This window comes from Pagrus pagrus, assembly GCF_965226575.1.
Source record: "Pagrus pagrus genome assembly, chromosome: 2".
In the NCBI taxonomy this organism is placed as follows: Eukaryota; Metazoa; Chordata; class Actinopteri; order Spariformes; family Sparidae; genus Pagrus; species Pagrus pagrus.
Window position 1 is genome coordinate 28,856,679 of NC_140186.1, and position 144,179 is coordinate 29,000,857.

The 144,179-nt window shown below is 42.6% G+C and overlaps 1 protein-coding gene and 1 long non-coding RNA gene across 3 annotated transcripts; one reads left to right on the plus strand and one right to left on the minus strand.

Annotated features, from left to right (window-relative positions):
• Positions 1 to 5,181: 5,181 nt before the first annotated feature.
• LOC311267115 lies at positions 5,182 to 42,866 on the plus strand. Its single transcript, XR_014623793.1, has 6 exons — positions 5,182 to 5,255; positions 5,490 to 5,619; positions 21,822 to 21,877; positions 22,895 to 22,986; positions 40,687 to 40,808; positions 42,738 to 42,866. It is a non-coding gene; the product is annotated as an uncharacterized lncRNA (long non-coding RNA).
• On the minus strand, positions 9,507 to 17,615 carry pcdh18a (protocadherin 18a). 2 transcript variants are annotated; one of them, XM_084380687.1, is made up of 4 exons: positions 14,719 to 17,615; positions 13,992 to 14,080; positions 13,160 to 13,332; positions 9,507 to 11,173 (listed from the first exon to the last, which is right to left on the minus strand). In XM_084380687.1, the coding sequence occupies exons 1-4, from the start codon at positions 17,191 to 17,193 to the stop codon at positions 10,347 to 10,349; spliced, it is 3,564 nt and encodes a 1,187-aa protein (XP_084236813.1). In that variant the 5' UTR covers positions 17,194 to 17,615; the 3' UTR covers positions 9,507 to 10,346. The 2 variants fall into 2 exon arrangements, with proteins under 2 accessions (XP_084236813.1, XP_084236814.1); XM_084380688.1 differs by having other exon boundaries at positions 13,992 to 14,047; positions 14,719 to 17,614.
• Positions 42,867 to 144,179: the final 101,313 nt, after the last annotated feature.

Genomic DNA, 144,179 nt, shown 5'->3' on the forward strand with positions numbered 1-144,179 from the left:
CAGCCGCTAGGGGTCTCTCAATCAAAATAATGAAAACGTCATCTCTGATGATGTTGTTTCTTTTTCCACTTGTTCTTAATGTGCTGTTTCCTTTCAGAATACTTATAATTATTATAATTATAATGTGTTTATGTAAAGTGTTTGGGTATCATGAAAAGTCTATATATATATAAAATGGATCATTATTATTGTTATTATAACAAAAGACAGAAGTGTAGGATCATGGGAGCTGTTTTCCTCATTGTGAAACGACCACCACTGCTGATGAAAATCTATCTGACATGACATGCAGTCACCTTCTGCCTCAGTCTGTTCCACTGTTTTTCCCAGAACTTAGGTGACCAAATTAAAGGCACCGTTGCCTTGAATAAAATTATGGATTTCTTTGGGTTTGAAAACTGTTGGAAACATTTGGGACACAAATGTACACAAATCAACAAAATACTGTCTGTATATGACACAGGTCTTGTCATGTTTTGACATTTTAATACCAAAATGTTACATATCAGAACATTAAAGCTACAGTAAGGTCACATAAATCGTCAGCTATCGTCACCAGCTAGTTGGCTAACTCTGTATTGTAGTAATAAGTTAATGACGCTTAATTCCATTCTTATCAGCCTACTTTCCAGCAGCATTTGGCAGCTGCTGGTAGTGGAACATGTACTGCAGCTGCTAAAGAAAAATACATTTTTCAAACAAAACTCCAACAGTTAATTAGTTAGTTGATTGTTGGGACACAAGGGTGTGTCTGTGGCAGTTTTATTGCTTCTTCTACCTGTCACGTCTCACGGGAATTGCATGTGTTGTGTTAGCTAGCCAGAGCCAACAGATTAAAACAGGTTGCGTTTTTTGGTTTCGGGAAATGTTATGCTTTCTATTTAATATTGAACATTATCACTGGCGGAGTCCGCCTCTCCCAAATGATCTATGTTGCGTGTGTCATTTTAATTGCATTAAGCAGGGCTGAACCTTAAGAATTATAACTTTAAAGCAGCTACAAGGAAGTTGCAGTCCTGCTAACCCCTTCCGAAAAAAGCATAACAAAGGAGACGCAGTGACGTACTGTCCCACCAGACTACAGAGCAGCTTCTTAAATCCCCCCTTCTTTATTTTGTTGTAGCTCCCAATAACACCCTCCGACCCCCAAATTCCATTCGAGCTCACTCCTTACGCTTTGAAACTCTACCGTAAACCGTGCCGACTTTCTTTCACGGAACAGTTTTCGCTGCTCATGTTTGAAATAGGACGTGACATTTTCCTACAGGTTTAAATAATGCAGCAGTCAGAAGCCGGCATGTTTGCCTCGTGTTGTAACTCCCAAAAAAAACCCAACAAAAAATCAAAAAAAACATCTCAAAACATACCAAAAACATGGCTTCTGTCTTTGCGCATCTCAACAACATGTCCAAAATAGCTTTACTTGTTTGCTTGAGGAATACATGACACCATGCTCGAGCTGTATGGGAACATGAAGAATCCTCAACCAGACAAGAGAAGCATTGTAGTGAGGTTGTTTGATACTTTGCTGTTGGGAACACACACATACAAACCCAGACCCACACACACACAGGCACACACAAACACACAGGGTTGATTTCTTGGTAAGAATAAGGCAGTACAAGCAGACCCAGGGTTGCTGTGATCTCTGGATAAATGGCCTCTGGTATCACTTTACTCCGCTGAAAACACACACACACGCAACGTATCTCCATACTGCTGCAAAGGTTGACGAATAATTCTAACATATGAGGCATAAGCATGGATACAAGCTCTCCCTGCCACCACACATACACACACACACCCACACACACACCAAAAGGGAGATGAATTACTGAGTGGATGGGATCTGACGTAACCCGTGGTGGAAGTAGGTCACAAGAGGGGGAGACAGGTCATCAGGGAAATAACACTGCAGTTGCACTACCTTTCTCTTTATCTGAATCCCCCTCTCAGTTTCATTGTCTTTTTCCATCTCTCTGCTCATCCTCTATTGCCTTATTTTTCTGTGGCTCTTATAACACTTCGGTTTAAATTATTTTATCCATGACACTCCCGAACAACAATAATGTTGCTAAAGTTGTATTCAAAATGTAAGATTCCGAGACAGAAAAACAGAGAGAAAAGGCAACAGCAATTCTCACATTGATCATTTGATGCCGGCTGGTATACACCGATTCTGAACTTGGTAAGGAGAGAGTCGGAGTGAAACTTCACCTTCGCAGTTCTGTTTAGGAAGTAAGAAAACCTCTTTCACAGTAACACTAACATTTGTAATAACGCAAATTAGCCTACTAAAATATTCAACACATCCTCACCGAAATGACTGAAAGGTTGATTGTCAGTGACTCCCAGAAAGGCATATATCACCTTCTCAAACCAAAGTTTGGTTAAGGCACTAAAATAAATTGGTGAGTTTAGGCATGTAAACCACTTGGTTAGGTTGAGGCACGTAAACTACTTGGTTAGGTTGAGGCACTTGAACTACTTGGTGAGGTTGAGGCACGTAAACTACTTGGTTAGGTTGAGGCACTTGAACTACTTGGTTAGGTTGAGGCACTTGAACTACTTGGTTAGGTTGAGGCACGTAAACTACTTGGTTAAGTTGAGGCACTTAAACTACTTGGTTAGGTTTAAGCACAAAACACTACTTTGTTAGGTTTAGGAAACATTGTGGTTTGGCTTGAAATAACTACGTTACTTATGAAACTTCAGCTAAGAACATACTTATGTTATGTATGACTTAAGTTGCGGGACATAGCTTGACTGTAAGTACATTAAAATAACAGCGTTAACGTTCATTCTGACACTGAATACAAACAGTGATCTCCTGTGTGAAGGTGCCTTATTGAGCCATCCATCTGTCCTCAATTATGTTCTTTATATTACTTTGCCTGACTTCCTCCTTTGTTGCCATAATAATAACTATAGCCATTTGAGGGTCACAAGAATGGTTAATATGGGTTGTAATGAGCTGCTTTTATGCTCAACCTATATGGTAGTTTTTCTGATAAGGACGACCTTTAAAAAAGATCAAGTGGTACATTGCATGGACTTTGAGGAAATACACTTATTCATTAAAACATCCTAGAGGAGCAATCTCAAGGTGAGACTGTGGCCTACTGTGCCACAGTACAGTAATGAATTGTTGCAGGATATAATACCATGTTAAACCACACCATGTTCAACTTAACATTTCATTCATTCATTCATCGTTTCATTGTGTACAGCTTTTACAGAGCAGGCTAGCTCACACTCTTTATGCTAGTAAGCTAGGCTAATCACCTCCTGGCTCTAGCGCCATACTTAACGTACAGACCTGAGATCAAATCATCTCCACAGCAAAGTGAATAAGGTTATTTTTCAAAATGGCAGACTATTTTTTATATGTATCCTTTAAGTTGCCTTTAACAGACACAATTTCCCACAAGACCTTGACAGGTGAAATGTCACCGACATACTGAGGACAGATGAGGACAGAAGGATTTATTTATTTAGACAGCAGACATTTCAGCTCAAAAGTTGACATTAGCAGAGCAGGAAACAAGCAACAGTTAGCATTGCACACGCTGGTAAATCTTCACGGGAGCTGGCGCATTTTCTAAATGATAACAAATTAATCCTCAGTTATTTTAAAATCACATAGGATTAAAATTCTAACAGCGGGTGCTGTAGAAGATAATGATTTGTCTTAAAATATGGATGGTAAACCCCAGGAAGATGTTCACTCTTTGAGAGAGTGAACATCGCTGCGTCTCTCTTTTATGCATTTTCTCCCAGTTTAAGTGCAGGAACAACCTGAACCTGCATCAAATTCTGCCCTCGCCCTCATTACTCTGTCTTTCTAATACATTTTTTTTTTCCTTCCACTTTTGCATAATTTACATTCGGCCTTGGATAAAGTCACAACCCACAACAAAGCAGTCTCCTCCTATTCCAACTGACACACACACACAAACACACACACGACTGTGACTGTCTATACACATGCAGTAATTAAGCCATCTGGATATCAAACTAGCTAGCTTAGCCTCGGGGTAGAATGACGGCAGTGGCTTGGCATGTGTTTGTGTGTGTGCATGTGCCACTAGTGTATGTGCATGTGCCACTCATGTGTATGTGCATGTGTCTATATGATGTGGCATGAGGCCAAGCTACTGGCTGCGGCAGTGAGATTCTGTCTTTAGTCTCTATCACTCTGCACTAATCCAATTGTCCAGAGAGAGAGAGAGAGAGAGAGAGAGAGAGAGAGAGAGGTGGGGGTAAGAGAGATGGGGGAGAGAGAGAGTGAGAGAGGGAGCCTGTGAGGGAGGGCGCTCTACAACTGGCTGCTCTCCAATTCTAAATGGCAAGCCGGATGGGGATATCTATTAGAGGGTGAGAGTACAGCAAACACACCCAACCAGTCCAATACACTCACATCCAAACACACACATGCAAACAAAAAAAAACAAAACACACTAACACGCCTACATCAGCTTCCCACGGGCACATAAACAGGCACTCATTCACACACATTAAAGCCACAACGATGAGTGCAAGCGCACGCTCACTCACAAAAGAAATTTAAATCTCACAAGTCCTGGCTGCATAAAATGAAAGTGGATGGAAACCTGTAGGTGCATAAACCGAGATGCAATTAGAATGACAAAATGACTCAGCCTTAGCACTTTGCCTCTCTCTCTACAGCTCCTCAGCAGCTCTTGTTGATGGGGTGGCAGTATCTTGAGGTCTGAGTGCTGCTGTGAGAGCATATTCACCAGTGTTGGAAGACAGGTCTCACAGTGCCATCTGCTGGACAAATCCTTCTCTAATGGCTTCAGAACATCCCTCATGGCAGAAAATCACACGATTCAGTCCATATTAAGTCGCTCATGTATAAAAATCTTTGAAGTATGTTAAGAAAATGGCTGAATGTGCGACTCTGTACTACACAAATATGTTCTGGTTATGCACTGATATTATTACATGTGATCGACATGTGGAGTGGAACACAACTTGAATTCCCAGTTTTCACATGACGAGAGCAAAAACACAAATTAACTTAGAAGTTGAGCACATCTCTTTCAAAGCAGACACTTTGACTTATCATGCAGGTGTAACTAATAACACAGCTAATTACATTGCATTAATTGCACCAGCAGAGCCATCATCAATGTCATTAGTCACACCTGCTATGACAAGAAGTCTAAATGTCTGTTGTGGAAAAGCTCCGTGTATCTGTTTCATTTGGGAACAATGAAGACACAAACACAGTCGGTATTTTATAGGCCGATTCTGCAATGATTTAATTTAACCACTTTTGGGGAATTTTGCCATCCTGCATTTGCTTTGAAACACCACTTAGATTCGAGAGAAACGCTTCATTGCTTCTTAATGTGGGGAACTTGTCACAGGATGGTTAAAGGAATAAAACAGAAGAGTATCTTGTGTAAATGATGTTTATTTTGTTTCCCTGAATGTTCTCTTTTTTCCCATTTCTTTCTCAGAATCCTTCAAATAGACGAACCGAGAAGGAAAACAATCCCCTTCGGTTGAACCCGTCATGCGCACAACCTGCAGCAGAACATAACCCCTGAAGGGAGATCACAACTTCTGTGTTGGTCAGAAGCCATAAAGGTTGGGAATCACTGACTTAACTGAATCAATCCAAAAATTCTGAAAAATACGGATTTTAAGAGGTGCACTGGGTCATTTTGGGGAAGAAATTTAAATCAGAAGAGAAAGACGCTCTTCATTTTCATGACTGAATAAACTGGCTAAACAAACTGACAACACAATGTCATACTCTTTTACTTTGTTTATATGTGGCGGACCCTGCCACCTTTCTAGCTTCAAACTGTGTTCTGGGACCTTATTTTCCTTTGAGAGCAGCTTGTTTATTCACTTATGGAAAAAATAGTGAGTCCCTTTTTAAAAAATGTTCGTTTTGCTGTCTGGTCAGAACTTGCTGAGGGCTCATCCCCTAACAATTTAAAGTTTTGTCCGAGTATAACATGGACAGAATCTTGACAGGAAAACAAAGAAAGATTAGTGACACCCATCAAACAGATGCATCAGTCTAGTCAATACTATGAAGATTGCCTATCTTGCTCTTGAGTTTACTGTCAACACGGCGAGATACTCTTCTGTCCTCTTTTCAGAGGGAGTGACATTTTCTGACAGAAAGTTTTGGAAGCACACATCTATTGAAACCATCATCGCCGTCATTTCCAACCTGATGCTTAAAAGTCAGAATTCATATGTCATTTTTCCTTCTCCGGCTCTCTATTGAAAAGTTGGTATTGGGGTCAGTATAGAAGCTAGCCTCACAAAAGAGGGATGTTTTTTTGCCCAGAGTTCAGTCTCTCAGGCTGCACTTGCTTTTAAACTGCATATAAAATGTTCCATCAAAAGGATTGGTTGGCTGGTGGACAAGAAAGCAAAGCAACATGAGTGCTATTTAAAATTATTTTAAAATATGAACTATTGTCACAGAACTGGACCAACGTATTGAAACTCTGTATGAAATTCCATAAACGATAAGGCGTGAGACATACGAGGCATTCCATCACGGCAGCTTTATCACAGTGACTTGTTGTAGTATACACAACACCTGAGTTCTGTTTATATTACAGGCTTGCCAATATCCTGTTTCCCTGAACTAGTGCACCGAGGGTCACCGCGGTGTGTTTGACTTCAGATGAGCGCCGACTTCATGTCAGCACACCCAATAACCCTGCATAACACGAGGCTTCACCTTCTTAATTTCCTGTCATAATCACAAGACGGAGAAGAGGAAGGATTTTGTTAAGATTTCCAGTGTTTGTCTCAAATAAGCGAGGCTCTAATAGGTGTGACTTAACACTCGTGTCACAGCGATAATCAAAAAGAAACGATTAGCAAAATAATGATTGGGGAGGAATCACACAGCGGCGGAATGAGCTCAAATGAGATGAAGTAGAGACGAGTATTACAAATTATAATGTCTGTGGGGACACGGGGCTGTGATATGAGCTGAGAATGCTGCTGGGATTTGGATGTGTGTGTTTGTGTGTGAAGGAGAATATTTATGTGTGTGTGGGTATGTGTGTCTCAAACAGACAGATGGACAGACAGAAATAGCCAGAAGATGAGAGTGAGATATGGAGGTATGCAGAGGGAGAGATGGAAGAGAGCAGGTTTAAGAATGAGTGAAAGGCTGACAAACAATTTAATGGTGGATTTGCTAAGACAATAAGAAGCTGGAGTTCATATTTCAACATCTTATCAGTGCCTCTGCTGTATTTGTGTAAAATTAATTATCTGAGCGGTAATAAATGAGCACTACCGGATCTTTCACCCGGTGTGTTTTTTTTTCTATTACACACATCATTACCCTATGCCAAAGAAATTTCTCGTTGCTAAAGATCATCCATCATGTATTGCCAATCTAATTTTCAAATGAGACACACACTCGGTGAAATATATCCTGCTAATGCCGCTTTTGTGAAGCTCTAATTTTCTCATGTTACCCGGGTTCATTTGGCTTAATATAAGCTTGACTTTGTAAGTTGTACCTAGTTAGTTTAAGACTTTGGGGAAATGCCTCTTCCTTTTCATGTGGAGTTTTAGATGAGAAGATTTATACCTCTCCTGTGATTATCCACTGAAGATGATGTTACAGCCAGCAACCAGCTAGCTTAGTTTAACAAAGACAGTGGAAACGGAGGGAAACCGCTAACTTGGCCTAAAAGATAGAACATGTTATCGAGGTGAGCTCTCTGTGTGCTGGTTTTTGTTGCCTTTGTTGCTCTGCTACAGCTAGCTTAGCATAAAAAGGGAATTGAAACGGGGGGAAACGGCTAACCTGGCACACAAGATAGAGCATGTTATTTACAGTAGTAATTTATATGCTTGTTGTTTTGTTTTTTTTGTTTGTCACCATTTTGTTTGTCACTATGCTAAGGCTGTAGCTTCATATTTACCAAATACAAATTTAAGAGGGGTAGCTGTCAATCTTGCTATTTAACTTTAAGCATATTCAAAAATGTTGAAGTATTCCTTTAAAGCCCTTCAATATAATGACCATACTTTATGTCATGGCCAGTACCTCGTAGATATTAACAGATTAGCCTATGAGGCTACCTCACTAGCCCACTGCTCTGCTACAGTTAGATAGGAAATATTTAGTCACAGCTAGCAGCCAGCTAGCTTAGCGTAATAAAGAGAGTGGAGGAAGAGAGAGAGTAGCAGGAACCGCTAACCTGGCAAACATGATAAAGCATGTTTTTAATTGCAGTAGGGATTTATATCATTATATATATATAATTTACTGTTACCTTTAAATTGACCTAGGCTACCTGTTACCTATTCCCAGTCTTTTTACTATGCTAAGGCTTTAGCTTCATATTTATCATACAAATTTAAGGAGGGTAAGCTATCAATCATGTTATCTAACGTTAAGCTTGTTTCACAAAATGTTGAACTATTCCTTAGGCACAACAGCTCGTAGATATCATCGGTATTAGTTCTCTGCTACAGTAAGATATGAAACTAGTTTGATTTACAGGAGGCTAAGCTAATTTAGCACTGAGCATGCTTTAGTTTCCTTCACTCACACAGCCCCTGCTTGTTGTTTATTGAGGCTTGGCCTCTTTAATGATGAAGACAAATGAGCTCATTACTAAGTGTTTGCACGTGCGTGTGAGAGTGAATGCGTGTGTGTTCTGCATCTGTGGGTCTACTGTAGCCTATGTTCTCATGAGTGTGTGTGTGTGTGTGTGTGTGTGTGTGTGGTCTTGTGTCTGTTTAGTGGCTGTGTGCGCGCGTATGCAAATCCTAACCTTTACCTTGTTAAAGCTCTGTCTCATGAGGTTAATTGCTTCATTTAGCCTTTAGTTGTTGAATGTTACCTCCTTTAAACTCAATGTTCTCTTTTCCCTCGACTGTGTGTGGCTAACGTGTTCTCGTGCTCATGAGTGTATCATCCCCAAGTTAAGCCCTCATGATCACCGGCAGAGTGAGTGAGTGAGTGAGGGGAGGGGAAGGACTCACTCCCCCACTTCATATTTAATTGTATTACGTGTCCATATGGCTGCGATGTACAGCAACACGCTCTTGATTCCTCATCTTGTGCAGCTATTATCAGATGCCGTTCATTTGCTGAGCGTATTTACCATAAACGTGACACTTTCATGGATGAGAGAGGCACTGAGACAGAGAATCTCCCACTCTGAAACTAAATTAAGGCCTAAATGCATTTTAATCTAAAGAGATCATTTGGGAATAAATTCATAGCTAATGGCGTGTTTATTAGCAGAGTCATGCATGTGAATTGTGGAATAATGAGGCTCGGGGAGGGTTTGCCCGGAAAGCACATAGCAGATTTTGTTGGCTGTGGATACAGAGGCTGCTGCAGTCCTGATGCTGAACATTAGGGGGTGCTAAGAGACAGGGGGGGCAAATGGAGCCACTTAGTGAGGAGAGCACATGAGGAATGAATGAAGGAAGTAATGAAGTGTCCAATAATGTTTTTCAGACATAACCCTGTTAAGAATCCCTCCACTTTATTTATCATCCAATGGTCACAATGTTACCATACAAAACCAACTTCCAACATGGAACTGCATTGGAATGTGATTATTTTTAATACGCACACACACATATTCAATAACAAAATTAAATACAATTGTTTTTATAAAATAAACAGGGCAGAGGGAAAGAGACACATTAAGTGATATTAAGACATGCAGTGACAATTATAAAAAATAGACATTTCTTTTCTTTTTCTGTACAAACATACATGGACACATATAAATATATAGAAGTAAAAAAGAGTGTATTTTTAAAATACAAAGGTCAAATTGTACAGTTACATTCCATAATAACAAAACAGAAGACATAGCACAATATTCAAGTGAGTTTGCCTTTTTCCACAGACACTGTACAGTATTGTACACTGTAAAAGCTCAAATTAGATCACACAACTGTTGGTTCCTCCCTGTGGAGCCTGTTCACGCTGCTGTAAACATTACAAATGAAGAAAGGGTACAGTTTCTGTTGGTGGATTTCCGTTTGAAATCATTCGTTCAAGCAACTTTCGGAGAGAACGGAACAACAACTGAGCAATCTGTTCTCGGAGCGCTCGCTTTGATGCCTTTTAGTCACCTCAATCACAAATTCAGTGCCGCGCTTTACTTTCCTCTGCGAGTCTCTCGGCACTGAGCGGACGAGAGGATATTTGGTAAAAAATCAACAAGACAAGCATTACAGTGAATGAGAAACAGTCATCGTAAAGTTTATATATGTTGGCACGAAGAACAAGCATTTGCCAGGATGTGGTGATAGGTGAAACCATGCGGCGGTTTCTCTCTTCTTCTCTCGCTCTAGTTCTGCCTGACGTCCTGCAGCAGCTTGTTGATCTCGTGGACCAGCTCGCTAGCGTCCATGCCGGCCTCGTGGCGGCTCTCGCTGCGCTTGCCACCCGGGTGGCCCTGGTGGAAGACGCCTTCAAAGTCGTCTTCCTCGTAATTCTCTGGGATTTCCTCCATGGCTGGCAGCCATTTGAGGTGTGGCGGCTGTCCGTTGGCGGAGTTGGGCGTGGAGGTGGAGGCTGGGGAAGAAGAGGAGGACACGTTGGTTCCCACGGATCCACTTCCAGGGTTTAGATAGTGGGTGTTGGCCGCCCATGCAGCCACACCTGGGGGGTAAGCGGGACCTTTCCCACCTGGCAACAACCCTCTCCTGTTGTCCTGAGGAACAGCATTGTTACTATGGTTACCAGCAGCGTTGCCCCCGCGCCCGCTTCCTCTCTCAGTGGTTGTCGAGGACGAGGGTGGGCTTGTTTCAGTGCACTCCGTGTACGAGTCCATATTGGGAGGGAGGAGCCGCTGGAAAACAGAGTTCATCTCTGTGAGGAGGGAGCCAGCCCCTCCTCCAGCCGCACAAGCATCACCTCCTCCCCCGGCCACGACTCCCCCGGCCCCCGCCTCTTCGTTCCCAGCCTCCTTGCCAAAGGTGGAGAAGCTCTTGCGGCGTTCCGAGTCAACGGAGGACTGGTCATCGTCGATCGGGGGCTGCTGCGCGGACTCCTCCCCGGGGATGTACATGTTGTTGCGGTAGTCAGCGGAGGAAGCGGGGGAGGAGAGTGGGGGCATCCAGCACTGGTCAGAGTGTCCCAAGACGCGACACTCATCCGTGCACAGTCTCATAGCTGAAGGAGGGAAAAAAACAGAGAGAGAAGGAGAGAGAGTGATGAGCTGGTCCAGATGCAGAAACTTTTTTTCTTTTTTTTGTTATGACAAACGCTGTACATGAAACAGAATGAGAAATAGAGACAAAAATGGGGAATGACTGCAAAACAAAACAAGTCTGATACATCAGATGTTCAAAACTCTTCTGACAGGAGAGGAGTTTGTTAGAAATGTTTGTTGCTGTGGTAGGAAAAAATGTCAATATAGATAAATAAAACAATAATGCCTCAATAATACAATAATTCTTGAATAATACAAAACTGATATGAACCCTGAGACTGCAGCAAGATGGGTAATGTAGTGTTATCTTTGAAGAGATACACAGTTCAGCAGGGAGTCGAGGTGCTTTTTTTTTTAGCATTAAACAAGAGCAGGAATGCTGCTGAGTATGACAAACCATGTCTCATTGTGTTAGCATGTGAATACTCCATGTACAATGCCTATTAAATATTTCATCGTCTTTCATTAATATCAAAATCACAGCTCAGCTTGGTAGTGGTGAGTTTTCTTTTTCCTGATCTCTCCATATTCCTGGGTGGAGGACCAGATTGGTGATATTTACAGCTCGCAGCATGGAAATCCAGGTAGTGCCAGGTAGGAAAACAATCACAGGGACTAGATAAATAAATGAATAACCACCCAAATGGCATTACAGGCAGATGTTAATGTGATATTTGGCTGCTCTGCCAAACATGCCCGCATCCCGTGACTACGCAGCTGAGGCAGGGATTTGCTTGTTTAGTTCTTTTATCATATCTAGCATGAATAGCCACCCATCTAAATAGAAAAATCTAAACAAATTAAATCTATTGAAGAGAAACAGGGATAATCCCCCCCCCTCGGCCCATTATCTCCTTCCCCTCCCCTTTTTTTTGCATTAGCATAAAAGATAGGGAAAGGGAAGGGGAGGGTGGGGTTGTGCAACACCTCCAAGTCTTTCTCAAAGGGAGAAAAAAAAGAGATGCAGAAAGACCGTCCATGTCCGCCACCCCTCCTTTTATCCATCTCAATAAAGATAGAGAATACATTAACAGGTACAGAGGGAGAGAGAGGGAGATGCTGAGGAGCTCTCAGGCATGTAGGAGAGAGCGAGAGAGGGGCAGTGTATGTGGGAGAGAGAGAATAACATCATTCTAAAAGCAATTACTATGAATTCTCCTCAGTTCAGACATGAAAGCGCACCACTGTCACTCACCAGGGGGAAAAAAAGAGAAAGAAAAAGAAAAAGGAAAGAGGAAAAAAAGGGAATGAAAAAAACAGCACACTGAGACGCATACCGATGAGTGACAGGCGACTCATCTCCGCTCCAGGGAGGATTTTACAGACACGACTCTAACTTAGGGGCAGATAACGCACACACTCACACAGAGAACCACACACACAGCAACACAAACAGCCCAGACACACTGTAACCTCTCTGGGTGTGATAACGAGCGTGGAAATGAGGACTGTGTGGAAGAATGGGGCTGAGTACAATGGCGATTGTGTTGGCAACAGGGTGAATGGAGTGGCTGTATAGGCAGGTGGACGGACAAATAATGGGCTCAGGGCCCGAAGCTGTCCGTGGTGCTGAAATTTGTCAGGCAAGGAGGCACATTAGAAGGCTGGGTGTGGTATGGAGGTAGAGAGGTTAGGGCCATTCATGGCTAGTTCGTTTAAGTTTTGGAGGAAAACAGACGAGGAATGAGAATTTTTGAGTAGTTTCAATCGGCCCAAGTCGATCAAACCCAGGCGAAGTCCTTTGGAAAGTATGACTTCATAACTTTCTCAAGATTAATCCGAGGTGCGACTGGCGCTCTGGAGCTGAGGCGATAGTTGAGTGTGAGGTGCTGCTATAAGGGGGTGTTAGGCATGTGACTGAGCTCAATTTGGCAAGTCGAGGTAAGGAGTGAGAAATGGGGGAAAGGAAGTGTGTGACTGGGTGTGTCCCATTCCCGAGAGCTCACCTGGGTGGAGTCGATGGTGCATTTCGAGGTGGATCAGGTCAGAAAAGCCCTCCCCCAGCAGCAGCCTGTCCACGGGGGATTCCCGCCCCATGTCACAGTCACTGTCCCCCGCCTCGCTGTCCCCACGGCCACTGTCCTTCAGGCTGAACTTGTCCATGTCTTGTAACGCATACCTGAGTGGGCAGAACACAAACGCATATAGGTATCAATCAGTCGGAGATTCCGAATCTGCAAAACAAGTTGACATTTTGCAAACACAGAGCTGAGTGCCTTCTGTTTGGCAGGCTGATAGAATCTGTCCTCCGACAAGACTAATGACAAATAAATCCATCCTATAAAACTTGAGGCTGCTTCTGGAATCTGTCAAATCTCGAGACAAGTCTCGGGCCCATAAATTCTACATCGCAGGTAGATCCCCTCAATAAATCTATCACAACAGCCACTGGGGGCATCAATAAATCTATCATCTAGAGATCATGAGGGGATATTATGATGAAAGTAATGATGGATGCACACTTTGCCAAACTGAGCCCGATTTTGTCAAGAAGAGAGGCACCGAGAGAATAGTCGTGACACTCAGACAAATGAGTTGCAGACTTCAGAACTGAATGACATCGGTATGGTAACAACTGGAATGTAAAGGAGTACATTTAAACGCCATCAAAACCATGATCTACATGTAACTGACCGACTGACAGGCAACAGTTCACAACAGGCATGTAATACACAATGAAACACAAGTGGTTTAAAAAAGTAAACAAAAGATAATCTTTCAGGGGAGGTGGGAAGGGGGGAGGGGGGGAGGGGGGGCTGAGGGATAGGGGTAAATTACCTGTAGCTGCGGGAGTATTTGTTGCCACGGAAACTGGGTCTGGGCTGGTACTGGCCCTGATGGAGCATGGACAGAAGCTGTGAGACTTGCTACATCCGAAAATAACAAAAAAAACAAAACAAAAATAAAACAAACAAAAAAAAAAAGAAAGGGGGAGGGGGGATGAATAACGGATGGGTAATTGGGGAGGGGTAAAAAAAGAGAGAGACAAGACAGAAGACAAAATAATGGATGAGTAAACACAAAATGGATGATGGAGAGGCTGCTAAAAATGGATGAGACAAAATGGATGACGTTACAAACGAATAAAAAGGTGGTGGTGTGGGTAGTTGAGGGGGTTCTAGATGACTATGGAGACATATGACTGAGGGGTGAGTGGTGGTTATGGTGGAGGTGATGGTGACAGGGTGTAAACAAGGTAAAGACAAAGACACATCTATAATCATCAACAGTTTTAATGAGAGTCAGTTTGAACTACAGGGCAGTGTTGATTAAGTCACTGTCACACATGGAGATGAGTTAATTTGCTCAAACGGAGACAGCTGCGTGAGGATGGGGAGGCTGGGGTGTGTGTGTGTGAGTGAGTGTGTGTGCGAGTGTGTGTCTGTGGGTGTGTATGAGTGAGAGAGAGAAAATTTGTAAAGGGGCTAAGGGACCACATTTAAAATTTCTGAGAACAATTAGCTCCTGTGTGTGTGTGTGTGTGTGTGTGTGTGTGTCTGCTCACCTCCACCGGTGGAGTAGCGTGCGCCAGCTCCAGGGCAAAGCTCTCTGGGATGTGATTGGACGAGATGGTCACCAGGCTGTTCAGTGATTGGCGGCTGTGGTGATTCTGCCTGCTCCCCATCTGGGCTCGCTCCATGGGGGGCGTGGCCGAAGGTGAGCGGTGGTGAGCTCTGATTGGCAGGGTGCCGTTCACCGTGGGGACGAGGGTGATGTCACCTTTGTGGATCTGGCGCGAGGGCTTTTTGGGGTGGTGCTGGTGGGTCGATTCGGCCACCCGGCAGTTGTAGGAGTGTCTCGTGTCCTTCTTCTCGCGGTTGCAGTGGGCGGCGAACACCACCATGATGACCAGGAGCAAGGCGCAGATGGCCCCCAGGGAGATGATGATGATCAGGGACACGTCCAGAGAAGACTCGCCCTGGTCCATCACCTGGACGTGGTTCTCGATGTTCTCATAGAGGGTGATCTTCAGCACCGCCTTAGCGCTCAGGCTCTCCCTTCCTTGATCTCGGACCACGATTGTCAGCTCAGCGTGCTCATGTGGGAAGTTCTCCAGGCTGGCGTTGGCGTGGATTTCACAGGTTCTTGGGTCAATAAGAAAGAAGCCCTCCTCGTTGCCACTGACGATGGAGCAAATGAGCTCAGCGTTGACCCCCGTGTCACGATCAGTCGCCCTGACCACGGTCACCAAGTGTCCCGCCTCTGTGAACTTCGACGCCGGTACGTCAGCAGTGAAGTTCCACAGCTGGGGGACCACGATGACTGGAGGGTTGTCATTCTCATCCAGAATGTTGAGAATGACGGTGGCGTTGCTGAGCAGAGGTGGTTTCCCTGCATCTTTGGCTTGCACAACGAAGGAGATGCGACTCACATCCTCACGATCGAAGGTGCGCAGAGCATAGATGGCGCCATTGGATGGGTCAATGGTGACGTAGGTGGAGATGGAGCTTCCGTGAACGGAGTTCTCCAAGATGGAGTAGCTCACCTGTCCGTTATTGTCCAGATCAGGGTCAGTGGCCATGATGGAGGTCAGATACGCTCCAGGGGCATTGTTCTCTGATTTAAAGATCTCGTATCGCCCCTTCTCAAAGCGTGGCGGGTTGTCATTCTCATCAGTGACATGCACAGTGAAATGTTTAACTGTAGAGAGACTGGGGGTCCCCCGGTCCTCAGCCACCACCGTCAGACTGAACTCTGACCTCTTCTCTCGGTCCAAAGACACATTGGTCAGAATCATGTAGTTGTTCTCGTAGGTCTTCTGCAGTTTGAAATATCCTTGCCCATGAAGTTTACACTCTACCTCTCCGTTCAAAGCAGAGTCCAAGTCCTCCACCCTCACCAGAGCTACAAACGTGTCCAGAGGAGACGCCTCTGATATGTAAGCTGCATCCCCGTTCCCCTGAGAGGACATGAGGTTGATGCTGATGTCTGGTTTATTGTCGTTCACATCGACCACTTTGACCAGGATCTTACAGTGAGCTGGCATCGAGTTCGGACCCATGTCCTGCGCCTGGACATCAATGTCATAAGAGTTCACCGTCTCATAGTCCACGCGCCTGACGAGGGTCAGGTGACCGCTGTCGGGGTTAATTTTGAACGTCTCCATGATTTTGGGGGACACGTGACTGCTGAATGAGTAGACTATTTTGGCGTTGGTGCCATCATCTGCGTCAGTGGCGTTTAAGTCGATGAGCAGAGTGCCAACAGGTGAGTTTTCTGGCAGATTTATGACATATGACGACTTTTCAAAAACTGGGCTGTTATCATTCGAGTCTGCAACGTTGATTTTGAGGAGGGTCGTACCCGTTCTGGGGGGAACGCCCCTGTCAGAGGCCGTGTATTGAAGTTCATAACTGGAGCGCACCTCCCGATCCAGCTCCCTGAGCACCACCAGCTCTGCGTATTTCGCCCCGTCAGTCCTGGACTGGATGTCTATCTTGAAGAAGTTGTTGGGCTCTAAGGCATACGTGTACAGTGAGTTCTCCCCGACGTCGGGGTCCGTGGCGCTGTCCAGGGGAATGCGCGCTCCCACGGCCGCGCTCTCGGAGATCTCAATGGGGATGACGGCGCGGGCGAACTGTGGTGCGTTATCGTTAATGTCCAACACTTCCACATCGACGTGAAACAGCTGCAGGTGCTCAGTGGGGAGTGTCAGCACGTCGAATTGAATGGAGCAGTTGAGGTTCTTTTCGCAGAGTTTCTCGCGGTCAATTTTGGTCCTGATGCTGATTTCTCCGTCCTGCTCGCGCACCGTGAGGAAGGACGAGCTCCCTCTTTGCATAGCTCTGAAGCGCAGCGACACCGAGCTGGGAAGTTTCGCCAGAATATCAGCGACATCGTCTTTCAAACGGGCAATAACCGTGCCGACCTTCTGCTCCTCGTAAATCTGATATTTCAGCGTCTTACCGGAGACGTGTTGTGTTGCCAGCGCCAAAACAGCCAGAACTTTCCACATTCTTGTCAGAAATAGTCCCTTCATTTTTCCTGCTTGCGTTTTTCTTTGTGGATGCCAAAAAACAGATCCAAAATAACAGCTCCAAAACGCAGCCAGCTCCAGTTTTAACTTACTAAACGCTGCGCTCCAACAGTCAGCAGCTGCATTGCTTTCTCCGCGGAGCGAGAAGAGGAAAAAAACATTCGACTGTTAAACGCAAGCTCGCTCAAGTTGCACTAAATTCCATAAAAGCATCCGAATTCCTCTCTATCTGTCCTCCCTTGTCACACAGATCTGTTGCGCACATCCAGTGTCCGGGAGAAGCTGCTGAGTGCCACTGAAATCTGTGCGCCTTTCTCCCTCTCCTCCCTGCGTCTGGTCTTGTGCGCCGTGCGCTCTCTTTCGCTCCCTCTCTCCGTTTGAGGTGCCTCTGCACAGACTTGCCCAAAATAACCCGCCTCTAACCAACTTGTTGTACATCAGCCACGGCCCCCTTTTTCACATCCCGGGAAAGACAAACGCTCCTTAAATCAAAAGCTGGCTGGTGGCCACTCAAACTCCAGAAGAGGAGGCGCAAGAGGGGAGGAAAAGAGGAGAAAGTGGGGGGGTAAAGAAAACCCCGCCCTGTGGGGTTCACTCTCTCTACTTTTTTTTTTTTAAAGAGTAACGATCAAGCCGCTACAATGGACAGGGGAGAAAATAAACCCAAGAAGAAAACATTCATTCAGGCTTACCCAGCCGTTTTTCATAGCTATAAAACCGCAGGAAGGTTTACGAGTTTCTCGCTTCGGGTCTGTTCTCCCCAGACAGCATGGGAACACAAAGAGTCTAAATTCTCATTAGACAAGACAAAGATAGAGTCACCAATCATCAGCACCGCCACCAAACACCTCCAGAGCCTCTATAGGCACACTTTTGATATATAAAATATAACCCAGCCCAGCCATGAGCAGCTGTCACCACTCACTCCCACTATGTGTCTGACGCACTGGATGCCTTGGCATTAGTGTGTTTGCATGCCAGGAGCTTATACTGTATCAAGTCTTTCTCTGCTCTTTCAAGTGGCAGCTGACGACCCCCCTCTCCATGCACAGGCACTTTATGTGGGGGATGTTTTGAGTGCAGTTTATATATATATATTTTTCACATGCGCCTCATCTGTGGCTGTCTACGGGTGAGAGTATAAGCCGGGTAAGCCGTGTGGCGAATCGCGTAGAAAGGGAGCCGGACTCTAATGAATGCCTTTAAAGAGTTGGTCACGCCGAGGAACAGCTCTGTCCCCGTGCACAGATCTGTTCAACATCACTTCAAAACTCCCCGCAGGACGGGTTTCCGATAACGAGCAGCACAGCATCCAGAAGCTCACCAGTTCAGGCAGGCGAGGAATACAAAAAAAAAAAAGTCTGATTCGTGTGAATGCGCACGCACAGGCGCGAGGGACGAGGAGAGAAACAGAGAAATGAAAGCAGTGAGGAAAAAGAGAGAGTGGTGGGGGGAGATCTGAGCTTTAACGAATGTTCACAACTGGGACCGTGCATTCTGGAGACCATCTGGCGCGGTTTGTCTGGCACCGGGACCCGGCGATTACAGGCGACCAAACAAGACTCCAGCGGAGTCCCGAACCCCCACACAACTGCGAGGAAATGAGTTGTCACGGGGGGATTGTGGAGTACCGAGCAGCCTTTCCACATCCATTCACACATCTTTGGCGCGCGCACGAGGCTGCGCTGTGCCCGCGCGTGCGCCAAAGTGAGACAAAATGCGCCCTCAGCTAATGGGGACTAAAGTTATGGCAAGCTTCTGCCAGAGCCCTCTCAGAGTTCTACACAATATTAAAGCAGAAGTTGGAGAGGAGAGACTGTCCCGCTGCACAACTCACTGGTCCACAAGTCGCTTCTCACTCAGAATCAATTCAGAAACTGTAATTAACCTTCAGAAACAGATAGATAGATAGAGAATCTGCTAAACAAATGAATAATTTACCACCAGCTGCTGCCGACTGTCTCAGAAATGTAACGTAAAAAAAAAAGCATCTCACGGACTTGATGATATTACGGAGCAGGTTATTCAGTGTGGGCTGATCTTTCAACGCGCAGCATCTGCACAGCTTCTGAAAACAATAGCTTATTAAATATTCCAAACGTGCACGGACATCAACCAGAAGCTCCCCGAGACCTCAATTGGCGGAAAAACCTTTATTCCCGCTCCCAGCGTCTATTCATCCCCGCCTGAGCCATGTCTGCAAAGTGTTTGCATTCACCCCTCTGTTTTTTTGCGCATCTTTCAACCACCAGCGCGCTTTTGGTTATTTAAACAGGTTTGATACGGGCGCCCGGCATTTCCATAGCTCCAAATGTTCACAATGCAGTAATGCAATTACTCCCTGCGTCCCAGAGAAGCTAATCACATTTGGAGAACAAAGTCAGCGCCGGAGTTTATGGAAGAAGGGAGCGAAAGAAAAGGAGCAGGGTTGGAGGGGGGGCGCGCCGGGGTCTTAAACAGCGCCCGGAATAAAACAATTAATGTATAGAAGGGGGTATAATCTAAGTGAAAAGCAGATGGAGCCTTAATACATTTAGGCACGCTACATAACCAGAGGAGCCGAACAAACATGGCCTTTATAGAGATTAAGAGCACCAATAATTGAGCTCAACATATTCCTCTTGCAGCAGGTGCAAAGACGCCGTGTTCTCTGGGAGTTATGCAGTTTGTGTTTAACTTCTCCTGCTCCCACCTCCCCGAAGATCTTCTTATTGATCCACAGGCGGCCCAGAAGCTCCAGATCGGTGTCTAGGCAAATGCATGCGATCAGCACAAACAAACAAACACACAGGGGCTGCCGGTCTGGCTCTCATTATTGCCTCTGTGTGTGCCGGGGCCCTTGTAGCCATAAAGTGATAGTGAGAATTAAGCGTCTGTCGCGAAACATTCATGGCCATCTCCAGCAACACCCCGCACACCTCCAAGTCAACAGGCGCAGCAGGTGGAGCGGCCATAGAAATGCGCCTCTGGACCCCGGTTCAGCTTGGAGTCAAGAGGAATGTCTGTGTGTGTGTGTGTGCGCCTGTGTGTGCGCGCGCGCTGATGCTGGTGGTTTTGGTTGTAAAGGCACGCGAGCATCTGTCGCCTCGTCTGTCCGCTCATTGTCACTTATTCAATTAGCAGCGATTTGGTGGATTCCGTTCCAGAGGGGAGGAGTTGGACCACAGAGGGGATGGGAGTTTGCTTTCACTGCTGCTGGAGGGAGAACACACACACACACACACACACACACACACACACACATTACCACCCCCATCACAGCAATGATTGTTATTCATCCTAGTCTCTTCTTCTTCTTCTCCCCCTCCTCTTTGCTTTCATTAGGGGTCCATAGAGCTTTATTACTTTATGACTGGTTGGTCACCATTGTGTGTGTGTGTGTGTGTGTGTGTGTGTGTGTGTGTGTGTGTGCGTGCAGACAAGAAAGAGTGCACTGCCTTGTTCTTGCTCACAGTGCATGCAGTGATCACACTCTGAGCGCAGCATATTGCAGGCGATGTCAACAGTTGGGCGACAAATTTATAGCCCAGGCAGAACTATGGGGCGAGGAAAGAATGCGTCTGGTCACCTTTAAAGTGGGCGCATTACTGCCCTGCTCCTCCAGTCCCTCAGCCCGCCACCCGATGAAAAGAACAGGCTGTTATTGCCTTCTTTTTTCTTTTTTTTCCCTTTACAGACTTTACTGACTTATGCGGCAGGAGAGGTGTATAAAATATTCATACCTTTTCTCTGCAAGACCAGTACAAAGTGTCATTTTGACTCCAGCACGGATACACTGTATGGTTGACCAATGCATTTTCCATTCCAGCCCATTCTACTGTTGAAGCCCGTGGCGGCCGCAAGTTTGTGAGCTGCCACTGCTCGGCTTTGAGTTTGGGCAGTTAAATTTTTACCCATTAGAGCTGGCCCCTTTCTCCGTGTTGTCAAACCAAATGAGACAGTCCTGCATTATGCGACTCTATTTTATTCTGTCCTGTTGTGGTTTCCGCGGATGGTGACTCTCGCGTTTGTTTGCCTGACATGAAGGAGCAGTTTGGGTGTCTAATCATCCAGTCATTCTTTCCTTGGCCTCATTTTCTGCCTCTGATTCATACCGAGTTGACTTTATGTGTACACACACGTGCGAGCGCACACACACGCACACACAGACTTTGTCTGACTGAATGGCAGTGACAGCGAGGTGCTTTGCCCCACTAAGACATGGCACAGAGAAACACAAAGGCTTCACAAGCAATCAGCAGCACAGCACTCAGGACTGAACACCTCTCTCTGTCTTTATATAAGGCTCAGCCTCACATTTAATGGGAAACCTCACCAGTTCTTTACAATCGCTTTTATTATTATTCTTCAAGTCATGCCTTAAAGGGTTATTCCAGTAAATTGCATTATACAGAAGGTCTTATGACAGTAATTTATGTTGGGTTGAGATAACATTGTACTCAGCGGAGTGACTGTTAAGATCTAGAGACACAGTGCCATTGCTATAACAAAGTCAGACGGAGCTAGAAGCAGAAGTTTTTGATCCCGAAATTGCACAGGAAATCAGTTTGTCCGTGCAGCTACAACAAGTATGATAGCGGGGTTTGTTTGAAACCTGTTTGATAATCTGTCTCCTTGTCTTTCTTCCCCAGTCAATCTTATTTCTCCGCTGATTTCCCAGCACTCCCAGATCTCACATATTATCTTGGTGAGTTCAATGTTTTTATTACTGATAGGAATTCAGGGACAAGTGAATGAAAATTAGAAAACGGAGCACGGTAGGTGCATCCCTCCACACAATGCCCACCAGTCCCCTTTAATTCAATGGGGTCTAATCCACTATCAAAATAAAATATAGCGAATCCACCAGATCCATCCAATTGCACTCACTCATAGATGTCACCTAAATACAGCTGATCTTTTTCTTCACTATCCATCCACCATTACCTGAGAAATTAACGAAAATGTTGAAAAAACGCCCCGTCTTGTGATGATAAAGAAAGGGAGATCCTAGATCCGTCCCTTTATCCCGATCCACACCAAAAGTTAATAGGGTTTATTCTGAGTCGAGACCCATCCACCATCCAAGTTTCATGGAAATCTGTCAAGTAGCTTTTGTGAAATCCTGCTCGCAAACCAACCAACAAACAATAAACCGGAATGATCCTTTAAAGGAATGATTCCACATATTAGGAAATGCTTATTTGCCTTCTTGCCAAGAGTTAGATGAGAAGATCACTGTCATATCTGGCTAGGAGCTTGGCTTAGCTTAAACAACTTTACTATTTATACTGAATAAACACAGCAGATATAACATGTTTAGCAGTGAGTTTTAGAGGTGCTGGTACAGAGCCTGGCTAGCTGTTTCCCTCTGATTTCAGTCTTCACAATAAGACCATTTTTTTGCTCTAAAACCAGTGTGTATATGTGGGTTTTTTAAACACAGGTAAACTGGCTAAAAATAGGCTTTCAAATTGCCAGGAGGCGAGGTTGGCTTTCTGTTTTGTTTTTTTTTCCCTTGTCTGTCACGTTTGTCGTGACAAATGCAGCAGAAAATCAGGGAGCAGCAGAAAGCAGCAGATTATATACCTCATAAGTACACATCCTGGATACTACTAAAATAAATAATAATCATTCAAAATGAATACTAAAATTAAATCAATCACATATTTATATATAAATGAATCAGAAACATTCTGAATTAGACACATTGTTTTTTTTCCAGCGCTGATGACGGACGTTGCAAAGGAGTGAGACGTCTCGCATCTTTCTCATCTCCGTTGCGAGCTGCACAAGGAAGCCACCGGCGGTGTGACGGTGAGTACTTTTTAAATATCTTTTACTTCAGTCTCTCTTTCAAACTCAACAATGTTTGAACGCTGCTGGAAAAGAGATGTATGGAAAAGTAATAACAAGCCGGCATCCCTAACTTCAACGCACAACACAACATAACATAGAATTGCGCCTGAAAAGGGGCGAAAATTAGCGTGTTCACCCTCTGTGTTTCCATCACAGGGATCACAGCAGGAGGCGTAAAACACCCGTGACCATGGCAGAGTCACTTGATGTAGGATTGAATACCACTTTACACATTTAAGACAAAAGCCAGATGTAAGTGGATGTTTGTGGGTTTTTTGTGTGAAAGGGGTTAAGCTAAGCTAGCTAGCTACTGGCTGTAGCTTCATATTTATTGTACAGGTGTGAAAGTGGTCTCAGACTTCTCATCTATCTCTCAACAAGAAAGCGAATCAGCACTCAGAGGTGCTGGTAGACAGGTTTGTTACCTTTGGACAGAGTCAGGCTAGCGGTTTCCCTCTGCTCCCAGTCTTCAAGCTAAGCTAACCATCCCCTGCTTGTACTGTAGCGTCCTATCTAATGGAAAGGTGCACGACTGGTCTCTCAATAGAAAGCAAATAGTAAGTGTATTCCCCCAAATGTCAAACTACTCCCTCAACTATCACTATTTTTTAAATGTTTTGCACAAATGCGTGCCAAAATCTCTGCATCCTGACTTGCATTCATTGTCATCCCACGACCCCTGCTAAAGTGGAAAGTGTTCTTTTCACTTGATGTTGACTCAGCGCCATTAAACTCCTCAACCTATCAAGACACGGTCGAACATTTGCAGGCGCGGGAGTCAATTGGATGCTTAGAAACATTTCCTTGACTCTTAAATGGTTTCTTTTTGGAGATAAGAGAGCCTTTATGAAATTATATTGCAATCCAGCGAGGCAATATAAATTGCAAATGTATATTAATTAAGAAGGCACTTGAGAGCCCTCAGCTTCATATCCATTCTCTAATGTTCTGCAGGAGTCACCTTGAATTAATGGAAAAAACAGTTGTGTCTTATTAGTCTAAAAGGGGAAATGCCACCACATCTAATGACACGCCCACCAGTCGCTGTATGTGTGTGTGTGATCAAGAGTGTGTATCTCCTTGCGTCGATGGCTGTGAGCACGTGTTTGTGCGTTTGATTGACATGTTGTTGATTTGTTGGGGACTGCCTTTCCCTCCGTACGATGTCGGTCTACAGCTGATGACTGACAGCTAATTTGTGGTTCAGAGATTAGTGTTTTAGAAAAGGAACTCTCTCGGAGACGCGCCGCATCCGACCTGAATTGGTCCCATTTGGCGCGAATCCTTTGACAGAACATGTGTGTCACGTCGGTAATAAGGACGCGCCGAAGCTTTTTTCCCACACGGAGGCGGCCGTCGTCCCCGAGATATCCGTTTTGAGCGGGCAGCGACAGCTGCCTTTTTGAACACGTCACATGAACAGTATCGGGACATTTGCATCAAGGCCGCGAGCAAATCTCTTCTGATTGATGCTCAGACAAAGTTGTGCTTTCTTCTCGGCGGTGTGGTTTTGATTAAGAACTTGTAATGAGGTCGGGGTCATGTGCCGCAGAGTTTTCCCCTCCTGTTTGAATTAGGAAATGTTAGCTGGTAAGTAGCAGTGTGTTAAAGGAGTAGAACAAATAGCGACATCAGCCGCAGAGCATGCAGCCTAACTCGAACCAGAGATCCCTGGAGCACACACACATTCAGGCACACTAACTTGCTCCAGAGACTTGCTGGCACACACCAGACTGATGGGTGTGGGTTCATTTTGGAGCAAACCAGGCCTGCCTGTTCTGCGTGACACAAAGCCCCCGTTGTTCCTCCTGAACACCAATCCTAACAACTTGGATTGATTAGAGCTGTAATAACACAGACCTATACTTAGGCTGCTCTGTTTAAAGCCCAGACATCCATAAAACCCGCCTGTGTGCGCGCGCTCAAGTGGCGTTCATGTACGCGTGCATGCGTGAGGCGATTTTCCGTCAAGGGGTTAGGCCCTCACTAGAGTGTTACATGTTTAAGTGTCCCCCGGTGACCCACTTCCTGGGGTTCCACCAGATTTACGATTCCTGAGGTTCTGAGAGCTGGCAGCTGTGGAATGGAGGAATGGACCACGATAAAGTGGAGAGGGTTGAAGGAGCGAGGGAAAGAAGCGGGAGAGGGATGATGAAGCGACGGGAGCGTGGAAAGGTGGAGGCAGGAGTTGAAATATGTTGGAGCTCGATAAAAGCCTGGACGGAGGGGAGGATGGGAGAGGAGGAGAAGTGGAAGGGAGGAGGGAGGGAGGGAGGGAGGGTCAAGGAGTGGAGAAAGTGGCTGCTCAAAGGGAGGGTGGAGTTAAAAGGTAGTGAAGGAGGTTAGAAGGGAGCGTGGAATTAGACACGGGGGGAAACAAAGAAGGAATTGAAAGCGTTAAGAGAAGAGAAATGAAGGGATGTGTGGGAGGGAGACCTGTAGGAGTGAAGCAAAAGAGAAAAAAATGCACGGCGACTTCTCCAGCGTGCCCTCTGGCCCCTCAGATGTTCATGATTAAAACCTCTCCCCACCCCTCATCCTCATCCTCATCACTCCTCACCTTTGCTTAATAAATCAGCGGACTCCGGATTGATTCGAGACAACCTTGAGAGCGCGCGGATGCCTGAATATGTTTCGGCGCGCTCAGGTGCGATTCGCGCGTTCCCCTGTACCCGTGTGTGCGTGGAGCATCCATTAGTCATACAACACCTGAGCTCCTGTTCACTTCGGCTGGGGGATGAAGAAAAAAGACCTTGGGAAAGGTTACACAAAGTAGGGAGATAAAGTGGATTTAGACAATCATTTCTTTGTCGGGGATGCAGCGCTTTGTTACAAACATGAACAAATTGGCCACATATTTCACAAGCTGTTGGACTCTATTGAGGAATGCTTAACATGGTGTTTCAAGTTTATGCAGGGGATTTGGGACAGAATCCAAACAGCGAGCAGCAAATGTTCAATCGGCTCAGCAGGCAGCGAGTTGCAGAGGGAGAAGGGGAGGGGGGGAACGCTCGCAACGGATGAGCGGGAAGACAGACGAGAAATGGGAAATGGACGAAAATGTGGCAAAGTTGACTGAGGGATGATGGACGGATGGAACGAAAGGACGGGCTGAGGGATGACATTTTCACCCAATTTTCGGCAATTTAACTCCTCGTCCTCCTGACAATTAAAGCGGCTACCACTGCGTTGATCGGTTTTAGTACCTCACCTAGTAGTTCGTTCACATCAGTGTACACGCTACATCGCTGTGTGATTACTGTCAGTCAGTCAGTCACACAGAGATATGAATCACAGACTCGACGTGATCGACTTCGCTTCAAAACGTGTCATTTACAAACCTAACTGTTACATCATCCGTGCTCGTTAACCTGGACAGCAATTACCTCCAATCTGTTTGACACCGTAATGGGTTTACGAGGCGGAAAAAAACAAGAGGAAGATCAAATAAATGTCAAGACATTGTATAATTTTGTATGCAAAATGATAAGGGGTGTAGCAGAAAACTCAATGAACTGCAAAGTAAGCATTAATTTTGGGAAATGCCAACGAAAAATGCACTTTGAGTCATTAAAATTCATTTGTATTCTGCCTTTTAGAAGAACGGTCGTAAGTGAAACGTTCATCACGGTCGCTAATAATCGCACAAGTCTTGTCAAGTCTGCATCACTCCTAGGCTGTTATTATTGGCTCATCTCAGCTAACAAGCAATTAATACACATCAGAGCCTTTTCCTGTGCCAGATAAACAGCAAACGGCGAGGAGGCTCTCTCATGGTTTTCTAGTTTCGACAAACTCCGATACAAGAGGGGGGGGCGGGATGAAAAACATGTTGCTGGAGTACAAACCTCGGCTCCCGGGGGCCTCATCAAAGGCAGAAGACGAGGGGAGGGAAAGATCTCCAAGAGTGCAGGCACCAAAACAAACTGTGGTGAGACAAAGTAAGGTCAAAATCAATCACATTTGCAATAACAATCCAGAAAAACTGACACAGATACAAGCACATTTTGTTGATCACCATGCCCTCCGAATCCGCTCTCTCTCTTTTTAACACCGACTCAACAAACATCCATCATAATTAGCCAAATTAATTCCCACATGCACCGCATCATCATCAACACCAGCTTTTGTTCACGCCTGATTACGTTTATATACAGCAATAGCTACCTCACATTTAACATCTCTCTCCCACACATTCCTCTTCAGTGAGCAGCAGCAGCCTCGGAGAGACGCCGGCTTTCATCTGTAATAACAACAAGACAGGACACAGCGTGCTAGTGCGCTAATCAATAACCATTATCACAACTTCTCACCTGCTTCTAGCCTTGTGCCGGCTCAGGGTTCTGATGATTTATTTGGAGGAGATGCACCAGAATGACTCATGTGATTGAGAGACAGAGAATTGGAAAATACAGGCCTTGCGAAAAAAAACCAAAAAAAAAATCCTTTAGTGGAATAATGCCAGGCAGGGACGTGACAGCCATTTTGACAGGAGGTGGCTCAATTTATTTGAAAAACACACATACACATAGAATAACAACGTCCAATTGAATTGTTCTGTTCCCGTCCATGAATTTATAGCCACTTGCAACTTTGACAAAAGATAAGGAGGCAGACGTACTTTAATGGAGACAAAGCACAGAAGAAGTTAATGTTAGAAACTATTCGTCAGCCCACTCCTCGGTAAATATCAAACAGCTGTGGAGAGATCATAAAGCTCCACATTAAAAAGAAAACAAGTACCAACTGACTCGACTCTATTGCACCTGAAGTTAGCTTAACTCGCAAGAACTTCCCACATAAATGCTAAAATGAGGCTTTATGTAACTTTCACAGTTGATTAAAGTTGATTAAATTAAATTAAATTAAATTAAATTAAACTAAATTATGGAGTCTAGACACCGGTGGTGGCGGCGATGGAGGAAGACAGATCCTGCAGATCCGATGCGAAGAGGAGTCGATTCTGGGGAGTTCAACCCGGAGGAGGAACGGGGTGGAGTAGGGTCGCGCGATTGCCTGGAATGACAGCTGACAGCAGCAGAGAGGGAGAACACATTTCAAGTTTGACTGCAGTGACATGATTGGCTGATAGCGTCAGTGGCAAAATCTGGTTGGTTAAATGGAGAGGTGAACGAAAAGACAGTCCTCCTGGTTGAACTCGCCCTGGAACGCTCGGGAGGTCAGAATTTGGAGATCGAAACTAGGAAATCCTAGGAAAATCACCGACTAGAACGCCACATCAGTGATCGAAATGAGTTTGATTATTTGGAAAGCAGCAGGGATCTCACAGCTTACCTTCATACACTTTGTTTTGTGCACGGTTAGCAGAAACCCACGAGTCACAATGGCGACGCCTGTTGGAGGTACGCCGAGTTCATGGGTGCTTTCACACCGGGGACCCGGGCCCTTACTCTGGCACCGTACGAAACAATCGTACCTGATGTGAAAACAGCCTAATTATACTGGAATCCTCTGCTAGAGGTTGTGTTCCAGATTGCAACCGACTGAAAACACTTTGCCTTACCCTCCACGAAAGGCCCTCTCTAGAGCCAGTCTTTGTTTGGTCCCTTGTGGGCTCCTGTAGAAACATGTTTGCTTTCTAACTCCCTCTGTACGTACACGAGGCTCATTTTGAAGTAGCAAAAACACAACCATTCTCAGTTTCAGGTGATTATACAATAAGAAAGAACTATTAGATTCCATTTCTGCCAACAGATCCACCTAAATCCTACACTAGACCTTTGATAATAACCGTAATCTGAAAATACATACCTACTTGTTTGGTCCAGGACAATACATGAGCCAGAGATGACAAATGGGTAGCAGCTGAAGCCGAGTTAGTCACACCCTGATGTGTGGGTTTGCCTGGGCCGCTCTACAGTGTGATATATGCTATTTTCTTTGGACAGGCTGAGACATCCACTGCAAACACATCACAGGGAAAGTATACGGGACGAGATGTGGCATTGTAAATACGTCGTGCCTGACATTTGAGAGAGGATTTGACGGAGTGACTCATTACCAAGTGGTGTGGAAAGAGCCTCGTACTGTAGAGTTATGCCGGAGATGCTATTTGTTTTCCTATTTTCCCCGCATGTGCTCAGTGCTGACAGTACAGCCGCAGACAGAATAGGCACAATACCTGTGCTATTTCACAAGTGAACTGCGCCTTAGTTACCATACGTCTTGTTGATATCCTATCTATGAGCTCTACAATTTCCCCTCCCGTCTCTTATCTCCATCTCTATCTCTTCCTCTTGTTCTGTCACTCCTCCCTCCGCTTCTCCTTCTTCTTCCCCCTTTTGTCTCGTTTTCGCCGTATCATTTTTGCCTCTCCCTCCCGTCAGTTGTGTCCTCCCCGTTTCTCTTATTCTCTCTCCCGGCTGCCAATTCTCTCGTCTGCCTTCGCTCGCTGGGAAAAGGTGAGCGTGTGTTTCACCAGTCTTCTGTGCGTCTGGCACTTTCCAATTAGCTTGTATACCTGCTTCTGGCTGTGTAGCAGATAAGATGGAGCAGATACCACCGGGCTACTGTTATCTCTGTTTTCCTCCTGTCACACACAAACAGACATATACCTTCACACATGCGCCGCCACATGAGCACGCGCTCGGAAAATGCCAGGGTAGCTAGCTCCCAGCGCTGCAGATGCATTGGGAAGATAGATAGGGCAGGCTAACAAGGGGTGGACAAGTGTTATAATGAATGCATCAGGGACTGTCACACGTTGTCAACTAGGCGAGCTTGAAAGTAAGTGTAGCTTTTTGGACGCCCGTTTGGTCGTTTCTTTCGAGTGTGTTATTTGCGGCCGCAAACTGCTTCTCTTTCGGTGCACGAGGATGCGAGCGGGGGTCACGTCTGAGGGGGTGCGTGTGGATGTTTGCTGGTGGCAGGGTGGTGGGCCGTGCGATGACCCCGCGACCTGCCCAGACTGTTGAATAATAAAAGGCTATTCAGACACTCACGGGGTGACAGCATGAAAGGAGCAGCCACAGAGAGGGAGGCAGGGAGGGGGAGGAGAGAGAGGAGGGGAGCTGGGGCCTAGACATGGCTGGCTTTGTGGGAGGTAAGGGACTCTCATTATTTCTCTCAGGCTCCTCTCTCTCGCTATCCCGCCACTCTCTCGAAGTTCCCTTTGCTTTTCTTGTTTTGTGTTTGCGTCCTCTAAGTCCGTCTCCCTCCCCGACTGCGTCTCCACAGACCCCGTCTCTCTCTTTGAGTCGATCCGTTTGTTGTCAACTCAAGCTTCATTTTCTCCACGGCCCCCATTTATTTCATCCACCCGCCCACCTCTCCCTCACTCTCTATATTTTTGATTCCTCTTCTCTCTTTGTATCACATATCCATCCCTCCCCTCCTTCCCCGCTTCCTTCCATCTAATCTACTTACTCCTAACAACCTCTCATGTCTCGTTTCTTTATTCCCCGCCACTTTCTCCTCCGCCGTCCCTCTTCTTCTTTGCTCCTCTCAATTATGCGCCTCTCTCTCCTCCCTCTCTCTCTCGCTCAGCTCCTCCCTCTCTGTCTCATTAGCGATGCTGTCTACTAAGGAGGTGATTAGCCTGCCTCGGCTCTAATTAAAACACAGAAAGGGAACTAAATGAGACCTGTGATTTGTGGGTTCGTGTGTGTCCATGTGAGCGTTCACATGTATGTGTGCGCCGCTGTCTTTACGCTGTGCGTGAGCAGGTCACGGCGGCGGAATCCTAAACAGTCAAGACGCTCTCTTTCAGTACAAAGTGCCAACAATTATCCGGCTCTTCTGAGAGAGTCGCACGTGTGTGGAAGCGGAAATGGATCCCTCTGAGGAGGAGGATTGTTTAAATTAAGTGAGAGGGGGAAAAGGGAATGAAAGAGGAGGAATTTGCACACAGGAAGTGTGAAACAAGTCGTATGGAGTCTAATTTATCCTTTTTATTGTTTTAACTTGAGTGCTTTGAAATTAAGTGTGGGAGTGAAACTGCGTCTTAATCACAGACCGTTCAGGATTCACAAGAAATGTTTTGAGTTAAATAGTATAATGTGTGGGAAATGTATAAGAAATGGGAAGAGAAATCCCTGCAGTGGGTATCTAAGGGGATGGAGCTGATCTGAAGTCTGCCGCTCCTCTTGAATAATGCGATTTCTTTCTTCCTGTTTTCTTTCTTTTTTTTTTCCCCTGGTGTTGTTGTGCTGCTGCAAAAAGCTAACATTTCCTCACACTCACCGTTTCAAATCCTGCATTTGCGTCACCAGCAGCTAATCAAATGAGCCGCCATGAAAATGCATTATATTATAAGCACTATATCAATAAAAGCACTGCCTATTTTGTCCATAGCTTTATCTGGATTTGGGACTTTCCTCATATGCCAATAACTAGTGTTTCTGTCTGGACTCGTTGCTCACCTTCCGACTGCTGAGGGCATCGTAGACATGTGGTAATTGCTGAAAGCCTCTGTTTATTTTAAGGAGACATATGCTCATATCCTGGTTCATAAGTTTATTTGAGGTTACTACTAGAAAAGGTTTACATGCTTTAGTGCTCAACAAACATTCTCATACTAACCAGTGCAGCAGCGGTGTATTCCCCCTCTGTCTGAAACGCTCTGTTTCAACTCCTGTCTCCTCTGATTGGTCAGCTCAAACATGCCTGAGCCAGCAGCACCGCTAACAACACACAGCAGCTGTGCTAAAACAATTCGTATGTGCCACACTAGTCGCTAGTCATAAATCATGGGCATGTGTGACTCTGTATTAAAGGCGAGACTACTTGCGAGGCGTTTCAGGAGCAGGGTTTTCTGTGGGAGAGGGGAGCTTCTGCTGGTGTGGACTTTGACCTTTTTCGAATTTTCAAGATCTCTTACAGGCATGACAACATGTATAAAACACAGAAGGAGGGGGAGAAAAAAAATACGAAAAAGCACGATAGGTCTCCTTTAAACCGGTGTGTTGGCATCAAAGTTGCCACATTGCTATGATTAGAGCGCTGCATCTGTTACTAAGTGTACACCCTGTGGATAATTATCCCACCCGCTTCATCTGTTTGCACGAGGAGGCACATCAGGATCTTGTGTTCAGCTGCCGTGTTCACCCGCAGCTCTCTGTTGCAGGGGGAGAAGTGCAAGAGAGATCTGCATTGATGGCAAATCTGTGTAATAATGGGATTGGTATGTCTGGAGTTCATAGATGTTAGAAGATGAGGACGATAGCTGAGGAGATAAAGTGTCTGCTTTAATATTTCAAAGTACTTTATTTTGCATCTGCAGGTAAAGATAAAAAATGTTCTGATTGAAAAGTGGTCATTTTCAATGAAAGTTTTCAAAAGGTGTATGGCGTTGACCTTGCGAAACAGCCGGCATGTGCTACTTGTCTCTTCAGAATAATGACACACAAGCATGCCTTTCATATATGTATGTACCTTTCAGAGCAATGCCATTGAGAACGGCTGTAGGAGCCCACTTGACCTCCCTCCCTCCTTTTGTGAAGCAACAGTCCTCATCCTCTTTCACTGTGATATCACCAGATGTCTGAGTTTCAACAGCTGGATATGTGGAGGCTTGTTTCCAGCGGATCTGTATCTCGGTGGCGTCGGGGTATCAAAGGCAATGTTGCACCATGTCAGCGTTTAGACCTTTTCTCACCTCCGAGCAGGAACGCCAAGGGCCAGAGAGAGAGACGAGGAGCTCACGATCTGACGTCTGATCATATCAGGCCTGACTCAAATAGGGCATGAGGCTCACCCCGCTGTGGACACGCAGATATGTGAGGACACACACACATACGCACTTTCCTTTCCCTGTAGGTGGTGTGCAGGCAGGTTTTTCTTACTTGGCTTATCTAAGCAGCAAAGCACAAACACTGACTCTCCAGAGGACAGAGGAAAGCTATGACTTAAAGAAGTGATTCTCTAACTTTTTTAAACCACAGCGCCCTTTATAGTGACTCCTTTTTCTTGGCACCCCTCAGTGCAGCAGTTTTAGGCTGTGTTGCCATGCAGAAATGCAGATAAATATTGAGATTAAACTAAAGAATGAATAAAAGTTTGGTATGCTAGTTGGTAGAATTGATTTATTTTGTTCTGCTCAAAAGTAAAATTAGTTATTTTTCGCTTGAGATATTTTTTTTTGGTCTTTGGCTTTGTTGATAGGACAGCTTCAGAGATAACAGGATGAGAGGGGGGCGGGGTGACATGGACAGAGCCTCTGTACACGGGTTGCCCACTCTACCAACTGAGCTAATGGGCACCTAACTTGAGATGTTTCTCGAACCTATCTGGCGGATTTTCCTGCAGATGAGGCATTCAAGCATTGCACAGCTAGCTTGCCCTAACAATGACAAGCTAAACCCAAGTCACAACCTCCTTATGATTTCATATAACTTGTCTGTCGGGGGCTGAAATGAATCAGCGTCTGTTTGAACTGCTTACAATGACAAGTCTTTACACCGCTGCTCTAACTGGCTGTTATTTCTTGCTGCCCTGCATCTGGAAATCTCTGGGTGCCGGAAAGCGTGTTGCATTACTATGACAACCAGCGACTGTGAGCTGTCATCACCAGTCGTAGCTGCCGCACAACTGCATATTTAAAAGGGGAGCTGCTTGGGGAGCTCAGCTCCATATGTCATACATATATTTCTGGCTCAATCAGCAGGTGTGTGTCTACCATCTAGGTGCTGTAGAAGTCTAAAACATTTCCTTAAGTGATGTCGGTTGGTTAGGGCTCAAGACTACAAGAATGAAGATGAAAAGTGTTTCGAGGCTAGAGGTGTTTAATGAGGACCTGTAGCTCACTCCTGATCTCTGCGCTCGAGGCTATTAGCTGCTACTGCCAACCGCTTGAATCTTATAAGGTCTAAGATTCATTTATTTTTCATTCTACAACACAGGGTTTTGCAAAGAAATGCACATTGTAGCCCCTCTATGCTACACAAGAGTGTAGAAGATAAGTTCAGTCTCACAGCCTGAAGAAAGAAGCTGCTCTGTAGTCTGGTGGTATGGCAGCAGATACTGCTGTATCTTTTGCCAGGTGTCTGTGACTAGCTTGGGTGGGTGTTGTCTTTTCGTATCCTTTTGGGCTCTGTGCAGACATCCCACTTCACCCATGTCACTGATGCTCTGTGAATGGGTACCAGTGATGTTCTAGGCGGCTTTAATCACCTGCTGTAAAGCCTTCCTGTCCTGGGCTGTGATGAACCATGCCAGTTTGTGATGGTTCCAGTCAGGACGCTTTCTATTGCTCCTCTGTAAAAGTTGACAAATACTTGGCGTTGGAATTTGACCTGACTGTCGAACTGTTTCCCATGAGTCCAACAATGATATAGGACTCCAATGCTTAATCAGTTAAGTACCCTTCCTAGTTTTTTAATACTTTGATTTAATGTTTGTTCCTTCATTTATTTGTTTAAAACACAATTGGAAATGTAGTTAATCTAAATGATGCCTTTATTATGTGATGAAACACTAGTAAAGATGTACAGTACACAAATCATGTCCCTAAGGCACTGCTACAACCACTTTGGGGGAGCCACTGGCTTAAAGGTCCAATTGGTAAGATAGTCATTTGTGGAATCTCATTCCCAACTTGTCAAATACCAGTGCTTTACCAACACGTTGACTCAACAGTCAACTATCCTGCAAATTGGGCTTTGGAAGGATAATTCTGTTTGATCACTTGGGTCTTATTTTGGAAAGATTGAACATCATTTCTATCTGTCAGATCAGATGATCAAGCAGTTCAGCCAGATGATCTAAACCACCAAGATGAAACTGAGACTGCTTGTGTTGCTTGCCCTCTCACACTTCTTTTGAGCAGTTCTCACCTTATTCCAAGATCTCAGCAAATAACTTGGTTGGTACAGTGTAACCATCACCCATCGAAAGGATGGCCAAAAAGCAGACTCAAGTTGTAATAAAATGGAAAAGCTCCGACTTTGAAGAAAAGATGGCGACTGTTGCCACAGTCACACCCAACTGTAAGAATGAGGACCGAAGAAGAAGACGTCAATGACGACACTCTGATGCAGAGAATTGTAACGGCGATGATGACACAGTGACGATGACGATGATGATATTGTTGTCATAACAACAAACCCACTCAGGTGATGGAGACAGATCTGCATTGCTCAACACTCCATCAAGTGTGCCCCCATTGTGCTCCAATCAGGGCCTCCCCTCATTACTCTTCATTGAGCCAATGAGTTTGACGGCGGAAGAAAAGGCGGAAAGTCCCCTCCCTCTCTTCTCTGCGTCCAAAAAAACAGAAATCAATTTCATCTATTGGACCTTGCCCCATGTCTGCCTGCTCAGCCTTCTTTTGATGCAGCGCACACACACATAAAAAGCTCCCTGACACCTCTTTAGCTCTCTTTTGTTGGCCCTTCATTGCCCATGCCATATGGCAAGTGAGAAGGGCCCGGTGTGTGTGTGTGTGCAAATGCGTGTGTGTGAGAGTAGACCGGTGGGTCAGAGGGGGGTTATTGGAGGCTGACCCGCTGACAAAGACTCCCCACTCCATCAGGGATCTCTATGAATACATGGGGACAAGGCAGGCTGAATGGGAGAGCAGAAGCCGTGGAGAAGTCGTCTCCGGAGGGAGGGGGGTCGGTGACAGAAAGAGGAGGGGTGCTGGTGTTTGGATGATGGGGGCATTAGCAAGATGGATGTTAGGGGGGATTAGGAGAGAGAGAGAGAAAATGAAAGAGACAGGGGGTAGATGGAGAAAAGGGTTGGGTGGGGGGGCAGAAGTGTGATTAAAAATGAGAGCTGAAGAGAAAAGCACATGTGAAATAAGCAAAAAATGTGTGCTCACAAAGGCTTAGGATGCGTTTCTCGGTGTGTGTGCGTGTGTGTGTGTTTTCCTGGCTTTGAGTTACCCGCAGTGTGCTGTGTGTTTGCGGGGGATAGGAGGTGATCCCAGTGCCACGGGGATCTACAATAGGCCAGCAGGTCCCTCTCTGTGTGATGACAAGGCTCTCGGGGTCCTTATGTGAACGCCCGTGTGTGCGTCCACGCACGGCTGTGTATGTATCCCAGCAGGCTGTTCTCCATAGGAACACCGGTCTATGGGAGCCGAGAGATTCTCATTAACCGCATCTGACAGCAAAAGCAGGGAGCACACAGTGAGGTAGCAGGTCAGGAAGTGTTATGAACTATCCTCTTATTGTTTCTGAAGTTCTTCCCTGTGAACGTGCTGCTGCTTATGTGTCAAAAAAAGCCCCCTTTTTTTAACATCCTCGCCGGCTTTGCATGGTATTGCGCGAGCGTGCTCTTAATGACAGCAACAGTTCTGATCCCACAGTTTGCGTCACTCTAATCCTATGCAGATAAATGCCGATAAGCAACCGCCGACAAAAAAAGCGCTGCTTATAAAGTGCCTCTCATGTAAATGAAGTAAAACTCTGTTCCTGATAAGTGCCTCCGACTTCAGTAATAGCAAGTATACATGTAAGAGCCTCTGTCTTTAATGACGGCGAGCGGCTAAAGGACTGTGAGACAGCATGGAGTACAAAGGAGAGAAAATAGGCCAAGCCAAAGCGATGGAGACGTTAGGGATCGCTGCCAGTTTTGCTCCCACTAACCCAGTGCAGCCGTCACCACGGTTGCTCCATAATGGTCACACTATTACACAGCGTTGCATAAGATAGATAAGGCTACGAGGAGGCATATTCACCACACCAAGAGAGCTATCTGCTGATTATATGTGTGTGTGTGTGTGTGTGTGTGTGTGTGTGTGTGTGTGACTTGGCAGTGGCTGGGGGAGTGTGTTTGAAAGTGGTACAAGATGAGCTGAGAGATGAGAGAACAGGGAGAACGGGAGAGAGGTGTGATTGTGCTCTGTCATCTACGGTAGGTGTGTGTGTTTGTGTGTGTGTGTGTGTGTGTGTGTGTGTGTGTGTGTGTGTGTGTGTGTGTGTGTTTAGCGGCTAGTGCCATTTAGAATGAATGGTTTCGACTCTGGCGTCATAACAGAGCGCGATGGGAAACAAAGAGCCCTTTCAGGTTCACAGGCTCTGCTGCTCTTTGCTTCCTCTTTCTCACTCAGCCCAGTTCCCTCTGCGTCTCGGCTTAAACCCCCACCGTTATGTTTTCGACGACGCTAATGCATTAGCTGGTTCTTTTTTTTTTTTTTTTCCTGCAAACTCTTCCTACTTTCTCGCCTTTTTTGTCTGCTCAGCAGCTGTGACTATCATTCCCCCTTCTCTGGCCCGCATTACCTTTCCATATCTCTGCTTGACTATCATCTATTTTCTGTCCTATTGCCTTCTAATTCTTATCTTCTGGGCCTTTCACTGCCACCAAATCACTCTCAGTCCCAGCTCTCTGCTCCCACACACCACCACCACCACCGGCACCGCTCCCTCCTTCACATCTGTTTCCGTGGCCCTGGTCCATGAGGGTGAATGCCAGCACCCTCCTCCCCATTATTAGCAGAACACATCACTCCGACTGCCCACCTCCCCGACTTCTGTTGCCTTTTGTCCTGCCGACTGGCCTGAGCAATCTCCTCTTTTACAGTGGACAAAACCCAACACTGCTAAATAGACAGCGGGACAGTTGGTCAGTTTATTGTCTGTCTCTGTGTGTGTGTCTGTGTTGTTTGTTTGGGGTATTAGGCATTTGCGCATGAGCATATGCGCGCGTGTCTGTTGTGTACACAGTCGGGGTGCGATGAAGCCTTCTGCTGTGTCACTGAACAGAAAGTACTCTTGCAATTGTTATTTTTATGAACATATTTACAATTTTTTTTTCATGATGACACATTCTCTGCTTCATTTTGGTCTAAAAAAACAACTTCCACCGAGCAGAGACAGGATATGTCTGGATACACTTGATGCAGTGGTGGGTGAAGAAGCTTATTAGGGTTAAAAGAGTCAAAATTAGGTCAGGACTTTTTTTGATCTTTGTAAATGTAAGAGATAAAGCTGATTGCATACACCTTCCCATGAAGCGTTTCTCCTCTGAAATCTCCCAGCACACACACACACACACACACACACACACACACACACACAATAACCTAACCCCAATTAGGAAAGAAGCCATTCTACATTGCGGTCTATGCAACTGCACTGGGATCAAATGAAATACACCACATGTGTCCCCAGTTATACAAGACATCCCCAATTAAATGGTGTGATGTGTGAAATTTCTCCCAAAATGTGGCCTACGTTATGACAGAAACCACACACACACACACACACACACACACATACTGTTGGCCAAAGCATTATTAATTTTTATGAATGTATCAGAAGGATCATAAGACATTGGCGAATATAAGCCGTATGTATAAAGCAATGGGCAGTGAACAAAAACTAGCATCGCCCTGGCTCCCTCAGCAAAAAGCTATGGGAAAAGCCAATGTTAGGCTGTAAACAGAGTACACTGGGGTCACTTGACTTAAATGTCACCACCACTAAGTGTCTTACTACGCAATTAATATACACGTTTTCTATATATTGATCAGTCGATATGTTGTAAAGTTTGAATAGTTTGTAGCTGAAGTCCACCTGTAAAGACGGAAGAGTGAATCTCAGTGTTCTATCTTATAATTTAGCCACTTTTTAGCAACTGCACTTTTAAAGGCACATACGCACTTTGTAATTAAACTGAGGGACATTTAATGATATCTCTTATGTTGTAGAACAAAATGTGTAAATATATACTGTATGTGGTAACCAAAGACCTTATTTTAAGCATTTAATGGAAAACCCGGTTACATGCTGGCATTCCGACATCCCAAAATTCCGACATCCCAAAAGTCCGACATACCGCCATTCCAACATGTCACCATTCCGACATATCACTATTCCGACATGCGAACGTCCCAGCATTCCGACAAAGTTTCACCATAATCCGCAACCCATAACCCTAACCCTAACCCTTTTAAAAGATGTGTCGGAATGGCAAGACATTTAAAAAAGAAATAAATACCACCATTCCGTCCTTAGGAGGCAAAAAATGTTGGAATGATGGGATGTTTCATTAAAGGTTTAAGTGTTGCCATTCCGACAATTAGGGCCTAATGTCAGAATGGCAGTTGCCTCCTGGAAAATCCAATCAAAAAACCCATTGCTAACCAATTTCTGGGTTTGAGGACTCATTACTACAGTGCTCTATACAGTAACTGTATAAAACTGTGGAGATTATGTGTCATTCAGGTTGTATGGACTCAAACTCACAAGCCACATCCCAGTCACGTCTTATAAACACAGTACACTAACCATCAGCTTTAAAACATGATTAACCTATCAGGATCTGTAATGTAGCCTTTGAGGTGGAGACCCAAATTAGATTACAGTAATACAGAAGCTGCACATCTTGGGGGCCGTTCCATCGTGACACTATATCAACATAACCATGTGCCTGCTGTCAGAGGTACAGTATGGAGCTACAGTATGATTAAGAGGCTGACTGCTGAGGAAGCTCTGGGGCCACATTATACTTTATTGTAATGGCAGATGAATTGTAGGAGAGTGACTTTAATGTCAAGTAATGCATCAGAATCTCAACCAGTGGAGCATCACTGATACAAAACTGAACCAAATGCAGTTTTTGATCCAAATACAAAAATAGAACAGAATCAAATATATATGATTTAGGAGTTAATTTTTTTCTACATTATTCTGACAGATATTTGCGAAAAACTTCATGTTGTTTCAGTTTCTGTGTTTTGCAAAGAAAAATCATTGTTTGACTTAAAATGTCTGTTTTGATCGCCACGATCACGGATGGAGATGGTCCGACTTGCTACAAAAACGGCTGGAAATGTCCTCAGGTGAGACTCAAACTCCGGCCGTCCTTGCCCTGTTGGCCTGTATTGACGAGACCACCCAAAGGTGGCTAATATGCCTATAATGGGAACGTGATATGCCATGTTAAGAGAAATGCTAAACGCTAATTGCTAATATCATATCCTGGCAACTGGGTTGTTCTCAAATGTGGCTCTTCTCAGCGCCTCTCTCTGCTGCATTACCAGAGAGCAACAGTAGCTAAAGTTAGTTAAGAAATGGAGCTTGCTAACGTCAACTGATGACTAACTTCCAGCACAACACAGAAGATCCACACAGCTTGTATCCATGTACCAGTTTCTGTCTCTACTGCTCATTTAATACAGCCCTAATTTGTATTGCAACCATTGTTTCGAGCCAGTTACTAGATATCAACCCATTTTCCTCATTATATCAGACACAGTTGTTCACAGTTCATAGTTTTTACTTTACTTAGTGGTCAAGCAAGCAAGCATGCAGACCACAAAGGGTATAATTAAGGAAGCAGTAGCCAATAAAATTGGCAGGTAAACAAAGCAACAGGGTAGAAACCAGGCAAGATAATAAGGCATCTTAAGCAGCTAAAACGGCCTGGCTCCAGGTCTGTGGGTTAAATGTGGCAAAGTACCGCAAACGGGCTGCTTGATGAGCCAATGAGGTGCAGCTGAGTGCGAAATAGCGTGGAGAGGGGTGGTTCGCAGATGAGGAGCAGGTGTGCAGGAGACATCGCTGAGGACATCAAGTGGACAGGTGAGGCATGACTGGACTTGAAACACAGGGAGATTAAAGCCTTGTTTGAATGGATTGTAATAACCGCAAACTGACATGTCTGTACCTGCAGTAAATTAGTACTATTTCTGTGCAATTTGCCATCCACCGTTCCTTGTTTTCTTCTGTAATTTCCTCTTCCCTCCAGGTCAAGAGTGAGTTGGCTGCAGTGGAAATTATTAATGAGAGCATTTTGCCTGCACATTGGAGAGGCTCATCCAGCTACTCAGCACGGAGACCCATTACAATCGAGATAATCCTCAGGATTTGGTCAGTAAATGAGTGAAACGGAGACTATGTTTATTCTGGGCACTGCGCCACACTAAACAGAGACATGGGTGGTAAATTCTTAAATCCCATGAGGTCCCTGCTTAGTTCTAGTCAGTGCCATCAGGGCATAAGGAAGACAAACAGAAGGAGAAGGAGGAGAGGTGCGGATGTTGCCTTGACAGAATTAATTTGCTGAAAATATGATTCATTTTGAGCAAACTAAGAGCTGTTATGGGTTGACGGAATGAAAAAAACATTGCAAAAATCATCCTTGGAGGAGTGTAGCTGTTACCAAAAACTAAACATAAAATTACGATAATAATGAATATCACCCTGCATTAAGCTGGATGAAGAAATATTCTCGACAACATTGCCAGATGTAGCACTGCTCGCACAAACTGTTCTGTTTATTTGTAGAAGAAAAAGGAGAAAAAGAAATGAATGTGGTTGCAGATGGAGTATTTTAGCAACTCTTCACATCAAAAATGTGTTCAACAAAATAAACATTGGAAAACTACTTCAGCCAAACTTGAAATTACTTTTCTTTTTTTTTTGTATCCTTTACTTGGAACACTGAGCGGGGCACGGCATTGACCCCCGCTGCAATCTCCCCCGAGAGAGCCAATCAGACATGATCATGTTTTTGTGATGGCAGCATCCCTCCATCCAAACTGCACAAATTATTCCGACAGGCGCCCCCGCATTCACCTGCCTTCCACGCGTACACGCTGTGTTACGGGCGTGCGTTTTTCTGACTCCGTGTCCTTCCGCGGCTCGTCATGTGTCACGCTTTACTTTTTCTCTCCTAATTTTCTGACAGGACCTGTTGTTTTTCGGAGGCTTAACAAAGAAATATGGTGTGATGATCGCTCTACGGGAACCGTGTGGTAACAAAGACAGAGAGCCACTCTGAAGCCTGAGGTGGAAAAAAACAGACCCGTCTCACTGAGTGTGATGAATATACTCGTGTGGCGTATATTCATACACACACACACCCTCACACATCTACTGTAAGAAAAGGCATTCTTTGATTTTTCCTCCCAGTCGCGCCCGTCCGTTTCTCCTCTGTCTGTCTCTCTTTTTCTGCCTTTCAACTTTATTTGACTCCTTCTTCCTCTTTTCCTGCCCTGCTTTATATTTTGCATTAAAATTCCTCTCCACTCTCCAGCCCTCCACTCCCCCACCCACATCTACCCCCTCCATTTTCTGAAAGCAGGAATGATACACCGGGATTAAGCTAAATTCCTTGTCTGTCTCACTAATTGCTTGCTAAATGCATGATGGAGAAAATCATTTTCAGCCGGCATCGGAGTGAAAGAGCCTTTCAGCATTGTTCTGGTTGTCAAGGCAACGCAATTAAAAAACCACCAAGAACAAATGTGCACTCAGGATAGGGAGGTTTTAATGCAGGCATCTCTGCCTCTCCCTCATTCTTGCCTTGCTTTAGTTTCTCTCCTCCTTTTGAATCTCCTGATTTTGTTCTTGTGTCGCCGCCATTCTCAATTTGAGCCGTTTTGTTTTTTGGAAAATGAAATTCCTACCGTTTAAGAGAAGCGACACCTTCCCTTGTAAGAGAGGATTGGTGGAACAAAACGACACGCTGATGAAATGCAAGTTCGACGGCGCTGACAAACAATAACACTCATCTTTTCGGAGACGCCGAAGCGAGAACGACAAAGTTTGTTTTCTCGTTTCTCGCTCGTGCTTTTTTAATTGTTTTCTCCTCTTTCATGCCAAACCAATACTTCTTTCTCTTTCAACTCCAAAAACCTCCCTGCCTCTCTTGTTGGCAGTGTACAGTAGCTCATGCATTTACAGTGAATCCCCATGCGCGAGAAAGGCCGAAAATATGCAATGTCCTCCCCTCCAGTTTCCCCCTGCACGCTCTCCTTCTCACATTTTCTATTTTTCTCTCTCTTTTTTAATTAGTTCCTGGTGTGTTGAAGACGTGATAGTAATTTACGAGTTCAGCCTTGGGTCATACTAAACTCCTGGGATTGAAGGACGGAGAAGAGAAGAGGAAAGAAGAGAATAGATGAGAAATCCGAATAAAAAAAAAAACCTGAGTCCAGCTAAACGTAACAATTTGCCTCGCTCTCATCCACCTTCTCCCTCTCCCCTTCACACAGAACCCTCATCAGGATGATGTATGTGCGGGTGTGGAACCCATTTCTCCAACCACCTGTGTATTGCTTGCTTGTCTGGCAGTGTAAGATGTCAGCCAGAGCAATGATGATATCATTACTCAAAACATTACACAGATTTGTGGAGCATAGGCATGCCACGGATTGGGGGGAAGAAAAAAACAAAATAAATAAATAAGAAAGCCATGTTCGGAGCGTTTCTGTCACCAGGGCCAGATGTTGTTCTTGCTCTACTTTCCATTCCTCTGCAGAGAAAACACACTCTGATCCAGACAATTTGAGAAACTATGTGCAAGTGCCAAAACATAGCTTTGGCTTGTTTTGTGACAGTATGTCTTGTGTTAGACTGTCAGAATTGGGTCAGTTTACCATTGAAAATCTACTCAAAGACTTCTTGCTGATGGGTTGAAATAGTGTGGCACAATAGGATGTGGAATTTACTCAGTGCTGCAAAAGCTACAAAACAAGAGCCCATCTAAAAGAATGAGAACTGAGTTTATTCATCTGTTTTTTTGTAGTTCTGTCTTTTGCTTAGCACTCGACTATGAACTTGTTTCTTATACGATGCTGGATCCAAAGGTTTTGAGATTCTCTCAGATGTAGTTGAAAATAAAGGTGACTTAGCGTCTACATGCTATTGAGTTGTATCATGGGGAACACGCTACTGAAAAGTAGTTAGGGATATTGGGATATGGGTGCATGTATACATGTGCATGGATATCAATAAAAACCAAATGAAATGTGTGAAAAACTCAGATATGTGACAGAATAAACAATCAAGAGAAAGACTAAAATGTCCCGATGACTCATTTAAGTAGTGTATGTGAGCCAACATTTCTGGAGCTTTACCCGTATGGTAAGGATATTGATTTTGACCATTCATTTCTCTTCCATTAGTCCCTCAACTTAAAGGAAATAGAATACTATTTTTGAGTTTCAATCTCACTTCTGTAAATGTTGGCTTCCAGAAGCCAAGTTTTTTTTCTGCGTTTTGGTGCCTAGTATGAGTCAAGAACCAAAACACTGGATCCTTTATTTCCCATAATGCTCTATACCGTCTTTGGTCAGACCCTCTGGCTGCATCCCAATGCACAGACTTCATCCCTCTTGCCGACTCGTGGACTTGACGGGCACTTTTCTTGGAAGCCTGCTTGTGCTGAGGGCTGTCCAAACCCACAGTTCATCCAGTCCACACGGCCTCGAGCAGACTTTCTGCAGACTTTCATACAGCCCGGTTGCAGTGCAGACTTCAAGGGACTGCACTGATTTATTTAGCTACAATTCAATGCAGTAATACGTGCTGTTTAGTTTAGTCACAGAAAACGCGTGACTGTAAAACGTTTACTTTAAGCGGCAATTTGTAAGAATTCTAGTTGAAAATGTTCAAAAATAATCAACAGAATGTGAGTAAATAGAAGTTTTGTCGTATGATGTCTATGTATTGTGCTGCAGAGATATCTGTCCCGGTCGAGAGCTAACTAGCTAACAGCGGCAGTTAGCGGTTACTATTATGATCCATATTTGTTTTGAGTATGACCAATGAGGTGGCCAATTCTGACATACTGCACCTTTCTTTAAAACATTACTTTAATCTTTTAGGCTACAAGTAATATTTAACCACATCACGATACAGAAATATGTGGGAGTACAGGTTATAGAGGTCATCAAAATGTGTTGTTGTCTTTAGGCCTTCTATCAGCGGTTTATTCTTGCAGTCTCATGCCCGTCTCTCGACTCGATGAGAGTGAACATGTCACAGTCGGCACAAGGTCCAAGTCCAGAGGATGGACACTTGGATTCAGCCTCTCTATCCTATAACCACCCTCGTCGTTCAAGCCCTAACCTCCTGATGACATCACCATGGCATCATTTCAGTTATGTCCTCACACTCGACAAGCTCCTCCAGAACCACGTAAAACATTATGCGACTGTTTTCCCCAACAGAGTAGGATTAACCGTAACAAGCAAACTGGTGTGAAAACAGTGGCACTTTAAAGGGGCTCTGTGTTGTGGCGCAAGCTGGTCATTGGTTTATGTTGGCGCACTCCATTTCTAAGCTAATGTTAGCTACTATCACACGGTAATATACATAAGCGAGAAGTATTAAAGGTGCATTATATAAGAATGGGCCACCTGTCGAAGTTCACTCCAAACAAAGGGGCCCCTAACTGTAGCTGTCGTTAGCTAGTTAGCTCAGTTAACGGTGCAGCTAGCGGTCCTGATGGGGAGCAGCATTACAAGACAGGGCGGCCCAGGACTAGCTAGTTAGCATGCTAACTTGAGTAGAAATCTCTGCAATACAGTGAACAAAGACATCTTTGATACAACAACACAACTGTTATTTCTTCACATTCTGTTGATAATTGGTCCATTCCATGGCAGCAATGTAACATGGCACTGTGGCATGTTTACATGTTTTAAACCACATTCTTACGTATTGCACCTTTAGTGATAGAGGTGTTTTGTTTCTGGGGGAAAATAAATGGTTTTCTGAAAAGGTTTCGATTTTATCAGTGTGGTGCTTTGTAATGATTCATTATCATTTTAATGATCAAGCCACAGCAATCTTAATCTCAATATGACTCTTGAGAGAGGAATTCTAGGTGAGGAGGAGAGAGAGAAGCCAAAGTAGGCTCCTCACACAGACTCTGCTGTGATGTACCATTATTTTAGGATCAGATCTAATCACTGTACTGTATCATTTCTGTTGGCTGGAAAACATCTCTGATCTCCTGACCTCTGAGCTGATTCTCTGGGTATATGTGTGTGTGTGTGGGAGAGTGGATGTGTATAGTGTGAAAAGAGAGCTTGTGTGTGTGTTTGTGTGCATGTGCGCGCGTCTTCCGAACCCAGACTGCACTGGTGTGATGGATGAAGCGAGGTGTCTCTCCAGCTGGTGATCGTAATGAAGCTTTACCCCCAGAGTGTGTATGTGTGTGTGTGTGAGGGGAGGGCTGACAGGACTAGATTATCCTTTACAAAGTTGTCCTCCAGTATGAAAGGCTGATTCTACTATGAGGAACACACACACACACACACACACACACACACACACACAATCTGACCACCGCCTTGGAGATGATGAATGTGACACTCACTCCAGCTCTCAGCTCCAGGGATCCAACTTGGAGACACGGAGACCCAGTTTCCCGTTTTTAACTGGGAAAAGTGGAAGCCGGGGCCGCAATGGAGCCGTAAGCAAAGACAAAGACGGGTGATGTGCGCAGATGGTGGCCAAGCCCCGGGGATCAGGCTGGTGGATGTTGTGAGTTTCTCAGTGAGTCCTGACCTGCCACTGTGGATCCTGTGAACTGTTGCCACCCCTTATGACAGGTGTTTTATCATTCCCGTAATAACCTTAAACATATTCCATGTCACTTCCTGTCTGGAGAGTAACTAATTTAATCCCCCCGATAAAAATGCATACAGGTGAAAGGACGAAAAGACGAATAAATGAGCGGAGAAACGCAACACATGCAAATGCTTCCATACGGGGCGTGAGGTGTCACTGACTGCTTTGAAGTGACTCAGAGGTGGCTGGCCTTCATTAAATGCCTTTTTCCACCCACCTCCTTTATGCACATTTTAAATATGTGCATAAAAAATAACTGAGTGTAAACGCAGGAAATTTTAAACCATCGCTAAAAAGTTTTGGGCTTGACTTTGTTGAAGTCAGAGTTGGTGTATCGGTAAAAACTAAATGCCAAGTGAAATTAAAACAGACTTAGTAAAGGCCAGAAGGTGTGTACCATGCACCTAAAAGCTGTTGGCTGACTGCCATTATAAAACAAAAGCAGAAGAAGACGGGCAGTAACACGTTACTCAGTAATATATTACTGTAATATAATTACCTGTCCCACTGACAAGTAGTGTAAGGGATTGCAATCCCAAAAATCAGTAAATATAATGCTACACTATACTAAGCAATGCAGTGTTTTTGTTCTCGGAAGGCTGTCTTACAGTGACGTGTATATGCGGCAGGTCACGTCGGCTACTAGCCAAAAAGCTGGAGGATGAGGGAGAGAGGTGTGTCTCAGTGAGTCTATCTCAGTCAAAGATGCAAAGAACACTGTGATCTGCTGCAAACTTTGTACGAGCTGCAGAGCGCTTCCAGCCACGAAAAATACAGCATGTAAAGTACTGAAGCATCTGATACGGCAGCACAGCTACGTGAAACACCGGTGCTGGAAATGAGGCGTCTTACTGCCAGTGAGGCAGCATGAACTCCGGCTAAACAACAGAAACTGGATTTCAGAGCAGGACGCAGTTGTGATGAAGCTCGCTGCTGGGTTCTATATAAGCTGTATCGTGGAGGGGATGTTACCTGTGTAGAAGTAATTTAGTGATATAACGATCAACGTTACTAATTCCTTTTGATAACAAGTAATAAGTGAAGTCATATTACTATTGAACAGGTTAGACAAGAAGACGCCGTCCGACCATGTAGAGCTAGAAGTCTGGCCTGCTTATTTCAGATCAGCTATGAGGTAAAGCTCCAGGTTCCCAGTGATCTAAGCCAGCAGTCGAGAACAAGTGGCGGTCTGGACGAGGACAGTGAGTCAGCGTTGTTCAGCAGTTGTATAAGAGTGGAAACGCACAGGAAGAGCAGAGTCACATAGTCCAACAACTCCTCCCTGCTGTTTTTAAGCAGCCTCTAGATGTGAAAGTATTCAGGGCCAAAGACATTACGGAAGCAATCAGCGTTTAAATCGCATTACATTTGTTTTTATCAGCCTGCGTTAGAATGGAAGCTTTTCAAAAGTGCATGTTCACTGTTTACTGCTTAAATGTGCACTATGTAGTTTCGGAGAAGAGATTAAAACTCATAACTTTGATATTTACAATATTAATGAGGTAATATTACAAACTCAGATTTTTTTTTATTACCAGAACTGAATAAACAATCTGTTCTCAGAGGAAAATTAGGTCCTCGGAACACTGTCTGAAGCTAGAAAGGTGGCAGGGGTCCGCCACATATAAACAAAGTAAATCAGTATGAAATTGTGTTGTCCTTTGAGGTCAGTTTGTTTATTCAGTTTATTCAGACATGACAACAAAAAGAGTTTGTTTATTCAGTTTGTTTAGGCATAAAGAATCAAAAGAAGATATTTTAATTCTGATTAAAACTACATAGTGCTCCTTTAATGCACTGAGCATTGCACCAACTTTGGTGGAACTTTGACTTAGTGTAAAAAAAAAAACAACCTCGCCTTATACACTTTGGATTTTTTTGTTGCATCAAGTTATACCGAACTGGTGCCTAACCATAACCCTAAACTGAGGTACGTACCAAACCGTGACTCTGTGAACTGTCACACCCCTATTAAAAACTGATTTCCACTACATTTTCTACATAGTTTCCCATTATATGACTGAGAGTTTTTTAATTGCTTCTTCTTTCTTCTGCAGTGGTTTGTCTGGATGGTTCTCACCATCAATCCTCATCACAGCAGTGGACAGAAACATGCGGTAATTAGCACTTTACTTTGCTGATTTTCTCCACATTCGGTTCAATTAGCCTACATTTGGATGGAAACTTGATCTCAATCCAACAGAACACCTTTGGGAGATTTTGGACCGCCATAAAGGGGCGTTCAGTTTCGAACGCAAGGGGGATTTTGGCACTATTTTGACAGCTGGACAATTTGAACGGCTTATTTGCCACAAACAGCCAACATAACAACCGTACTGCCATTACTTGTTGCGAGCTACAGTTCCCTCTATAATTTCTCTTCTGGTCCCTGTTCACTCATTAACTGGAGTCAAAAAATTGTCAGTGTAAGCGTGAACTTTAGTGTGACACAGACGTGTCTTTGCTTCAGTTTATATATAGACTTGAGACTGAACACCCAAGTATATCTTTGCCTCTCTGGGCTGCTTTAATTGCATCTTGTACTTTTTGATCTTCAGAAATCAAGTCAATTCAATTATCTCTCCCCCGTATGAATGATCAGAAATGTGCAGTTCAGCATGCGAGTTCTCAGGAGCTCAGCAAGAAGTAACTGAACCCTCGACTTAACTGACTTTCTCTGACTTGTGCGCCGCACTTATGTTTTTCACTTTATGAAGCATTCTTTGTGGAGCCTCTGAGGATAATTAACATCGATTTGAACGGTGAAAATCTCTCAGCCGGGGTTATCTGACAGGTTGCACGCTGCAGCGGATTTGACGGCAGGCTGACCAACGGGCAACGTGGAGGACAGCCGCTGCGCTCAGTAATAGGTTAAGATCAATTTATAGGGCTCGCAGTGTATCAACCTCTCAGCTGTGCACTGCGGTTCATCACCACCTGTTAAAGCATCATCAGCCGCAGACTGTTTTCAATCTTGTGCTTTTACTGACCATCATTCTGTGAGTGGTATCCTTGCAATGCAGCTCTTTGCAGATTCACGGAGAGCGGAAGAGTGCGAAATAATGTTCCCTTTCTTGTCTTACAATAGCCTCCTGCCTTGTACGCTTACCTTTTCACTTTAGTCAAATAACCAGAAAATGTTGCCTCATTTCACTTGAACATTTTATGCTTACAGTACTTCTTACTGGGATCCTACAGTGCAAAAACATGGACTTTATGAATATCATATTCAAACAGTTTGAGTGCACTCACAAACACACCACAGCGCCTGAGACAAAATACCTCCGAGTGCTCATATGCAAAATGCTAACATATTCCTAAGTGCCACAGTGCCATGTTACATTGCTGCCAGCCTTGTAATTTTCATATGAATATTGCATCTGCGCTTCCTTCCCCTCTCAGTCTGTGGTATTGTGTCAAATGCGGGGCGAGATTTGTCTCCTCGTAGTAACAGAGGAAGGCTTCCACTGCCTGCAGCCAGGTTCTGGGGCCTGCCTCTGTGAGATTGAAGCTTTTATTTCTGCTTGGTGAGCGCAAAGAGGCAAGGGGAAAAAGGAGGGAGGTGTGGGGAGGACAAGACGGGGGGGTGAAACTGGCAGGGGGAAGGGTGCTTCAAAAGAGAGACCCCCAGCGTTGTGCCTTAGGTTTCCATCTGTCCGCAAGAGGGGTGCAACAAACACAGATTGAAAACTCTGATTGATGCGTGCGCACGAGTGCTCACAAACATCATCATCATGCGCGCATGAAAACACGCACGCTTGTGATTTTGTGGTTGAGGGGTGGTGATGACAGAGCGGGGTGACACACAGGCTGACAGACAGGCAGATCCTCAGACACATCGCCTGCGCGGGGCTTTGTGCATTTCAAGGTTTCTTTAAAGCCACCCTGGGCACTGTCCTAAATCCAGAGGGCCGAATGCAGATGATCACAAGAATGTCGAAATGGCCACAGCTCTGTTCAGCCGAGGCTTCGCAATGTTGTAAATCCACTGACGCTGAATACAGTCTGTGGCAGGGAAAAAGGTAAGAGCGGTGTTTACTGCATCAGCAAATGCCGTGGATCATAAAGAAAACATTTCAGCCTGTTTCAATTTTATGAATGTTTCATCATATAAGCCCCACGTCTTGGAAATCCAGCGAGAGACATCTATGATTCTCTGTAGAAAAAGAAGCATCTTATCCGAGCGGAAACCCTCCCAACTAACATTCAGACCCACTTTATTGTGTGGCAGTGACAATGAGAGCTCAGAAGCCAGAAAGGCAACAGGGCGCAGGTCCCAAATGCCGTAGCCTTGCCAGGGATAATAACAGCAGCAGAAGTAATATATTCATGCATGCATAGAGTGATCTGTTTCACCCCCAGCCAAAAGCGCGCTGGCAGAACTCTTCAGCTGAATTACCACTCAGTTCAACAGGCTCCCTGAGAGCCAGTCAAGCAGAGTGGGAGGGAAGGGTGTACAGGTGGGTTTGGGTAGGAAAGGTCATCAAAACTGTATGTGAGTGCACTGTATGTGTGCGATGTTTCATGTTAAAGATCAGTCGCATTTTCATTCTGCTGATGTAAACATCTATTTTGCCACTCTCTCTCTTTTAACGCTCTGTTTAATGTGAACACAGAAGTGGTTCAGTTCATATCAAAAAGCTTTCACTGATGCTATTTTGAACGCCTAAGCAGCTGCGTCTTCCCCTGGAAAAATCCTCGAGCAGCACAAAGCAGCGGCGTGTCGACTGAAATTAATCGGGGAAGGTCTGGGTTGTTTGCACTAAAAGTGATAGCCACCGCGGCGAACAGCTGAAGAACGACCTGTACGTACTCAGACTGCATCAGCAGAAACGGCCTCGTCGAGGGAGACGGGGAACGCTGTCTTTCAGTCAAGACAGGTGACCAAGAAGAAAAACACTTGAAGAGAACTAGTTTGTTTGGTCACATATCCTTATTAGCTTTCCTACGGATAGATGAGAAGATCGATACGACTCTCTATCTGTACGCAAAGTATGACGCTACAGTGAGCATAGAGTTAGCTTCGATTAGCATACACAGGGAAACAGCTAGCCTGGCTATGTCCAAAGACAATAACACTTACCTTTAAGCACCTATAAAGCAATCTTGTGCAGATTGCACAGTGTAATAGCAGTAGAAAGATGACATCGTCCGCATATAGATTCCCTTTCAACCTCACAATGCTATTTGGTGTGCCTAAAAGCTGGCTTTTTTCCAAAAATACAAAGGTCGTTTTACAGCACAAAGGGAGCACGTCCGACATTCCGCAACCAAAACAGGAAGAGGCTTTGTTTTCCCCAGTGGCTCACCCCAGGTAACGATGGAACAACTGGAATAACTGTGGAGCGCTGATGTTGTTCCACAGTCTGTTCCCACACTGATATCTGTCGCCCCTTGCCACCGGTACATGAGACAGTTCACAACCAGCATTCTTTCTAGCAGTTCAGTAAGTAACAAAACTTGCCTACCTATTAATACAACTGGGTGTTTTACTCATAGCATATAGCACTGAGATCAGGGCTGGTAGTAGGAGCCATGTTGCTAATGTTGTTGTTTCATCATTTCAACAGTAATATAACAGGGAAACACCAGGAAGGGGGGATTTGAAAAAATTGTCTGTTGTCATTGTTGACTAACCATAAAAATGACAAGATGTGGCCCAATGCAGTGACCTCCGCTCCTTCATTGGCAACATCATCATCATGACAGGACTCAAGGAACAGCCTTAATACGGATTAACCCTAACCCTAACAAACAAGGTAATATGTTTGTCAGTGAGCCCACCCAGTGGCGATTATGGAGTCAGTTGGGACCCAAGGAAAACATTCCCAGGGACCAGCGTTCATTACCATTTTGTTTAAAATAACCTGACACTCACGGAAATGTTTCCAATGTTCACATAAGTGGAATTTTCAAATTTAAAAAAAAGGGGATTTTTCAGTCTCATTCCCAACTCGTGAAATACTGATGTATGAGACCCAAAATCAACTTTCCTTTCACTGCATTGGGTCAAAAATCAACATTTCTTACAAATAGCACCTTTAGAACCAGAACCATGAAAACCGAGATGAATAACTAAAAAACTCTGACATTGTCATGCTATAAATAACCCACATTATAAGGCCAGTGATTATCCTCACATAAAGCATTGATCTTGAGGCAGCAGTGGTGCACAGTATAGCACCTTTAGAGGAGGTTTAAGGAGGATTATAATAGTATTGCAAAATGTGCCGATATGAGTGGCCACCTGGGGTTCCTTTTCACAAATGTCTTCGGGGCGGGGGGGTGGGGGGTGGTTTGCCTCTCCTGATGCCTCTGGGTGCACCTTATCTTTGGACAGAGCCGGGCTAGCTGTTTCCCCCTACTTTCCCCCCTACTTCTTTTGATGCATGAAGTTGCTACAACTTACCTTTTACTGTGCAAACGTGTTGTAACATGATAATAAATGACCTTGCTTCCCCGATAGTTTATGGACAAATAAGTCTTAGCAAATGAGCGTATAAAGTCAAACTACTCCTCTGTATTTCCTGTTAACTTTTCATATCTTTAATATAAACATCCAAGCAGCTACATGTTTTCTTGGACAAAAAAAAATCCTTTGGCAAACAAATGATGTAAGTAAGCAACAACAGTGGGTTGTCAGTCAGAGTTGGAGGAAGATCTGGGTTGTTAGCATTAATGGTGATAGAAAGCGAGACTGAACAGACAAAGAACAGCCCGCACTCACTGAAACTGTAACAGCAGAAACAGATTTGACACTCAGAGGGAGGCAAGTGCACTAATAGAGAAAAGCTGCCTTTCAGCCAAAACTAAAGTGTGAACACCTGTACTGGCTTCTGAAGAAGATGACTGTGGAAAGTTACTTTTATGACTTTAAAAACTGACAAGATGTTTTTGTGTGTAATATTTCTTGTTCCAACGGATTAATTTGCATCTGTTACAAAAGTAGGCATACGAGACCTGGGGAGACGTGTGCATGACTTAGAACAGACTGCTGCTGCTTGTCTCTGGTCTTCCTCAGAACACTGTGGGGCTGCTGCAGTCGGAGTTTTGACAGGGACTAAAAGAAGATCACGTCCCTCGTGTCCTCACATCACTGCCTCCGCCTCCAGTACACACCAGAATTGATTTTAAGCTCGTCTCGCTTGTCCATAAAGCGCTGAATGGCCTTGCTCCACAATACATGTTAGACCTGCTTAAAAGCAAGGAGCCACCCGGACCTCTCAGGTCTTCTGACTCTGGTCATCCTGATGCACCGAGGGTCAGATCAAAACATGATGGACTTGCTTTTTATTTTCTGTGCTCCTGCTCGAATTCGCCTTCAACGTCTGTGTTTGCTCCGACTTCTTGTAGGGCGACCTCAAAAACATTTTCCGTTACCTTTCAATAATGACTGTTGTATCTTAGCCATTGAATAGATTGTGTGTGTGCTTTCGTGTGTGCTTTTTTGCCACAGGACTGTGGTGAATGGGTTTTTTCTTTCTTTTTAAATTTTCATAACACTGAGTTTTTCCTTTTGAAATGCACCCTCAAAATAAAGTTTGCCTTGACTCGTGTTGCATCCACAGTCACGCCCCATCTATGCAACCTACCTGTATAACTCCAAACACACTGACATGAAACGCACATTATGAGCTCAGCTTACGCTTTCAGACTGAAGGTGCTGTTTTCTTATGCATAAAGGAATATGAACAATCCATAAAAAGAAAGGGTGCACTTCTGTAGATGTTTTGTGAAACTACAACACTTTCATTTTTGAGACCTTGACTGGAGAACCACCACGCCATAGCCTTAGTTTTGTCTTCATTTAAATATATTTCATTCAGTCGTAGTCAACAAGGGAACTCATTTTGGAGTACAGGTTGCATCACATTTCATTTGCACAACACAATGCGAATCATTTAAAACACTTCTCTGACTCCTATTGAGAGAGATGACATTTCGAGCCTCATTGATAAAATGAAAACATTCAATAAGACAAAAATATGACTGTTATCATTCCAACAGTTACAATCATGATCAAGTAGCCAACATGTTCACCAGTGTAGATACAATGTGGAATACTGACTGTTTCTTCAAGGAGACATATAATGCTCATTTCCAGGTTCATCGTTTTATTTTACCGTCCAGTGCTGCAGCTGTCGAAAACGCTCTGTTTTAGCTCCTGTCTCTTTAAGGCCCTCCCTTCTGATTGGTCAGCTTGCACACGCCTGAGCCAGAGCCGCTTACTACAACAGAGCAGCTGTGCTAAATCAATTATTGATGCCGCAAAGCATTAATTATCCAAATTTGCCACACAGTGACGCAGTGTGATGTCACAAAGTCACGGAATTAAAGGCGGCAGCGTTTCCTGAAGGAAAGGGAGAAATGAAAACAAAGCATAAGAAGTGTCCTTTAAGTTGGAGCATTTTGTTTAAATCGTATTGGGGAAAAACATGTTGAATGATAGAAAAAGAAAGAAATGGACATTCACTTCACACAGTTTATCATCCGATCTGCAGCCAGTTAGAATGTTTAATCTGTTTATGACTAAGGATAGGAGATGAATAGTAGATGTAGGAACAGCCCCGGAGGAAAATTTATTATCAGTCTCACAAAAAGAGGACTGCATTTCATCCTCAAAAAAATAAAAATAAAAAAATAAGGATCGCAGTGAAAGGAAAAAAAAAAAAAAGTCAGCGAAGAGGGGCTTCCGATAAAAGAGAAAGCAAAACACATTTGGAGCCGGCTGATATCAAAAAGAATGAAGAATGGGTTGTATTTTTGAAGCAAATCAAAACAGCCGTGGAGGACAGAGGTTGCTGTACGCTGCGTATTGATGTTCTGTGATAGGGGCACATGCTTGTGACACACGGCGTCCTTGGTTACCGTCTTCAGCTGAGACAAGCAGTTGAAGTGTCTGCGTGTGTGTGTCAGTTGCGTGTGTCTTTCATCTGCATTCATAAGCATCACAGCATGCAGGCATGCCCCGGTTGTTTGTGAATGTACATATACAGTATGCATATATGTGTGTGTGTGTGTGTGTGTGTGTGGATGGTGAAATCCCCCCTCCAACAGAACTCAGAAGGTAGCCATGCACTCTTTCGGAAGATTGCATCAGTGTTGCGCCGCAACATCGAGCCCTCTGTGCTTTCCCTGGGAAAACAATAGCTTATCTGCACCCCCCCTTGTCCACATCTGACAACATCAGCATTCAAGCCCTCTTTAGCGCCCAGACAGCGATGAGCTACTTAGCAGCCCAAGCCCATAGGATTAACTGCTGATCTACTCATTCACTTTAAGCACTGCAAACAGCCGACTTGATGATAGCGAGGGTTTAAAAGTTGGAGGTGAGGCACTTATCGCCAGATGAGCCACTTGATGTCTCATCTTTCACTTTGTAAACTTTCACTGCAGTGAAGGTGATAAAAAAAGAAAAAAAAAACAGGCCACAATGGCTGCGAGATGACTCCGACGGCCTCTCTGTGGGAAGAAAAGATACGCTCAGAGCGAGTGAGCGCACACCCAAAGCAATGGCATGCAAATGAATTCAGCTGCTTTTTGTCTTGCGGAGGCCCTCAAGGCGTAAAGTCTGGTTGCCGTATGGGGTGACGCTGTGAGGACATTGAGGTGCACCGGAGCGTTTTATTGACAGAAATAGCAGGAGGAGGATTTTATTTTGATGTATTCTAGGTTAAATGAGAGGAAATTATTCAGAGGTGTATGAACCTATAACAATCAATGGAGGGTATTCAGTTTTATTGTGTGGTTTACTATTATTGTGGAGCTAAGGGCGTGAGCTGAGTCCTTGATTTATTACTTTAGTATTGACTAGATTGAGCATTCTCAATTCAACAGATTCTTATTTGGATGATTGGTTTTCAAAAAAATCCTTCACCCGGAGATAAAACTGTGTCTTGATTTGTGGTGTGGTCAAGGAAAGGTCTTCAGTAATGGTCCTCAGGTGCACTGTGTGCTGGGGAAGAAATGTATTAGTAGAGAAAGATTTTCATTGACTGAGATGTCTAATCAAACTAAATAAACTCATTTTATGACTGAATACACTGAATAAATAAAACTGACCTTAAAGGGCAACACAATTTCATACTGTTTTGCTTAAATTCGGCGGACCCTGCCACCTTTCTATCTTCAAACCGTGTTCTGGGGACCTTATTTTCCTCTCAGAAAAACAGCTTGTTTATTCAGTAATGGAAAAAATAAATATATCCGAGTTGGTATTATTACCTCATTAATATTGTAAATATCGCCATTTTTAATTTGAATAGTTAGCATTTCTTCTGCAAAACTACATAGCGCCCCTTTAAAGAAACTGACTTTGAATGCTGCGTCATTACAGCACTGGGTGAGATCATCTCAGAGACTTCTGCGATGACAAACCCGAGCATAAATAACTTGAGTAAGACTTCTTTTTTTCATCTCGCTGTTTCTTGATTCCTTTTCTCGTCAGCATCTGATGGAGTTCGAGACAAATCGAAAGAAACCTGCATCGCATCATCCGCCGGCTGGTTCCAATATCCAGCCGCCCCGAGGAATACTGTGTTATTGGGAAACAATGACAATGTCTACAACATCTACAGTGATGCACTGTGTTTGTCCATGTGATACATTCCACTCAGGAAGTCCCATGACCCTTTTACTACAACACACACATTTGTGCGAATTCTCTCTCTCTCTCACACCCACCCGCCCCCGCACACACACACACCAAATCGTCAGCTTCACTTTTTCACATTATGTCCTGGGGAGAAATAAACACATGGCTCAGAGTTTACTTCTTCTGCCAAAAAAGATGCATAGCTGCTATTTATAGAATCTAGCCATTTTTTTTTTCTCAAAGCATAACTAGGGAAAAGAGGAGAAAGAATAATAACTGTAGAAGACAATCACTTCCTGCCCAGAAGTGGGAAGAAAAACTCCACTCATTTTTCTTGTATTATTGAATCTTTTCCTGCCCTCCAGTAGTAACAGAGATATAGTGAGGAGGGGGGCGGGGGGAGAATTAAGCACGGTGTTATGGAAGCATTTTAGATACCAAATGTTAATTCAGCAAGCTTAGTCTCAAAGTTTCCGCCTGCCTGGGTGGATTTTTTTTTGGAGGGGGGTTAGAAAGTGGGTTTAATGTTTCATAAGGCATGAATATATTTAGCAGTAAAGACTGTAGATTTACAGTATGTGTCATGTAGTCGATTCATCTGAAGTATTAGGGGGAAAACGCTCCCAGTGAAGGTAACGCTAATTAGTGCCAACGCTACCCAAACAGCTCTCTCCACGAGTTCAGCGGCCTCTCTAGTATTCTTTTTGCTGAGCGCTTCATTGCATTAATCGAACCGCTCCTGCAGTGCTGTGTTTGTGGACGAGGAACACTTCCCTCAGTGGAACAAATTAGCTCCATTAGCCGTGTGATAAAAGGGAGAATCTCCATTTCCCCACGTGAAGTCGAGCAGCTAAATACAGCTCCTTGTGATGCTTGACAAGGTTGGGAAGATTCTGTTGACCGCTGCGGCGCCGCTGATTTATTTTCGCAACAGTTAATTTTCCTTCATCAACATGGGATTTTTTCCATCTGTGTCTATTTAAAGATCTACAGGAAGTAGCGTACCCTGGAGTTCACCCCCACTCCGAGGTCTCATGGGAGTTAGAGTTCATGGGAACCAGAAGCAGTTTTCCGACTCTTGTATCTTTTTTGCATGTCTTCACATCCTGCCGCCGCACTCATCATTTTCACCCACCCCCCCACCCCACACCATCACCACCTCAACCGCCACTTCCTTCCATCTTCTGTTTTTATCCCCATCCTCGATCTCACTTCCCTTCCGCCACCTCGTTCCCTTTCCCCGTCTTCCAAGTCTTTTTCTGAACTCCAGCGCTCGCAGACTTAACGACCTCTCCGCTGCTCCTTTTAGCCCCGTCCTCCTTTCATTCTCTCGCCTCCATTCTCCTGAATCAGCTTAATTGTTATCCTCCCCTCCATCTGCGTGGTTGCAGCTTTATCTCCCGTCTCCATCATGTTTCTGTTCGGCTATTGTCGCTCCCCGCCTGAATCAGCTATATCACACTTACTGTATAATCGTTTGAGCGGGCACACACACACACACACACACACACACACACACACACACACGTCTAATCCGGCACATGTGTGACCCCTTGATCCCCCCCCAAAAAAACCTCTGACCCCCTTTTCTTCCTGCCGGTCTGGGCCCTATTAACATAAGCGCTGATTGGAAAGCTAACAGGAGCCAAGATTAGCCTGTAATGAAGGAGTTCTGCTTCTCATTCCTCCTCTCTTCTTTTGTCTCAGCCCTGCTCCCTCTCACTGACTCAAATGAAATAACTAGGACAATCAAGATGGCTGATTGGAGTGAAGGATATTGGAAATGTGTCTGCGGTCTCACAAATTGCTGACCTAATACAAGGGAGTGGATCCGTTCCTGTTTTGTAGGTCAGTACTGCAGCAAAAGTCGATAAGAGCATGCGCGCCTCAGATTAGCTATGCATTGCATTATGCTTGACCTTAAAACAAAGCGAGTGTACTTTCTATGCTGTTTGAGCTTGAAGAAACAGTGATTCGATTCCCCCCACCCCCTTTCAGATTGATATAATGAGTAGCAAATTGTTGTCGGAGTGCTGTTTCGCCGCGGAGATTGTTACTCGGTTTTTATGCTTTTGTTCCAGCATTCCTCACACCCGTTCTCACCGACTGCTCCACCAGCACAGCTGCTACCCAGTTGTTCGCCGCTGTTCTAACTGGCAAACACGTCTTCATTCATGTATAACCCCTACCAGCCGGGGAGTCTCGGCGGGTAAGCATATGCGTGTTTGTGTTGTGTATAAGACTCCGGGTGTGTTGTACTCAGCTTCCACGCGCACGTGGAACACAGATGCCCTGTTCCTGCTCACTTTCCCTATGTAAGCACGTCTTGGCTGAAACATGCCGTAACACTGGACCTTACCCAGACACAAAGCTCTGTGCAGAAAGGCCCGACAGCTGCACTCAATTACATTAACTACCGCGAGCAGAAAAACACACACTCTCTCAAGCCACTGGCTCCAGCCATAATCAACGACTTATTCAATAAGCTCAAAAAAATGCAGCTCTCTGCTTCCACCCCCCACCTTCCTTACACACAATAAACCGTCACACACACTCTCTTCACTGCGGGCATTTGTTTCTGGTTGTGTTTCCTGTTCAGGTCAAAGTTGAGCTCTTAGGAGATAAACGCGTACCTGCGCCGTAAACGGGGGGTTTAATGGGAAATCTGCACAAGCGCCTATAAACATTCTCATGGATAGCTCCACTGAAGGAATGCAGACCATTCCACGCACACACACACGCAGCGGAGTTAACATGTAATCCACCGGGAGGTGAGGAAGCGAGGGTTCGGAGGCGGGGGGGGAGGTAGTTCGTATTCATCACAGCTTCCAGGATAAGTAGAAGTGCTGATCTTGGATGTTTTACCGAGCCCCCCCCCCCGAAGGTATACACCGGATTTACAAGCTGTGTTTTTGTTAATCATGACGTAGCGAGTTAGAAAAGCTGAAGGGAGATGTCAAAACTTGATAAAATTCCTCAAGCTTCGCCGGAAATTCTGCACGCTCGGACGGCATCTGGAGTTTTTTCTCCTGACCGAAACACATGTGGCGCGTATCAGTAATGATGCAGATTTGGCAAGACTGGCCGAGAAATTGTGTTTGCTTGGTCATTAGTTGGGACATTATAGAGCTGCCAAGTGCATTTCATTTCACCTTTGGATGAAAGAGCATAATACGGGCGAGACTTCCTGGACTGTAGGACCGTAACAGCTTGTGCTGTATTATTCAAGCCTTCAGATTTCCACTCTTTCATTATACTCTCAGGGAGCCTATTTAGTGGCTTTTTTTTACACCTACATTCCAAAGCCAAGTGAAGGTAAGGTCCTGAATGCTACATGTCCTCGACAATTTCTCTCTCCTTCACCTCTTTGCTCTTACCCTCCCTGTATTAAGCTAACAGGTTACAATTTAAAGTCCTTTCGGTTCACTCTAATCTAGTGCATCACAAAGGGTCCGCCGCCCCTCGTAGACAATGAATAGGCAGTGATTTTCCTGAAGGGTGAATTAATCACTGAACAATTCACTGAAATTTGTTTTTTACAGAAGTTACAGAACAACCTATAACTTTAAGCTCTGGCAGTCTTGTCCCTTTCCATCACCCAAACTGGAACCATGAAAGAAAGACAGCCAACACTAGCACGCACCCTGCCACAACATGATCTGAGCAGCTATCGTGCCAGTATGCCATTTTGGACAGCTGGGTACAGCAACACTAGGACAAACCACATGCAGAACTGCAACAAAAACTAGAAACTAAAAGTGAAAACTAAAAATGTTAGTGTAAGATTACATTTGCTAATGATAATTTGATACTTCAAACTGCAGGTTTTGAATCCCTTGTTTCATTGTATTATAGTTCTTCTCCATGTAACAAGCATAAAACAATCGCTACTATTATGGTGATGTCTCGGTAGATAGCTAGCTAATATTACACTGTTATTGCTGATTTGTGTGTGACAGTCCTGCATTTTGGTGTCTATTAATGTTGTGTTCCCTCTCTTTGACGGCATATGACGCCAAAGTTGAACTAAAGTCCAGCTGTGAAGCTGCTGCCCTTGGTCCTGCTCCTCTAATGTAAGTGTAGAGTGGCAGAAGCACAGGCTGCTAATGTCAGCCTATAAAGGAGTTGTGAACGAACTGTGAGTTTTTCTATCTCCATCAGAATAAATGCGAATGCACTGTAATGGTACCAGAATTGCCACAGTAACGCAAGAGAAATGACAACTGAAGACGCCATATTGGAAACGTCCAGTCACATCTGTTAACATAAACGCCATCAACAACAACTGATGATTGTACCATTTCATAGAGAGTGATTTCAACCAGTGCACCTTGTATCTCTGTTGTGAGGGGTAGTGCACCAGGAAAAGAGGGGTAAGGAGTCATAGTATGAAATTCCTTAAGGTGTGAAGCTTAAAAACTCATTTTATATTTGAAAATGGAAAAATATGCAAAATAGGCGCAGTACAATTATATTTTATATTTCCTTTCAATTTCCGTTCAACATTCAGTTTCACTCTCCTCACTTACCTACAATGGAGCCAATCACTAATCGCCTCCCTCTTTATCAATCCAATTAGCTGCACCTGTAGCGCGCCGCTTCCAGCTCCTGATCGGGATGCCAGATCTCACCAACCACCTTCCCTCGCCACTGGCAGCATAAACTCTCTATCTTCACTCACACAGTCGGGAGAGGAGATGGTTATTTTGCTGACAGTGAAAACCGATTGAGTCTGCACCAGAATTTAATCGATAATGCTCTCTTACCCTTAAAGCAGTCTCTACTGATTGAATTATATTTTGCAGCATCTTAACCTTTCAGTACATATTTGGCTGTAAATGCAGCGGTTTCCAGGAAAAAAACAACAGCTCACAAACGCTTGTGCAGGACACTCATGTCTCTTCATTAAATCTATGAAAGGTTTAATCCGATGTTTACGCGGACTGCCTTAACTAATGAAATATTTATAACACAGGAATATGTTTCTATCGTTACCTTCTCACTCCGCCGTGGATAAAGTTTATTTCCCCGAACAACATGTCAAAACATTTATCACCGCGGTATCCTCGGAGAGCCGTGTCAGCGCGCTCAAGTTAAACAGCCACATGTTTATTATGAAAGCAAATCCCCATGTTTGCTCAGAGAGACGGGCGATAGAAGAGAGAGACATTGTTAATGATGTGGAAGACGATAAATAAGTGCTGTCTACGGCTCCTGCTCTGACACTTTAACTGGAGACATCAATTATTTACCCAAGTAAAGAGGGGTCAGGGTGTGTGTGTGTGAATGCGTCTGCCGTATGGGATTTAACTGTACTGAGGAGCTGCTCTTCAGCATAGTGATTAGAGGGTTTGTCACACACACACACACACACTCACACACACACACACACACACACGTATCTATGAAAGTCCTCTAACCCGGCCGTACAGCTGTATGACAGAGCTCACCCCTCATTCAAATCTCCATTGGATATTCATGCACTTTTCAAAGTTTCACTTCTCCCATTTCCAGGAGGACTTCTCAGGGAATTCTTTAATGTAAAGGGAAATGGAAATACGCTCTGACTGCTCGAGATAAGACTTTTAATTTGCTACTGTAAATTGAAGCTATTTGTCTTCAAACCCCAACTTCTGTTTCAACTCACCCATATCTCAGACAGAAATATATCGTTCGAATTAACCCAAATGTGGAAGCGCACGGTGCCGTTATTCCACTGTTTTTCACCGCTTCGCGAAGGCATGAAAGTAAATTAGGTGAAGGCTGTTTCAAGTGACAGAGCAAGGTTAAAGAAATTATTTCTTTCCTTGGCCTGTTTTGATTTTCAGATTTTTCATTTTTCTGCTTGGACATCTGCATACACGACCCTGAAGGTAACCAGAAAAAACACCATCTCCTCTTTCACACCCTTTCTCCTTCTCCTCTTCTCCCCTCAGCTCTTTCACATCCATCACTTTCGACACCTCTCTCCGTTTCTCTAATTCCATCTCATTACATTTCTCTCTCCCTCCTTCCTGCTCCCATTATCCCTCCCACACATTCCCACAACTGCAGCTCAACCCTTAAGTGCCGGTCACAGTCACCCAAACCACAGACTGTTGATTCCCGAAATATGTCGGTCCGGGCGGCCAGACCTTCACTGACCACTGACCATACATAGAATACCACAGTTTATTTCTATTTCATACAGCTCATCAGACTACAGTTGCGCTCTATGAATCTCAAATGGTGGGAAAGTACCTCTGATAAAATCTGATGGCACTCACTTATACACACAATGCACAGAGTTCTTATTGAACAAAAATTGGCAGTCCCTTGTATCCGGGCATCATAATGGTCTCCATGTGTGCCACACACACACAAAAGAGCACACTGATTCACAGAAAATCTTGACTCTCCTCAAGGGGAAGCAAAACAAACATGACCTGAGCACTTGCCTCTTTACGTCCCGACATCACTCTCCTCTTACATCCGCTTCCCTTAAATAAAGGACAAGAGCGCTGCCTCCCAGAAGACTTAGGGAAAAGTGTTTAAACAAGGCAAATTTACGGCGCCGCGCAGGCTGCTGTGTCATTTCATCAAGGGGGGGGAGTCGTTTGAATGTAACACCGCTGTATGAATGTCCCATTGATCAGGGTGTTGCTGCTCATTTCTCACTTGGACGAGACAGAGCGACAGAGTGAAGCAAGGCGGTGAGTATGAACGGCCAAATAAATGTCAAACTGAGGGAGTGTTAATCGTTTACAAGTGTGTGTGTGTGAGAGCGTGTGTGTGTGTAGCCAAATAAATGTCAGTGTTTAGGATGTTAATTGATTTCTGTGGAGTTTTATATCCATTGGTAATCAGTCACCGAGCAATGTAAAGTGTATTTTTGTGTAATTTCCTTTTTTCCCCTACGAGCTGTATCCGTCGTGTAACTGAGACGATGCCTTCAGTTAAACAATCCAGCCATCTGTGTATTTCAATACAGGGTCAACAGAGGCTGGAACAACTCCCAGCATGCACTGGGCCCGAGGCAGCGGCACTAGGACATACTGGATAAGTCAATTGGAGTTCTAGCTCTAACTTTTCGGCCACAAAAAGACCAACACACAAGCTCAAGATCTTGTTGCTGAAAGCTGACAGTGCTAACCACTTAGCCACAGTGCGGCCACTGAATGAACAGAGCACGCTTGTGACAGATTTATGTTGTTTGTGCCCTCCCTGTCTGCACCCCTGTCCAAGGCCGTGCCCTCACGTGCCAGAGTTGGCAGGGAAGTGCCCTTTTGTTTCCTCCCCTGCCACACAAGTCCTCATGACTAAATGACAAAATAGGTTGTTTGTCAGTGCTCTCTGAAATGACTCGTGACCCTTCCAAAAATGACTGATGCGAGTGTTTTGTTGATCTGCCACAGCTGTAGTCGAGGTCAGTCTAGGCAACAAATAGGATGTGGTTAAGGGTAGGGAAAACTGCCTTTATTGTCCAAAGAAAACCAATATTTGCTGATGGAAGGATACAAGATACAAACCGCAGCATCTGTTGTTGAAGTCACACATTTTAAAACCCAAATATATGGCCAGATTAACACATTAACTGTGGTATCCGGATCAGATTTTACCATATTACCAGTACATAAATGCATGCCTCCCCAATACAGCCCCTTAGGTAAAAGGCAGTGTCACATGTATCGATTATTTGTCTTCGAGATGGTCAATGAATGAACCCCATGCATACAAAAATTGATCGGATACTTTACTAGAACCATATGCTCTCCATTTGTATGATTGTGACCATTTTGTTAAGCCGGTTGAAAGCACAGAGGTGTAGGAGATTTCCAGCTGGATAGAATTATTTTTTTTGGCAGCTTCCAACCATCAATGCCAATTGTTCTTCAGATGTATAGCTCAATACAGACCCTGCGCATTCAAAGAGTGCCAGTTCTGGGTCAGGGGAAATATCCATTCCATAGACCCTGGACAACCACTGAAATATTAATTGCGTAAATGAGAACAGAGCCAGAAAAGATGTTTTAAAGAGCCCTCTGCACATTCGCATTTGTCATGTAATGGCGAAACAGACAGATACGTTCTGTCTAGTTTGTTCTTTCAGTAGTGGAGTCTATGGATGACTTTGTCATTTTGAATCGGCATCTTTGAATTGCAGACAATCCAAGTATTCAAGATGTCGTCCGACGCCTTAAAGATTCAGCTTGTTGGACCAGACTTTTGCCAGATGGTTAGCAGATACGGAGGTTGTGAATAGACATACAAAGCGAGATATCAGGTGTTTGGAGTCTGCAGGTAGCAGCATGAGGGCTGAAAGACTGAGCAAATCCATGGCATGGTTTCAGAATGCTGAATTTTAGTTTCATCAAGTTTGGAGATGACAAGAAAAAGACAATAAGTAGAGCTTATTCTCATTATTTGCATGCCCACAAAGTCCCTTATCAAGAAAATGTAAGAAAACACCCACCAGATTTTTTTTTGTCCCTGAGTTTGCCCGCATGCCACCACACTAATATGTAAAAAAAAAAAAATTAAAGAAAAGGAAAAGGCAGAGGTTCAGTAGTGTTTCATTGTCCTGCTGCCCCTCTGCTCTGCTGATATTTTGTTTTCATTAAAATTCAGGAATATGATTTATTTTCTCCTAAGCTTGCTCTGCCTCCATCAAACACACGCTGATAAATCAGCGACTGTCGAGGCAGCCTTAATATAATCCCGCATTTCAGGAGATAAAATTGCCGGAGAACTACTGCATTTGCACTCACGATTCGAAGAATAACGGGAACGTGTATAACGACAGTGCTTTCTTCAAACTCATGCGAGAAAAAGAAAAGAAGCATAACCACAATCAAATTGATTGGGAGTAAAATGCTGAACAAAGCCGAAAAAAAGTCTGAAGAAAGGGAGGAGAGGAGAGCTTGGGAATAGATGAAAGGGAGGAAAATTCAGAAGCTTTATAAACGCAGCAGATGATGAACCCTGAATGCACTCTCCGGAGTTGACATCAGCTCTCCACCCATTGTCTGGCCCAACGCAGCTCAGTCCTACCTCTCACACAAAGCCCATCTCCACCCTTCACTGACAAGCCATTCAGCGGGGAAAACGCAACATTGATGGGCTCTGACTAGCAGCATTTTGTAGCCTGTCCGTGTTTCAATAGGCCCTCGCTCTCCCAGACTCATGGCAGGACTTTGTAATGGAAATCTGTGACGGGGAAAACAGCACAGAAACACTGTTCCCTGCCTTCATCTGTCGCAATGATTTTATGGTCTGGGTGAAGACAGAGACTGAGTGTGTGTGTTGGGGGGGTAGCCGTGTGAGTGTGTGTGTGATATTTATGATCGGGGCTGTTCCACAGGCCCATGGGTTAGAGTTCCGTTTGACTGAGCAGCCTATGAATTGTTCCTGCAGCAGGCTGGTTAGCAGAGCCCTGGCCATAGGGGGGCAACGCTATTCAACACTGTGTGTGGATGGATGCGTGTGTGTGTGTTTGTGTTTCTGAGGCTCGAGCGTGTAAAAATGAAACACATTTAAGCAGTCCACAGATACGGCGTTTGGGACTTCCTGCCATTGATTTGAATGGGAGAAGCTGCATTTGTTGCTCCCTTCAGAAGCTTAAAGGATTAATAAAGCAACAAGGACTTGTCCAGTGTCATTCCTCATGTGCCTCTGAGAGGAACAGGCGAGGAAGGAGGGAGCAAAATAGAGTGAGATGGATGATGAGGGGGGGAAAGAAAATTGTTATGAGAAAAAAGCCAGAGGAAGGGGTGGAAAAAAAAAAGGACAGGACGCTGAGCAGACAGAGGGAAGGCTTAGCAGAATTAGGATATAATTAAGAGATGAAAAGTTTTATTTTAAACTGACGTATCTTCCATTAACAATGTAGCTCCAGCTCTCAGTTAAAACAGTTATTTGAATGAATAAAGAGAATGAACTGAATTATCTTAGCGTCAAAGTGAATGTGTATCTATTAGTTGATGCAATCACTCCTGAAGAACAAACGAGATGGACACTTTTTTTTTTTTCTTCGCCCCCAAATATGTTTTGGAATGAAGCCCTTCAGATTCAAAGCACGTGGCAGATGTTATTCACTCTGATTTGCCTCATGCATACATATGCCTGCCAGGCAATTAAAGCACAGGAGGCAGAAAAAATTAAGAAGGATGCCGTTAAGGTGGATGACAGGAGGGAAAAAATTGGAAAGCTAAGAGAGGAGGTGGAAAAGGAAGAGAGGACGATCACGGTGAGAATGCACTTCTCCCAGACTGTGCTCCATAAAAGAAAATGCATACAGCATCATTCTCCTGCTATAGAGGAAACAGAAATTGAAAAGGGCAAATCTGAGTTCGCGCACCTTGGTAAGACTAGCCACTGGCGACAGTCTATCTCCAACTCAGTGCTGCTGAAAAGGGCACGGTGAAAATACTCCAGCTCTCAGCATAAAAGGAGCTGACACACATTCCAATCCATTGGTTATAGTCAGTGTGCAGGCAAATTCCTACTGAAAAGCATTTGCTTTAAACTTGAAAATCTGGGGAGATGGAGATGCTCCACAGCGCCGCAAAAAGTCTCACAAACGGTCCGGAGAAATCAAATTATGTCTTAATCATAACGTAATCAGAAAAGTTTGTCAGTTTCCACACTGCTCCGCTCGCACCTCGAGTGACACGGGATTGTTCTCAGCACAAATGAAAATGCTTTAACCACAGTTCTGATTTGTATCCACTTCAATTCCCGCCACCTGTCTAATGTTACAACAGCTGCATGATGAAAAAGACAAGTCTGACTGAACACAGTAGGACGCAGCAGTAAACCGTCTAATTGTTGGCCCGTGACACACGAAAAGAATCATTTCTGAAATTCTGTGAAATTGGCAGACAAACTTTCTCACCAATGTTTAATTAACACATTCTGTTCGAATGGACAATTCAATAGTTCAATTATCTCTCTCTTTTAATGGAGCCCAGTCACTAATTCTTTTCAAGTCGAGGGGTTTTATTTCTCTGACAAATTGGTGGATTTTTTCCATTAAAGGTTATTCATTGTGACTGGAATTTATTTAGTTTCCAGCACCTCACCGGCCTGATTATCAGACTGAAATGCCATTTCACTCAGCCTGCCACTGTGTTCATGTCAGCTGATTTCCTGTTTGGAGGGAGAGCTATGGATGGGTTTCTGAGCAATGTCAAATGTGAGAGGGGGCTAGAAAACAAACCAAACTGAATCTGACTGATGTGGCTGAGAGCTTGCGGGTGGATCGACATGAAAGGTAGTGTTTTGTGTCTTATACTGCACGTTTCACAAAAGTAATGATGGATAGTGTTATTATCTTTAGAAGGAAACCATTTAGCTAAGACTGCAGTTAGCCATTAGCATCTAGCAAGCTATCATACAGTACGACATTATCAAAGGAGACATATAGCCAAGAGGCCGTTATAATATTAATTGTGCAAATGGCCTAATGGGGGCGCAGTGTGATGTCACAGAGTCACGGAGTTAAAGACGGCACTGCTGAAGAGGCGTTTCAGGAGCGGTTCCTTGACCTGGAACGACCATGACCTTTTCTGTCAAGGTCTTGTACATGCACGAGAGCATCAATGAAAAAAAAATGAAAAAGCATAATAGATCTCTTTTCATATAATATTCATGTGCTCTTAACGTGTGCAGCAGTCAAACAGCAGGGATTTCACACAATGCATGCTACCATGCTAACGTCTAAGGCGCGTCTGTTCTTTTCACCGTGCTGCTGGTGGATGTTTTGAGACCCTCGCAGTGCATTTCTTACTTTTTTTTTTTTTTTCAATTCAAAGGGGCTTTATTGGCATGAAAGTTTAACAATATATATATGTGTATATATATATATATATATACAGTATATACTACCTGTAGAGCTTTAATAGATGTGTGTGTTTTGCATTAGCGGAATAATTTTTGAGTAGTAATACTAATATTTATATACATTTAAAGCTGGCCAGCAGGAAGATGTGTTATCAGCTAGTTTGTTACATCTAGTGAGCTGGCTTAGCTTATTTAGTCTAATAAATACATAAACAAACAACTTTGCTAAACACCATAATCACATTAACTTGGAATAACTGTCACAAACATATTTCAGTCTTAAAAGGACACGATGGTTACCTGACACTGCTGTGGGTGTGTGCTTTGTGCTAACATTAGAAAGGAGGCTGTTGCTGTGACTCCGTTCTTCAGCTCAGGGACTGTGTGCTTTGTACAACGGACAGCACAGCTGTCAAGCTAGTATGTTAGTAATGGAAAATATTGGCTGCATTTTCTCTCTCTTCTCTTGTGCCAGTAGCTCGCTAATAGCTTTAGCAAGACATCTGCTTAGCATAAGCCATGAGTGCAAAGGGTAGAGGGCGAGCAGGCAGGCAGGTACGTAGGCAGACAGAGAGGTAGCCTGACCAATTTTTCTACAAATATAACAAAACATACTGCTAGAATAACTTACCAACCCTAACTTTAAACAGTTGTCTAGATGGACCCACGTTGCGTCATCACAATTTTTGTGTTTTCTGTTCATTGGATTGTGGCTTCGTTTATCTTTTTAAGCAGCTTGATCAACCTTTGAGCCCTTAGGCCATCGAGGTGTTCAGCACGGCTTAAACCCTTTAAAAATCTGCAACATAAAGTTGTATCAGTCACAGATCTGTTCTGTTTTGCCACCTCTGTTTCTGTCCCTACCAAAAGCAATGTCACCTAACGTTACGCCCGAGTGAAGCTGATAAATGATCAGATTGAGCATTTAAATGATTATTAGGCACTAATATTGTCCTATTGAAGGGAATTCATTCAGATCAGCCCGTGTCGGATCAGCCTCTTCTGACCGAGTTGGTTTCTGATTGGGCTTTTATTCAGACTTTATGCAGAATATCAGGGTCCATAAAAATGAATATAAATGTGGTTCTGTTACTGAGAATATTGATGAGAGTTTTGTGTTGAATTGGAGCAATGTTTCTTTTGGTCTCCTGAAAAATAATACCCAGCTTCAACTGTGTTAAGAATCTTTATATAGACCCAACCTGCTGTTAAACACCCCTGAAACTGTCGGAGATCTTTATTATAAAGAATAAAGGACGGCAAAAACAATCAGGCTGGGATCAGGCAGGTACTTGACATCCAGCCTCAAATGAAAGAGATCTTTTGTAGCATTTTTCAAAAAACTGCACCGCCGGCATTGGCCCCTACTGACTCCTCCTAGTTTCGACAATACATCGAGGCGCAGCTCATAAAGACTTCAGATGATGCACTTTTAACACTTGAAAAAGTCGGTGACACACGGAGGAGCACCGGTTCCATTCTCCAACAGCACCGAGGCAAAAATCTGTTGACGCCTAGAAAGTTCTTCTATTCTTTGATACTGCCTCTTTAAACTAAAAAAAAAAAAAAAAAGCTACGTTTTACTGTTGGTGAATGTTCTGACATTATTTGGCTCATGCAAACCACAAACAGTAAGAAATCATCAAAACCTACATCGATAGCAAAGAGAATTTCGAGTGGAGCAAAACTGAACTCAAGTAAGCAGCACGGCACAGAACAAAGCGCCATCATTATCAATATTAAAGTTTCACTGTCCAATATAAAATCACTTTCCCCAGAAGAGCCATCATTTTGTGAGCAGCACGCTGCTGTACTCCCACTGAACCGTTAAAGTATTGAGAAACATAATGCCTTGGATGAATGGGTTTAATACATTATTGATGACAGGCTGGTTTGTTGGTTTGTATGAGACAGTCCTTGGAGAGTTTAAGCATAGCACTATTTCTAAGAGACCAGTGCCTTGCTTTTCATCTCCTGTTGCTTTAGCCCAAATACAGCTGTGCTGCGGTGGTTTGATTCGGGTAGACGCACACAAACACAAACACGCACGCACACACACGCGGGCAGGCACACTCATGCAAGCGTTAAGGTGTCATGCTAGTTTTATTCTTTATGCTCTCAGGGGCATGTGCATGCTCAGTAGCTGTGGTAAAGTCACTTAATATGGGTAACCGCACAGACACACACACACGCACACTTTCACACACTAGGAGGTGTAAGCGTGGTGTTTGATCTTCAATATTCTCCGGGGCACCGTGTTTGTTTGGTTACCTCAAGGTTTTGTCACAGTCTGTATTCAACATTATTCATGAAGGGCTACTTTTCCTGAACGGCGTGGCCAGGAGCTTGACAAGGCTCTGAAATTTGCTGATGTTCTCGTACACCCATCGACACACACACTAACGCACGCACGCACACGTGGAAAAAAAAAAAAAAAAACAGAAATGAATGCACATGCACTGAGTAGATCAACCACACCTCAACAAAGTCACTTGTCTAAATAGATCTCTGCAGTTCAGGCCTGCAAACAAACACACAGCGCTCATGCCCAACAGCAGTTTTTAATCAAACAAGTAGAGCCTCATGAGAGGAAATCTTTGGTTTATTGTGTGTTTATTCCAAGTGTGTGTGTGTGTGAGGAATGTTTGAAAGGAGCTGCAATACAGTGGCAAGGCATTAATCTTAATTTTCCCTTTCAGCTGTGAAATTAAAGAGCCCTAACATTGTTTACGACACTTAAAACAGTGCTTAAAGTTACTTTGTCTATGAAAAGATATGACCAGACGTCCAGATTAAATCAGCAGTTCCTGTTTCTCAAGCGCCGCTTCCAGCGTCCCAACAGGGATGTTGTTTATCCCCGATAAGGAGAGCGAGTGTAAGTTTTAGTTGTCTGAAAAATCTGTGTTAAAATGTTTTGATCATTGTTAAATTTCCTTTGTGTGTTGCCTACAGCTTTAGTGGAGCCAAAGAGAGACCAGCGCCGAATGTTTCCTCACAAGATTAGTGCGCATTGACAAAGAGAGCTGCAGATGGTGAACGACTGTGATTCTGTTCTTGCTGCTGTCGCGGAGTGATTATTCTTATGATTAGCATCAGCCTAAAAGCAGCTCTCATGCATGTTGATTATGAGTCTATTAATTTAGTTGTTTAGGGTCTTGACTGTCAGTAATAAGCAACTATGCTGTGATTAGTTGGCAGCTGTGGTTGCATGGACATTATGTCTTCAACCTGATTGACATCACTCTGATTAGAGATTCCATCTTGATTGTTTATAGTGATGCTTAATAAAGTCATCTGATAAGATGTGTGTTAAAGCATTTTTCATTCAGAATATAACTCGACATGCGCAAAGTGGTTCTGCATTTAATCTGTTGGAAATGTGTCAGAGGATTTTTTTTATTTTTTCAACTTTATTTATAAAATTCAGTTAATTGATTCCATTGTTCTCTCCTTCTGTAAATACTCTTTTCAAGATGGGCCCACATCGTGTCCTGGGATCAATAAATGCATTTTGGGTTTAGTGGATTCCAGCTTAGTTCATTTTTTTCAAACACTAGTCTGAACTACTGGCTGGTTTGAGGCCTCAAGCTATTCAACAATTCTTATATCTTTAAAGATCTCCAACAACAAAGTTGTATCAGCCAAAGACTGGATCTTTTTTTTCTACAACCATGATTCTGTCTCTTGTTGATATATTCATTCCAACCATAGAGTAACAAGCAGATTAAGAGGTTGTGTGGTTATTAGGAGTTGACATTTTCCTATTGACAATTCAGTGAGAATGCAGCCATCTCTTCTGATTGAGGTGTTTACATGAGGCATTGTTTTTTTTTTTTTTGTGATTGGGGCAATTATTCATTTTATGAGCGGAATGTTAGGGACTTTGTACACAGAGCTATTGTTATAAAGAAGCATCGTTGATCGTACACTCATCCTAATATGTGGTCCTTAACCATACAGTGTCACCCTATAGTATAGTGATATAAGTACAGCCTTGGAACTGTATTTTTCTTAACAATATGTCATGTGGCTAACTTGATAAGGATGGTAGTTTTATTTTTACTTTATTCACAAACAATGTTATGTTGTTTATTTAATAGTCCAGTTTTTTTTTATCTGCCTTTGACACAAACCATTTCCTATACGGCCCTAGACTAGTGAGTCTCGCAGTGTTGGCCACGGCCCCCTGGTGGGCCATGGCGGTGGGGGCAGTACGGTCACTTACAATAAATATATGAAACGTTTTTAATGTTCAATGTTTGAAAATATTTATGATGAAATATTTACATTTAAAAAAGTAATCAGAATCGATAGAACAAGGTTATTAAATTACACATTGTTTGTTTTTTCACTTATCTGACCTTTTTCACTTTTTTGATGTTGTGTTGAAGTCTGTTTCCCACTGATATGTGTGCCACCTACTGACTGTGACCTGAACCCAACGGTAGAGATTAAGATCAGTGGGGTTGCATAGCAGGAGGGCAACGCTATTTGGTTGGGGAACAGACTTTGACACATCATTGGCACGTATCCTTTAGGAACAAAGCTGTGATTAAAAGTTTCGGTGGGCCCTGAAAGATTTTCTGATTTCAGCTCTTCAGGTCGAGAAATGCTGCCCTGGAGCCAAAGAGCTGAGTCCACCAGCGAGTCAGAGTGAGCTCAGATTCGTCTGGGGTAACAGCAGGACAGAGGGGAGTGAACGATATATTAATATCTTTAGACAGCAGAGATTGCACTTCAAAAAAACTCCTTCAGAAGAGAGCTTTAGTAAATGTTATGGATACAGAGATGTTACAATGATGTAAGTAACCGTGCTTTTCTTTCACAGGAAATTTAACTTCCATTTAACTTCCTTAAAATCACCAAGGCTGAAACTTCTAATGGATGTCCATTTATCTCACATATCTAAAAGAGTAAACCTCACACTTAATCTGTTCAGAGACTAATGAAAGAGTTACAACAGATAGTGGAACAGAAACCCAGACTTGGCGTCCTGACTTTGGCTCTCTATTGAACTGTACTGTTTTGAGACTGACTGACAAAAATCCCTCGGCCGCCAGAAAGCTCCACCTGCGAGGGTCTTTGCGATGTTGTGGACCTCTTTATCATGGCAACAGCTGTTACGTGCTTCTCTCCAAGCCTTCAGTGTTCACCTCAGCTCACTGAAGCACGAGCAACAAAAAAGCAACGCGCCTTTTTTTGCTTTTGGTTCACCTTTTGAATCATTCACAGCCATGGAAGGCAAACTACTGTGAGCACTGTGGAGAGCAGCGGTAGGGTGTGTCCGTCACCCTCTACCCTTCACAATGACTTCACAACTTTTTCACAATGACCGCTGCTGCAGGAAATGAAGTAGACATGACAAATGTACACTCAAACTTCAGCGTGATTTTTTTTTGTCAGTGTCTGCTATGACTCAATGTAGACAGATCTTTTCGGCTCTACAGCTTCCCCATGAAGTGTTTTGAATGAATATGTGTATGTCCTTCAAACTGAGCCGACACTATTCAAGTATTCATAATTTAAATTTAAAAGGGAGAAGTTTGCACGTAGATAAATCCATAGGAAAGACACATTGCCAGTGCATGTGCTTTTAAATAACACAATGGTGGAAGTGGTCCTGAAAGCCTCTCACCGAGCTGAGGGTAAATGCTTGTTGAGGAATTTGATGAATTTCAGCAGGGCCATGGTGAAGGCAGGTTAGCCATCATGCCTGTTTACAGAGAATGTTTGTCTGGAAGAGTTCCGCCTGCCTAACGACGGTGGTGAAATTTTCGAAAAAGGCACAAGCCGGGGCTTTTATCTACAGGAAGTAAAGCCAGGCTGTCTCATCACACTCCCAGAAGACTTCACTCTGGATGGCTGGTTGTCCTGATTGGCATATATTTGTAAATGTTGAGTGTGCTGAGCTGCAGAGGAGAGCAGTGACACACACATGTTAAGCAGTCAGATAACTTTGTAGACATCTTTTATCAGAGAAACCAAAACTCAATTAATTTTGGTCATCTAATTCATTGAAAGTGATGTTTTGAAAAGCCTCGTTCCCAACTTGTTCGTATTTTTATATTTAAGTACTGTCAATACCACACCTGTTTGTTTTTTTGTTTTATGTAAGAGCGCGAAAGCTTTTGCTGATCGTACCGAGTCAATACCCAATTAATTACTTGATGAGCGTTTCAAGGTTTAATGTTTTTTTTTTTCAGTGAAAGCTTAAGAGGCTTCAATAAAAACACTTTCAGGATAACACCCGAAGCAAAACCACCATAACTTTTAACAGACTTTCTTCAATAACATCCTCATTAGAAAATTGGATTTATATGTTACAAAGCCTTTACTGTTAGTACATTTGCTGACGATGACAATGGAAAAACACTGAGAAGTTAAAGAAAACCCTGTTAATGGAACGCGATTATCGTTCAAGCATGAATTACAGTGAATTACATGAGTCATCATGAATGATCTGACAGCACATCATGATGAAACCATATTTATATGATAATAATACTGATATGTGGTATGAAGTATGTGGTTACTAATAACTGTTATTGCTCCCATGCAGTCAGATCAAGTGTTTTTCTCACATCTGTCTGGCTCTGTATCTCACTCGTACAGCATTATCAGGTGTAGAAATGGCAAAAAAGTTGTTTTGTGGGTATTCTTAATGGGATTTAAGAGTTTATAATTTCCTCAAAAAAGATGGAAAAGTTCCATCCTGGCCTTATACTAATTTTGAATCCAATAAAACCTTTTCTAATGACGCTGCCATGGTTGTATAAAAACAGCGAGGACTGTGCCTCGTGGATTGCTGTACAAAAACACAACTTCATAACTTTGGGTGAACCTGGATCATATTTTATGGAAAAAGTATTGTTGCTAAATTAATTGCTGACTTTTGCCAACCACCAGCCTTAAACTACAATACTGAGGTGACATGACCCGATGGCGTTCATGTGGTATCAAAATCATCAGAAAAAACTTTTTTGCCTACTGGGAAAATTCACATGAACGCCCCCTCAAGTCGAAACAACAACTCGGAAAGTCGAAGAAAAAGTTGATGTCTTATGAGCGTTTCAGACAGAATTTGAGCAATGCTTGCCGTGGGGTTCAGCCAGGCGCTGCACCCCAAAGTTCAACCTGGTTGATTGTGCTCCAGACTGCTGGGAAAGAATGGATTTCACTGCATTGTGTGCCGTTGTTTGTACATATTGCATATACAGCTTTAGCTCACATATAATATTTAATATGGTATTTTAGGTTGTAACTATGAAATGCTCTGAGAGACAAAATGTAAAACAACTTATTTTGCCGTCAATGTTGTACCACTAGCTTTTTTGTTGCTGAAGTGACTGCTAGCTGCTGCTTAATGTTGCTGCTGTTAGCTAGTTAGCAGTCCTATTTGCTGACTCCATCTTGGCTGGCCTCTGTCTTCTTGGATGCTGTGTTGTTTTGTCCTGGTGTGGCCATGTACACCGTTAGCTGCCAGTCGAGTCAGTGGCCTGCCAGCTCAATGGCTCAGTGGTTGCCACTATTGGCTATTCTAAGCCCCTCGCTTACATGCTGAAGCATGGGAACTTTAAACTTTAAGCAATGACGCAGCATTAATTAATGATATCAATCCATGATGTAATCAGAATCCAGTCTACACAGCAGCAAAATGTTTATCTGTCAGTGGCTTATTCTCCAGCTAATCATCCCCCCTCTACTTTGTACCTCTATGAGTTAAAAATAAGATCTACATCAGCTTGCAAACACATTAAATATTGCTGGGAGTGTTGCGTGTGACAATGGAGTGCATCAGTAAATGCAGTTGGCAGTTTTCCTGAAGAACAGCGTAGGATGATAAACTGATCAGGAGTATTTCCCAGCGGAACGTGTGCTCGTATTGGCTGATAAGCTCCACCGGTTGATTGGCCTATTCCCTTTTGAGTCGAGCCGACTCTCAGACTATTTTGGACCCCCAGGTAAGAGAATGAGGTGATGGTTAAGAGAGGAGATGATGATCCTTCCCTTCCCAGTCACGTGAAAATCTTAAGTGCTGTGCTGCTGTAATTGAGTTCATGCATAATTGGCTGCAGAAGCAAAACAACCCCCTCAAACTTGGCAGAGAGGCTGAGGAGAGAAGCATCGCTGAATGTAGTTTAATTTAGGCTGCCATAGTAGTAATCTACAGCACAACTTTAAGAATTCATGTCTTATTTAGAAGTTTAGAGTGCACCTAAATAAAAAAAAAAGATATCAAACATGAATATACATGCTGTTTCTTTTGGTTCTCAGCAGAGTAAGCTTAGCTCAAGAACTGGGGACCAGGAAATGTTTGTGGACTTTGATCGATTGTCTTCTGCAGTGTGAGTTTCTGTTTTGATTGTTCACTGGTTTTCCCTGTTGGCTCAGAGTCGCAGCTCTGTGCCTTTTTTTAAAAAAGAGCACGAATTCTGCCCACCGCCGAAGTGGGAGTTCGTGGGCAGAGTTTATATACGAGTGCACCCGGCGAGTGAGATCAAGGGTAAGGCTGAGGCTGGTGACTACTGTAACAAGCCACTTCAGCCAGTCAACAGCCCTATTAATCTCTGTCTGATTCAAGTGCTGCCGTTTCAACAGCGCAGATTACGCTCATCTATCACCTGCATCACATGATTTCACACCCATCATATCACATTCACATTCTCCAGCAGTAACTGAACTTCTGTCTGCACCATTCCACTTTCGACTCCAGCATATGGGAATGGAATTAAGAGTTCAGCATATGATTTCTCCTCGTTGGTTGTTTTAACACCACCTAAGCACTAGCTAGATGTTTCGTAGGTCTTCAGGCCTTGTTGTGCATTAATGTAAAGGTGCAATATGTACACATTTCAGTTCAAAACAACTGGAAATTTATTGAAATCATCAACAGAATGCGAGGAGGTTTTGATGTAAGGACGTCTGTGTAAGATATTTACTGAAGATAACATGCTAACTAGCTAGCCCTGGCCTGTCACAATCCAAAGCTACTGAACTAGAGGTGTAAAAAACACTCCCCTGATGCCCTGAGCTCCCAGTCAAGACCACTAGCTACATGGCTAATAGAGCTATAGCTAATTGCAGCTACTGCTAGCAGCAGTTAATGTTGTGATATGCTGCCTCCTATTGGTTTGGAGTGTGAATTCGACACTTGGCTTTTTCTTACATATTGCACCTTTAAAAGCTAAAGTAGTTTTGTTTATATTTTTCATACTTTGGTTTGACAGGGAAATGGATTTGATGGATCACAAATAATCCTGGTGTAACTAAAAAACAACAAAATTACTGAGCCTTTCTTAAAAAGTGTCCCTCGCCATCTTCTCTTTTAATAATCCGTTCCGGCACAGGGAACAGGAAGGAGAAAACAGAACCAGGCCAAGCTGACTAATCACAGTTCTTGTGGTCTCCACATGGTATCCCCCCGGCCCCTGTTGTCAAGTGTAATTATACAAGCAGGTGACAAATTAAAGGAACATTTCCTTATAATGCTGCTAAAGTTAGACCAAATTGTATTTGTTGCTGCACATTAGTACATGTAGTTTCTAGGAGCCAGGCTTGCCAGTCAAAGCTGATGTTGGATCATAACAGCAAAAGGAAAAGATCTAAAAGAAAAAAGATACCCACATCCACAGGGCACAAGAGCTCAGTGAATGATGTGAATCACATGCAATAGCCTTTCTGATTGTCTCAGAGGAGATCAGAGGACAAGTGATTTACAGAGTAGATATGCATGCTTTAGCAGACCAAAAAACTATTTAATTTCAGCCAAAAATCACCAGGGCAGTGAGTGAAAGAGCAGAAATGAATCTTTTTCTTTTTTTTTTTCAGGTTGAGTTTTCTAATTTATGTTGTTACAGTGCTGTAATAATGCTCTGGTTAGGTTTATGCACAAAAACACTTGGCTAGGAAAAGATCATGTTGTTTGGTTAACATACCTGCTTTGGTCGCCACAATTATGGTCGGAATATGACCGAAGGTCTCCTTGATAACTATCCAGTAGTGTCATGCCTTCAAATGTTGAAATGCCGTGGTCTATAGGCAAAAATATCCAGTGGTTTCACACTTTGAAATGTTGAAATGCATCTTGAACTGAGGTCAGTGGCTTGGCAGCCTTGTCGCCTGGCTAGTCTACTCCATCACCATCCCATCACCTCCTGATATGAAAGTTAGGTCATACACATATAAAGGGACCCTGATATGACAAATAATGTAGAAATGTCAATATGATACGCAGCCTGTGAAATGCACAAATGTGAATGTAACTGCCAACATTTCATCCTTGTGACCGGGCTGAATCGGCTCCATTGAAGCCTATGACAGACCTGCTTATGAAGCTATGGATATTCTTTAAAGTGAGAGTGTTCTCAATGAAGAAGGGTTGTAAACTGCAGCAGTCTGTGTCAGCTGCCTATCTCTCTACACACACATTTTGCAGCCCCTCTTCTACAGTCAAATGCTCATACAAGATACATGTGCATTCTAAGTGCTTCATGAATACTTAGTAATTGCCAGTAATGGTTCCTGACTATTGATAGATTCAACAGAGGGAGGAGGAGGGAGGGGAGACGGAGGCGTTAGGAGATAATTAACAAATATAATCTTTTCCCGTAAGCGTTTCTTTTCATGATGTATGATAATCATTAAACAAAAGGTCAAACCGGCAAGAATTCATGACAAAAGAATGAATATCACTTCTTGTACTTTGTTGTAACTTCTAAATGGATCTCACCTCTCTCCTCAAGGAGCTATTTCTGTGTTAAAATCACATCACTGAAAGAGCTAAATGAGCACAAACTGTGGAGTCAATATTTGTCATCTCCGCAACAATCTGGAAAAGTTCACACATCATCACAAATAACCTGAAGGGATGCTTCGCTTAACTGACATGGCTGCCGCACTAACCTCTGAAAGCTTGGACGCCCGTTAAGCACTCTTGTGACTTCAGACAGTGAATTACTTCAAGGAAGCTTTCAATGTTTGTCTCTATAAGCTCACTGCTTCGCTTCCAAACAATGTTGATTCAATCTGTCTTGAAAGATAATGAACTTTTGCAGTGTACATTGTGCACGTTCTCCCACACTTTAGCAGCTGTGAGTCATGCAATTAAAAGCTGAAAGCTGAGCTGGCCAGGCTGGTACTGTGTTCCAGGGAAAAGGGCACCATTAATACTGTATACAGCGTGCAGTTTGGCACCGGAGGCGATAAGGGTACAGCTTGAAAGCTTCACAGTGTGCTTCACCTCTGTATTCAGTCATTCATTTGCACATATTAATGCTTATAGAGAACTATTTTGTACCTGGTATAATATCCGCCCATCCATTAAAGGACGCTGTCTGGCATTTAAAAAAAAAAGGTGTATTCACTTTTCTGTGGGGAGTTTAATAAGAAAATTAACACCACACTGATGTTCTGTACATTGCCTTGCCCGTGCCTTAACCTGATCCCAACCGTAGCCCTAACCCCAACTAGTAATTGCTACTATGTCGTATCCTAAGACTGAATGCAAAGCTAATTTAGAGGCAGCATTATTGCATACGGACTCATTTGCTCGGGGTAACATGTGCCCACGCCAGTTAAAATGTTTTACCTAGAGCAGAAAATGTGTTTAATCCGCAGCTGTAGGATTCTGCTTCATACCGTACAGAAACGAGAAGGAAAAGGAGAGAGAATGGAGGGAAACAATGGAAAGAACCTGAGTTTCTGGTGAGTTCTGTGTTCACTCAGAGGCTGAGCTGCACTAAAACACACAGTCAATGGGCCGCTCCCGTTACATGGCGTGCCCCACCCCTCCATTTTAATTCTATTCTGAAAATCACAGCTTTTTTGCACGCCACTGTTTCAGGAAATCTGGTAAATCATCAACTCAACAAATGACAATGTATGAGTCAGACTAACCAGAATGAACCTGGCTTTTTTGGTAATCTTGCTTCACGGAGCAGGCTCCTAGGTGCAGGCTGCTGCCTCAGAGGTTGTTGTTGTTTCCCCTAGAGACGGCGATTTTGAAAACGGCAGCATGCAGATGGCGAAAGGGAGGAAAATGCCAACTGAAATACTCATCGTATCGCTTATACCAACATTCTACATCCAGTGAGTCAGACCAATGACAAACAGACTTTCTGATACACAACCAGACTCCTTTTATGTATTTGTGAAATAAACAAACCAAAAGATATAACTTGTTATTTAGAGACCTTTAAATGTACTAGTAGGTGGATGTTGATACCTGTAAACAAAACCAGATCAACTGTTTCCATCTGTTTCCATCACTGTGCTAAGCGGCAGCTAACCAGCTGCTGTGTGCAGCTACATTTGAAGCACACAAACATGAGAGTGATATTAATCTTCTCCCCACATGAAAGTAAACAAGTTTAATTCCCAATTTGTCCAAATATTCTTTTAAAATATCTGACTGTCCAGCTGTCTGAGTCACTGACTGACAAGTTGATGAATTCAATTGATTTTTCTATTTTGGTTGGATCCATCCACGCACCCACCCATCCTGCATTTCGCCTAGCGATACAGTTCTCTGCGTTCGCACAAACATCTCTACCCCAGTAACAAATAAGATGCATAAATAAATCATAAATGGCTCAGATGTTACAATCATGATGCAACTGTTGTGTCTGTCTTCTCTCATCTTCTTGTCATCCTGACACGCGCGCACACACAAACATGCGCGCAGGCACAGAGTGTTACAGTACTTATTATGTACAAGACATTTCAGTGGGAGTAAAGTGTCAAGTGTTTACAAGCGCACTGCACTGTTTCCTCTTTCACACCATGCGAACTTCATTTCATCATTAATGCTTTTCATTTTACAGATAAGTACAAATAAATACAGGGGAGCTGAATCCAATGATTAGGGAGAGGAGGAGGGAGGGGGAACGGGGAGGGAAAAAACACTGAGCGTGCGGGAGCTGAAGCTTTTTGTCAGAGATGCACGCACAGACACACACTCACACACACACACAGCCGAGGGAATCTCAGGAGAAAAGATATGGCCTTGAACTATATAGTCTGTTTATAGCAGTGCTTCCTTTCATATGGGCCTCGTCCCTCTATATCGCTCGCCAATTGTTGCAGTCAGCCCTGCCATTATTGCAAATAAACAGAGAATGTACTTAGAATGAAGGTCAGTCAAAAGCATAGCCACTCTAATGAAAGGTGTCATTGTTGTATACATCATGGCTGCATCATCTGAGCCTTAAGTAAAAGTATCCAGTCAAAAATCACTTGTGTGTACGAAGATGGCTTTGTGACAATAATGACATTCACAGCAGGAGTGACAATTCACATATAAAGCTGAGAAAAACACAGACAGCACGACATTGTTTACGAGATAGTACGTAGGAACACGGTGTATTATGAATAAACTCACATAAATGAGAGAAGGCTTGAATGTGTCACGACCTGAAGAGCTTCAAAATGCCACACAATTCCCCACCCCAGCCCCCATCTCTGTCACTGCTCTACTTTAGAAGTGGGTTAGTTGGGCTCTCTCTGCACTGAATCTGCTGCTCCTTTGTAGAAACTCTCTGTTCTGATCTTCTGTCACCGCCCCGGGGCCAAACGCAGCCGTGATGGACACAAATCCATCTGACAGCTTTGCACACACATTCCCGGAAGCCTTCCCGAACCCGTTTCCCAGAGGCTTTCCTGGGGACGGCTCAAAGCTCTCCCTGGGGCAGCGTGACGCAGATGCGCATCTAGGAACGCATAGATCCGATAGCCACACACGGGGGAGATAACGTGTACACACACGGGCGAGCACACTCTCCTGAGTGGACAAGCAGCTGAGTGGCCGCAGGGACGATGCCCAGATCTGAACCCTGTACGTAATCACTATCACTCTGTAGTCACACAGGGAGCTGTGTGTGGTTAACAGATGGTTGGGGTGGGCGTGCGGGTCCCCGGGGTGCGCCTGCTCGGTACCTGCAGCATGTGGGGGCCCGGGGCGAGGAGAGCGGGATGGAGAGGTACAGCAGAAGGCAGAAGGCGAGTTAAACACCAAGACACAAACAAGCGCCGCAGCAAAATCAGATTTTCTGGGCTTAAAAAATGTGATGATATCACGCCAGGAGAGGTCTGATAGATGTTGTAGAATCCACTGAAATTAAATAAGGGCGCTGCAGGACAGTGGAGCGTAATCACAGTCAGATCTTGGCCATGCAAATCAGAGCTCAAGCTGTTTGCACTCACACCCACCGCGCCCACAGAAAGAGACATAATCAGAAAGTAAAATATCCCCCTATTCCTGCCTTTTGTGTTGGGTATTCAGATGAAAGGGCGTTTGGCTGTGGAGGCCTACCTTTTGATGCTAAGAAATCAATCCAGAGTCCATGTTGCTCTGAGCATCCACACAGTGCAGGCCTGTGTCACAGCGCGAAGGCGGCAGGGGCGGAGAGGGGTGGGATACAAAGGCTGAGGTGGACATGAAAAGGGAATGTATGCTAAGCGAATAACAAAATGCTACGGTGTGTAGCCGTGTCAGGAGGGCGGCAGGGAGTCGGACGCACGTGTCTGCGTCCGTATGGACTTCCACATCCTTTCATCAGAGGCTCAGTGTAATCATTTGAAGCTTGAAACAGTGTCATTATCGGCCAAATCAGTGTGACATGAACAGGAACACGAGTTGAGGTAGAGACATACGCGAGAGAGCATAATGGACACAGAACAGATTCATTTGGATATATAACTATCTGGTGTCCACCTACACACTGTGCAAAAAGCAATTACGAAGGCCTCACCTGCCATCGCTTGTTCAAACACTTCTTCAGAATAAAACCAACCGTTCCCACCGGTAACAACGAGCTGCATATTGGTTTACATATGGTCTCTGACGGCATGCTCATTCATGCTCTTCGTCCTCATCCTCACTGAATTACCCACCAGCAGCTGATAATGAGTTGATTTTCCAAAGCATTCTTGTGTATTTTATTTCCACTTTTACATTTAGATTTAAAAAAACTGACACACGTTCCTCCATCTGTTTTGTCGATATCCGAGAGAGTTCCCCCGGCAGCACATTATTCACTCGTGTTGCCTTCCCTTTGTATGGAGAGGAGGCGATGATTCAACAGGCCCACCTATTAAAATGTATTTTCACGCTGACCCTCTGCCGAGGTGTGTAACAAACATATGCGGTCCACGCAACCCTGGGTTAAAGGATCAGTTGGGTTAGGTGAAAAATACGAAAAAAGATGTATTTTCTCACATACCCATAGTGGTTTATTTGCTGAGATGTCAACCTCCAAGACTGCTGCTGCCAGCCCGATATAATGGATGTGAATGAAATAACATTTTGGAGTTTTTGGACTCATTACTGCAGAACTCTGTAGTTTTGTAGCTTCATTCAAATTCTGCCCATTTCTTACAAATCACACCTTTAAGTGTGTTTACATGCACACTAGTATCCTGGCCATGATCACTTTATGCAGCAATGCCATATTCTGTTTTCTGTAACCTGGATAAAAGCTGAATTCTGGTACTAAACCTCAGTACTTTGATGTAAGCTGAGATAAGATGAATGCAAATGTGTGGACACCCTTCTACACTCACTTTTAAGGGTTGTGTTCTCAGGAGGTCTGTGAATGTTGACTACTTGTCCAAATCCCCTTTTCATCAGGTCCTCAGGAGCCTCAAGCAGCCCTTAGGCAGATCTTTATAGAGTCAGCGTGAGGCGCAGAGACGTCGCCAGACTCCGCTCAGAAGACGGTCCAGAATATAACCATATGAAGGACACAGGCAAAGGTATCAAAGAACCTGGACCACCTGCATTATGACACCATGTTAATGAAAAAAATACTATTAGCGCTGTTGCGAATGTAAAAGGAATATTTTACCTTGCATATCAACCATATGTGTGTTGGGATTAGAAACTGTAATGCGACGTGAGTGTATTTTAAGTTGTACTCCCCTCCACTAGTCACTACCAAAAAAAAGTAATCACATTTCAGTGTCCCACAATAGTTGCAGACTCAACAACAACTTAAAATCCATGGAAATGAGCAGGTCTGAAGTCCAATCTCACAGTACTTTTATCTTCTAGCTTGCAGCTCCCTCGCAGACCTGATGTCATAGCACATCACGCTGCGTATGATCAAAGTCCAGGAGTGGGGAGGGGGTATTTGGATTCAGCTATAATGTGGCGTGAGAACACTTTATCCAGGTTCCCGGTCGCCGTCTTCAGCCGCACACGTGCTTCCTCAAGTCGAGCCACGCGGCGGTTAGTCAGCAAAACAAAAATATGCTGATACGCAACGTAATGATTTCATGACCCAGATGCTAAAATGAGAGGGAAAGTCAGACACTGGGAATGCGAGCGTTGAGCTCTACTGTCTCGTTTTTCATTCCCTGTGATGAGCTGGGGAGGATGAATCCGGGCAATCGAAGACCGCACTGTGTTCCTCCTCAGCTAATGAGTTAACTCATTTGTACAAGGTAACGGAACAACCAGCTTTCTAGAGACAGTATGTTGCATGTTAACGTCACATTCTGAAGTCGATCAGAAAAATACCGAAACACTGGTGTGCATGTACACGTACTAACTGAAGCTTCACTTGAGAGGAATTGTTTCGAAAGAAAATAACCCAAAATTGCACTTCTCCCACTGCAACACTGTGAGGGAATTCAGACCTGACATCAACATCCGTCTTGAGTGATCCAATCACAGTTGGACAGCTCAAAGCCCGTCAGTTCACATTTGGCATTAAAATGCGTGTCTACATGGGTCTCAAGCGAAAACATGACTGGATTTCACTTCCCTGCTCTGTGTGAAAACAAACACGTACATGACAAACACAATGTTTTTCTCACAAAGACAGAAACATCTTCTTGTATAACATTTGCAGAATTAATAAGATGGTCCAAACAGGTAAGAACTAAATGTAAGAGAGGGTTTCACAAAGTTTTTAAAGTTTCTCCAGACTCAACAACTCAAGAAAATAGGTTATTTTTTCAAGTGAGTCTGGAGACTTTCTCCACGGGCGATAAAGAAGGTGCTTATATTGTTCACTGTGTTTGTAAAATGTTACATGTATACGTCAATAAAATGCTGTCTTCTTTCATAAATGTAGTATAAATGGTGAAATCACTTAAACACTGTGTTCAAATGCCCTTTAAATAAGAAGGCATGGACATGCAGATACAGCGGTGACCAAACAAGGAAAGAAACTTCTTCATGTTTTGCATGTAATGCCGAACTTACAAGAAGGAATGAGTGATTTCACATTTTCCCTAAAGTTTGTGAAGTTTCTCCTCTACTCAACAACTCCCGAAATCACACAGTTTGTTAAGGAAGCCTGGGGCTGGTACGGTTCACAAACATCTTCTGCTCACATTGGCAGGTTAAGAGAGCCCAAACGCGTTATTTACATTGCAGTGAACTAAATGTAAATCAGACACTGTGCTATCCACTCTGCCTGATGTTGTGGCTTCTTCTTCTTCTTGTTTCCTGGATGAGTCAGTTGCGCAGACGGTCCTTCAATGCAGCCAAGGACACATGTTCGTACCCTTTGGTAAAGACTGTGGTAACATGCAGCCCAGACCTCCTCCGAACGTGGTCTGAGTGATTGAATCTCAAATGTGTCCTTAATCCTCCTTGGAGAGACAGACACCTCTACTCAGAGCTGTCCACTTGTGATCGATCGCTAAGGATACATGTTGATACCAAACCAGATACCCAAACTCACCCACAAGAACTACAGATTTTTTTTGTTTGACTTTATTTTAGAAGTTGGAGTTTAACTTTATTAGTTTCAAACTCCAGTACCCATGGATTTAAGAGAAAAACACGAGAACACAACAAAGGGATTCATTAATGTGAAAACCAGCTCTCTTCTGATTCATTCCTTGGAAAATAACTGCATATACGTGCATGTAGGTTGAAAGTTGGACTTTGGGAGACGGAGCCGAGTCTGGTGTTCAAAGATCGTATGTTGTGTGTGTGTGTGCGCATGTCTGGGTCTGTAACAAGCATGCACGTGGGTGAACACTAGAAACACAAAAGGTCTGCCGAGTGTTTGTGCTTTCACTGAGCATTTGGGCAAACAAATGGGTTTGACACATAAAGCACAGTAGTCTCATGAAGAATGCATAAGCCCCGCAGGCAGGCTTAAAACAAACAGTCAACGTGTCCATAGACAGGCCTAATACATCTCCGAACATCACACGCACGCACGCACGCACGCACGCACGCACGCACACACACACACACACACAAACAAAACTTTGACAGGTTTAATTCATCCCTGTGGACAGGTAAGGCCAAATACATCCAAAGGAGAAAACAAACAGGCACACATGTGCTCTCTCTCTCTCACACACACACACACACACACACACACACACACACACACACTCACACAATATGGCAACACCACTGTAAACACTGCATCCATAAAACAATGTTTCTGCTGACAACACAAAAGCATTCTCTGCCCGCGCCTCCCTCCCTCCCTTTATCTCTCTAACTGGGCGAGGACAGAGGGGCCCGTTGCTGTGTAGCAGGTGATCCAAATTATCGCATACCATCTTTGAAAAACAGTAAACGGCGGTGTGAGTGCACGCATTTAGCTGTATATGTGCTGCCGTGTGTGTGCGTGGGTGGGTGGTCTCGCAAAGGGCCGAGCGGTAAGTGATGCTGACAGTAAACATCGCGCTGAGGGAGAGGGTCACGGCAATAAAGCCCCGGACTGTCTCGCTCTTTTCCTCGCTCCTTCCTCAAATCCCATCAGTGTGAGTGAGCGCAGCAGAAGTCAGGGGCAGTGTGTGAGTCCAGATAAAGATAGACAAAGTGATATAGATACAGATAGACGTATAAAGTGAAGACAGATAGAAATGCACATCTCTCTTGCCCGCTTCATCCATCTCTGTCCGATCCTCTCTCCGTCTCGGCGGTCCAACATCTTTCTTACATCTCACGCTTTTCATCTGCTGTCGCTCCGCTTTAACCCCCGCGGTTTCAGTGACACAATCCATCTCGCGCTTTTGAGAAGTACGTGCACGTTTGCGCATTCATTTAAGTGTGTAAAGCAAGCTGTGTTTTTGGAAAGTTAGTGATCATGCAATCTGAATGAGATGCCTCAGGATATGTAGCCTGTGGCGTCTGGCCTGTGGGTACAGACTTCTATTAATCCAGGTAAGTTAGGCACAGCACGATGGCTGAAATACAGCTGAATAACATTAACACACCAAACCAGGAAACACATGAGGTGTTTACGTAATTAATTGATAATGCTGGAATTATTCTATATTTTTCTCACTGTCAAAAATACCCATTAAAAAGCCAAAAGTGCCTACTGCTGTCCTAATACTGTCTGACGTCGCTGTAGCAAAAACATACATTTCATGTATTCATTTCTGTCTGTAATGGAATTCTGTATTTTCTTCAAAGAAATACAAGAAAGTCTGTTACCAGCAAAAAATGTTGAAAATAAAACAGACAAGTTAATATGCATCAGAAAACAGCTGAGTTATCCCTTCTGCAAACCGTGGATGTGTTGCAACGTTACGTTTCTTAAGGTTCAGCTTGAAATTTTCTCCTCTGAAAACGCCGTGTCAGCAAAACCATGGCTGGAGATGCCCCGAGGTCTTGTTTAAATCATCCGCTTTTGATGCCTCAAACACTTCTGGGAACTGGCCGTGGTCCCGCGTCAAACATATCCAGTGGCTTCCCGCTTACAGATGTTGAACTGTGGTCTTGCCAGCCCTCTCGCCCGTGACTTCACGAGCATCCCCTCCACCTCCTGATATGGAAGTCGAGCCATAAAAAATGGATCGTGAAAGGGAAGTGTCACGTACTGTAGAAACGAGAGTATGAAACGTGTGACACGTACACATGTGAACGTATCAGCGGTTTGCAGAAATGTCAGATTTGCTGCTCTAAGTGTTGCTATTGTTTTTAGCTAACTCCCTGTCCATTTTCCAGTTAGCAAATCTGACTCTTCATGGAGTTCTCTGACCTGATTGTGTAATGTTGGCACGGATACAAGAACATTTAATTTCTTTTATACTGCATGAGCAGAGGGAGAAGAGACATGGGTTACTGACCAAACACTCTATAACAGTGATTACTGTGAACATATAGAGCTTTTCACCACTTATTTTAATACAAATATATCACTTTGAGTGAGGCAATTACACAGAAAAAGTGTGTGTTCGCAGTTCCTACCTTGTCTGTAGCATTCAGCCCAAAGCACATTTCTTCCAAGTGAGCGCACAAGTATCACACAAATATGGTATCGAAAAACAAGGAGGGCTAGTAAGTGATTTCCTGGGCGCTGTAGTTTTTAACAATGTCGCTCAAACAGCGGTAAGTTGTGGTTTTGATGGGGACTATTTTCAGCTGTGGAACAACACACATTTGGTGAGTTTGTGAATTTTGACTCCAACAGGATGCTGTGTTGGGGTCTCAAGACTGCATCATCCAGTGCAACTGTGAGGCTCATCGATGTGATTTTTAAATGAATGGTTTGACATTTCGGTAGATGCACCTGTTTGCTTTCTTGCCGAGAGTTCTTTAATTTTTGTTAAATGTGAAGCAGCAGCCAGTGAGCCCAGTGTAAAGGCTGGAAACCGGGGGGGGTGGGGCGCTGCTTTTCTGGCTCCATCCTAACACATTGTTTCTCACTTATTTTTCTGTACAAAAACTATAGTGTAACGATAATGATTTGTGGTTGTGTGGAGGTTATGGGCCTGACAAATTGTTGGCTGGGTGTTATGACTCAATCCCCCAGTAAAACCACAAACTGTCAGTTGAAACACTTTTTTTTGTAAGCAAAATACATGTAATAATTATTGGGCTTTAGAGATTTTTCTTTTCTCATGGCAAAGCCATGGTAGGTGTTTCCCAGCTTCCAGCTGCTGGCTCCGGCTTCATATTGAACAAACAGATATGAGAGTGTTATCGATCTTCTCATCTAACTCTTGGTGAGGAAGCCAATAAGTGTGCTTCACAATTTCCTGTAACAGTTTTTGAACAACAATGGAGCAGAGGAACAAAGGCAGCGCTCGTTAGGATGACTTCATCGTTGATGTTGGCCGTTTCATGGCATCTGCTGCGTGTAAGGAAGAGTAAAATATCACCAGCTTTATCCTTTAAGCGCATGGTGTGAGAGAAAACCACCTGTATGTGTGTTTTTTGTGTGTTGGGAGAGTCTTGACTCGAGATATAAGCGCTCTTCAGATATGCACAGGATTTATGGTGCTAGGTATAAGTTTAGCAGCGGTTAGAAATGGCTGCGAGATGTTTTGGCTCATGATAACAAAATAACTTCGCTGTTGCTTTTGGTGGCTGGCAAAGATTTCACCCCACGCCAAGTTTTTGCTCACCATCTTCAGAGCTCGAGGCAACAAGTTATGCCTTGTATCCACCCCAACTGACCTCCCACTGAATACTTTGTTTTTTGACTGAAAAAAAAGAAGCTCCTGACAGTCCAGCAGTTAAGAGTAAAAATGCCAAGACGTACATGGTATCTAGAATTTATAGATTGTCTGATAATTAGAGTATTTTACACACATTCTTATCGATCAGTTTATTAGACAGCGATGAAGCACGTAGGCATCGTTACATGTAAATAACATGCAACAGATGCAATGTATACAGGACTTATAGCCGGGGCTAATTTGCAGCCCTTGTCCCTGGTTACAGCAAGCACTTCCAAATCTACACTGTACTTACAATACGCATCGATTTGAGGTAATTGTCCTCAAAGTCTGCCTCAGTAACCACCATCTGTGTCGGTAAAAATGAGCAGAGACAGAAACGAAATCAGAAAAGCGAGAAAAATGGAGCAGTGGGGGACAGGGATGGGAAAAAAGAGAGAACAGCATGAAAAGGTGGTAAACAATTTCATGCAAATAAAGGGTGAACAATAGGTGAGCTTTCAGTCTCTCCCCCCTCCCTCTGTCGCTCCGCTGCTCTCTCCCTCTCAGAGCCAGGGCAGAGCTTTTCGACAGGGATAAAGCAGGGAGAGGGCTGGGGGTTTTTTTGCCGACTATTGAATGCTCTTTGAAGCATTCCCAAAAGGTTGATCCTATTCAGAGAAAGGTTTCCTATTTCTCTGATGCTCTTCAATAATTCATCGTCCTTTTTATGGTTTGGTCTCAGCATTGGAAGGATTACCTAAACCTGGCTGCATATGAATTATATCATTGTGATATTCTCCATCCAGAGCACTGCATCCACAGTGCAGTGGGTATTGGAGATAGATTAAAAAAACAGAGTTTAGGCATCAAGCCTACAACAGAGAGAGTTCATGCATTCTCCCTGATGGGCAGGAGACAGAGAGAAATTGAAATGTTAGGCATCAAATGCATAACAAATGCAGTGCTGTGGTATCTGTGGTTTTCCGGCGCAGTGCATTGCACTTTATCCCATCCATAGGTCAAAAGCCATTTGTGTGTGAAAGTACACAAAGGAACAGAAATGCGAGGATGTATTTGTATACTAGACATGAGCCTATTTTTACACCTACATGGATGCACAAGCCTCGCATTCACATGAAACAGCCACTTCAGGTAGTTATGTTATAAGTCAGACCTCGGCACCCACTTACAGTAATGCAGTCCAGATAATTTATGCAAGTAAGTTCTACTGCAGAGTACTTCAAGCAACTTCCTTCAATTGGAGGTTATGGCATGAAAGCATGCATAAGACCCCTGCATATACAGTCCGCGTCTCTTAAGAGCTGCTGAATGAAGGAAACATTGCGAAATGTTCAGAAACTTCCATAATGAATAAGATAACCTTCCGGGATTCTGGATTAAACCATTAGCAAGAGTAGGGCCGATGAACAAGAGTGTAGAATTGAAAGGTTATTCCCTCTGTTCAAGATAAGAATATGACCACCACCCACACACATGCACAAACCGCTCACCCACGCTCACAAACAAGCTCAAGGGTCAATGCAGAGGTCTGGCTAAACATGAGCAAGAGCAATTCATCCAAATAAATACACACACAGAGTAATGCATACGGTTAAAGATGAAATGTAGAATTGACCTTCATAATCAGTTAATGGTTAATAGCAGCAATTTAATCCCAAATATTCACGTTCTCCTTTTTCACGACATGAATTGCTTTTTGTGAAAACAGTTCTTAAGCCTGTTCAACAGCTGGGTGAGAAATCAAAAGAGAGGCAAACATAAGAAGTGTGAGTGAGCTGAACGATGTTCCCTCATTTAATGATGGCGTAGGATACACATCAGTACAAAATCTAAGATCTAATTACTGGGAAGGCCATATGATTAACTTCATTTGTATACCCAGTGACCCCCTCCTCGTGCCTTGGAGGTGTCTGTTTTTCTTCTGTTTTTCACTCATTTATTTTGATTGTTTTTAACACCCATCTGTCTGTATTGGGCCTTCAGGAAACTCGGATTTCAGAGCTTCTTCCCCGCACATGAATGCACCATATGCACCTTATTATTATTGTCCCATCTGGGGGAAGCTGAGGCACAACATCAAAGTGTCTGCCTTTGGTCCAATCCCCAAACAGGACCTCACAGGACACAGGATATGATTTCCTGGTTTATTAACAATATAATTAGACTTCAGGGTGGGCAAGGCCAAACTAACAAACAAAGGGAAGTCTGACTAGTGGCCGAGCCAGACGGTTTTCATCTCATTCCATTTTTTTTTTATTAATATATCTTTTAGAAGCTTCCGGTACTTTTGTAGATGTTCCTGGATGTCTGCTCTTTGGAGTTGAGCTCCTCTGTTCCTGTTCTTACTTTTATCTAACAGATTTGATTGCGCCACTGTTTGCAGAAGAAACTAATTAGACAAGCATCTGCCCTTCCCCTGGTGGTGCGTGTTTGTTTTTTTCCCCCCTTCTTCTTTCTCTCTCAATAGCGGGTTTATAGCATTCCATAAAAAAACATTTCTATTTCATTCCAATCACATTTTTGGGCAGCATTCAGACATAAATTGATCAGTTAGTTCATATAAATGTGGTGACGGCTGTTGCCCCGTTGCCAAAAATCCTCGCAATAATTGATCTTGTTCAGCCAGTGATTATCGTCTACAATCACACACAAGGTTAGCTATTCATACCATGAAGCAGAGAGGCTTTGCAAACCCAACAAAGCAAGTCCTGACCAAACCCAATGGCTAAAACCTGCAGTCTCATTAAATCGCTGCAATTTGCAGCAAAGATAACTTTTTACATATTTGACTGCATTGTACGAAGCTGTCTTGGGGCAGGACTGACGGTAACCCGGGAAATCCCCCACCAGCTCCTAGACATGACAACAAACAGACAAAAGGTTAATGTTCCAAACCAAAGGATTAGAAGAAGTGCTTGGATTTGTCTCTTTTTTGAAATTTTTGTGCTGGCGTCAACACAGAGTGTTTTATTCTGCAAATTAATGGGATGTTATGTTGTTGTTTCATTGTCTGACTTCCTGTCTGCTCTGTGCTGAATTCAGCTGAATTGCTGCGTTGTGCTCTGGCATCTGGCAGAAATAGAAGCCAGAGCTGCAATGGAGTAGACAGATAGACTAGAGTAAAACCTATCAGCTCCAATGCTGTGGCGGATCGGAGACGGACCAAACATGGATCTGGTGGAATTTTTCATCCTTAACGGAATCATTACTGTTTGATTATGTAACGTGATAGGGAAGGAAAGTAACTTTTATTTTACATTTATTTTAAGTCTGGAAATGAAACACACTGGATGTAATCAGATGGTAATGTTTGCTAGGGAGTGGTTCAATGCGAATGTTGGCAAACAGGTTAGCAAATATGTTGTTTTACCTTGAAATATGGCTCCATATCCCTCTCAGTTTTCATTGTCCATAGTCTTTTTATTTTCTGATCGATCAGGAAATGGTGAAATAATAACATCTTGTTCAACTGCCAACATTTAGACAATTTGTGGCCTCCCATGCGTCCCTAGTTGAGCCTGATAAATGCAGTAAAATAATTATGAAGAGATTACAGTTGCTTACCTCCCTCAAACAGAAGAATACAATGATAACATGCACAGCAACCCACGTACAAGACGATAAAACAGTACCACACAGTCATTATCTTTTTATTCATTGTCTATGAACTGAAGGAAGCCTCTCGGATGAGAGGTGAAACGTCTTCAAGAAACTGAAACAAGTCCAGTTGCCTATGATACAGCACTTAGAATTACCATGACCTGGATGACTGAGAACCTTCATCAACATTATCTATGACTGCTCATCCGAGGGGCTGGAGTTAATCTGAGCCAACATTAGGTGAGAGGCGGGATACACCCCGGACAGGTCACTAATTCATCACAGGGCTGACACATCGAGACAAACAACCATTCAGGCTCGCATTCACACATACAGGCAATTTCCAGTTAACCTGCATGCATTTTGGTCTTTGGGAGGAAGCCAGAGCACCTGGAGGAAATGAACCTTGACACATGGAGAAGATTTAAACTCTGCGGTGAAAGGCCTCAGCCAACAGGCAGGTTTCAAACTTAGAACCTTCTTGCTGTGAGGCGACAGTGCTTATCACTGCACCACCATGCGTCACATTTTATAGATTTGGAAATTACAGCTGTCGAGCATGAGACCTGTCAGTGGTGACAAGACATCTGTCTGGATTGCTGTTTTTTTAAATGCCACCTAGAAACTTACACTTATTTTGACATTGTCCTTAGGCAGAATATTTACGGAAATACATTTCAAGATATCATTTCATAGATACAGAAATAGATATATCCATCCATAATGACTGCACAAAACTGAGAGGACACAAAATGATCAGTGTAGAAATCCCCATTTACTGCACACTTTTAAATCATCGATTGTCTATAGACCCTTTTCATGGCAGACATTTGGGCTCTGATATTGTGCACTCACTGACACGGCTTACTTGGACACTTAATGGAATGGAGCCATCTTTAATGTCATTGGTCACCCCAGTGCTTTTCCTGCTTCGACAAGTCAAAATGTCAACATCGAAAAGGGTCTATTAGAGTCGGGACTGAGTAAAAAAAAAGGGTGGTCTGGATGTCCTGCCTCACGACAGCTCACTGGCTTGGCTGCTAGTATAGCTTGATGACATCCAGCCAGCAAATCACCAGCAGGATACTCCAGCCAACAGACCAATCACCTGCCAGATCAATCAGGCTCCTGTCTGCACACACCTGACACACATCAGTCAATAATTGGTCTCTTATAATCAGGTCCAAAGCACAATAATGGAGCTCTTCCTCAAATGAGTCTGCATTTTAAACTGCAGTGCCAAAAAAGAAAAAAAATAAAGTCCAGTAACTCAGACATAAATTAAATAATGTGAATTCACTGAAAACTGATTTACATACATTCAAGTAAAATAGAAACCAGTTTCCCAACCTTTCATCTAATGCTACTTGCAGATCTGCATCCACTCTAAATTATATTCTCATTTACATAAACAATATCACTAGATTCCCCCCACTGGCCTATCTGTATGCCACCACTGTGTCTCTGCACAAGCCCCAGAGGTTTGTGTATGTGTGTGTGTGTGTGGCGCGTGCGTGCAGGGTTGGCTGGCTGTGTGATAGCCCGTACAATCCTGCTCCAGTGTCAACTTTAGTGAGTCTGTGATAAACTGCACTGCGCCAAGACTTGTCACCTCATCCAGACAAAGCGTGACAGGCCAGCGTGCCATCAGAAAAGAGCCACACAGAGTTTGTGTGTGTGTGTGTATGTGTGTGTGTGCGTGTGTGTGTTTCTTTTGATTCAGTTTTCAAAGTTTAAGACTTTTGGCGATATTTTTGCAAAGCGAGGTCACTCCCCACTGCTTCACATTACACTTTAGGGTTAAAGGATTATTACAACACTTGACTGCCTGTTGTTTAAGATTATGTGTGTCGCAGCTCCGGGCTAGTTTCTTGTTTTGTAACGTTTTTGTCCCCTGAGAGTCTTATCACATAAAACTTTGGTCTGCAAATTTCATGGTAAATAAGTGGTAATTACCAAGCAACATATTTGAAAATGCTTTGAAATTACCCAATTACCACAATAATGACCTACAAATTTATTGAAAATGACCATAACAATGGTTAATAACAAAGTTCTGCTATTGTTCCAATAAGCTGTTAATAAATAGTTGGTAATTTCTTTAATACATTTTCAGGAAACTTCCAACTGACTTCCGCTTAATTTCTGCTGATCGTTCCGTTTTAATTTCCAACTGGTTGGAACTCTCCCTCAGCAGGGGACTACACTGAAGTGTTTTGCAGCTTGATTTCCATCTTGTTTATGGCTAACATCTGCTGATTAGGCCAGCTTAATCTCTACCAGTTTCTGTTTAACTTACCCTCAGCAGGCCACTAAATCAAAGTGAGTTTTTGCAGCTCATTTTCCAACTAGTGTCTGTCTACCTTTCCTTCAGCAGGCCAATAAACTGAAGTGAACTGTTGCAACTTAATTCACATTTAGCAGACGCTTTTGTCCAAAGAGACTTACAATACGTACATTTGTCACAAGAAAGAAACCACAACATACCGCCGTCGATAAAGTAAGAATGAAAAAATAGAAACAATTTTCAAGCCCTCATCTGAGCATGGTAGCTGCTATTTATCCAACTATTTTCTGACTAGCATCTACTGATCATGCCGAATTAACTTAAAACTAGTTTTCCGTCCAACTTCCCCTGAGCACGCCACTGAATTGAAGTGAGTTGCTGCACGTTAACTTTCAACTAGTTTCTGTCTAACAGATGATTAGCAGAAGTTAAGCAGAAATAAGTTGGAAGTTCCCTGGAAATGTTTTAAAGATATTACCAGCCATTTATTAACTGATTTATGGAGAATAGCAGAATATTACTGTTAAATCATACTGTGGTAGTTTTTCAATAATTTTTTAAGTAAGTATTTTGGTAACATTGGGGTCATTTCAAAGAAATCCCAATTTCAAGGTTACTTGGTAATTACTACCTACATACCACCTGTAAAATGAATTGTTAGCAAAACTTCTCTACAGTGATATTATAAATTTAAATACACTGGTAAAGGGGGGTTATCCATTTCCTCTGCACAAAGGAATTATATAGAGAATATGTGTAGCAGTTCATCCGTTAACACTGTCAAAAAAACAGCAATGGATGTCAGCAGTGTGTGGGCGTATGTATATTCTTCCGCTCTGTGTTGCTTTATTATCTCTAACAATCGGCTATTTTTATTGAACCTTCACTGCACCTGTAATTGCAAGCCCAGCTTTAAACTAATCGTAGACTATTAAGTTGTTTTCTTTGTTGAAGCAGACCTGAGCAAATGTCAACTCCAACTCCACTGCTAACAGGTCAAGTATGTACAATTCCTGCTGCTGTCATGAAAATGACAGGATTGTGTCTTCTTCTCTTTTTGTGCTTTCCAGACATTATGCAACAGTAAGCAACAATGTCTCATCACTCAACAGGTTAGATGACCAATGGGAAAGGCTCCCAGAAACATGGTGTAGAATTAGGATGAGGTAACGGGTGTGGGTGTGCATGAATATGTCAGTCTGTCAGTCACCCTGCTGCAGGAGTACACAGTTGATGAGCTCGGCTGCGACAGCACTCTGTCACTTTGCCCAGGTTGGCAGAGGAGAAGCAACGGGTGCAGAGGGTCACATCAGAGTCAGAGTCAGACTCACTTTAATTGCCTTGTGCGATTAACGGCGTGGGTAGTGCGGTAGAGATAATTACAGCTCACACAGACAGTGTCAACAGACGTGGCACAAGGACAACAGCACCTCAAATGAACACTTTCAAACAATGAAGCGTTTTCATCACACTCCTGTCCTTGTGTGCCATCACACATTTGGACCACTTTTCTGCACATCGAACACAACACATACAAAGTAAAAACAACACGCTGTAAATGTGGCATGAATGCACAACGCGTTCGCTGTCAGAGCCTCTTAACTCTGGAAAAGCCTTTGTGTTGAAATTTGAATTTCAAGCATTGTTGCATTGTATAAAACAACAACATAAACTTACATCTCTGCATTAAGTGATCTGTCAGTGCCCTGTCACTTTGCTTCTTCGTAATGGTTTTGTTTTTTTCTGAGGCACTTTGTTACCTTTTGAAAAATGCTGTAGAATTAAAGGCCGTTACGACCGCATTCCAGATAAGTCGGGTCGTTGTATAGGACAAATAAAAACAGAATCAAATCATTGGCAACAAACTTTTCCTCATCAGTGGTTTTACGAAGTATTCCTGTGTCCATGTTGTAATAGTCAACAACAATCTAGGGCTCCAACTAATGATTACTGTTATGGCCGATTCATCTGTTGATTATTCTCTCTATTAACAGATTAGCTGTTTGGCTAAATTTGGTGAAAAATGTCTCTAAGTGTTTCCCAAAGCCCCAGATGACGTACTCAAATGTCTTGTTTTGACCACAACCCAAAGATCTTCAGTTTACTGCCACAGAGAAGTAAATAAACCAGAATATAATCACATTTAATAAGCTTGGATCAGATCATTTTGACTTGTTTTTTGATATATTGATTATCACATTTGTTGATTTAATCTTTGACAACTAATTGATTACTGGTTTCCACTCTAATACAATCATGTGTTTCACCTCGCCCCATCCTAACTTGTGAATGACTGAGCCTTTTGAGGATATCCAATCGTAGACTTAGACTTAGTCTTTATTATTCCAAGGGGAAATTATTTTTCACAGCACCGTACCGACAGACGGTACATACAACCGGTCTGTGCTGTCACAGCAGAGCATGCACCAAGTCCATGTCCACCATGATACTATCACCTGTTACCAGTAAACCTGTTTACTTGTGAAATGTTCCAAGATATTCAGTTCATGTCGGGCAGCGACGTTTGAGAACTCTCACCTCTGCCTGTGGGTCATGCTGCCATGCAGATAGATAGATAGATAGATAGATAGATAGATAGGTTTATTAATCCCTGAAGGGAAATTAATAGGAGCAGGCACATTCAAGTACAATCAAAATACAAGGGCAATATAGAAACATTAAATGTACTATATACAATACAGAAAACCAATAAAATACTATATACAACAAAATGCTTAAGTAGCTATAAAATAAAATAAGTTAATGAAGAAAAACAAGCTAAAATCTCAATAAAACTACAAAGTAATGGGAGCTGCTATGACAGGCTGCCACTAGCATGGCGCCATCTTGGATTCCAAGACACGAATCCCAAATGAGAAACTCCCATTTGATTTGTATCACCATTTCTCAACAAACTGTTACTAGAAAGTCCACCATGAGCACAGCAGGGTTAAAAATAAGGAAACCCTTCCTAACAGTCTGAGCAGGTAAGTAGGACAGGCTACCACTGTCCTCTTCATTTCATTTCTTTTGGCTGCCAGCAGCCATGTCAATGCCACTTCATTGTGCTTTTTTCATATCAATATCATCTTACAACAGAGATGGACTGAAGCACTAAAGCCTTGTACTTGCTTGCTGAAAGTACCGCTTTGAATCCTGTTTTTATGTCATTTTTTATTTGCTTCCTTGTCCGTTTGACACTGTGGGCTTTGCAGCTGTAGAAATGAGACTAGAACTGTCAGCTCGGTCATAAGAATATACTGTTTCTAAGCAACACATTATTTCAATGTAATAAACAAATTAAATTATTGTCAGATCTACTTGTGCTCTAATGATGAGGCAGTGATATTATAAGCCTGTTAATTTCAAATTGCACTGTGTATTTTTTGTAAATGTCCTTCATGCATTTGGCAGCTGTAAGTGTGATGCTTTTAGCCTGAATTATGTGTTTCACTTTATTTGTCTGATATTTTTGCTCTTCCTTTGTAACATATTCCGCTCTGCTGCCAGTAGACTTTGCAGACTGCAGACTTTGCCCTTGTTTGTGAGCGGTCATGTGCTGCAAACACCTCCCGTTTAATTTGAACACTCTCATGGATAAATGTGGAAAACCTGGTTTCACTTTTTGATTTGATTACCACGGCCGTGTGACCGTTTAGTGTGATTGCAATTGTTAAGGTTAGTGAAGCCGGATAACAGAAACATAACCTGAGTATGCTGAACCCTGTTGGTAGTACAGGCCTCTGGGTGCCAATAGCATCTGCTAGTGATGTGTGAAACCACTGAACTCCTTTCCAATCAGCTACCAAGTAAAAGCCAAGCTGGTATCGCTGATGTCAATAAGATGAGATTTTTGTACAAAGCCTTAATAAAACAGCACAGATGGGGACTTAAGTCTGCTACTTGGACTCGAGACGCACTTAAGTCACCACACACAGAGACTCGAGACCTGACTTGGACCCATGAACAATCTTTGTTTTAAGTCTAGCACGTTGACCGTCAGTCCCTCGTCCTGTTTAAGAAGAGGGAGGAGGGAATGACCACAAATGATGATGCTGTACGTTTGGCTACAAAGACTTCACACAAGGCCCAAGCAAAAGACTCAAAACCAAATGCAGCATCTGCAGAATCAAAATAAAGGACGCTGGAGCGACCATGTCAAAATTTGTCAGGCACCTGAATACAAACCCGGTCAGTTAGTCAGTTGTGAAAGTTAACGTTAGCATTTATGGATATCTATATCTATGTTTAGCTCAGCTTAGCTTGCTTGATTAGATTGCCGTTGGCTGAATATTTTGAAAAGATGGGTGTTTGCTTGACACACTTGTTCACATTGTGCTAGCTATGCCATGACTGTAAAAATGGTCAGGTAATTTAATAGTCCACGTTATGCTGTCACCACCTGCTGGCTAAGTAGGTAAGTAGACCTCAAAACTTGCTCTTTATTGTAGCTGTACGTTCATGTTACAAGGCACAAGACAGTTATGAACTCTAAATGAAACCTCTGTGTTTTTTCATATTAAAATGGAATAAGCCTGTTTAAAGTGATCCTATACAAAAAACCTGATCAATGCTTCTACTGTAGGCTAGGAAGGTATAGTTATGCTACTGTATGTTCTAAGTGGACCGGGTTGCATACGGCAAATGATAGAATGCTCATTACATCCATGAGAGACTTGAGACTTTACTTGGACTTGCAAAAAATGACTTGTAGCCTAGACAGACGTGAATCACTTTCCTACAATCAGTGACAAAGGACTCAGTGATTGAAGTACTTCACAGTTCTCCTACACACATCATATACAGCGTTACGCGTAGCTTGCATATGACAACGATAGGCAGAAGGAGAATTAGTCCCTATCGAGTTTGTATTATTTAGACTAGATCCTGGTGACAGCGTAATTATCTATCTTTAATACACAATAACCCCAACTTACTGAGCTTAATATCCAGCTTTTGATTTGAAAACTGATCCTGGAACAGAAACATTTGGACTGGAAGTATTGATATTTCTGGCAGAATCTGCCTAAATATGATTAATATTATTCGGGTCACTCACTGTCAGATTCAACAACACCACAGTATTGCTCATAGTGATGGACATGTTCTGATGCTGGCATTCCTTCCACACAAGCTCAGGCTTGTCTCGTTATATAAGATAACACTGAGTCTTATGTATTATTGAGTGAAATAAGCTGTGAATACAGTCTCAGTCCATATATTGAGCAAACTTTGTAGGTTTGTGCCTCAATGCCATCCATTCTGCAGTTTCATTGGAACCACTTGAAATTTAATAATCACGAATACAACCAAAGCCTAAACCAGAGCAGCCTCACCTCCAGCAGATGCAAGTGTATTTGTGTCACCTGTCATTGCCAAACCGTGTTGACTGGAATCAAATATTGTGTGAATACCGAGCAGGACAACATAGCGAGCGTGATAAAAACATTCACCCCCAAATATATTCCGATCCCAGCCAGTGTCAGCACCTTAAAAGCACTTGTTCACACCTTTTACACGCCGAAGACAAGACTGCTGCTGTCAGCTGTCAGAATGTGCCATGTATTCCTCATAGTAGCACGTAAACCTCAGAAACAACAGCAGTCAGCCTCAAACAGACTTTAATGTGTCAACAGATATTAATGCTGTGTGTTTTTCACTCTTAACCGGGCTGCCAAGGTGAATGAGCATCTTACCAACTTGGCAGTGCATGGATGTGAGGTGTCATTCTTGATCATGTGGAGGTGATGGGATGTTTTTATGTTACGTTACACGGGAGGCTTATATAAAAAATCTAGTCATGCTCTATGTTTAGGGGATGGCAGGGGGAGCAAAGAACAGAGCAGGTCAGGTTCACAGTGTCTTGGATCTGTGTTGAGGAACATTGCCAGAGCTTTGATCAGTTCATGTAGTGTGCAGAGGACTATAAAGATAGATCTGCTTTACTCACCAACAAACAAAAACACACTGAGATAAACCCTAAACTGTACCATCTGTTGCCTAGCTGAGAGGTGATTCTGTCTTATTTAGTCTTGCTTTATATTCTTAGAGCCGCTTTGTCATGTTTATAAGACATCAGCCACATGAATTAAGAGAATAATAGTAATAATAATAATAATGAATCAAATTTCCAGCATGCCTTCTGTGATAGACTGGTGATTTATATGTTTTTTTATTTGTTTTTCAATATGTGGCTGGTTTAATACTGGTTGCAGTTTTCACAGAGATAGACCTTAAAGTAATAGTCAGACATCATAGTCTAAATACATTTAAAAAAAATAAAATTCATCTGTCGCACAAACCTGTCCAGTTGTGACTGTCTTAAGGACGAATTAAGACTTTAAGACTAATTAAATTAAATTAATTTAAGCCTAGGTGACTAAGCAATCAGCACTGGACAGGAAAGGTCATGTTTTGGATTAAGAGCAGCTGACTTTGAGATGATCACTGCCCATGGCATCTTTCCACCATCCAACCTGACCAGCCCAGAGAGGAGAGGGGAGGGATCCAGGATAGGAGCCATGCTAATCCAGCTTGGATTTAAGGCTGCTCCTGGCTGATGTCTGCTTGCAGGAAAATGAAATGGACAAATGGGACTCAGGCTGGCCGAGCAATTTGAAATCAGAGACTGTTGTGCCCACACCTTTACAGAGACCTGTTTCCACCATAACAACCCAGAGACGACAAGAGGTGGACTCTTGTGTTTTTTTCATTGATGCTCGGTGTCTAGTCTCGCATAGCCAGACTTATCACCATTGAACCATGTCAGCGCCGGAGACAGGTCTGGCTGAACCAATTCTTATCTAGGTATAGGGGACAAAAACGCTCTGGCTTCACAATGTTCACAATAGTCTTGGGCAGACAAAAGTCTCTGTCCAGTAAGTCAGACTACTTGGTGCTCAAATCGAGTCAAAGTGAGGATCCCAGTGATGTTTTTTAGTATCGGTATACTGTATATCATTATATTATCATCACCATTGATGACAATGCAGTCAAAAGTAAGGTTAAACTTCACTAGAGTCAGCGTGTTGCCACAAGTGAGGCAAGCATTGTCCTTTTGCATGTGTGGGCGGAAACGCAAGCAGTCTCTTTAAACATCTAATGAGAGTGCATCACATACATACAGCCGGAGAAATGCATACACTGCCAAGCTCAAAGTTAATCTCTTGTTTCCCCATCCACCTCATGTGTGCATTAGTTCATTACACAAACATAATAATGATTAAAAAGTAACTATTAGTCTGCTGATTGTTTAGCTATAAATGTGGGTGCATTCATACATTGAGTTGCTCAGAAATTCAGTTTCAGTTTCAGAATGCTCAGAGCATCCTCTGTGCAGAAGATATTTTATGTCATATTTAAAGTAGAACAGTAAATGAAAGGAGATGGAATTAAAAAGTAATTGTTTTATTAAACTATGAGGTATAATCAGGCTGTGATTAAACTTAAAAGAAAAAATTGAAAAAGCAAAAACTAAAAAATGTAAGAGAATCATTTGAAAATGTAAAGTAAGTAAATATAAATAAAGCTAATGCTGTGATGAAATTGAAATTGGCAACAGAAACAAGAGAAGCAAAACATCAAATGTGTTATTAAAAATGGGAAATAGAAAAGCTTAAATACACCAGCACCATAACCACTGACAATGTCCTCACTGCACACAGATTACACTCTGTTTCCCATTTATTTCTGTGCAGAGCTGCACAAAGGACAGAAATGACGAGCTGACCCCGGGACTGATAACTGAAGATCATTCTCCTGTCATAACTTTGAGATGAAAGACTAGTAAAAGCTTGAATCTCTTGCTATGAGTGAAAACTTTTAACAATAACCTGATCCGACATGAACAAGGCAGACTACTGTCATGACGACCGGACGGGTTCTAAGATCTGACTGGGCTACATTTTCTGGGTCTTATCAAGGCCCCGCTGGTTTAAGTGTGATCTCCAGCAAGCATTTCAACTTTGACTGTGCGGGAGCGCTCCGTCTGCCGATAAAAACACTCATGCACTGTGTTTGCAAATGGAGAAAGAATCATTCTAGCATGTTTCAGTGCTATATTTAGCACATAATCACACTACTAGATCATTACCTTTTCTGGCTGAGTATGAGAACATTTTGTTCAACTGTGATGCTACTACAGCTTCAGTCTGTGTGCCTAACTCAAAGCTTAAAGTGAGTACGCTTTCATTAACTGTTTGAAAGTCGTCTGTTTTTCCTACATTTAATCAAAAGCATCGCTCACCACTCGCTTTAGCACGGGGGAACTAATGAAGAACACCACAGTATGAAAAATGGCTCCATTCTACGAGCACCAAATCAAAGTGAACATATCATTTTAGATAAAGCTGATAGCATTAGCTTTTTTGAAGCTTTTTGGTAGATAGTGGACAGCAGATAACTGACAGGAAAGAAGAGGAGAGAGGTGTGTAATGAAATGCAGCGAGGCTAGACTTGAGCTACATATGTCACAATTACACGGTCAACATGTTGAAATCCCAGACCAGCAGCACACCCAGCGATCACAGCATCGTAACCAACGGACCGTGGTGTGAAGCTGGATCCGATTCCCATAGCTCGCTCCATAAAACTCTTTTATTTCGTCTGAAGAAAGCACAGGATTTTTGATGTGCTGCAGTGTTTGAATTTGACTTGAGTCATCAGTCTTTCAATCAGTCGGTGCAGATGGAAAAGTATCTTAGTGTCACTATTTTGACAGAGAAAATTGTGCTTTCCAATCATTTTGCCAACAGATTCACGACTAGCAATGTGCTGTGAAGCAACAAAAAATGCGTTCCTTTAGGTTTTGAACATGAAATATGCCATCATTAATCTCTTTATTCCAACATAGGCTGTTACATCTGCACGTTATTGTACTGAATGTTTTTTCCTGATTGCCACAGATCTGCAAACACTCCGATGGGAGGACGATGGTTCTCCTCTTATGGTGTTATGTTAGTTAAACCAGGATGCACTGTGTGAGCAGTTTCTTCTTTAATCAGTGTATCAGCTGGAATCTACTGATCTCTCCATTACAACACACAGCGGTTACTGTGCGGGGACATCCATCTATTGAATAGTTACTAAACAACAGAGCAACGCCCACAGCACAGTAACCAATACACAGCCTCGGCTCAAGGAGGATAGAACAAAAATGTGTGTGCTTGTGTGTGTGTGTGGAGGAAGTAGTGGTGTTAAGTCCAAATTCGCTATATCTATAACAACAGCAGGGGGTCTCTTTCTCACTCTCAGTGGGTGCAGCAGCCACTGCTGCTTAATGGCACAGCAGCTTGCAGTGTTCCACAATCTTTACTCATCAAGAACACAGTTGAAAAGACTACTGAATTCACTGATTACCAGATTCACAGGTGGCCAATCTGCTGCATGCTGAAACATAAAGGACCTCATAGAACCATATAACAATGACAGGATGTAGAGTCTTTAATGAGCACTATGAGCAATTTTTCCAGCATGGATCATATATTGGTACATTTGTGAAGGACATCAAATCAGGCAGCAACATTTCTTGAGGTTTTCTATTGCTGGCTATTTTAGTGATATTTTGCGTGGGTGTCCTCTGTTTGACTCCTTAAATTGCACCTGCTAATACATAAAGGTTGGCTCATGTTGCAGGGAGGTGTGAACACCAAGGCAGAGAACTCAGGACTTTTGTGTTAATTAGTGAATGGAATGAAATCATCTCACGCTAAGCCCCTGCGATCAAAGATGTTCTTTTGAATATTTTGGTCTCAGATGGACCGGAGCGCGGCCTGCACTGCTGCTCAAACAGCACACAACCAATTCGATCACAAACCCGAATCCAAAAAGTTGGCATGCCGTGTAAGATGTAAAGACAGAATTGTTTTTTTGCAAACTACAGTAACTGCTTACAGACAATAGTTGTATGAATTGTTCCTGAGCCCATGTAGTAATATATTTTTACGATAAATAAATAGTAAAGTACAGCTTTTGCACACCTTAAGATCGACAGGTGCATAGGAGAAGACCGAGGGCCAACAAAATCAGGAAAGAAAACTCCTGCACACTGTCCACTTCACTTGCAATTAAGTTTATTGACAACAACGTTTCAGTACTTAGACCTTTATCAGGTTATCTTACAGGACAATGGGGGAGGCTGTCTTAAGTAGGGTTGTAGACTCATGTGGACCAATCGGGCCACACCACAGACAAACATCCCTCAAAATACCATCAAGCACCAGCATTAGAGGAACACAATTCCAACAAATGTTATCTGATTGGGGAACTTTGGCGCAACATCGACATGTATCCTTTATCGTGTCAGTAACAAGAACTGTTGTGATTTTAAATCTGGGTGGGCCCCAGGAGATTTTCCGATTTCAAATTGTGCCATGTCATTTCAAGTTTGGGAAAGGCTGCTTTATGCAATCATGTGTTTCACAAAGTGTTGAGCCTCACCCCATCCCTGAGTGAGTGTTTGAGGATGCCCTTTTCAAGCCCAATCATGCTGTCACCTTTTATTAATTAACATGTTTACCTGTGGAATAGGTCTTCTTGAGCAAAAATGTTGCTTGCATCACATTCTGAATATGCATGTATTTGTCAGTGAGGCAAAACAGTGAATATATTGTCTTTGTACTGTTTTCTGATGGGTATGCAGTCCAGTCAGCAGGCTAAAATGCTGGCAGTTAACTTTTCTGCAAACCATTGATAGGTTTATATTTGAACGTGTCATAGGCTATTGCCGTATTGACATTTCTACAAAACGTGTCCTATCAATTCACGTTACATGTGTGTGACATGACTTTCATATCAGGAGGTGGAGGGGATGGTGGTGGAGTTACAGGCAAATGGATTGCTACAGTCTGCTACAGTCTGAGAGTGTCTGTGTTTCAACATTTGTAAGTGTGAAACCACTGGATATTTTTTAAGGAGAAATACTTGTCAAAAAGGGTTAGCAAGTTATCACATTCTGTTTCATTTACGTTTTAACTATTTTGGAATCAGGGTTGTAATGCCCTGTACTGCCCGGGCCCTCAAGGGCAATGCATTGAAATAAAATGTGCTTTAATGATGTAAAAGCACACTTTTTTCCCCCTCTTCCTCTGATAGTGATTGGCAGAAAACGTAAACAAAACACATCAGATGCATCCTCGGGGGGCTTTTCATTCCAGTACTGCGTCCATATTAAGACATGTAAATAAAAACATTTGCGCTATGTGCCGATGAAGATGCATGGATGCACTCTGCTACATAGGTGCAAGCGCTTACAACAGCACCCACAGCTAAATGAGATGTTTGAATACAGTATTAGACCATCTGGTGCTTTTCCCATTTCTAACTCCTCTGTCAGAACAGGAAGGAAGCAAAGAAAAAAAAAACATCCTTTACTGAAAAGAAAATAAAGTTTGCACGTCATTAAAGACTGTGAGCATTAAGAGGCAAAGTGCTCGGCTCTGGAGTTCTCAGTCACTTCATGCCTCTGCATACTGTGAGTTTATGAAGTTCTTCCCTCAGAAACGGAATAGCTGAGAAGTGCTGTTGGACAACAAGCTCCCCCTGAAGGACCTCATCCCAGCACATCTGGAGCCTCTCACACATTCATCAAGTACCATTCTGAGTACCTGGCAGGAGGAAAAAAAACGCACGCAGAAGTATCCTATTTAACTACTCAATCACCCAAATGGAGACTGTTATTACCTGGAAGCTCTGCACATCACTGAGAGGCGCCGAGTGTGATCTGCTCTCAGATGGTGGAGAGTCAGAGCTAATTGGCAGCAGGTGCAGATGTGTTCAAGTCATATATACATGTGCGCGCGGATGTTTCGTGCACTCCGGGATGAGCGGCGCAGCATTCAGCCGCATGTTACAACCCGAGCAGACGGCTGCATCTCGAACCAGATTTAACAACATCTGCTGCTCGTGTGATGCACTGTCATCAGCCTCAGCATGGAGCCCGTTTTTTTTTTTAACAATATCAAAACGCAGGCTCAGATTTTAGCATTCACTCTTTTGTACTCCGACTATTCCCGTCTATTGTGCTCTGTTCTGCTCTTGTTGTACATCAGCTGTTATTTCTGTGACTGTTTGCACACATCCTTGTCTCTAAGTATTCATCACGCATCAGTACTTTCGCGCAGCAACCTCTTCCCCTCCACATGAGTGTGTAGCGCGGCTCCTACATAGTAGGACAGAGATGACATGAGAGAGATTGAATATTGTGTTATCCCCTTTCATAATCTGCTGTAATGACAGCCCGGCATTATTATTCACAATTTACCAATTATCCTTCTGACCTGTCTTCTGATCCACATTCAGAACAACACACAGGCCTATTTGTTCTGAGGTCAGATGAAATTGCGTTGGTCACTGCCTGCCTAAATGGTAATTCTAAAAATAATTCCCCTTTTCCCCCTCTTATTTTGTTTTGTCAGGCCTGCGTGCCCTCTGCCTCTGCTATTTCCTCTTATTTATCTCTGCTGCATTTTCTGTCTTTTTCTCTGCAGTTCTCGTGTTACATCTAGCCGTCTCTCTCGCTCAGTGTTTAACTGTGGAAAATAACCACCTGCAGCCCACAGATTCCATTTGAGGAGTATATCCATATCGACACTTCAGAAACCATCAATTAAAAGCCAGAATTCAATGGCCGAGTCATAAATGATGGCTGGGTGCACGTCCGCCAAAACAAATAAAGGTCTGTCGCTAAAATGGGATTGATGTGGGTGGAATGACCTCTACTTTACATTATTAATTACCAAACATCGGTACAACAAGCGTTGCCTTTTTATAGCATAAATACAGTTTTCACTCACCAGCTATGGCTAATTGCTTCTACTTATGTACAACTTTTTTGTATCTTCTGTGTTAACCTAACATAAAACTCAAAATAATGTGAACTTTTTCACATTAAAGTCAACAGGAAAGGAGGGCATTTTGCTTTCTGAGCCACTGAAAAGGATTTTAATGTGAAAACAGCGAAGAAAAACGCATCTTTTCAAATTAAAGTACATTTGAATCCACTGCTGCTGTCAGAATATTATGGTTTGGCCACATCGAGATAACAGTCTGTGGTGCTGTAAACAATATATATATAATATTGTAAACAATGTCATGTTCACATCACATGCATGAGCTTATTTTCATGTCGGGAGGAAGAGGCGCTGCTTCTACCAGCTCTATCTTTTTACATGAAGTTTACCTTTTATAATTATCAATTAAGATGATGACGCGATGAATTTACCACCAATGAGAAAGAGATAGATGGAAAGATAAAGAGAACGCACTGGAAAGATACTATCCTTTTTCTGTTGTGTATGTTCTTTTCATTCTGCTGACATATTTCACAGATGTGTAAAATTGTACAGATGTGTGGGTGTTTTGAATGAGACATTGGGACATCTCCAGCTGTGCTTGTGGCCCTGACGGAGGCCACAAGCTGAACCATGTAGGTCTAATAATAAAGTTGTTCTATATACTAAAATTGTTGCTGGAGCATTTGACCTCGTCAGACTTTTTCTCTCCTCCATCCGCCTCGGAAGTAGGTGAAGTTGTGCCAGAAGCCTCTCCTCCCATGTGAGAGATTCACCTGAATCTGTTGTGAATCGATTCGTTCTCTCACATGTACAATTCCCCGCCATGTCGGATATGTTTTCGGTTTTATGAAGTCAGCTTTGACACAAGGTTAACATCAGTCACAACCTGTAAATGATCACATTGCAGGTTGCATGACATGTGGCCGAGTGCCCTCACTGTGTATCGACTGTTCAGGGTAAACAAAGCAACAAACGGATTGAACAGAATTCATCGAGCGCTCTTATGAATTTATATCTCCCCTGACCAACCCCGTGCCACTAAGAATAAAGAAAAGGCTTCATCTGCTGTTCTCTGATACAGTTAAAAATCACACACTGCATACATCCTGTACACACACACACACACACACACACACACACACAGACATATAAAGACACAAGTTATCCACCAGAGACACAGAGGCCACTTGGGTCACTTCCTTTTACCCAGAAGCCTTTGGGAAAGGTCACGCAGTCAAATACTAATACCTTTAGTTTGGTCTCAGAGGAAGCGCTCCGTTTTGAGAAATGGCTAAGTCAGAGTCTCCAAAGGTCAAACACTCTGGATGGGAAGTAACAGAGCATGAGGTCAGAACAACAAATATGCCAACTAGATACTCCCCCAAGGTTGCGTATTCACTATCTGTGAGAGAAGCGTCTGTGCCTTTCAACAAGGATGAATCTCAAAGCTGTTCACTTTTTTTCTTCTTCTTCTTCATTTTTTTTTTTTTTGCTGCGTATGGCTCCTTTAACCGAGGAGGAGAACACATCCAGTTTTTCAAATTTGTTTTCTTGATTCCTTCTGCTCTCCGTCTTTGCCTCCAGCTCAAGACGCGACGACGTGGAGGAAATGAAGAGAATAAGAGATATCTCAACTAGCTTGTTGTGATAAATGAAACGGGGATAGAGATGACATGGAGACAGATCGCAAAAGCACTTGGGAGATTCAACCCAAGTCTATTTTCTTTTTGTTTTTTTTTTCTTTTTCTTTCTTTTTCCCTCCACAGGAACAGTGCTGGGGCCGATTTGGTTTGGATTTAGCATGAATTACCACGGCTTAGATCCTGTTAGTGCCGATAAAGCCCCAAAATGTCCCAGTTGTATCCTTATCCTCCCTATGAATATTCAACAACTTGCTCTCATCTCCCCATTGTTTTCTCATTTGTACTGGTATCTGACAGCGCCGGTGATAATGTGTTGGAGGAAGATGTGGCAAAGGGAAGTGGCATTGATATATGATCCGATAGGGGCCTCGGCGACACGCTTCAATGGACTCAAAGGAGCCTCATCTCTGAGCTCAATCGGAACGTGGTTGAAATTCATTAAAGTTAAAATGACTTTGATTTATTATCTTGGGAATGATTAGGTCGGAGAGATTTGTTGTCTCAAGCAATATCCGGCTGGAGACATTTAAACTGGCAGTTTTTAATATGGAAGTCACTCAAGTGGCCCCTTTTTGTTGCAGCGCTTGTTTTTGTGTGGGATTTGAAGAATCAACAGTCTGGACTTCCGAAAAATTCCCACATTCCAATCCGGAGACGTCGGAGTGTAGTATCTGTGTGTGTGGCGAGAGGTGCAGCTATGGAACGAGCTATAGCGCTGTGAGTTGCTGTGGTCACAGCGACTGAACTTGTGTGCGGTGTCCCTTGTGTGTGTGTGTGTGTGTGTGTGTGAGATCAGTGAAGCGGGCAGTGGGAGAATAACCATGTTAGTGTGAGAGAGCAGAAAGGCTACATCTGTCACTCTGTATTTTCTCACACGCATTTTGACAAGGCCCACAAGCCTGCACTGATAACCCAGCCTGTCTCACACACACACGCACACACACACACACACACACACACACACACACACACACACACACACACACACACGTACACACATCTCATGCCTCATATAGCATGACAGAGTGAGTGAGGTTTACTCAATGTTCAAGGGTAAAAGTGCAACAGTAGGTATGGCTCATAAAGGAGTGCAAGTATTTTTTTTTTTCAAATGTGTGTGTGTCACAATAGATTTTTGTTCAGTGAATGTGCCAGTGTGTGTGTGTGTGTGTGTGTGTGTGTGTATTTATATGTGTGTGCCCTCTGCTCAAGCTGGCATATAAAATGACAGTGAAGCATTTCCTCTGCCAGCTTTGGTGCTATCGCTCTTTCTCTCACTCCTCATCCTTCTCTCTCGCCCCTCTCCTCACCCTCCATGCCCCCATAGCCACCGGCCATATGCTCAGCCCTAAAGCTAGGCCCTTTGCCAGACTGGAATATGTGTATGTAGCAGTGTGACTGTGTGTGTGTGTGTGTGTGTTTGTGTGTGTGTGTGTGAGAGAGAGAGAGAGAGAGAGAGAGTGCAGACGACACACAGAGGGAGACGATGAACCAAGGGGGAAATTTTGATCGTGGCTCTAATCCAGATGATTTTCATTTGTTTGAATCATCCCCCCCACGCCCCCCTCCTCTCGTGCTACTCTTACTTTTAATAGCTGAAAATAAATTGTGTCATTCATCCTCTGTTTTTCAGTTTGTTAATGTCCCTGAGGAATTTTGCTCAGAAAGATGACCTCATTTGCAACCTTGTTGCAAACGTCTGCAGAAACTGTTAAGCCATCATCTAAGTCTATTATGTGGAGACAACGTGGTAATGCAGCTTCGCGAGCGAGTGCCTCCGCCAGAAGCCCTAAAGTGTCAGTCTTTACTGGCTTTGTCACTCTGCTTCAAGGTTATCTTTTCACTTTCCTCTAAAACATCCGTGAACGTTACCACACAGCATCTTCAGTCACACAATGCACACACTGATGAAAAAAACGTTGTTAGTTTTTAGAAAGTTTTCTTCAAACTAACACATGTTCAATATAAACAGCCATCACTGAGAGTAAGCTGCTTCTTTTATGTAGTTTCTTTTAACTAAAAACAAACAAACAATACATACAGGTTACCTCAAATAATACTTACGTACATGTCTATGTTAAATTCCTGTATTACATTTTCAAGATGACAATGCAGTTGGAATGAAATGTATCTTTTGGCCCCTGCCCTGTGCATGCACATGGCGACAGTACTGATCATTTTTTTATTGCTTTTATGTGATTTTGCATTTTTCATTCAGCATTTATTCTGTTTTTAAGTGTCGTCCTGAGTTTCCTGCTTTTGCTTCAAAGCACATTGTGTAAACTCTGGTTGGAAAGGTACTATACACTATATGTATTATTATTATTATTATTATTACACGTGTACATTATTACTATATCTGCTGAGCTTAATCCTGCCCTGACTACTTTACCTAACTTAAAACTATGCATTACCTATTCGTTACAGGGGACGCCGTTTGTTTTCGTAAACAGATTTATGGACATGCAGACTTGCAAAGGCAAAAGGCAGAAACTACAAACAGGCTACTAGTCTCTGGTTAATTATAACCAGCTCAGTTGCTAGGATACAGTGTTAACAGTTAACATTTCTGCAAACAACAGATAAGTTCAAATATCTGTGTCACAAACTGCATACAATATTGATATCGCTACAAAATGTTTCATGTTATATGATTATTACAGTATGGCCTTGGGGTTAGAGGTCATGGCGCTGCCAAGCCAGTGACCGTGGTTCAAGTCTGCATTTCAGTATTTGTAAGCGTGAAAACACTGGATCATTTTAGAAGAAACCCTCGAGAATCTTTGTGGCGACTTTATGTTTTTGACATGACATCATGACATCTCCAGCCGTGTTTGTAGCGAACAAAACAGGCCAAAACCTGTTCTTTTTCCTAACCCTAACTAAGTGTTTTTTGTGCCAAACCTAGCCAGACCTGGCCTCCTCAAAGGTTACTTGGCAAAAACAAAGAAACATAAAGTTTTAACTTATCTGTGGTTTTGCAGAAACCCACTTTGCCAACATTTGTTCTGACGATTGGGTTGATTGTAACTTGTATCTGACTTTCTGACATCTTCACTGTATGCTCGTGCCTCTCTCCCTGGCTGCATGTATGCATCCCCATGTGTGTGTGTGTGGGTGCGTGTTCTGAGAGAAGCGCCAATTATGAGCTTTCATGTATGAAGGAGTAGCTCAGAAGTCTGCAGGAGAAAGTTAATTATCAGCTACTAAAAAAATAACGAGGGGTGTGACATTGGAGACAAGGAAGCATGAAAGCTTGTCGGCACAGTTGAGCAATGTGCGCATCAATTCTGTGACTTCAATGTGACGAATACAGTATGCATGTAAACATCATTAAAGGCTATTTGTTTTATCACCCTCTGCCGTGTTTGTAACATACTGTTACTGTTGTTACCAGCACGCAGTGCATTTCATTTTTTGTTGCACATAATCTGACATAAATATGCGTCTCATGATAATGGGAACAAAACTGTGACTACATTACTTATTCAGTGTGTGCGTGTAAACATAATAAGTCATAGTTTGAGCTACTTCTCTGCCAGTATCGGTTGCGCAAGTGCAGATATGTAACTTCACCAAGTTTCTTCAGAAATATAGTCAGCCGGAGCGGAAGTTAGTCAAACATTTAAATATCAATGCAGACGCTTTTGTACGCACTCTCTAACTAGGCCTCAGAAATGATTGTGATCTGTATGAGATGTGCTACACAGACACTTTCCCCCACCAATTCCTGTGCTTTATCAGCTCGATAGAACAGAAGGCATACGTTCTTTCATCATGTCCTCACAGTTCCCAACCTTAGCTTCTAATCCAGAGCAGCAGTGCTACACACGCCCTGACACCTTCCTCTTCGATGCACAGAGGGAGAACACGGCTTGCTAGGGGGAAAAGCCACTTGTTCCTCGCTGCTCGTTTGTTGAAGAATCTTCACTGGCAAATTACTCACATCAAGCCGCGGTGACACGACTCAGAAAACTACAAGGAGACAGGAGAGAGGGAGGCGGAGGTTGCCCCACTGGGGAGAAGCAGATCGCTTCTCATGTTACTTCAAGTTGCCAATTAAATTTGAAATCGCTTTGAGTGTAACCAAAAAAAAAGGAAAACGATGACAATGGGGATAGTCGTGGTGGTGGTGAGGAGGATGATGAAGATGTTGGCATGGATGATGTTGCAAGAGCGCTTCCCACTTTTTGAAGAAATGTGAAGGGGAAATGAGCTGAGATTGAGTAGGTGAGGCGAATGAGTGCGGCAAAACAAAAAGGGGTTCGACTTCAGAGTGATAGAGAAAGAGACATATTAGATCTCTTCCACCCGGCACCCGCCTCAACACATTCCTGCCTTTTAAGTGATTTCCATCTCAAACCCACTCCTGTCATGGGCAATAACACTCGACTCCATTCAGCCAGGCAGGATGAAGTGAGTGAAGTTAGCGAGCGCAACTACAGTACATTTGATAGACTCCTCCTCGTTCTGCTCTCTAGCCTCCGCTGTCATCATCACTGATCCCAATGACACTTGGCTCATTAAAGGGAAGGGCAGTTGGGGAAAGGCTAGGCAAATTAAAACATTTTTAAGGATTATTTCTAACTATTTGAGATGCTTTTTGGCAGTGAAATACAGATGAAGTTTGGCACTCATGAAGCTTTCGTAAAAGTTCATCTAGGAAGGCCACTTGGCCCTGGCACTCTTCACTCATGTCAATTATTTTTCTATAATCTCTTGTATTGCAAAAGAAAAAGTACTAGAAACCTTTTATTTCAGCCTTGCAATGAAATTACTCTACCAGTCAAAGATCTTCATTATGTGTCATATTCAAAAAAGCATCACATTACATTGGTATTGGACCATTCTGCACCTTACAGTGCACACCATATTTCAGTGCCAGTACAGGAAGAAGGGCACTTTATGTAGTGAAACAGAGGGTAAGTAGGAGGTTGTGTTGGTGAGTGGTGGTGTGGCAGGTCCAACTATGACTAATTTCATATTTATTTATTGCTACTACTTGCTCATAACCCTAACCCAAATTAATATTGAGTGTTTTAATAACCTAACCTTAGAGAGAAATTCCACACAAGTGCCAACAAAGTGTGGAATTTCTCTCTAAGGTTAGGTTATTCACAAAAAGTGTTGTTTTTTGCTTAAAATTAGCTTGTGTGTTTCTGCTTGGATTTGAAATAATTCATCACCTTCACCAAGTAGGTTGTTTTCACCAATGTCTGTTTGTTGGTCTGTTGTTGATGGTTCATTGTTTGTTTGTTGGTTGGTTTGTTAGTCGGTTGGGTGGTTTGGTTTGTTGGTTGGTTGTTGGTTGGTTGGTTGGTTGATCTGTCGGTCGGTTGGGTGGTTTGGTTGGCTGATTGGTTGGTTGGTTGGTTAGTTGGTTGTTCTGTCAGTCGGTCGGTCGGTTGGGTGGTTTGGTTGGCTGGTTGGTTGGTTGGTTAGTTTGTTGGTTAGTTGGTTGGTTGTTTGTTGGTTGCTTGGCTCATTGTTTGTTTTTTTTTTGTTGGTTGGTTGGTTGGTTCATTGTTTTTTTTATTGGTTGGTTGGTTCATTGTTTGTTTATTGGTTGGTTGGTTCATTGTTTGTTTATTGGTTGGTTGGTTGTTTGGTTGGATCATTGTTTCTTTAGTGGTTGGTTGGTTTGGCTGGTTGTTTGTTGGCTGGTCCACTGGTTAGTTGGTTGTTTGTTTGTTTGTTTGGGTCTTGGCCCAGAAAAGACCCCATTAACTTTTGGTGCAGATCCCGATAAAGGGTCAGATCCAGGAATCTTTCCTCAGTTTCTTTAACATTGTGATATAGGGTATTTTACTGTTGTATTTGTTTTTCTCGACATTTTCATTCATTTGCTCAGGAAATAATGCATGGATGTTGATGAAAAAAATCTAAATGTAAATGTGTTTAGTTGGTTGGTATCTCTGAATGAGTACAAAAGGGGACTGTTGGGCCTTGACGGAGGTATGCGCTCTACTTAGTGCCATTCTAGTTCTGTCATGATTTTTTAGGACACAACATACAACCTCCAACTGTCTCACCCATCAGAGAATACAGTCTCCCCTCACCACCCACATAGATCTTCCTGCCAGGTTTCAAAGTGTCTTCATCTATGCACCACTAGTCCATAACTACAAAGTTAGCCGGCTAGTTATACTGAGGGAGCTAAGTAAAGACGGTATAGTTGATAGAAACACACTAGGCAGTGGTCCACAGAAAAGAAACACTGCTGCCACACATTTTACTGAGTGTCTACAGTAGGTCTCCCCTAACTGAGAAGGTTAAATTTAAAAAATGCATTTAATAAATGATACTGACTGTATCGTTCATTGGCCAAACCCTATGCCAGTCTGTAGTTGGAATTTGAATCCAACCCAATCAATAGCAATTGACTGATTAACGATCATGTCTGGGTCTATTTTATCTTACTTTGGGTGTTTTTTATCTTCCACACAGTAAAGTGGTGTAACACTATCACACTAAATGTGCATGGATAAGAGAGGGAGAACTTAAGGTATGTTCACAGAGCCTTTTCTTCACTGGGGCGAAGTAGCAGTGCTGCTTCATCAGTTCAGCACTGAATAAATATAAATGTGAGTTTCCTTGTAGAGTCATTTTTTCTATTCTCTGGTGAGACAAAGTACTTTATTCTGGATGTGAAGGAATTTGACCAAGATGGAACAGATTTGTCATCATCCAGTGGTAGGACTGCAGTAGTGGCTAAAGCAGTATTCATAGTACAAAAATATTAGATTTAAAACTTACTAAAGGTAGAAGTTCACACTATGTGTAATGGTCCATTTCAGAATTATATTTGTATACTATGTTATACAAAAAAGAAGGAGGTAAAATGGAAATACTCAAGTACAGTAGATGTACTTACTTTTCAACACTGGACTGAGGTGAGCTGTGTCAATGGCTGGCGGACCAGGGAAATTAAGCTCAAGAATTAAGCTTCTTCTGGACTACATCTCGGACATTTATTCAGTTCAAGATAGGATGAAAAGTTTCTACCACAGAGTCTGCCTGAACAAGCGTGAGTTCATGGTGCATTCAGCAGGCATTAAAGATGGTTTAAAGAAAGTTGGTTTTGGTTTGCTGTTATGTGTCGTTTCCAGACATTCCCTTGTATTCAGTTCACAATTTATTTTAACAATAATGGACTGATCTGACATTGTTTATCAAAATGCCTCAACAACCACCCTTTTTCCTTTCAGTGTGATGTATAATTGGCTCTGGAGATTCATATCCTAGATGTTCTGTTTTTATGCACCATCAAATGCTTGATACACTCAGACAGCTCCCTCTAGATACAACACAATTTCACTGGTATCAGCTCATGTTTAAATGCATTTGACTTTAACCATCCTTATTTCTTCAAAGCTTTTTTGTCCATCATACTTCAAATTAAAGATGATCATCTTTCCTTAGTCTGAAAGGATACTGATAAAGGTTTTATGTTTAGGGCTCCTCCTGATTAGAAGTAGTTACTTCTACATATTGTTTCCGTCTTCATTAAGCTTATTAAACAATGATTTATTCTCTCATCTTAAAACCTTAAAACAAATAGCATGTGTTAGCATGTGTCTGCCATCACTGACTGTTTCTCTATAGTTTGATCATTTTTCTTATGACAGCGTCTATCCTAAGGTTGTAGCACTTTTCTGTTTTTGTTATTGAGCAGATCTGTCTTCTTTTTTTTTGTCCTTTTCATTGTTGTGTTGTCGTGTTGTGTATTGTTTTGTTTGCTGTTTGTTCTTGTGAGGGTTTGTTTTTGGAACCCTCTTGAAGATGTGATGATGCTTCTCGAGGGGTTTTTGATGCAAAAAGAAAAAAAAAAGATTATTGACTGGATTATTAAACCTCTTACCGGCATTTGTAATGTACGATTTCAAATTGGTATTTATGAGACGAAAGTAGTGAAGGATGACATGCTTTATTAAAATGGAGATAAACAAGAGTTTACTAATTATAGACTGCTGGCTTTTCACTGTTTTTTTTAAAGTCAATTGCAAGATTGTTAATTTGAAAATGATACACTTTTTTGGAAAATAACAAATTACTAAATGGGAACTTTTAAACCAGCTTTGTATTTTTACTATGTTGGTATTATACAAGAATAGGAAAGATGGCAAACGTCTTTACATTTCTTTATTGTTCTGCATTTTCTATGTAAGCATCCATGGGCACAGTGGGATCAGGAGAAAGAGCCGCCTCCTCTCCAACAGAGAGAGTTTATGAACCATAAGTGGCTGCCATATTAGTAGTGGATTCTGGTTATTGTAGGTTTTCTCCCTTTTGAGCAAAGGGAATACTACCAATTATAGAAATATGTGGCTCTCTACAGTATAAAGACCCCAGTTTTATGCAAGGGCCAGCTTTCCAGCTGTGAAATACTTCTTTAAGTGAGAATCAGTACATTTTAAGAACATCTTAAGAATTAATGGGACTGATCTCAACAGCAATAGAGAATAATAAATGCATAGTAGAGGTATTGATTATAAAAAAAGCTCTACTTTCCAGCAGAGACACAGAGAGAGACTGCATCTCATGGCTGGTTAACTTGTACCAGCTCTAACTCACTATCAACGCTCCACTGAGGGGTGGTCAGTCGGTGAATTTGAGGCTGTAGTTACTCTTCAAAGCAGCTGTATGACTACATGTAATGTGAAAGGGGGGGCTTGTTGTGACAAAGAATTATCATCATCAGACCTTTGTAGTGTCTTTGAGCTCATTGTTTTGGTATTCTGTCGTGTACTTTTCAGATCTTGGTTTCCTCTCACTGTCTGAATGCTTTAAAAACTGGATGGCTGAATTTCTTGAGGTGAACTTTGACAAAACAAAATCTTTATATCTGCCCCTCCTAGTCTTGTCTTGTCCCTAAGGTAATGGGTGGTCTTGGGTCTCTTACCTTGGCAGTTGAATCCAGTAGTAAAAAATCATATTGTCACCATGGATTTGAATCCAACCAACTAATAATGCTGTTTCGCTTTAATGTTTTTTCCAGCTGGGAAACATTGCAAAGCTCCAGCCCCATTGAGTCTCTAGAGGAGATGGAAAGTTCATTCATGCTTTTATTCTATACTGTCTTTATTCTTATAACTTGCCTTTTACCTGCCTTGGGATCTTTTGCAAGTGGTCCAGAATGCTACTGCTAAACAAGTCATCCAAAACAATTGCTATGGCTCCCCAATCAAATAATCAATTTAAATTTCTTATTAACGTTTATATTATGTCCCCAGCAGGTCTTTAAGGTCCTCCGATCAGGGTTTGCTTCATACATTTAGGCTTAAAACTGAAGACGAACATGCATTTGAGGTTACGGCTATCTATTTTCTTCCTGCTTTTATTGTGTTTTATTTCTACATGTTTGTTGACTGCTTCTGTGACGCACTTTGTGATATTTCATCTCAAGAAAGGTGCTATAAAAACAAAGTTACTTACTTACCCACTTACTTAATCTCATAGCATAGAAGCATTTTTCAGCCCAAAAGCTCTAAAACGACACTGTACACTCCCTGCTCGGCGCAATTAGCTCGTAACATGTAGAGTTAAAAGGAGAGTGAATATTGAAGATTCTTCAGATGGATGCAAACACAACCCCAAATGAATGCTAATGATGCTCCTTGCCTGCTGGATGTGTTAAACTGTTTCCTAACACTTTAGTGCATCAACTGAAAAAGTGATAATATGCCAGTGTTTTCTTTAGAGTCTGCTGCCCAAAGTGGACACAAAATCTACAAAAGTTATAGTATATGCCATGGCCATAAACCTTTGATACGGCCAACCATACTGTAATCACCTTGCAGATATTGTAGTAAGAAAGTATTTCAGAAACTGTTGTAACTGAACAAAACTCTGGGTGTCGCAGAATCAGTTTTGTGAAAACCGCTTATATTTTCTCATTAACTTCTTGTATATAGAGAAGTTTTTAATTATTTTAGTTTTTATTTTCTGACCACTTCAGACCTTGAGATAATTATTTGTATAAACGCACTGTACAGAGCTCAATCAACTAATTCAGTTAACTTTCAAAATAAACATGATTGGCATATTAGCAGACTTCAGCTGGTATGTACTCAGAAAATCAGAAAATGACATGATTAAGTTAGGTAAATTAAAATATTTTAGGTAGACTGAACTACAAATAAAGTTGTTTCAGCTTTGGAATTCCAGCTTAAAGAAATTAAAAGATTGTGTTTCACGTGACTGAATTGTGAGTTACATAAACTAAATAAGTATGACTGAATTAATATCATGATTAACGTTTTGAAACAATGCAAAATTACCTCAACTTGACTTCTCATATTCAGTCGACTTACATTTATATGGCAGCCTGGACACTTTTTTTTTAGGATAAAACAATTAGCTTGTTTTGACAGTGTACATGTGTGCTGATAAGGTCAATTATATACATATCCCAAACCAGTGATAACAAGCAACAGCATTTATTCCCAAAGTCACTGACCAACACCCAATTCAACCACTTGAAACTAAATACATGTTTCCATTAGGTATGCAGTGATAATGCAAGTATGGTGTGTACCTCTCCTATTCCATAACTTTTCATCCAGTCAGCTCAGTCACACTTTCTTACAGTGATTTACAATTAGTTTTCTTCTCCTATGGATACTTCCAAACCTTTTATCCAATCAAGACAACTTCCTCTCCAGTCTTCAGCTCCATCCTCACACCTATCTGATCTCATCTGTGCCATAACTCAGTTATTAAATGAACAGTGATCAAATTACTCTACTTACTAAAATAATATAATATACTGTATAAATAAGGAGCTTAATTAATCCCTATTATCTTGTTTATCTCTCCAGCTCCACAGCATCAAAGGGAGAAATCCTGTTTTTGATACTGACGAGCATTGATTGGCACATGCCTTTAGTAGCAAACAGAAAAACAATTATTTCTTCGACGGTACACAAAAACATCAATAGAGTATTGTAGTGTAAATTAAGTCTTAAATCCAGTCCTTGGCTGGATATAAATACTAATATTTGGAGGCAGCTCCTCGGCATTTCGTGGCGGATATTAAGTTTACTCTACGTGTGGGGGTCATTCAGACAGACAGTGAAAATAAACAGATAACCGCTGACGTGATTAAATACACTGTGAGGGGACTTTCCACATGTTTTAATATAGATTAGCAGTTTGGCTCTAAGGATGGCGATGTCTGGTCGTTCCACCACTTTGGTCCACACTGAGATATCTCAACAAACAGTGGATTGTCGGTAAATGTTGTACAGACATTCATGTTCCCAAGATGCATCTTGGGAACATGATAGGTCAAAAGTTTCACTTATTCAGTACCTCAAGATGGATAGAGTCAAACTTGTATAGACCTTCATGGTTACCAGAGGATATATCCCAAAAACATTCTGTCATTTCCACTGTCTAGAGTGGAAGTCTGTCTAGAATGGTGACACCATAAAGAACATCTATGTTGGGCTATTCTTCTGTAGAAAAAAACATTTGCATTTGACAGCATGACCTGTAAACATCTCTTTGTCTTTGGTGAGAACAAAGTATTGGAAAATTCAACAGATACCTATATCTATAGTACAAATCATTTTATCAGAAAGTACCCAACTGTGAAACCACAGTCCAGTTTAAAGTTGAGCTCCTCTGGGCAACTTTGATAACAACAGCTTCACTGTGCCGATATGGACGGAAAATCCAGTGAGAGAAACGGGGTGAGATTTTCTTATTTGACCTGAAATGACTTTTTTCAGCACTGTGCCTCTCTAGTCCGGCCTAACAGGCTATTTGCTGTTATTTCTTCATATTTTGTGTAAAGCTTAAAAACAACAACATAGTAAATCATTAGAAAGCAGATTAAATTTTCATACAGGATTAATTTAATGCAACATTAATAATTTCTTGTATAAGCCACATTGGGAAATACAGAACCTCTGATATCTTCTGATAAAAACATAAATAGTTAGAGATAATTGTGTCATTGTAACAGGGCTTCTTGGGCTTCCCCTCATGCCAAAACAGATTAATCCTGCTGTCAGTGGTGCTAATCATCAGATTAAAAATGGAAAAAAGCAAAATCTGCATTGAAACATAAGTAACCCAGCATGTGTGTAAGGTCTGATTTAATGTTATGACCCAAACCTTATAAATTATAGGAACAAAACCTTGAATACTGTATGGCCTAAAATGTTTTGTTTTAATTGAAAGTTTGATTTGAATTATTTGTTGCTCTCTGTGTGAACTGCTGTCCTGTATCCAATGTCAACATAAGACCGTATGACTGACATGTATGTTCCTGTCTTTCAGCCATTTGAGCCGATGCAGTTCGTTGCTGCCCAAACATGACGGCTGCACAGCTGCAGAACTCTGAGCAGCTCCCTCACTCAGTTGTGCAGGGGCTCAGAGACGCCCTGTATGCTGCCATCACTGAGATAGTCTCTCAAAGATGACAACACAGCGCTGAAGACTCAGATTGGCCAGCTGGAAAACAGGCAGGTGGGGGTGAGCCAGCTCCAGAAGAAGCTGAAAGAGAAAGAGTTCTCAAAAGGGCCAAAACCACCACCCATGTGGAGACCCTGGACATGCTGGCTCTGACATGAGAGTGGAGGAGAGCCTCACTTCCAACTCCAACCAGCTGCCTCAGATCATCATTTTACTTCACAATGATGACGTTTTGGATTCTAACAGCTTGGACTGGTTCAGAATCACATTTTTCACATGTAATGTGAAATGCAAAAATACTGTAGCAGCAGGTGGTGACTAGCAGGCAGGTGGAGGTGAGCCGGCTCCAAGAGGAGCTGAAGAAAAGGATGAACTCCTCGAAAGGGAAATAGAAAAAGGACGTCCAGAACTGTTTTGGCTTGTGTTGGACTGGTTCAGAATCATCTTGTTCATTTCAAGTCAAAAGAAAATAGATATACTTTTTTTCTTTCTTTTTTTTCAAGAGCTCACCCTCAAAATAAAGGAGCAGGTGATGAAGAAGAGTGAAGTGAAAGAAATGAAAGATAAGAGATAAGAGAAGTCCTTGAAGAGAGAGGGGACGGAAAAACATGGGTGCATACTACAACAGAGGAGGAAGCTGCTGCTGGCTTGACTCAAGGCAGAACATCCCAACCTACCCCCTAGTCCTACCTACCTCACCAACTCCCGTCTTCCCCTTCCCTACCCTATACCCGACCCTACCCTTAACCAGTCCCACCTTCCCCTTCCCTGTACCCTAAACCCTCCCACCCTAACCCATAATCCCCACCCTTCCCTTACCCACTCCTTAACACAAACCACAATGATACACACACACACACAGCGATATTATAAACTACAATATTGAAAATAATAATAAAGATCACTTGAACTGTTTCCATTTCTTTCATTTCCTTTCTCTCTCTGACGACTGGAAGTAGTTTCCTCTGGTGAGCAACAGGATCGATCCTGTTCCTCACGGCCTTAAATGAATACTTAACTCTCGCTGTCTGTTTATTCACACTCACACACTGTTGCAGCCAGCCTCTATGCCAGCAGTCCCCCGCCCATATGGAACTGTTTGTAATTGGCTCTCCGGAATCTGTCTGTGTAGCTGCTTGTGGAGAGAAATTCGGCCTAATTGGCTGTTGTGACGTGGAGGGTTGGATAAAATTATCAGGGTGAGTATGTGCAAATGAACTTCAGATTGACAGGGTAACCCTGGCATTAAACCAAGCCGAGGCAAAGTCAAGTCTTGAACATGGATTTCATACCACGTTGAAAACTAACTAACTAACACTTTACATTAATACGGAGAACTACAGTAATAACTGAAGATTTACAGCATTTACACTGGATATTAGCCCATGGTAGCAGCCTGGCTCCAGACATGGTAATGCTAGTCTGTCTACCACTTTTCTACCACTTAACTTCTGGATGGAGAGAAATTTGGTGCTCATTAATATTCCTCCCAAGATGAACTATACTTTCTTTGGTGATGCCCTGAAATTTCACTTAGCACAACCAAACTTTCACCCAATATTTGGTTTATGACTAAACACCTGCTTAACAGGTGACACGCCCATCAACCACAGCTAATGTTTGTGCTCATTAGCACATGTTAACATGCTTACATGCTAAACAGAGATGGTAAATATGGTCAACATTATATCTTAAACATAAAACATTAGTATGCTCATAAGAACCTTGAAAAACAGAAGAATGAGACTCTCTACTTTGTCAAAGTACGCAGAAAAGTACAATACGAGTCTTGAATACAGCATTTCTCCATGCATTTATTTTTAAAACCTCTCATCTTACGATCTTCACTATTCTGATTGGTTATGAATTAAACATATTATCAAATACCAATAAACCTTTTACACAATTACACATAAACTTTCTGATGATGAATTATGGTACACATGCATACACTAAGAAACAGAACACTGAGAAACCCAACTTCACTATTTCTTCCCTCCAATTTAAAGAACTTATCCACTAGCTTCCTCTTCACAGCAAAATAACATTGGCTCCCACCGTGTCCGTGCTGCTTTCTGATCATAATACAACAGTATTTTTCTTTGATCAAAATTAAGTCATCATGGCTATGTAAACATATGACTGCATTAAATAAAACCAAAGTTCTTAGGATTTAAAATAGATCATGTTATAAACACAAGTTCATTCAAAATTGGAAAAATCGTTACGTCTGGTTGTATTCATCCTTATACGACACAGGGTTGCATAACAAAATGAACCCAGTGAGCAAAGAGTGGTCTAGATCATTTATGGACATCCAAGACGTCTAAAAGACGTCCTCTGGGGAACCAGAATGAACGTTTTTTATACATCTTTTCTGGACGTTGTATAGACGTTTATATATCGTTTATCGACTAATTCTGGCTGTCAACGGACGTCCAGATCATAGCCAGTATGAATTTCAATAGTCAGGCCATAATCTAGACATCCACTGACATCCAGAATTAGTTGAGAATAGACGTTCATACTGGCTATGATCTGGACATCCACTGACAGCCAGAATTAGTCGATAAACAACATACAACCCTCTATACAACGTCCAGAAAAGATGTATAAAAAACTTTCATTCTGGCTCCCCAGAGGACGTCTTTCAGACGTCTTGGATGTCCTTAAATGACGGCTAAAAGACATGATCTAGACCACCCTTTGCTCACTGGGAAAGTTCATAAACCTCTTCATGCTACACAAATTACAGAACATATATATAGTTATTTACATACATATATACATTTGCAATCAAAATCATTCAACCCCCATTGCAAATTAGGTTTATTGGCAAAATGTACAAACTAGCAGCTGTTTGCAATAAACAAATAAAAAACAAGAACAATTTAAATAACTCAACAAAACTAATATTACAAGTGGTTTCTCCAAATTCAACACAAAATGCCACTTTTAATGACTACTGCAGTCCCATCTTTAGTACTTAGTAGAGCACCCTTTTGCTGTTATGACCTGCTGCAAACGTGATGCATAGCTAGACAACAGCTTCTGGCAGCGTGCCTGAGGAATCTTAGCCCATTCCTCATGGGCGAAGGCCTTCAGTTCACTAATATTCTTGGGTTTGCGTGCTGCAACCACCTTTTTCAAATCGAAAAAGAGATTTTCAATGGGGTTCAAGTCAGGTGACTGTGATGGCCCCTCTAGTCTCTTCCAGGACTTCTTCTGAAACCAAGCCTTGGTGGACTTTGAGGTATGCTTGGAATCATTGTCCTGTTGGAAGTGCCAATGACGCCCAAGCTTCAGCTTCCTCACGGACGGCATGACATTTTCTCCCAAGATTTCCTGATACTTGATTGAATCCATCTTCCCCTCCACACGCTGCAAGTTTCCAGTGCCAGAGGAAGCGAAGTAGCCCCAGAGCACCACTGAGCCACTGCCATGCTTCAGTGTAGGCAGGGTGTTCTTTTCAGCGTATGCTTCATTCTTCCTCCTCCAGACATACCGCTGATCCATAGGCCCGAAAAGTTCCAGTTTTGTTTCAACGCTCCACAGAACAAAATCCCAAAACCTCTTTGGCTTATTTATATAGTTTTGAGCAAATTGGAGCTGACTTTTCTTGTGCTTTTGGGTCAGTAGTGGTGTACATCTTGGAGTTCGGGCATGGAGCCCTTCAGCGTTTAGTATTTGCCTTACTGTGGAAACTGAAACCTCAGTGCCTGCTGCCACCAAGTCTTGCTGTAGGTCTTTTGCAGTCAATCAAGGGTTTTTGAACACCTGCCTCCTCAGGACTCTGGTGGCAGCCGTTGATAGCTTCCTCTTTCTGCCACGTCCAGGTAGTGTAGCCACTGTTCCTTTAACTTTAAACCTGCAAACTATGCTTCCAACTGTATCTCTAGGAACATTCAGTGCCTTTGCTATCTTTTTGTATAATTTTCCTTGTTTGTGCAAGGCAATGATCTCTTCTCTGAATGTTTTGGACAATTCTCTTGACTTAGCCATATTTCTAACATGCAATGAAATGTCACCGTCAACAGTCCAGGTATTTGAGGTGTTCTATCTCAAGCACACCTGAGGCAACTAATGAAGCCCTTCATTGGTTGCATCAGGCGTGCTTAAGACCAAACCTGATTTGCAAATGTTTGCTCTTATGAGGAATTCTATTCAGGGGGTTGAATATTTTTGAGACTGCAGTAGTCAAGTCAGTAGTGAAAGTAGGATTTAGTGTTGAATTTGGATAAAATCCTTGTAGTATTAGTTTTTTTTAACTATTTAAACTGTTTTTGTGTAATTTGTTTATTGCGAACACCAGAAACATTTTAAATTTTGTCAATAAACCTAAAATGCAATGGGGGTTGAATAATTGTGATTGCAACTGTATATGGCGTTTATAACATCGATATCGATGTTATAAACGCCTGCACCCCTGTCGACTCAGAACACGGTCCATCCCCGTCCAGGGCAACAGCTCGATCCCGAGACGTTGTGGTGGAAACAGGTCTCTTAGTTTCACGCTGTTTTGAACGAATTTTGTCCATTTTCTATTCCTGAGACCAGACATTAGCCAGGAGCAGTCTTAAACCAAGATGGCTTGACATGGCTCTTATCCCAACTCTCTTCCTCCCTGGAACAGTCCAACCGGGCTTGATGGTTGAAAGACGCCGTGGCCGGTGATGGTCTCAAAGTCTGCTGCTCTTAGTCGAAAACACTCGCTTTCTTCTCCTATGATGATGACAGTATTTCTGCCATAGGCAGACTGACGGTTAAAATAAACTCCAACGTAGCATAATTTAGGGCAGCTACTCGCCGCTGCATCTTCATGCTCCACCGTTGCCATAGTAGAGTACATTTATGACTTTACAACAAATTTAAATGCAGTCTGTTTTGGGCACTTCCGTATTAGTAAGTTGCATGTAACATTTGCCAAAAATCATAATAACCAAGTAAGCATGTTTACACATGCTTGAGCTACATAAATTCATCAAATACATTAATAACTTACATATTTGTTCATTCAGATTAAAGCTAAACAAACCCCTTGTATGTTGAAAGTTTTCATATCAGAATGTGATAACCAGTTTGACAGTGACAGCTACGGTCGTAATCTGATACATAACGCTACATTAAAACAAGTGATGGTACATGGTAAAGGACTGTAGGTAAATGAAGCGTTTCACTGAGCAGATCCTCTGCAGTTTAGAGCAATTTTATGTTGATTAGTCATTTAAGGAAGACATAAGAGCAGACTGACTGAGAATGGCAAGCAGTAATAGGAAAAAAAAGAGATGAAGGTGTGCAATTACCTCACAATGTGAAGTCGGCCAGGAAAAAAAAGTCATTTCACACCCAGAGAGGCGGGTTTTTGAAGTGTATGACTGAGAAAGAGGGTTCAGGAAACTCTGGGTGTGCGTGCCTGTGTGTGTGTGTGTGTTGTGTCCACTGTAGGGTGTAGAAGAAAGTACCAGCTGAGTTGGCAGCACAACCAAGAGTGACATCCCAACTTCCTACATCACCAGTTTCAGACCCCCCCCCCCGCCCCCCACTACACTGACTCCGCTGACTCCACATCTCCCCAGAATGTCTCTCCTAGCGTTTTTACTGTTATTAAAAGTGGCATGAAGATGACTACCTGAAAATGGAGGCTACATTCCCACTAACACACAAAGACACTTTTACAGATGACAAGTTTATGCAAGACAAGATCAAATTGGTTGAAAATATCAGCTTGTTTGCAGGCCAAGGCTGACGTATATTGATGGAAGGAGGTAGAATTAAAAAAAAAAATTACATTTACTCTCTTTGCTGTAACAAAGTCATTTTTGTCTGCACTCTAATTAGACTTCTTCATATATCACATATTTTTCATCTCAAGTATTTTACTGGGAAATTTCAAGTTGGCCCTCTTAGAGCAAAAGAGAAAGTCACTCGTAAAAGTCATGAACTGAGTGAGAATGGAACAAAAGGAAAGAGATCAATCAGCAGCTGCAGCAGAGAAGAAGCTGCTGGTGTGTCTGTGGGTGAAAGAGGACAGAGACACTCTGTACTCAGCTGCGACACTTTGGAGAACAAAAATACTCTAACTGGCAAGGTCTTGCAGTTCGTTAAAATGATAATAATACAAAATAATTGAGAATTACTTCGTAATGGTGAGGATTAGGAATATGTAAAAAAAAAAAAAAAAAAGAAGAAGAAGGGTTTCTTAATTAATCACTGGTGTAATGCACCATAGAGTGAGCATGCTAAGCCACCTAAATCAAACACACCAGCAGACATTTGATTTAGCGACCAACACTGGGTCTGGCTAAATGCTAAATAACAAAAAGCTCATGGTGGAGCCTCAAGTAGTAACCTCTGTGTTCACTGAAAAACCTTTAGCTTTAGTGAGGTGTGTGAAGACTTTTCACTGTTATTTGACAAGAATCCCCATCACAGTTGTGACTGCAGAGCCTCATTTAGCACAAATTGTTTAAAGACTATTTGAAAAGTGAGTGAAAGTTGAGAGGACTGGTTATATCACACACCGAGAATGAGCAAGCAGAGAAGCTGAACCTAGAGCAGATGGAGAAGGACTTCGGGGGGCTCAAGACCAGGGGCGTAGCACAAACCTGTTGACCCTGTACATAGGTTGGGGATACCAAACTTTTTCTCTTGAAAGACCAAAACTTTAACTTAATGGTGGGCCACAGCTCAAAAGCAAACATGTATTTCATAGTATTGTATTGTATTGTTAAGATGCAAATGGTACAAGGATGCCATGTTCCCCTTATTGACTGACATGTTGCGCAAAGTGTCTCTCTGCCCAAAATTTGTCACATAACATTTATGGGATGGGAAATTATTTGTCCTTTAAACAGTTGTATCCCTTCTCTACTGACAATAATTGGCTGAACATGAACCACTTGAGCCTCGTGTCTCTGAATGCAGTTTTTCATCCATCAGTTTCTTCCTTGCTCGGATCATCTGATACAGAAGCTCATCGGTTACAGTAGAGGACAGCATCATCAGGGTCAGAGACATAATGGCAGAGAACAAAAGAAGTATTAGTTTCTCCTGTTTTCTTTTTTCAAATTTGCCAGTGTGACAATATGTGAATGAGGCCTTGGTTACACTGTTAACAGGTGATGCTCAATGTTAAATGCTCACCACATCCTGGTGGTTGTTAATACCGATTCACACCTCCTGTTTCCAGACACTTAAATTATGAAGTGGAAGTACAGTGACACATTTGGGCCTGTTGTTAATTGGAAAATGATAGAACAAAAGAGAGAGAGTCAAACTACAGCCACTGACTGCACTGAGATGAGCACGTGATGCACATCTTTCTCCTGACTGAAGGCAGCTCCCACATTAAGAAAATGAAGAGGTCCAGACTGGGTACCAGCAGCAGAGGGTCCAAGAGCAATAGCACAATGACTTTAGTCAAGGCAGCAGTTTGTCTCTTGCTTGTTTACTGGAGCCTACAAGTTCCAGGAAATCAAGAGGTGTAGCAGAGCAAATAGCTATGGCTAATGACAAGTGAAAAATGTTTTTATGTCTTAAAAAGCAAGCACAAATAAAGGTGTTTTAATGTATGCAGCACTAATTAGCAGAAATGTAGACTTTACAAATCCCATAGTAGGTAGCCTACCATTGCTTGATGATATTCCCATTCCACTGATGGAGGTGGCGGTAGCAACAATTCCAGGTCCTTCTGCTGCAAAGGAAGGAGTCGTTAAACACTGATGCCAGTCAACCAAAGCTTGAGACAAACACCGGCCTGATTATAGTCAGATTATTTAAAAAAAAACATCAAATTATACTGAATAAGCATGTAATTGAGGAGACAGATGAAAGACTGATTTGCATAAAGTGTCATTTTTAGACTCATTATATCACATTAGTGTTTGCTATAATTACATCCATTTCTTAAGTCTTTATTTCTAAAATTATTAACACAATTTCATGGCACCCACTTTATGGGCTGTTAGGAAAAAAAAATGTGTTACGGTTGAAGGACCTCAACACTAAGCTAACCACCAAGGACCTGAACGCAAGTGACAAAAGAGTGGGAAGGTAGAAACAAGGAGACCAAACTAAAACAATACAAAATCCAACATGCAAGGCACAAAATGAATGCAAAGAACAGAGGAAGCAGGCAGGGGCAAATCCAGGAATAAAAAAGTCAAAAAGAATTACAAAACTCCAAATGGTACAAACCAAGAAGGGCTGGGAAGACGAGGAACAGGACAGACGAACTGACAGAGACGGAGGTGAAGACAAGGACTTAAGCTGCGTTCAGACCAAACGCGAAGAAAATATTTGCATCACGGTACTCCCATAGCTTTCTGTAACGGATGATATTGTCATATTAACGTTCAAACGGTAACTTTAGTTTATGGACGAGTATTTTGAGTAGGCTCACATCACACAGCACTGGCAGGCTGGATGACATTTACGTAACGTTTATCATTTAAGTTACCGTCGTGGTCCTGTCATTTAAGGTTCCTTGTATGTCTGTTGGTGTGTTTCCTAGGTTTTGTTGTGGATTTTGCCCCTTTTTCCAGTGTTCTGTTTCCCTTCCTGTTTCTTTCACCAGCCTGGTATTACCTCCACACCTGTCTTGTATTTTTACACCAGCCTATCAGCACCTTCCCTGTTTCTAGGGTTTTTCTGTTCAATACCCTCACCTGTGTTTCTCAGCCTGCGCCTCATTCCTTTGTTTATTTAGTTTGTATTCAAGTCCAGTCTTTTGTTCGGTTTATTGTCGAGTCATTGGCTTAGTTTGTGGGATTTTGTTTAGTTTCAGTTGTCCTGCTGCTGCCTTGTTTCTGTGATCCTGTTGTTCCTGTTTCCCTGATGTTCCTTTGTGATTGCCTGTTCCTGCTGTTATCCAGATTAAAACCTCATCCATTGCACTTCCTTCCTGTCATCTCATGCATGATGGTCCACCGTCCCTTCTTCAGCATGGCAGTAACATTACGCTTCAAATGTAAATATTAGTCACTGCTGGCTGGTAAATGTGACAGTTTTTATTAGGTGTTATTATGTTAAATTGATTAGCATGTTTGGCTCAGATGCTTAGAGTTGTCAGTCGTGCTAGTTTGTGTTGATTACAAAGGTTTGTGGTTCGACTGTGGCCAGGAGCAATGGTTTCATATGTGTGTTGGGCATTGTTCAGAGTTTGATGATAATGAATGGGATCCGTGGTTAACTATGAATGGCAGCTCAAGTGAATTTGAGTCAACAGTACTTTTTTTACTTTGCTAGTATTGTCTCTTCAAACACAATGCTGCACTGTAATGGTAAATGGACCGTAACATGATATGAAATGTTAACTTTTGTAGCACTGTCTCATAGTGCCTCGTTAAAAACTCCACTTAATATAACTAGTAAAGGGGTTGAAGTATGTTTTGGTAAACTGATAACAGTCAGTGGCAGTTAATACTCTGAGCAAACTCAATTAACTGTAGAGTAACAAGTTTTTTAACCATCATCATTATCATTATTATTATTTTTATATTAATAATTCCCTAAATGTCGATGCAGAGCTACAGTGAAAAGACAAGGCTGATGCGCTCTGTGTTTCACTCTGAAGCGCAACAGCGTCTGGCACAGAGTCTTTAGAAAAAAAGGCAGGGCGACTGATTTAAAAAAGCGATGCTTTCGCCTCCATTGAGTAATATCCCGTAGGTTATGACTTTGGCCAATTTAATTTTGATTAATATGTTCCATATTAAAGATGAATTATCTCACCCACCCACATCCCATCCCCTATTAATGAGATTAGTTCTTATGACACACCACACCACTCCTCCTCTAGCGAAATAGAGCAATTTGCCCATATACACTCAGAGTTGTAATCACCATCTTTACTGATTATTTATCACTATCAAAGTCAAACTCCATGTAGCAAGACAGGACTGTCAGTAGCTGTGCTGGGTAGCTTGTGTCCACGGTGCCTCCAGCTGATCAATGAGAAATGACGCTACCTCCAGAGGGAGGAGGACTGATTCTCACCTCTGTAAGGCCCCATGCATTTTAAAATCCTCCTTACTGTACACATACTTATTGCAATGTCATCCATCGTGCTCAATAAAAGCAAATTATCACCGTGTCTCAACCCACAATGTAAAACTTTTCACATTATTACAATTAAAATGACATTACAACTTGAAACTTTTCACGTTTGTACAATATAAAATTTCACATCATAATTTGAAACTTTTCGTGTTATTACAATAAAGTTTCCATGTTATAATGTGATGATGCGCTTTATTTCCCTGTGTGGCAGCAGCGTGCGGCCATAGATTGTGATGTTCAGCGATGTTCTCACTGATTAGAGCAGCTTGTCTGTCTGTGACACTGAGCGAGACTTCAGGGTGTAGCAGTGCTTAATCATTGATTGTATGTATTATAGTATACTATGGTACAGTATAGTATCAGTAGTATACTAAGTATTATAAAACTATGTTTTTCTTAAAAGGAAATCAGTTAGTAGTTGATATTAATTATTTATTTGAATCTTTTAAATCAGACTTCCACAGAAAGGAACATTAGTACAGTATATGGGTGTGATCCCTGTCTGTCATACTCGGATCGTCACTGAAAAATTCCGTGGAAAATGATCTCAAGAAAAGAGCAGGAACCCTGAGAAAGCCCATGGGAACACTCTCGAAGCTTAAAATAAATCACTAGAAGACAAAAGCTAACATTTAGGCTATAAACAGACTACATTGTGGTCGTATGACCTAAACGTCACCAGCACTGAGTGTCTTACTTCAAAATTACTATACATGTTTTCTATAGTTTGATCAATCTACAAGTTGTAAAGTTAGAGGTAGAATAGTTTGTAACAAAAGTCGGCCTGTAAAGACGGACTAATGAGTAAATGATTCTCCATGTTCGCATGATGACGTTTAATATCCCTGACAACTTCTGTAGCCTCATTTAGCCACTTGTTAGCAACCACTGGTTGCATGTAGGCGCTTTACGATTCCGTTGTGGGACATTTAATGATGTATGTTCGGTCCAAAAACCAATTAAAAAAACCATTAACTTTGAGATGAGAGAACCAGACTGGCAAAAATGCTAACTGATTTCCACGGTTTCGGACCCATTACTGCAGCACTCTATCGCAGATCCATGGACGTGATAATCACATCTCAATATATGCAGCTGCCTGAAAATCTGTTGATGCCATTTTGCCAGATCTGCGATCTTTGTGATATATGAATGTGGTATTCTAAGGAATATGTTAAAAAAGTCATATCCACACAATATCATATGTAAGGATCTCTTACGGCTCATATCTCCCTGTATACTCTACGTAAATGTCACAGGTATGTGACAGATCCATAATCGTGTTTGTTGCTGCAGTGCTGTGCAGCTTTTACTGTTTCTACATGCCCATATTGTTTGCTTTGGTGATGTTTTATTCTGCTGTTAAAATGGCAGGTTATTTAATTTCTGGAGCCTAATCATGTTTGTTGTAGCGGCTGCAGTGCCTGCGGCTCTGTTTGTTTATTGTTGGTCATTTTGTTTAATAGAGTTTTGTCCTCATTTCTGGTTAATTCTAGTGAGTCTACACTGAGGGACGTGTCTGTATAATTGACAATCAGTTGTATGCGCAGGCTGCAGACGTCTTTCTGTAGAGAAGCAATATATTTCCGGTTTTGACATTATGGCTCGGTGGCACATGTTAATGTACTTTATTTTGTGCCCTAAATGTGCTCTTAAAGGTGCACTGTGTGGTTCTGGGTAAGAATGTTGATCAGAAGAGAAAGATCTTCACTGACTGATTTTTGTTTTTATGTCTAAGCAAACTAAATAAACAATCTCTTTGTTTTCATGGCTGAATAAACAAACTGACCTTAAAGGACAACACAATTTCATACTGTTTTACTTTGTTTATATTTGGCAGACCCTGCCACCTTTCTAGCTTCAAACAGTGTTCTGAACAGCTTGTTTATTCAGACGTGGAAAAATAAATATTTCTTAGTTTGTATTATTACCTCATTATTATTGTAAATGTTAAAATTCTGAGTTTAAATTTCTTCTCCAAAACTACATAGTGCCTATTTGATAAGGTTATCATATTGCTTCATCATCATATACAATTTGTACTTCACTCCTAAGGTAATGTAAAGTCAGAGGACATTTTTACTGACCTACTTTGTACTTTTTCCTGAGTGCATTTTTACACAAGTAATTTTGACATCTTCTTGAGTAAAATTCCCTTCTCAGTAACAGCACATTTACTTTAATGTTCCCGTATTGTTCCACCCCTCCCCAGTGAAGGACGGTACTGGATAAATCTGCAAACAGGCAAAAGATTGTGTGGTGTACACTATACAGTCTGTGTATGCAAATGCATTTTTCTTGTCCTTAGAGACGCGACTGAAACTAGCACTGACAGGATGTGATATCCTGTGACACGTCCTCTCATTGGTGTTGCGTTGAGTCGCTTTATGAGATCTACTAATCAAATGCACAAATAACAGCCATCTTTAGGTGCCTGTTATTGTAATTTTCTTTTTAATATTCAGGTAAACAAGAAAGGTCTGCAAAAGCAGCACAGGACACATAAATTATTAAGTCCTCTATAAAACTTAATTTACTTGTTTGACAGCACTCAATAAATTCACCCACGCTTTTCACTGCAGAAAAGTATTTAAATTTAAATTATGGGCAAAAAGAGGTTAAAGGCTTTTACATTACCTGAATATTACATGAAACAGTGTGGAGGAAGACGGAATCTACATATTGCTTCATAATGAAGAAGCCCTATTCATGATCATGCATTAATTATGATGTAACATTTAAAGCGTGACCTGCTGCTGATATGAGCCTGCTCAGTGTAAATCAAGAGATATTATTGGCCCACAGCTTGTCTGACTGACTTCTTGAATGTAGCTGATTAAAAATTTAAACACCAGAGTGGGATTTTTAATATTGCAGGGTGAGAAACTAATATCAGCCTTTTCCTTCCCAGATGGCTGTAATACTGGTGCACTGGACAGGCGCTTGTGTCTTGTGTGCTATGCCCTGAAACCATCACAAAGGTGAGCTCATTATACTTACCTAGACGCAGTTAGCGGTTACCTCTTGTCATAAGGTCTGCATTAGATTAATCATAGAGCAATGTTGACTGTAAATTAAATTGTATAATTAATTGATATTGCGATGAAAAAAAATTCATTATCTTCTCAGCCCTTTATGCTGTTTTTAATCGACAAACTTCATCAGCCTGAAAGGTGAAACGCAGGGCAGAAAAATCAGCACTGACAGCAGAACTTGCTTCTGCTCGTTAATTCGCCCATCTACTTTAAGAACAGGTGATAACTGAGGGTGACTCAGATGTGTGTATCAACATTTTTTTATCGTAGATCTTCTTGCATCTAGACTTCGGCTGAAGGACGGGGAGATGTTCAGAGAAACTGCAGCGAGACGATCACGCTGACACAATAAATTTCAGTGAGAAAAAAATGGATTTTGCAGAGCGAGGGACACATTGGCCGCTTTTATTTTTAGAAATTACACTCTTGTTCCTTCGGTTTCCAAACGGTTAACGAGCAATCCTAGAAAACATTAGCTGCACTGCGTGGGAGGTCGGCACCAACATATAGAAGTCCTGTACGTGTGCTGAAATCACATCACACAGCTCTCTCTTGTCGCAGCTGCTGAAATCAGTGGAAAAGACTCAAAGTAAGACACAAAGAGGCCATCGGGCGCAGCAGGATGTAATGGGCTCCTCTCTTTGGGCTGGTCATGTTAACACAGACCTGCTGTCTCCCTATACTGCCCCAAGACTGTGCCCATTGCTATGGCAACACCAGAAGCAAGGCCATTCAGATTCCCGGTGAGCTATGATTTGAGAACAATCTTTTCAACTGATGTAGAAACCTTTGCACCCATCAGAGATTCCCCGAAACGAGCAGTGGCTGAGCCTCCCAGTAAAGGGCTGCTGCGTTGAAAGCTGTGAATCTTCATCGCTGACCTTCTGTCGAACAAGTGGCCGTAGCTAAAAAGTCCCACGAGTGAGGCCATCAAAGTTTTGCCAAGAACACCGCTGTCTGTCCGTCCTATCAAAACAAAATGTCTATTACTGAAAAATCGTTGGTTTCCTGCACCTATGAAAGAGTTTTTTGTTTGAAAAATGTTAAGTGCCTGTTTTATCCTTGAACAGAATAGGCCGCATTTCTCAAATGTTGAATTTTTAAAACAGAACTTGAACAGAAATCCAAATGCCAGTTTTGACCTCAGTCCTACTTCAAACAGCGATGATCAATATTCTTTTTATATTAATAGGGGCGAGTGAGTAGTCTTCTGAAACCAGTATCCAGTACCGATAATGTACTTTAAACAAACGGGTACGATCCAAGTGAAATGTGTCAGTATACATATTCTGTAAATAGTTCTCTTTCTTTTTTTATCAAAAACATCGATATGAATCCCAAGGCTCTTCTCTCACAACTTTTCTAATAAAAAATACAGTAACTTAATATGAAAGTGGATACTAGTAGGATACTTGAACCCTTTATAGCAGCAGGAGGCAGCTATTGTATGAGGAAAAAAGGCTCTGCAGACAGACAAAATATGTGACTTGATAGTTAACAAAGAGGAGCATCTAAAAGCTAAAGAACCAGACAGTTCCTTTGAGAAATGGTGGGGACCAAAACAGAGCTAAAAGCAGAGTGGATGTTACAACTTAAAATAAATCAGGTGGTTTCCATGTGTCTGCTGGATGTGTGGATAAGTGTTTGCTCACCAGAATGTAAAAAGTGTTTGTACTTTTTCCTGAGTCCTGATTACTTGTGTAAAAACAAGTAATTTGACATTTTCTTCAGTAAAATTCCCTTTTTAGTAACAACACTTTTACTTTAATGTTCTCATATTGTTCCACCCCTTCCCAGTGAAGGACAGTACTGGATAAATCTGAAAACAGGCACCAGAATGTAAAAAATGATAATATGTCAGTGTGTGTTTTTGAGCTCCAAGTGACCAAGAAAAAGCAATAAATGCAGGTACTTCACAATAAGTACGTAATGATATCGTTTCCATGGAGCCTTTAACTTGGACAAGGATGCACCAAGCAAGAAATTATTGGCATCAGGTGGATTTCTCTGAGACTGTCAGAGAGAATGTATTGCCTAAAATATCTGCCAGCTCGATGATTCATCTTTGTAGTGGCCCTACTGTACGTGTGCATCAATAGTGGAACAAAGCGGATGCTTAGACCATCTAATACACTGTCCAGATGCAGTGTCCCCTCTGTGAAGACTGACACCTCATGTTCACACTTTCAACTCGTCAGTGAAGGCACCTTGTACCATGACCCTGTAGGTGCCCCTTCTAGCCTGAATTTTGCACATGCAGGTTGGACAAGAGGGGCACCTCCAGGAATGATGTTAGAGGGGTAAGTATCTATGATCTATAAGTAGTTCAAGGTAGATTATGTGTAGAGAGTGTGCCACAGCCTTGACCACCACTGTGGAGGTGAGGTCACATTGACAGCAGCAGGGAGCCCCTGGAGAAAGAGACGTATTTGGTCGTCTTAAGAATTAGATGGCAAGAACGTAGCTGCTAATCAGTACAGACAGAGATGAAGACTTTCCACATTGTTTGTGTCTGGAGTCTCAGCCTGGAGGAATCCCCCAAAACGATGATGACAGGATCCCACAGATACAAAGGCCAATTCAAGTTAAATCCTAGCAGCAGAATGCCTGGCACCCCGGCAGGCATAGCAAGGCGGGTGTAGAATAATTACCACAATGGGACCAGAGCTTCAGAGGGTGGAGACAAGGTCAAACTGAAGTCAGCGTCTTCTTCCAAACATAGCTTCAGCAGATCATTTTTCCGGATCCCAGCTGGCTGAAAAACATATTTGAAAATGCAAAATTAGCATTAGCATAGCATAGCAACAGCAATATGGATATTCCATCTTAAACACCATCTTTAAGCATTAAGAAATGTGGGTACAAATGTGTGTCTAAATGTAGCGCAGAGGAGGTTAAGCACTCTCAGTAACTGAGTCATCAACCCCGAATACACCCACCCACCAACACACACACACACACACACACACACACACACACACACTGATCCTATGTCCCTCATTCGTGCCCATCAATAGCTGCTGTCCAATTTCCTCAGAGGACAGGTTAGTCATGAATTGTCACTGGCCAATGAGAGAGGGCGTAGGTGTGAGTCACGCCTGTCAGAGGTGAGTGACTGACAGCTGAGACTGCGGCAAGGTTAACACAGTGCCTGGGTGCATGTGTTATCACTGGTAGTTTGTGTCTGCCTATGTAGGTCTGTATGCTCGTTTCTCCCGCTCACACCCTGCAGAATAATAATAGTATGTCTTTTTAGAATTCAATTATTTCGCTATCAGTAGAAAATTGGTGTTATAATTGCAAGCCAGGACAACCGCTGTTTTTTGGCAACATATTTGCAGAATGTACATTCATTAGTGAAATCCACATAAACCTCAAAAGTTCAGTGGATTACAGTTGGCAACGACGCATATCCTTTCTTTGAGCCGGGGGATTAAAAATGAATAAATAAAAACGCAATAAATACGAGGATAAAGAATGCTATATGAATTGAGATGTTAAAATGACCCCAGTGAGTGTTCTCGCAGAGCGTTCTTCACCACAAGCCAGCTATGAATTTCTGTCGCTGTGCTCATTTCTTATTTCAGCACAGAAGTAAATCAAAAGGCGAGCTTGCTGACAAATGACAAATGAGGTAACATAGTATGGGAGCTAATTGTTGTAAAGGAAATACCTACTTAATGGCCATATTGGCATGTTGCCCTCTTATGATATGAATAAAAGTGTGTGTGTTTGCCTCCGAGCGAAAGCCAATTTAGCTGAAATGCCCATGCAGACTGGTCTCATTGGGCTTCCCAGGTTCGTGCAGCCTCCTCTCACATTCTCGGTTTCTGTCTATCTCACTCTTTCTCTGAGCACTCATCACATTTCCCTTCCTTCCTCCTTCTCTTCCCTGTGTATCTAAGCAGTGTCTATTGGAGGGGTTATGAATTAGTGATGAGTTAATACTAAGATGAATTATTGTGATGGTTTATTCAGCAAGGGTGCTGCTCTGCTGTCGGTGTGAATGTCGGACTATGCGCTCCAACCTGTTATGAAGGCCGAGTGAGTTCGGCAGTTCAATCCCATGTACATGCCCACACATGGCTGCCAAGACACGTGTGTGCACACTCACCTAATCCAAAGTGGTGTTCGTAAATGGATTATGATTGGTGTACTGACTCAGTGTGCATGCATGCAGGTCTGACAGCAGCGAGGGGAGCACAGCCGCAACCCTCCGGCCTGTCTGCTGTGTCTACAATCTCGACTTTACTCCATCTCCTGCATCCTTCGGACTGTGCTTTGGCATTTCACATAATTTATTTAGACAGGAGGGCAGCCACAAGGAGTACAAGCGCAGGGGCGCGCCAGTAAGGAAGCAAGACACAACAAGACAAGGCCAGAGGAAGTAGCACATACAACTGTTAACTATTCATTACCGTGACTAATTAAACATTTACTCATTTTTAAAAGCATAGCCCTGAATACTGGAGCCACGGAGGATGAGTGGGTGTTGGTTAGAATAGATATAATGCCAGAAAATGACTCAAATGTCAATGTGAAAATGTCGTATTGGCGTGACTACTCTGTTTGTCCCTGCTCTCCTGGAAAAAATCTTTCTGAAGCATTCAAATCACCATTTTCTTTTTAGTATGCAGTACAATGTAATATGCCAGACAGGTTATAATAATGTGAATGTTGTATGGATGTTTTCAAGTGAAAGGGGCAAAGACATGGCCAGAATTATAGTGTCAAACACTCAAAAAATCATCTGAAAAGCAGCAAGTTCGATATGTCTAATTAGTAAATGAAATACACGGTCAAGACATGTCAACAAAGGAGATATTGTCCACATTTTTCCTTGCTAAAAAGAAAAACACAACACTGTATCTGTATGCTGTCTGAATTCAGCTTTCTCTCGGTTGACTGAGCCCGGTTTCCAGCGGTGACTCCCCCCCGCCCGCCATCCGAGGTTGCGGCTGCGGGAAGACTCCTGTCAGCTAAAATTGGCCACTTAGCTCCACAGCTAACTTTGCCTATTGCTAACAGCAGCTAGGTGCTACAGTCTAAGACAGCAAGAGTAGCAACTCCAGTACAGTGAGCAGCAATAAGTGGCTATGCTGACCCCTACAGGTTTTGGGATACCTTCAAATTCTGACTGTTTTATTTACACATTTTTTTTTTGTTTTTACAAATTACACCTACAAGGATCAACACTGATGCAACAGCCTTTTTTATTCTGTGCATTCTTCTTACCTGTCAAACCCACAATTCAAGTTAACCGCTGACAGCTCAGGTGCGTTATGCTAGTAACGGGTAATGTAGGCTCAGGGCGACAGCCTCAACTAGAGTTGAGGAGCGCTCCACAGAGGACCGGAAAAAACAATTTTCTCATTTTCAAACTTTTTATCCAATTTAATAGCAGACTGAAGGCTTCATACAGCTTTTATCACACACGTATGAGAACTCACCAAGAACTGAAAACAGACTTGAATGCATAAGATCAGTGCTGTTTAAATGATCGAATCAGACATATTCTAGTGGACATGTGTGATCCTACTATATTGTGTTGGAACTTCTCCAACCACAGTAGACAGATGTAGCAATAATTTATGTCACACAGAAATACTATGTATGTCAGTTTCAAGATGCTACCAGCTCCTGTCTCTTCCACAGCTCATGGATATTTGCAGAGATGGCGAGGTATGTAGTCATCATAATCATAAATAAAGGTTTTGCACACATCAGCTTGCGGAGACAGTCGTGCCACATTCTGCTGAATCGAAAAGATGCGTCATCTTGTTTTTGAAGAGAAAGACAATAAAAAGCAGTCTGCTTTGTATATTTTGCATGACATCATTCATTTCAGAGGACAAGTTAAAAGGAAACATCAAGGTCTGTTTGACGTTCAAAAAATGTTTCAGATGTTGAGCCTTTTTGATTTGTTTTCCAAAATGTACTAAAAAAAAAGTTAACTCAAGTCTTCTTTTATTCACTAGTGATGTGCGGTACCAATTTTTTATTTTTTTTAAATCCGATTACAATTAAAAACCAAGCTGGTATTGCTGATACTCCAATACTTTGAACAAAACTGCATTCTGTAGTTTTAAGAATATGAGGAACTCCTGTTGTTTGAACATCAGCACACACACTGATGCCCAGACGCTCATGAATCACTTTCCAGACAGTGATAAATGTTGGCAAAAGTAACGCAGGAGTTGCATATGACTTTGACAGGCAGAAGGATGAGTAGTTCCTATCAACCAGAAATGATTTATACTTGTGTCCCTATATTATGATTATTTAACACACATATACCCCAAATTAGTGAGTTAAAATATCTGAAGTGCTGATATTTCTGGATCGATCCACACACCACTACTGTTAGCATGTAGATGCTCTTTGCCCGCCACAAGCCCGCCAGCCAGTTGTGCTGAGCTTAATAGAAAATGGAAGGCAACCAGAGCTTCGATTTCTGATCAAAATTTGACTGAATTTGCTATCTGTGAATTTGTTATACAAAATAAGCATTGTAAAATATACTGTCACTTTGTAAGGAAGTCAACTGTGGATGGAACGAGGTGCCGAGCACTCACTGTTCACCAGGGAGGAAGTGCTTTGTGGAAGGATGCATGACTTTTGGCGATAAAAGCAACAACAGACAGTGCTTTTAGCTGATGGAAGTTTCAAGTCTCATGTGAATTTGGATTTTTTATAGCGTACCGGAATGAATGGAGACCCACGACTAGAAGGGTGCAAAACAAGGCTCTGCTTCAGAAACCTTACAGTGAAAACATGCAACGCCAGTTTGGGCTTGAGTGAGACAAAATTACTGTGACTTTCAGATTGTTATGCTCAAACTTTTAGTGTACCTAAGTAGATTCTGTTTGGAAACCAGGCAATAATATGTCTCGGAAACTTTCGATTATGGTATAAGCAGCAGTGTGTTTGAGGTTGTTTAATGACTTGATTTTAGACACAACCTTGCTATTCTGCGTGCTTCTAACGCGGCTGTTTTTGATCGGCCATCACTTTCTATTGAGCGTGCTCATCAATGCACAATGCCTGTACAGAACCTTTAAGGAATACATTCTTTGTGAGAATGAGTTCATCCTTCAAGGACAGCCAACCTCACCAGAACATAAGCTGTAAATGTTTTCATCCATGATCCTCAGCCTTCGAGTTTTTACCTGGAATCCACTCACTACTCTCCGGTGCTTTCACTCTTCAGATGAAAGAGTGCACGCTAAATCAATTAATGCTGCGTGAGTTACAATGAGCTCGATAAGGCGAGGCTGTTCTGCATTGCGTGGGCCAACGTTTCCGATAGATCTTCATTCATAAGTTAGCCTGAGTTGTCTTTCACAAGTTAGAAGGGTTAACTGGTGTATTCAATATGTAAAGAGAGGAATCTGTATGCCAGTAATGTCTTTCAGTAACACTTGGCATTAGTGCGTGAGTTGCTTTGTTTGATTAACATTAATAAAGTAGTAAGCTACTAACTTGACTTTATTGATATTTAATGAATGATATTCTACAGATTGAGCGGTTCCCTGTGGATGAAAGCTTAGCAACAATTATAACTTAAGACTTAAAGTTATAAACAGAATTATCTTTTATTATTATGTATTCTTTTATGTATTGGTCATTTGGGGGCTGGGGATCTGCAAACACAGCATTTGTGTTTTAGCAAACATTAGCAAACACATTTGGCAGACGCAGGAAAAACAATTTGGTTTTCATTAGGTGTATTTCTCGCAACTGGATAAAGCTCAATATTCACTCTCCTTTTAGCTCTCCACCAACTCCTGAGGGAAATATGAGGCTTTTCGGCTGCTGGATGTTCCACTCTCTTCACCCGCTCCTCCCTAATTTTGTATGCCTGTACATTAGTGACTGTACAGTGGATTTGTCGGAGCCTCTCACCTGGCAGCAGCTTGAAAAATCGCTGATGACAGCTGCAAGACTAAACCAGAACAGTACAGTTGAAGGCTGTAAAACCAAAACAAGGAGCTGATAAGTACACAGGGCAACCCATTTTATATTGCAGTCATTTGATCCACTGTCAAAAATAAAAATATCTAGTAAAAGCAGCTTTAACAGACTTTTTATACATGCGAAACATACTAACTTACAATGGCTGCTGTCTGGCAACATTTATATACTGTACATTTTAAAATAGTGGACAGAGCCACCATGACGTCGACCATAAGTTTCTGAAGTGGGAAAGTGGTTTGTGTTCAGTATAATGTCAGCT

What these genes read in the sequence shown, in the direction of transcription:
- pcdh18a (XM_084380687.1), bottom strand. Translation starts at nt 17,193, where the DNA reads ATGAAGGGACTATTTCTGACAAGAATGTGGAAAGTTCTGGCTGTTTTG. An exon ending in AAATACTCCCGCAGCTACAG is followed by an intron (nt 13,333 to 13,991) that starts GTAATTTACCCC and finishes CTGCCCACTCAG; the next exon opens with GTATGCGTTACAAGACATGG. An exon ending in GCACCATCGACTCCACCCAG is followed by an intron (nt 11,174 to 13,159) that starts GTGAGCTCTCGG and finishes TCCCTCCTTCAG; the next exon opens with CTATGAGACTGTGCACGGAT.